A 144179-nucleotide genomic window follows, 5' to 3' on the forward strand; every position below is an offset into this window, starting at 1 on the left:
AGAAGCAGTTGTTAAGGTGCTCAGCTACTAACCAAAATATCGTCGATTCAAACCTACCAGCCGCTGTGCCAGAGAAAAACGTTGCAATCTGCTTCAGTGAAGATTTACATAGAGACCCTGTGGGGTCTCTATGAGTCAGAATCGACTCAACAGCAGGAGGAGTGAGGCCACGTACTGGAGTGAATGTTCTCCTTGCAGTGTTTTTCAGAGTGAGGTCTGTGGCCCACCTTCCTCAGAGTGTCTGGAGGTGTTAATTCAGAATGACATCCTGGACCACAGTACAGACTGACAAATCAGAACCTCTAAGGTGCAGACCAGGAATCTGCATTTTGAATAACTTCCTTCCTCCCCTCCAAAGTGATTGCTATGCTCACTAACACTAGAGATTTACTGAACTCAAGGGAAACTAGAATCAGGGCAAATCGAGGCCAATCAGAAAAAGATGTCCATTCTGGGCAGGAGGAAGGATGTAAAGCAGAGAAACCAAAACCAAACCAAACCAGTGGCAACAGAGACAGCCTCAACTCCTGGCAACCCCAAGTGCTACAGACTAGAACTGTGCTCCGTAGTAATTTCAGAGCTGTGGCTTTTCAGGAGCAGATCACCTGGACTTTCTTCCAAAGCGCCTCTGAGTGGGCTTGAACTGCCAACCTTTCAGTGAGTAGTCAAGCGTTTTAACGTTTGTGTCAGCCAGGACTCCCGTAAAGCAGAGACTGGAGGGCAAATGTAGCTCACAACAGTTGGGGCATAAGAGGACAAGGCACAGAACCAGAAAGATATCGCTCTGGGACTGAATCACTTTTCCCGATTGGGTAGAACCTCTTTGGGGTAACTGCAGTTCTCTGTCCCCCGCAGACATGCCTCTGTAGCTCTTAAAGGCCTGGTACTCTTGATAGATTACAGCTCCTTACTAAATAAATTGTAAGTCTTGTTTCATCTGTTTAAAAAAAATCAAGGACACTAAAAGCAGGCATCTCTAAGCTCAAATAGAGCAACTGTCTTCATGTTGAAAGAACACAGCATCTCCAACAGAATTTACATCAGAGGGAAAGCAAAGAGTCATCGGGTGCTGGAGAGGGGGGTTGTTAGTTTGACAGAGTGCGGTTAAATGTTGCCAGAACAATATATACCGCACAGACCCCTAACGTTTCAGCAACAATTTGAGAGCCTTCTTTTCAAACCGTATAGCCTACTCCAAAGATCACACTGCAGCATATCCCCAATCTTGAGCTCAATTCTGGGTTTCCTCTGAAGACTTGGGTCTCTAATACTTCTTTGAACCATACTGTGTGTGTTTCTTAATCTACTAATTCACAAAACACAATACCTAGGTTTACAGATCTACAGGCTTCTTGGGGAGTAAATCTGTTACACCTTTACTTTGAGGAAGACGGCAGCTAAAAAGATGGTGTTTACCAAATGTCTCTGCCTGCCACACCCTTTCCTGCTCGGGATCTAAATAAATATGGTCACAAGACCACGTTCCCACCTACTCCTCACGCAAGTGTCAATTTCCCATGGTGGGGAGAAGGGACGACAAATATTAGATATGATCAGTCTAATACTCATGACCTCTCTCCACTGACTCTTTTTATCCCGTGGTAGGTGGAATTATCTATCCGATCAGTGAGTTTGGAAAAAGAACAGAACACGGTTACTTCAGCCTCATTCTCTCCCTCCTCTCTAGGAATCTGTTTGTCTGCAGAAAATTCTGGTTGGCTCCTCCACCCCACTGGGGTTGTAGGGGGAGCCCAAGCTTTTCCCCTCCTGCCTATACCTGGGTAGGTGAGTCTCCCTAATTCTGGACTAAGGGAAGCTCAGTGTTGCCACATGCCTAAGCCACATTCTCCAAACTAGCCTTTATTACTAACAAGGGAAATATTCGGAACTTTATCTTCTTACTTTTTATCTCTTAATTGGCTCAGAACTCCATGAGAAAGAAAATGGAGAAATATATTGCTCCCCACTGCTCTCAAATTCCCAACATTTGGCTTCTACTTTGAGTTGAGGAATGAGATAGGATAAACCCCTCTGGCCAGAGAAATAGAGGACCTCTCTCAGCCCACCCCATTAATTCAGCCTAAGGGGGAGAAGAAGCCCTGGTGACACAGTGGTTAAGAGCTCCGCTGCTAACCAAAAGGTCAGCAGTTCAAATCCACCAGCTGCTCCTTGGAAACGCTGGGGGGCAGTTCTACTCTGTCCTATAGGGTCGCCAAGAGTCGGAATCAACTGGATGGCAATGGGTTTAAGGGAAGAAGAGCTTTCCAAAGTGGCTACATTACATATATCCCGAGTGGTCATTGGAAGGAAAACAAGAGCCAACAAAGGCTGTGCACTATTACACAGGACTTACGTAGGAGCGTAGGACAGAATTGCCACTGGGTTGTAGGCACAATTGCTCTGAGACCTGCCCTTCATTTCCGGTTCTTAGTGAGTTACATGTGGGTGCCTGTTAGCCATTTCCACATATTAGATGTTTTCTCACATCTACACTTTGGCACATGCACCCGGTGCTCTGGAATGGCCTCTCCCGGCCCCTCCATTATTCACCTGGAAAACTCCGACTTACACTTCCAGGCTTTGTTGAAATTTTACCTCATCCAGGAAAGCCTCTCTACTCTTTTCAGACACAGCTAAATACTTTTGTGCTACCATGTTGTTGTTCTTGATAGTTGCCATCAAGTCAGCTCCGACTCACAGCGACCTTAGGTATAACAGAATGAAATGTTCCAGTCCTGTGCCATCCCCACGATCACTGAAATGTTTGAGACCATTGTTGCGACTACCATGTCAATTTCATTGAGGGTTTCCCTGATTTTAGCAGACACTTTTTTTTTTTTTTTTTTTTTATGAAAGATGGTAGCTCTTTCTACAGAACAGTCTTTCCTAATTAGGAAAATTAAGCAAGTCAGATCCTTACCATCCTTGCTTCTAAGCAATATTCTGGTTGTATTTCTTCTAAGCCTGATTTATTCATGGACTGCCGAGAGAATGAACAAATCAGTCTTAGAAGAAATGCAACAACGTGCCAATGTAGCACCGTGTTTATACTTCTATTACATAACTGCTACCATTACCTTTTCCATGTCTATTCCCTCCTCTCACCCCCAACCCCATTAGGCTGACAACCCTGGAAAGCATAAACTCCCTTCTTTGTCTTATTCGTAATCCCCAACCCTTAACCCAGAATTTGGCATATAGTCCAAAACGAAACCAAACCCATTGTTGTCAAATCGATTCCAACCTATAGTGACCATATAGGACAGAGTAGAACTGCCCCATAGGGTTTCCAAGGCTATAATCTTTAGGCTGTAAGCAGGCTACCACATCTTTCTCCCGAAGAGAGGCTGATGGGTTCAAACCTCTGACCTTTCAGTTAGCAGCTAAGTGCTGTAACCACTGTGCCACCAGGGCTCCGTAGACATATGATAATGAGTACTAAATATGTGAGGAGAGAATGAAGAGGACAGAGACAAACACAGAGAGACACGGGTACAGACAGCCAGAGAGAAGAAAGACAGGAACAAAGACAGACACACAGAGGCTCCCACAAAGAGAGAGAACCCGATCGCTGTCCAGTGGATTCCGACTCATAGCGACCCTATAGATAAGAAAAGCAAAGAGGGGACATGAAGTGAAAAAGAAAGGAAGAAAGATACAGGCTCTCCATCTCCCACTTGCTAGGGTATTTAGAAGGCTGAACAGGGGCATGGATGGGCGTGGGCAGTACAGCTGGGGACCACGGCAGCCAGAAGTGGCTGAGTAGGAAGCAAAGCGGTCGCTTTGAACATCTCTCCATCTAGAATCTAAGCAAACCTGAGGACCTGCATTCTGATTCTCGTCAAAGTGGATGGGAAAGAGACAGTTTACATGCTGAAAGTATTCGTGAATTCCACACATGGAAGCTTTCTACTATTTCAACTGGGTTATGAACAAATGACTTATCTGCTTGCTAATAGCATTTCCCAATCCTTCTTAACTTGTCTCGTTATTTAAATAAAGAAGAAAAGAGTTTAAAAGGACTCATTATTAATTTTGACCTCTAAACCACATTGCCTGGTTATGGGACTTGTCAGGGAATATTTAAAGCTGGAAGTTTGCACCGTCAGGCACTTTTCATGTACACATGCCACAAATCTGCGGGACGGACTGTGATTCATCCTTGTAGGTGATAGTATGTGATTATGTAAGCATTGCCGATGGAAAAAAATGACTAGAGATTATGGCAAAGAACAAATAAAAAGCAGCTGTGTGTGTGTGTGTGTGTGTGTTGTATCCCCATACTATAATAGAAAATAGATTGTGTACAGAGAAAGTAACTTATAACAGCTCGTAAGAAATCTACCTTTTTCACACGGTGATCAGCCAAACCACCATGTACCAGATAGGAAATAAACAAATAAAACATAGTCGCATAAATAGAAATTACTAATTAGAGGTTCTCTTTATACTGCCTGCCCCTAGGAGTTGGATCGTTTCTCCACAAAGACGGTGGTTCCCTGAGTAGGGAGATCCACAATGCACACGAGGTATGTCCAGTGTCTATCTCAGAGTGCCCATATTAGGCAGCCAAGCCCTAGTGATAAAGGGCATGAACAGCTCCATAGCTAGCACGTAGGACTATGATGTTGTTGCCCTGGAGGCATAGTGGTTAAGAGCTCGGATGCTAACCAAAAGGTCAGCAGTTCGAATCCACCAGCCACTCCTTGGAAACCCTATGGGGCAGTTCAACTCTCTCCTATAGGGATGCTAGGAGTCAGAATTGACTCGATGACAATGGTTTTTTGCTGTTGTTGTTAGTTGCTGTCAAGTCGGCTCTGACTCATGGCAACCCCATATATAACAGAAGAAAACATTGCCTGTTCCTGGGCCATTTTCACAATCATTGGTAGGCTTAAGTTTATTGTTGCAGCCACTGTGTATTTTCAGTGCCTTCCATTGTAGGGGGCTCATCTCCCAGCACTATATTGAACAGCATTCTGTTGTGATCCATATGATTTTCACTGGCTGATTTTTGGAATTATACCCCCAGGCCTTTCTTCCTAGTCTGTCTTAGTCTGGAAGCACCTCTGAAACCTGTCCACATGGATGACCCTGCTGGTATTTTAAATACCAGTGACACAGCTCCCAGCATCACAGCAACAGACAAGCCACCACAGTACAACCAACCGATGGGAGGGTGGTGAATTGGCTTTTAGGAATCTTTGTTGCTTTGTTTGTTCATTGCTGATGGTGGTGGTGGTGGTTTGGGGACTCTTGTTTTTGTTTTGTTTTTTATGTTTTGTTCCCAACTCCATGCAACAGACATTTGTTGATACCTCCTTTTTGTCAAATATGCTCAGCCTAAAGAATTTTTTTTTTTTTTAATGAATTAGGCTCAGGCCATAAATTCAAGAACCTCCGAGGTCGGTGGATTTTAGTGGTACTGCAAGCTTGCTGATACTGGCATTCTGTCTCCTACCAGCCTAGGTCTCCATAGAACCCCTAGGGGACCGAACACACAGAGAGCAAAGCAGCGTGGTCCAACCTGCCACCCTACACCTCCTGCCTTCCCAGGAAGGCTTTCTCATCAAGATCCTTCTGTTCTTCCAATACTTACTTTATTTTCCTTCGTGGCAATGTCATTGGTCAGCTTGCAGTATCCCTCTAAGCAGATCACAGGTACGGCCAGCACAAAAATTGGTCTTACTCATTTTGGTACCATCTGGAGCAACGAGCTCAGTGCCCAGAGTAATAAACTGCTTCAATTTGTCATATCTTCCTAATGGCACCATAAGTTCTTTGAAGACATGAACTACGTCTGATATTTTTTAGTCAAAAAAATATCCAAGTACAAATGTCTGTAGTACGCTCTTAGGAAATAATTTGTTGAATGAACGAATGGGAGCATGAACTGCCCAAAGCAGAAGCACTTCTATGTCAGCTAGCCTAACCTCATTCTCTTCTGACAATGGAACGCAGCACTGCCGTCTCAGTTTACTGGCAAAGTGTAAATAAATATAATATTACCTGTTTTAAAGTGTATTATGAGAATGAAATTCTTTGATGTACTCTGCACAGTTCCTGGCACTCAGGGAGCATTCCAATAATGGTCAAGTCCGGTTGCCATTGAGTCAACTCCAACACATGGCAATCCCATGAGTATCACAGTAGAACTGTGCACCATAGGGTTTTCAATGACTGATTTTTTGGAAGTAGATCACCAGGTCTATCTTCAGAGGCACCTCTGGGTGGACTTAAAGCTCCAACGTTTCAGTTAGCAGCCAAGTGCATTAACCATTTGTACCATGCAGGGAGTTCCCTGTGACTGGTAGATGTTATATAATGTAACTGTCAAGACTAGAGGCTTAATCTCAGGGTGGAGGAGTGAATAAAGGCTCTTAACTCTTACTCTGGGAATTGAAAGGAGCTGATCTCATGCTATGGCGCTAGATGTGTCCTCTCCAACAAAAATGCTTGGTTTGGCAACTCCTTAGGTAGAGATAGGGAAACTTCCCAGGGCCTGTAGGAGAGTATTGAATAATAGTGGTTCTTAGCTTAGGGTTTATGAATGGGCTTCATCCAGTCCATTAACCCATAAAAGTGCATCCAATGTGCACATACACATATAGGTACAATTTTCTCTGCAATGATTACACAACTTTCATCATACGCGCAAAGGCATCGGTGGCTCGAAATCAGATTAAGAGCCCCTGCTGTTAAATCATCTTAGCACAAGCACTACTTTTTTTCTAAAAAGCCACAGGAGAGAAATTTCTTCCATGAATTAAGGAGTCCAGGAAGAGCTTTGTATCTAGGGTGAATATCATACTTCAAAAAACCAAAGAATTAATGATAAAAACAAGAAAGAAGGAACACCACATACCCAGAGGCGTATGAAAAAAGTAAATGTCAATGTTTAAAACCTACCACATGTTTGCTCCAACACCTGGGCTTGAAATAGAAGGAAATATCATAGCAATTAATAAGCTCATGCATCTTGTCCATACTCACTGGGAGAAAAACAAACACAAATTCACCAATTGCAAAAATCAGAGAGCAGAGTTTTGTTAGTTGTGCCAGAAATTCCAAGGAAAACATATTTCTTTTTTAATGGGATATGCCACTAACAGCCAAGCAATAGTCTAAGGGAAATTTTGTGGCAATTCTAGAATTTTGTTTCATGGGGGCCAACTCCACAACTCTGAGTTCGACCACCTCGAGTTTCAGAGATTTCTAAGACACCTGCATTTGCGGATATTCCCGTCTGTTAGCTCTCCTGTTTATAAACTTCCCAACTATTTCCCTAAGTGAAATTTTATCACTGCTTTTCATGCCACTCAAATGAACAGAGAATATCCCACCTATGGAAAGGAAAAAATTCCTGATCTGCGGCTTTTATATAAACTCATTTCTCCAAATGTCTTATTCATTCCTAAAACCAATTGAGCCAGACACTGTAATACGTGCTAGAGATAGAACAGCAAGTAAAATGCATACTTTCCCTGACATCAGGGAGCTTCCAAGGTAGAAGGGAAAAAGATAAAAAGGTGAAATAAATGAGAGTTGCAAATTATGTTCAATGCCACCATGGAAGCAAGGAAGAGGCGTAAGTTGAAAATAAAATACAGGACTTTACATTAGACAGTCCATGAAGACCATACACAGAGTAAGAAAAAGAGAAGCTAAGATTGAGAACTCATAGTCACCCTATAGGGCAGAATAGAACTGCCCCGTAGGGTTTCTAACGTTGTAATCTTTACAGAAGCAGACTGCCACATCTTTCTCCTGTGGAGTGGCTGGTGGGTTCGAACCGCCAACCTTTGGGTTAGCAGCTGGGCTCTTCACCATTGCATCACTATGGTCACATGACCATCTTCCCTCTGTGTCTATCTGTTCTCCTCTTTTACAAGGGCAACAGTCTTATTGGATTAGGACCCGCCCTACTTCAATACGACTTCATTTTAATGTAACTAATTACATCTTCAAAGAACCTATTTCCAAACAAGGCCACATTCACAAGTACTGAGGGTTACCAAAAGCCCAAAAGCAAACCCATTGCTATTGAGTCAATTAAGACTCACAGCAACCCTATAGGACAGAGTAGAACTGCCCCATAGGGTTTCCAAGGAGCTACTGGTAGATTTGAACTGCTGACCTGTTGGTTAGCAGCCATTGCTCTTAACCATTGGTCCACCAGGGCTCCTCTGGGGGTTAAAAAGTATATCTTTTAGGGGGACACCATTCAATCCATAATAATAGGCAACTCAACGGATGCAAGGACCAGGACGCAGCAAGCCTCAGGAAGGACTGGAACTGAGAGGTAGGAAGCCATCAAGCAACAGGGAGTCCTCTCTCTGCATTTCTCTTTGCTGCTTCTCTCTGTAGCTGTTCATCCTTCCTTGGCCAACCAGCCCTCTTTGATCCTCCATATACATGGCAGGCTGTCATCACTTTAAGTTCACAAGGAGAGACACCTTCTGTCTGTTCCAATTCCAGATTCCTGGAGAAGGGGCTCTGGCCCCACTTGAATCAGAGGTTTTTCCCCGGTCTGATCAACTAAGGCCAGAGGGATGGTGTCACACTGTGTAAAATGGCTGCCCAGGCAGGCATTGTAAGCTGGGCATACATGCCAAAAGGGTATTGCTATATCCATCAGGAAACATTCAGTCATCTTCATTGTACTATATTCCCTTGATTCTAAGGTGTACTCCACTGTAAAAAGCATCAATTTGTTGATGACTTTTCTAAAAAAAAGCAAATACCATATTGAATGTACCTTTTAAGAACCTCCAAAAGTTTGCATCTATTCATACCATCACAGACCACTTTCTTCTCCAGTATTAATATGGCCATCAAAATTGGACTCTAAGCCTCTTTCATGGAGCACAAAAATAATTCTGAAACACTTCTGGATCACAGTGATATTCTAATTGTCATTCCCCAAGCCCATTGTCTTGACAGATTCAACAGCTTTCGGAGTGGTGATATAATCTAAAAGCACATCAAAGAACACTGGAATTCTGTGGACATTTCTTCTTCGATTGTACATAGGGCTTTCTTTTATTAGTTGAATTACTTATCACTGGAATTTAAATTGTTTCTCTTGAAACTCAGCTAGAAGCTTCTATTTGATGTCCTGGGCTTCAGTATAACAAAATTGGTTATGCTCTATTCTTTCTTCTAGCTTGAAGAAATCTATTATGTGTTCTGAAAAGCTCAGAGTTCTCTAATGTCTTCAGTCGCGTTGTCTTCTGCGTACACAATATCTTTTGTTTCAATGATGCACTATGGTATAAACTCCTTTTCTTTGGGGGAGGGGTTCTAAATCTTATTTATTTTGTTGTTTTTGAGAATATACACAGCAAAACATACACCAATTCAGCAGTTTCTACACGTACAATTCAGTAACGCTGATTGCATACTTAGAGTTGTGCAACCATTCTCACCTTCCTTTTCTGAGTTGTTGCTCCCCCGTTAACATAAAGTCACTGCCCCCTAAGGCTCCTATCTAATCTTCCTGAATTGTTGTCAGTTTGATCCCATAGAGGTAGTTCTTAAAAAAGCATAATGCTCAAGGCAGACCTTTTTTACTATTTAAACTACACTATTGTTCAGTTTTAAGAAGATTTCAGGAGATATTTTTGGTTTAAGGCTTAGAGATGATCTCAGGGCAATAGTTTCAGGGGTTTATCCACCCTTCCTACCTCCAGAAAGTCTAGAGTCCATGAAAATTTGAAATTTTCTCCTGCATTTTCCCTCTTTTGATCAGGATTCTTCTATGCAATCTTTGATCAAAATGTTCGATAATGGTAGCTGGGCACCATCCAGTTCTTCTGGTCTCATGGCAAAGAAGGCAGCTGTTCATGGAGATAATTAGCCACACGTTCCACGTCTTCCTCCTATTCCTGACTGTCCATCTTCCTCTGTTGCTCCAGAGAATAGAGGTCAAGTGTTGTGCCTTGGACAGCCACTGGCAAGCTTTTACAACTGCAGTCACTATGAAATGAACTAGGGGGTAGAACAGAAGCACTAAACACATTATTAGGCCAATTAACTGAGATATCCTATGAAACTATGACCCTAAACCTCCAGACCAAGAAACCAAATCCTATGAAATATTTGGTTGTATGTAGGCAGACTCAGAAACTACTTTTTTATTGTTGTTGTTGTTGTAAATATATCTATCACACAACGTTTGCCAATTCAACTTTTTACAGGTGTGCAGCTTATTACTTTGTTCATCTCTTTCAACATTGTTTTAGCTATTCGTGGCCTCTTGCCATTCCATGTAAAGTTGAGGACTGGTTTTTCTATTTCTGTAAAGGAGGCTGTTGGGATTTTGATTAGGATTGTGTTGAATCTGTAGATCACTTTGGGAAATATTGACATCTTAATGATGCTATGTCTTCCAATACATGAACATGAAACGTCTTTCCATTTATTCTTTAATACCTTTTAACAGCGTTTTATAGTTTTTATTGTATAGGTCCTACCCCTCCTTGGTTAGATTTATTCCTAGATATTTTATTCTCTCAGATGCTAATGTAAATGGAATTGTTTCCCTAATTTCCCTTTCAGGTTTCTCATTGCTGGTGTATAGAAACCCAACTGATTTTTGTTGACCTTGTACCCTGAAAAAAAACTTGGCTAAATTCCTGTATTAGTCTAGAAGTTTTCTTGTGGACTCTTTGGGGTATTCTGTGTATAGGCTCACATCTGCGAATAGAGAGGTAATTTTATTTCTTCTTTTCCAATCTGAACACCTTTTAGTCTTTTTCTTGTCTTATTGCTCTGGCTAGGACTTCTAATACAATATGAAGTAGAAAGAGTGATGGCACCCTTGTCTTGTTCCCATTTGCAAAGGGAGAGTGCTCAGTCTTTCTCCACTGAGCGTAATGTTGGCTGTTGGCTTTTCATATATGTATATGCCCCAATTTATAATGAGGAATTTCCCTTCTGTTCTAATCTTCTTTAGAGTTTTCATCAAGAAATGGTGTTGGATTCTATCAAGTGCTTTTTCTGCATCCAATGGTGTAACCTTCTTAAACAATATATTTTTGTTGATGTTTCCCAATTAAACTTCTAAATTTAAGTTAAATTTTATGCACATGTGGTACTACCAATGCTTCTAACTTAACTGAGGTACCTTGTGCCTGGCAGAGTTGGCACACACAAGGGCAAGCAGGGCAGGTAGGCAACTCATCAGCTTCTCCACTTGGCAGCTGGAGAGTCTCTTCTGAAAGATGGTAAAACACATTTTAATTTGAGAAGTGGCAAAACATGGAAACCGGGCATCTTGCAATCAAACAGATACGTACTTCTCTTTTATCGAGGCTTACTATATGATCGGCCTTTTTTGAGAGCTAGATAGATAGCAGCTGTAGAGTTGCTCCAACTCACGGCAACTTTACATACGATGTAACAAAATGTTGTCTGATCCTGCATCATCCTCGTGATTACCACCAGGATGTTCGATTCCATCATCGCAGCTATTGTGCCAGTCCACCTCACAAAGGGTCATCCTTGCCCTAGCTGGTGCTCTGCTTCACCAAACAGGATGTCCTTCTCTAGAAATTAACCCCTCCTGAAGAAGTATCTGAAGCAAGCAAGTAGAACAATGTTCTGTTGTGATACATAAGGTTTTTATAGGCTAATTTTTGGAAGCAAATCACCAAGCCTTTCTTCTTAGTCTGTGTTAGTCTGGAAGCTCTGCTAAAACCTGTCCACCATGGGTAACCCTGCTGGTATTTGAAATATTGGTGGCATAGCTTCCCTCATCACAGCAACACACAAGCCACCACAGTACAGCAAACTGACAGATCACACGTGGTTTAATTCATTTCATCCTCATACCAATCCGGTAAACTGTCTCTCATGCTCATTTTACAAATAAGGAAACTGAGATTGTGGGGTTAAGTAATTTCCACCAAGATCACCAAGCTAGTAAGTCATAGAGCCCAGAATTGAGCCAGTCTACCTGACTCCAAATCCTGGGTGTTGAATCCATGTATCAAAATGCTTCCTTGTTAATTGCGTGGTAGTCAGGAAGAGTCATTAAGATTAATTAATAAGATAAATTAATCACTCTTGCTGTTATTCAATTAGCTGAGCTCTTGCTGTTTTTTCCGAGAAATATGGACCAGGCTACTAATGTTGCTATTGTATATTTCATATTATTTCTGGTACCAATTTGGATAAATCTTACTGTTCTTACCTCTAAATTCGTGGAAACACTGCAAAGCTTATAAGAATGATGGACCAAAAACAATTTGCAGCTTGGGTTTTCTGGGGAGCTCAGTTCCATCCCTTTAGCCCCAAATGACCCTACCCATTGCCATCGAGTGGATCCCGACTCACAGGGACCCTATAGGACAGAGTAGAACTGCCCCATAGGGTTCCCAAGGTTGTAATCCTTACTGAAGCAGACTACCACATCTTTCTCCCGCAGAACAGCTGGTGGGTTCAAATTGCCAACCTCTCGATTAGCAGCCGAGTGCTTTAACCACTGCCACCTGGGCTCCAAATGACCCTGCACACCCACCCCCCATCCAGATGGCCAGGGCAGGAGACTGTTAAGCAGCTTCCTGAGGGGCTACAGAGCAGCACCACCGTCATCATCACTTTCACAGGAGAGGGGACAGAGCAAAGGGACATAAAAGGTGACCTGCCACATTAGGCCATGATCCCATCAGTGTAGGATTCTGCCTCTCAGAACAGAGCCAAAGGTGGTGTGTGCAACAGCAAGGCATCGCCCCAAAAGTGTTAGAAGCATCTCAGCTTCTCTTAGGAACACCCGTATCTTCTGAACCAATTTCATTCTATCTGCCAGGAAACAGTAATGTTTCTTCATTCTAACATGCCAGAATTTAGCAAATAAGGCTTTATTCTAGCCTCAACTGAGGGCAGAGAGAAGACGGCTTCCATGCGCTGGCAACACCACCCGCTACTCCCACACCGCCCCCTGTGGTCAGGAAACACCACGACAGAGTCGCCCCTCTGCCAATTATGCCAGAGAGCAATCTTCTAGCCTACTGAGTAAAATAAAGCTGACCCTCCACTGCATAATTGCATTGCTGACAACCGAGTGTGGTAACTCATTGAGGCACCAGGAGGCTGGTGGGTGGCCTTGACTTCCCTTATGCTGGGGACCCACCCAGGAAAGCTTCAATGATTTTCCAAAGGCTGGGGTTGGATTTCTTTGATAGATTATTTAATGACTCAAGATGAAACCCATTAGTATTGTTTAAAATGAAATACAAAAAAAAAATGAAATAGGAGACACAAAATCCTTTCTGTGTAGATTTTCAGTGCGTTCGTCTTGTTTCCTATTTCCTTTTATTACTTGTAGGCCCAGAGATGGCTGTAATTTACCATCTTTGCGTCTTCCTTCCTGTTGACCTTATTTCCATTTCCCTGCTGTGAGTCCTGCTCATCTGTGTGGCTTTTATATTAACGTCAGCTGCCCTCTGGTTGATTTATCCTTCTCTTTCATTCAGTTCTTGTTTCATTCATTTGTACAACAAATATTTGTTGGGTCCCAATGGTGTATCAGGCCCTGCTGAGTACATTTATGTGTGTTACTTACTCACTGGGAAGGTTGAAATCACTTCAAAGAGGCACACGTTTTATTCAATAACAGAAGACTCTGTTCTGCTCTTCCCCAGAGTCCCAGGTGGCTCCTGAGTTCCTCTTGGGCACTTTTAGATCTGCCTAGATCTGAAGTCTAGTCTAGTCTATACCTGCCCCCGTATGTCATCGCCCTGACGTTCAAGGGGAACCTCTGCAGAGGGAAGCTTGTGGGTTCTGGCATTGGTCAAATCTGGTCCAGATTCTAACTCTATCACTAGGTGTGTGTTACGGGTTGAATTGTGTCCCCAAAAAAACTGCATGTCCACTTGGCTAGGTCATGATTCCTCATATTGTGTGGTTGTCCACCATTTTGGGATCAGATGTGATTATCCTATGCGTTGTAAATTCTAACCTCTATGATGTTAATGAGGCAGGATTAGAGGCAGTTAAGTTAAGGAGGCAGAACTCAATCTACAGGATTAGGTTGTATCTTGAGGCAATCTCTTCTGAAATACAAAGGAGAAAATCAAGCAGAGAGGAGGAGGACATGACACCACCAAGAAAGAAGTGTCAGGAGTGGAGCGCATCCACTGGACCTGGGGTCCCTGTGCTGAGAATCTCCTAGACCAGGGGAAGATTGATGACAAGGACCTCCCCCAGAACCAAAAGATAGAGAAAGCCTTCTCCGGGAGCTGAGCCCTGAATTTGGACTTCTAGCCCCCCTAGGCTGTGAGAGAATAAATTTCTGTTTGTTAAAGCCATCCACTTGTGTTATTTCTGTTGTAGCAGCACTAGATGACTAAGGCAGTATACGAACAGGAACAAGGTTTCTAAGTTCTCCATTGTCCTCGTCTACTCAATGTAACAGCCCATCTGTCTCAGGGTGGTTGGGACGACCGCAAGTTATTACAAGAAAAGCAATGCCAAAAGAGCAATCAATAGATGGTCTTCCTCTTACACCATGCCCCTGTCTTACCGTTCCTTTACATATTCATCCACTGTGTGTTTAGTGAGAACCTACTGTATGTCAGGGAGTCCCTGGGTAGTACAAACGGTTAATGTGTTTGGCTGCTAATTAAAAGGTGGCAGGTTCAAGCCCACCCAGAGTTCCTTTGGAATAACCAAAAAAAAAAAAAAAAACCCGTTGGCATGGAGCCAATTCTGACTCATAGTAACTCTATAGAACTGCCCTATAGGGTTTCCAAGGAGTGGCTGGTGGATTCAAACTGCTGACCTTTTGGACAGCAGCCAAACTCTTTAACCCTGTGAAGCACAGTTCTACTCTGACACAATAGGGTCACCAGGAGCTGAAATTAACTCAATGGCAGTATGGTTTTCTACTATGTGCCAGGCACTGTGCTAGGCTCTGAGGACATAGAAGGAAGCAAAAGTGACAGGGAAACATGTCCCGTGGAGCTTATTGTCTGGTTGGAAAGAATCTGTAAATAAGCAAAAAACATAAAGACAGCGATAAGTTTTTCTTTCTAAAACAGAGAGGAGAAGAATGGCAGCTCCAGAATTTCTAAATAGAAGGGGCCTAGAGGCAATTCGAGAGAGGCCCCTGGATGGTGCAAATGGTTTGTACTCATCTACTAATGGAAAGTTGGCAGTTTGAACCCACCCAATGGTGCTGTGAAAGAAAGGCCTGGTGTTCTGTTTATATAAAGATACAGCTGAGAAAACCCTAAGGAGCACAGTTCTACTCTGTAATGCATGGGTCACCATGAGTTGGGATCAACTTGGTGGCAATGGGTTAGAGGCAATCTGGACAAAAAGGAGACTTCCTTGAGACTATTTTTGCAGAGCAAGCTAGCGGCTTACTAAGAATACCAGTACAGCTGCAGTGGGATAACAGGGAGCTTGAGAGTGCCGAAGGAAGTTATGCCCCTGTCTCCTGCACTGGTCAACTCTCCAGGCAGAGAATACCTCTTTCTGTCTAGATGGAACCGTGTGACCCACTGCAGGCTTCCTCCCTTAAGCCATGCTGTTACAGGCTGCCCTGACTTCTGAACCAGGTGAAACCTGCCTCCACGGCCTCCACTGTCCTTGTCCAGAGGCTCCAGCAATCCTTCCAAACTGGCTCCCAGGAAGGCAATTAATTTCCTGCTGATTCAGCTTCTCCCCTGGCTCTGGGTGACAAGACTTCTCAGTGTGGCTTCCTTCGACTGGCTTAGTCATGGTCTTTTCCTCCGTTCATATTTCCACTGCTGCCAAGCTGCCCATTTCCTCGTTTATGATTGACAACAAGCCTTTTTTTTTTTTTCCTTCATGTTGTATTGTCCGGTTTTCAACTGCATTAACTTCGTGGGTATATAATACCTGTTTAGTGTTTATTAGGCCATTACACAAGTTTCACACACATTTTTTTTTTCCAGCTGCTCTTGAGGCAATTCCAATTCATGGTGACCCTGTGTGTTGCAGGTAGAACTTTGCTCCGTAGGGTTTTCAAGGCTGAGACCCTTAGAAGTAGATACCAGGTCTTTCTTCTGAGGTACCTCTGGGTGGATTTGAACTGCCGACCTTTCAGTTAGTAGCCATCAGCTTAACGATTTGTACTGCTCAGGGACTCCTTTCACACACATTAGCTCATTTAATTCTTCCTATGACCCTGAGGTCATAGGGTCGCTATGAATCAAAATCAACTCAATGGCACTGGGTTTGGTTTTTTTGGTTTTTATGACCCTGAGATGTAGGTATTGTTACTCCTCCTGTTTGGAAGAAAGATTAAGAAACCAAATCTTAGAAAGATCAATATGTGGGAAGGGTCTTCAACTCCAAATGCTCTTGCCGTTGACCCAAGATTGAAGAATTACTACAAATATTCTGCAAACTAACTCACAAATTTAATAGGATTTAAAAAGAGTGTGTAAAACTGCCCAACCGATTCATCTGCTGCAATTGCCTTTATTTTTCTTTTTGTTAGAGATTTGGTTCTAAGAACTTGGGCATCTTCTTTAGGAAGCTCTTGTTGTTAGGTGCTACTGAGTCGATTCCGACCCATAGCAACCCTAGGTACAAAAGACAAAAACACTGGCTGGTCCTGCGCCATCCTCACAATCATTGCTATGCTCGAGCCCATCATTGCGGCCTCTGTGCTAATCCATCTCATTGAGGGTCTTCCTGTTTTTCAATGACCCTCTACTTCACTGAGCACCATGTCCTTCTCCAGGGATTCGTCCCTCCTGATAACATGTCCAAATACATGAGACAAGGTCTCACCGTCCTCACTTCTAAGGCACATTCCAGCTGCACTTCTGCTATAGGACGCAGTGGAGTCTAAATTTTGAAAAACAGTGTCTCAACTAATTTATCCCTTTCGAGAGGCCATTTAGTCATATATTTTCTTAAGCACGGGTAGGCTAGAGGACTTTGCAAAAGTAACAGAGTACAATTATTAACATATACATTAATTCTCTGTGTCTGCATCATATTTATTTCCTGACAAAGCCTTTTTCCCCCAGCGTCAGCACCATTTTTATAACAGAGCTTTAGGAAAGAATGCTTCTCTTCTCTGACTCATACGTCACTAACAAAGTGACTAGCGAAGATCCAATTCTCAATTACAAGCACAAAATAGCCCTACATCTTAGCATATGTCAAGCCTACCTATTTCAACAACTGTTCTCCAGCATGGATGCGTTGCAGCAGGACAGGCCAAGGCATTAGGAGACCTCGCGAATCCCCCAACATTGTATCACTAGGTTGTATTTCTCTCTTAAGATCTTCAACTTGGGACATACATCGTAAGATCAATAGGGGCCACTCTTAAACCAGATTTTTTTTAAGATGTGAAACTTTGAAATTAGCAGCTTACATTCAAGGTGGGGAGATGTTAGCAAGCCCAGCCGAGAAAATGCCCATCATTTGATCAGGGCGGGTTTCCTGGGACAGCAACCCTAGTGAATGTCCAACGGTATCCTAAAAGCCACGCAATCACTGTCTTCATGCTCTCTGTTGTAACCATTCCACCATCACTGCCGTCGAGTCAATTCCAACTCACGGAGGCTCCATGTGACAGGATAGAACTGCCCCAAAGGGTTTTCTAGGATGCAACCTTTATGGAAGTAGACGGCCAGGTCTTTTCTCCCATGGAGTGGCTGGGTGAGATAGAACAGCCAACCTCTTGGCTAGCAGCTGAGAACTTAACTGTTTCGCCACCAGGGCTCCTTTCTGTGATCTTAAACTGCCTAATTTCCTTAGGCCGCGTCTTGCCCTCCACACCAACAACAACAAAAAAAAAATGAACAAGGTAGGATGCTCTCCAAAATGCTGCCAGTTTTAATAAGTAAAGATGCTATGAATATATCAGTAATGGACATCCTGGGATTACTAAGAAAATATACCATCAACATCACTGAGAAAAACTTCACAAATCATTAAATGAGAACAAAACATATAACCTTTATAGTCATCTGGCTAGCCTTTCTCTTTATTTCTAAAGGGAATTAACTGAGATCACAAAACTATCCTATTTGGAAAAGATTAACCCTTTAACCTATGAAATTGGAATGTTGTTGTGTGCCATTGAGTCAATTCCAACTCACGGCGACCCTGTAGGACAGAGTAGAACTACCCTATAGGGCTTCCTAGACTGAAATCTTTATGGGAGCAGATCACCAGGTCTTTTCTGCCACAGAGCCACTGGTGTGTTCAAACCACCATTTTGGTTAGCAGCTGAGCACTTAACCATTGAGATGCCGGGGTTCCTTTGAAATAAGAATAGATGATCTATAATAAACATAATGCTCAGCATTTGTCACGTGCCTCCTCTGTGCTAGGCACTTGGCATACTCAGGTCATGTGATCCTCAAACAACCCTGCAAATATGCCTTGGTATTTCCTTGTTCTCTATGCACTAATCACTATGGCTTTCTAGCAGTCCTTCAGCTACACCAAGCTCATACCACCTCTCCTGGCTCATCATGTGTCTGGCTTCTTCTCATCAGTTGGGTCTCAGCTCAAATGCCACATGTCTTCTGAGGACTTTTCCCTGGTCCTCCTGGCTAACGTACCAACTCTGCGTCTACCTCCAGTTACTGCCTATCTCATTGCCCTGTATTCTCCATACCGTTTACCACAGTGTGAAATTACTTTGTTTCCATGTGTATTTTTCTTTCTTCCTACTCCCCGAGCCCACTAAATTATAAGCTCCATGAAGGCAGGTATTTGGCCTGCTTACAACTGTACCCCAGCATGTAGAACTGTGCCTGCTCAGTCAATGCCTGCTGAATGAAAAAAGGTCACCCCACTTTACATATACCAAAACTCAGGCCCAGAAATGTTCACCAACTTGCCCGAGGCCGTATGGTAAGCTGGTAGAGCTAGGATTCAAGACCGAGACTGCCTAGCCCCAACATCAGCTTTGTTCCAGTGTTTCTCAAATTCATTTTAGTTTTTATGTTCATCTAAAATAGAAAATTAAGCATGTTATGCATGATATGGAAGCCCTGGTGGGACAGTGGTTAGGCCCTCTCGCTACTAACCAAGAGGTTGGTGGTTCGAACCCACCAGCTGCTCCTCAGGAGAAAGATGTGGCAGTCTGCTTCTATAAAGATTTACAGCCTTAGAAGCCCTATAAGGCAGCTCTACTCTGTCCTATAAAGTTGCTATGAGTCAGAATCAACTCAACAGCAACAGGTTTGGTTTTTTCGGTTTGGGGAATGATAAAGAATATTACCTTATCACCTTATCAATGAATGTTTGTTGTCATTGTTGTTGTTAGTTGTCATTGAGGCAATTCTGAGTCATGGCAACCCCATGTGTTTAGAGTAGAACTGATCCATAGGATTTTACTGCCTCACGACTTCAAAGCCTGCATTTGAATTTGGATTTTCCATTAACACTGTCTAAGCAAATACATACCCATTGCCACCAAGTCGATTCTCATGGCTACCCTATGTATTACAGAATAGAACTGCTCTATAGCAAACACATAAAGGAAGCTTTCCCTAAGGGAAGGTTAAACCATGGTATGACGTGCTGTAGGAAACTAAAGTGTTACAATAGTTCACACGGAGAAAAAGGAGAGAATTGAATCATTGCATGACTCATGATGATTTACACATACCAAACTCAAAGGAACCTGCATCATGGCATCTACCACTGTGGTACAGCCAGCAGCATTGTCCAAAATGGCCCTAAGACTCCAGACTTTCTGGAGCCCTGGAGGCTGGAGGAACCCTAAACTATTGCCCTGGGATAATCTTTAACTCTTAAACCAAAAGTGTCCCCTGAAGTCTTCTTAAAACCAAACAATAGTATAATTAACTAGTGAAAAATGTCTCTCTTGAGCATTACGCTCTTTTAAGAAATATCTATATGGGATCAAAGTGACAAAAGCAACTGGAAAGATTAGATAGGAACCTTGGGGGCAGCGACTTTATGTGAATGGGGAAGGAACAACCCAGAAAAGGAGAGTGAGAATGGTTGCACAACTCGAAGAAAGTAATCAGCGTCACTGAACTGTACATGTAGAAGCTGTTGAATTGGTGTATGTTTTGGTATGTATATTCTCAACAACAACAACAAAATTTTAAAAAATAATAAAATTAAAATGATCCTACAAGCCCACTCTGCGTCACCTGAGTTACAAGCCAGCTGGAGCTGAATCAAACCCAGTTTGGTGGTCACCTTCCCCTCACAAAATGGTTGGTTCCCAAACCCAGCTCCACATGGGCCCCCAACATCCCCAGGTAAGTGGCTTTCCAAACAAATCCTTTAAAACTGGAATCCAAATCCGTATCCTAAATGTTTACGGAGTCAATTTGTCTCACCTCTAGCATGCCACTTTCTTGTGTTTCTACTATAAAAAAAAAAAGTAAATTAATCAGGAGGCTAAGAACCTTCACTGAAACATACACCTGTGGCGTGAACAGCAGAGTTTGATAGCCCCAACACACCTCCCTCCACAGACACCCACACACCTCCTCTTGTTGCTGACCCTTGCCTTGTAAGTTTCCCCAATAAAGCCTACCCCTAATCATTCTGAGTATTGTTCTTAGCTGGCATCAGGTCGACTCCCGACTCATGGCAACGCCATGTACAACAGAACAAAAAGCTGCTCAGTCCTGCACCATCCCCATGATCAGTTGCAGAAGGAAGTACCATCAAAACCAGCTCAGTGTCATAGCAGCACACAAGCTTCTGCTGACAGACAAGTGGTGGCTGCATCTGAGGTACACTGGCCAGGAATCAAACAGGGTCTCCCACACAAAAGGTGAGAATATTACCACTGAGCCACCAGCGCCCCATTCATTCTGTGAAACCTCGTGAAATTTTTTGTGGGCTCCACTACAAGATTGTTAGTGATCATGAAGGGACACATCTTGTACGTCAAGCAATGACCAAGAAGAAATTTACCTTGCCCAAGTACCTTATTCACATGATTAAAGGTGACTTTTATTATGAACCAAGAATAAATAAATGCTTTTTTTATATATAGATTTGACTCCTATTGTTTTTACAGTTTGTATATGTTCAGCTTATGAATTTGTTTTGGATTTTCGTTACATAGGAGCTATAAGGATGAAGTGTTTCTATCTTGTTCTCCATTAATATTTAAATCAATACCTGAGATTGGAAGGCATTGTTTTGTTTGTGAGTTCTAGGCTCTGCTCAAGCCCAGGTCAGTAAATCCAATACTTGGGTAAGAGCATTTCATTTTTCCACAAAAAGAACTCTCTAAGAGAGAACATCTTAGTAAAAACCTGTTCAGACATAGTGGCTAATTACCAGAGCAGCTCTCTGAACATTCGGTGTGAGGACTCTTCTGTGAGGAGGATGTTACTATTACTTAGCCCTCAGGATTAGAAAACAGACTTTCACCCTCTGCAGGCAGGAGTTGTATGAGTCATTTGTGTCCGCTTGGTTCTCAGGGACTGGTACAAAACTTTTCTTAACCCCAAAGTTCTTGAGCAAACTCTGCCCTTGTCAACGTTGAAGTTTCACCTGGTCTATGGGAAAGGAGCAGGTGTATGACAATACTACATCATCCCTTGGGAACTGACATACTCCCTTGAGTTTTCTTACGGAATCAGTCCGCCCCAGGACCACTCTGTGACATCAAGAGTGGGTTCTGCTAAGGAACTCAGGACAGTGAGCATTATGTCAGACACCTGAGCCAACTCAAGAAGTACAAGACTGGGGGATGGAGTTGCTGGAAGCTCTCAGTTTTCTCTTCACAACTGGGGTTTGGGCATCAAATGCACAATTCCTGGCCCATTTCCACTTCTCCCTTGGGCTTTGGCCTTCAGGGAGCTTTTGACAAGCAGGAGTCACTTGAAAATGAGGTCATGATGACTGCGTCTCCAGCAGGGCTTCCAATAGGTTGCTTCAGGTTCCAAAGCCCTGCTGAGAATTTGCATTTCTAACCAGTTCCCAGGCGATGCTAATGCTGCTGGTTAGGGACCAATTCTGAGAACCATTAGTACAGTAGTGGTTCTCAAAATGTATTATACCTAAGAATCACTGGGGGATCTTGTTAAAACGTGGATTCTGATTCAGTATATCTGGGTGGAAATGAACCAGACCTAACTGGTCCAAAGCCCTGGTCTCCAGTCAAGTGAAATTGCTTCTTCTCTCACTTGTTTTCCCATAAACCACTTGAGTTTTTAAGTTTTCCAACAATTCATTTGCTACTGAAGTTCTAGATATACTTTTATTTCTGTAATTTAATGAACTGGTTTATAACAATGTTCTGAAGATATCAGATCTCACTATTGATCCTGCCTTGGCATGCCGTCTCCTACCCTGCCTCCTAAATATCTATCTGTCCTTCCAGAGAAATAACTTATTAAGTCAGAGTTCCAGGAAAGGACAGTATTTAACCCCACTATTGTTTTTTATTGTTTATAACTTGAAACAAATACAGTAATTGGCTTGTATATAGAGAACAAGCAGCCAACAATATTAATATGTAATAGCTTTAATGCCACTAGTATTCCAAGTGCTCTCTTAATATGCTGATTATTGTTCTATTAAAATATCCAAATATTTATAAACTATGCTAATGTTTGCATGTGTTTTAAATCAAGCATCTGTTTTGCACTCTTTTAGGAAAGATTTGTATAATTGATTTCCTGCTTTGTATTCAATTAGACTAAACAGACCGGTGTAAAGCTCACAGGAACTGTTCAGGCACCTTAGAAGCAAAGATGGGGAGACTACCTCTTGCATACTTTGGAGTGTTCTCAGAAGGGATCAGTCCCTGGAGAAGGACATCATGCTTGATAAAGTAGAGGGTCAGCCAAAGAGAGGAAGACTGTCAACGAGATGGGTTGACACAGTGGCTGCAACGATGGGCTCAAGCATGGCAACAATTGTGATGATGGCACAGGACTGGGCATGTTTCTTTCTGTTGTGCATAGGATCACCTTGAGTCAAAACCGACTTGATGGCACCTAACAAAAAAAACAATCTGTCCTCTAAATTCAAAGTAATCTCAGTCAAAAAGAAAATTGGAAAAATTACTTTTAAGGTTAAACTAGAAGAGTTAACATGTGAAAAAGGCTACTTATTTCTTCAAAAGGAATGTAATGTGGAGAGTTTTAACTTACCAAATAATAAAATACATTACAAAGTAATTGAAAAACAGGTTGATGGGTGTGGGGGGGAGGGGACAGAGTTCAAGATATACAATGAACTTCATTGTATGATAAAAGTGGTGTTTCGGTCCCCGGAACTTCTGTTGGCCCAGGACAGGAGCTATTCCCAAAGACAACTCATCAGACATGGAAGGGACTGGACAGTGGGTTGGAGAGAGATGCTGATGAAGAGTGAGCTACTTGTATCAGGTGGACACTTGAGACTGTGTTGGCGTCTCCTGTCTGGAGGGGAGACAGGAGGGTAGAGAGGGTTAGAAACTGGCAAAATTGTCACGAAAGGAGAGACTGGAAGGAGCGAGCAGGCTGACTTATTAGGGGGAGAGTAGGTAGGAGTATGGAGTAAGGTGTATATAAGCTTATATGTGACAGACTGACTTGATTTGTAAAAGCTCACTTGAAGCTCAATAAAAATTAATAAAAAAAAAAGTGGTGTTTCGAATCCATTGGTATTTGTTTGGTGTGCTGCAGTAAAACTAGTTTCCTTATATGGCCTTTTGTCTTGGTTCTTTGGAAAAACAGTTTGACAGATTTTCCCCATAAGCCCTTTGCCCTAGTTTTCTACCCGAGAGGATTTGTTACTTTTGTCCAAGTTGATTGACATTTCCTGAGTAAGCCGTAAAGAATTTCTGGTTTGATACTTTTTGTCTGGTCCTGGGCTGCAACCTGCCCTGTGATTGGTATGCACCTTGCTGAGACTGGTCAATAGACTATGCAAATGAAATGTCTGTGGCCTACCAAGAGGCGATTGGTCAGTTCGTGGCCCTGGTGGGAGGTTCATGCCTTGAAACTGAGGCAGAGTTTGTATATATGTACAGCCAACCCCGCAGAGTCTTCTCACACAAAAAGAAGCAAGAGGAGAAGCAGAAGGAAGAAAGAAGAAGTGAGAGAGAGAGGAGGCAAGAAACCTCTTAAAAGAGCTGTAACATAAGTCAAGGGCTGTAACACTGAAGGCAGCATGAGGTCTGGAAGGGGCCCAGCTGTAGGGCCCGTGGCAACAGGCCCAGAGGGGGCCCTGTGGTAGAATCTGTGGTGGCAGGATTCAGAGAGAACAAAGGCCCCTTAGAGTGGATGCTTATGAGGGCAGGGAGAGGTGAGAATAGAAAGATGGGATGGGTGTTGGTGGTTGTATTAGTTTCTTATTGTTGCTGTAACAAGTTATCACAAATTCACGGTTTAAAACAATTTTATGGTCTGGGACTCTTCCGGCAAGTGCAGTGAAACCTGTGAGAGCCAGAACTTGACTGGACTGTGTTGTTTTTTCTGGGTCTCACAAGTTTTCCACTTTTGATAGGGTACAATCTTACCACTTTTCTATTGCTCAATTTAGTGAAAAATATTTGATTTTTTCTTCTCTGACAGGTTTCTGCCTTACACAGTTTCCTGCTCTCACAGGTTTTACTGTAGTTGAACCCAAAACCCAGTGCCATCCAGTCGACTCCGACTCACAGCGACCCTGTAGGATAGAGGAGAACTGCCCCATAGAGTTTCCAAGGAACACCTGGCGGATTTGAGCTGCCGACCTTTTGGTTTGCAGCCGTAGCACTTAACCACTATGCCACCAGGGTTTCCTGTAGTTGAACACTTAACCGTTTATGCCACTCAGGGCTTCCTTCTGTAAAAAGACCCTAAAGGACAGAGTAGAACTTCCCCAGAGGGTTTCTAAGAAGCACCTGGTGCATTCGAACTGCCCACCCTTTGGTTAGCAGGCAAACTCTTTAACCACTATGCCACCACGGCCCCTCTGGAAAAAGTACCAAATAATTTTCATGAATTGCTTATTATTCAGCACAAAGAGAATATATATAAGGGTTTTGCGCTGCATGAATATATGTGTACATATATAATATGTATTAGTAAATATATCAGGTTAACTTAGAAGTTGCGTTCAACAGTGGTGCTGACCGTACCTTGTATTACTCTTACTGCGTATTCATAGTTTAGTGCTCAAGACATGGTCATCTACTAACAACTTAAAGAATTTGTAGGGAATAATTTATAATACTTATGTCCTAACACAGGGCAATGCCAGGGTATAGGATTGTAATATCGTATCAGGAGCCCTGGTGGCACAGTAGTTAAAGTGATTGCTAACTGACAGGTGGGAAGCGGTGGAAACCACAGTGGAAACCACCAGAGAAGATGTGGCTGTCTGCTTCCGTAGAGATTTACAGCCTTGGAAACCCTATGGGGTCACTGTAAATCAGAATCGACTGGATGGCAGTGGATAGGCAGGGTACTGTATCAAAAGTTTTGGTGCACCTTATTTGACCTATAACATATCCAGTTTGTGCAAACCGAGTTCTGGGAATCTTCAGACCCTTTCACAAGATCCTGCCAAATAAAGCACCGTTCTTCTCTGTGAACTGAGCAGAAACAGGAATAATTAGTTGAAACATTTTCAATACACTTCCAGCAGGGGGCTCTCTTACCACTAGAAGACTAGATGGAAAAAATTTTTTTGAGAAATAACCGCCTCAGTTGTTCATTGGGGTTTTAGTTGTTCATTCATTTATCTCCTCACCAACATATTATCAAGCTCCTACTAAATACCAGGCTCTGGGTTACTTTCCATGGATCCCACAGAACAGAATTTGTTCTCATGGATCTTAGAATCTGGCGTCTAATTTTGTAGCCACCTCCACCAGCCCTGGTGGCGCAGTGGTTAAGAGCTCGGCTGCTAACCAAAAGGTCAGCAGTACAAATCTTCCAGCTGCTCCACAGAAAACCTATGAGGCAGTTCTACTGTATCCTATAGGGTCGCTATGAGACACTGACACATGGGGCTGCCATGAGTTGGAATCAACTCAACGGCATCGAGTTTCCACTAGAAATAGTCATTGTTTCCTAAGTAAAAGCTGTTATCACCAGGACATAAAGTGCGGGAGAGGGTGATTCTGGATGCTGGGAAATCAGAATCTTGGAAAGGCTTTGAGTGAGCACCCATTAAAGTCAGCTTTGTTCTCCTCTGTGTTCGGAGAAATGTATCCTCTTCTGCAACTGGGAGATAAATTGCTTCCGCTCCTTGATTAAAAAAAAATACAAACGAACCCGTTGCTCTCAAGCTGATTCCAGCTCATGGCAGCCCCATGTGTCAGTGTCTCATAAAATGCAACCAATGCTGTATCCTGAGAGGAAATGACTGCTCTAGAGGTCTGCACGTCCTGTGACAGTTTCAAATTTCTAGCCTTAGAATCTATGACTCTGCGAGAGATGAGGGAATGAGAAACAATGTTCAAGATGCAGAGGCCAGAGACGGCATCTTGTACAGGAGTGGTCAAACAAGGACTCATTCGAGAAAAATCAAGATATTTTCAGACCACATATTTGTTTCCCTGAATATGTGATCTGAAATGAAAATGATGTCGTTGAGTCTTATGGGGAAAAAGAACATTCTCACAACTTGGATTGTCCACTTGAGTGAATAAAAAAAAAAAATTAATGAGAAGTTTGGCACTGTTTGATGACCCACTAAAATGGTTACATCTGGACATACTTGAGGAGTAAAATTGGTGAGAGCTTTTAGCCTTTATTCTCATCGTTGGCTCTCAGGTCGGACGTAGCCCAAGGGCTGCAGAATGCACACTTTTGGTCCAGTGTCCAATCATCTCATTTCGCAGGTTAGGAAAGTAGAACTCAGACAGGTTGCAGGACTAGTCCATGCCACACAGTGAGTTCTCAAGGCATCTTTTTTATTCAGGCTCAGTTCTTGAAGACAGTGAAATTGAAATATCTCATGGTTAAAATCATTGAAAGCAAAAATCCTCACAACTAGACCAATAAGCAATATCATGATAAATGGAGAAAAGATTGAAGTCAAAGATTTCATTTTACTTAGATCTACGATCAACACCCATGGAAGCAGCAGTGAAGAAATCAAACGATGTACTGCATTGGGCAAATCTGCTGCAAAACACCTCTTTAAAGTGTAATATCCTAAAAAAATGAAAGCCAGAGATGTCACTTTGAGGACTAAGGTGCACCTGACCCAAGCCATGATATTCTCAATAGCTTCACCTGCATGCAAAAGCTGGACAATGAATAAAGAAGATCGAAGAATTGATGCCTTTGAATTATGATGTTGGTGAAGAATAGTGAATATACCATGGTCTGTCAAAAGAACAAACAAACCTGTGTTGGAAGAAGTACAGCCAGAATGCTCCTTAGAAGCGAGGATGGTGAGACTTTGTCTCACAGACTTTGGACATATTATAGGAGGGACCAGTCCCTGGAGAAGGACATCATACTTGGTAAGGTAGAGGGTCAGCAAAAAAAGTGAGGCCCTCAATGAGGTGGATTGGCACAGTGGCTGCAACAATGGGCTCAAACGTAGCAACGATTATGAGGATGGCGCAGGACTCGGCAGTGTTTCCTTCTGTTGTACATAGGGTCTCTGTGGGTCAGGATCAACCAGACTGCACCTAACAACGTAGTTAAAATGACTGTTAGGAAGTAGCCAATCCCACATCTTGCCCATTTTGAAAGCCTCTTAAGTAAACCAGAAAAAAAAAAAACCTCATAGCTGCCATCAAATTGATTCTCACACATTGTGACCCCATGTATTTCAGAGTCAAACTAAGCTCTATAGGGCTTTCTTGGATGTGATTTTTACAGAAGCCCATCACCAGGCCTTTCGTTTGTGGTGCCTCTGGATGGGTTCAAAGCCAAACTTTTGCAATTAGTAGCCAACGGCAAACTATGTGTGCCACCCCCTGGCTTTATGTCACTTCAGTAGCACACCTGAAAGGACATCATCTAAATAGTGACAGAGAGCTGCCTTCCTCCCCTCACAGGAGCCCACGCCATCACAGGGAAGTCCTTGGTGTTCCAAGTCTTACACCCAGCCCAAATATAACTTCTTATTGTTTCTAGCTTGGATCTCTGGATCTATATGAAGAGCTGCACTGAAGTTACTTAGAAACAATTATCATAAACCCCTGTGCTTTTTCCCGAGCTAAACACCCTCATGTTGCAGCCATTTTCCAAATGCCATAGGGTTTTTTGTTTTTTTAAACACCCTCATCTGCATCCCGTCCAGATCTTAGAATGTGATTTCATGTGTGAAGTTATTACACATAAAGCTAGCACACATTGAGTACTGTGACATGTACAAAGATACAAAGTGTTTCCATTTCCCAGAAAATGTATTTGACTTAAGTCAAAAAAACCAAACTCGTTGTCATTGAGTCAATTTTGGCTCATGGCAACCCCGTGTGTTACAGAACTGCTCCATTGGATTTTCTTGGCTGTAATCTTTACAGAAGCAGATCTCTAGGCCTTTCTTCCATGACGCTGCTGGGTGGGTTCAAACCACCAACCTTTAGGTTAGCAGCAAATTGCAAACAGCCTGCAATATGGATGAGAAGATAAAGAGTACTCCAGCCCTGAGCAGCTCTCAGAAAAAACGTCTTTCATGCCATTTTAATCTTTAGAAGTTTGTTTTTTATTTGTTTTTTAGTTCTCCTAAAGAATGAGCATATTTAGAAGATACAAACCTAAAAAAAGCCAAGACATTTCAACCATATTGACATTGTTAATTGTTGTTGAGTCGATTTGACTCACAGAGACCCTGTGTACAACTGAACGAAACACTGCCCGATCTTTCACCATCCTCACAGTCACTATGTTTGAGCCCACTGTTACAGCCACTGCCAACCCATCTCATCGAAGGTCTTCCTCTTTTTCCCTGATCCTTTACCCTCTACCTAGTGCTCGTTTTAGCTAATTAGCCATGGTGAAAACTAAGCCATTGTCCTGGATCCTGCTGCAACACCTCATGACACTTAAGCAGCTCAGCTGTCGCTCAAAATAGCTTCAGATGGGAGATCAGAAAGTCAACATTGACAGACCAGATTCTCAGAATTCAGTGCTAGCCCTCATAGGAAAATTTCAGAAGCTTAGAGCAGTCATAGTCACTGAGTCAAAAATAAGTTGATGATGAGCACAACCAGACGAAATTTTTGAATTAATATCCTCATAAAATACAGGAGTCCCAATTTACCAAGATAATGTCTTCATGCATGAACTATTGGTATATTGAATGCACACAGAATTTTCCTTCTATGGAAGCATTTTAGCCCCCAAACGTGGGACATTCAGATAATAGCTAAAAACAATAATAACCAGTTGTCTTTGTGTCAACACCAGCTCTTGGCAACCCCACGTGTATCAGAGCAGAGCTGTACTCCATGGAGTTTTCAGTGGCTGGTTTTTTGAAAGTAGATCACTCAACCTTTCTTCCGAGGTGCCTCTGGATGGACTCAAACCTTCAACCTTTTGGTTACAGCCAAGAATGTTAACTGTTCGCACCACCCACACCTAACATTCCTTATGCAGCTTGTTGGATACCTTACATAAACTCTTTCGTTTCACCCCTGTAACAAGTCTTTTCCTACAGATACTTTATTAGTCCACATTCTGCAGATGAGAAAATGGTTTTGAATGAATGAAGTCACTTGTCTAAGGCCACTTAGCTAGGAGGTAACAGAACTGGGACTGATCTCATGTTTGACCCCAGATTTTACACCCGTCTAAGTGCCGCACTTCAGAGATTATGGCTGTCACTAAGGAAGAGAGGATCCGAGTTACGGATCTGCCTTCTACCCAGAAAGAGTAAAAAGTACCTGGGCTGGGAAAGACACCTATTTCCACTTTTGACAATTCCCTTAAACACCAAACCAAATTGCTATACTCACTTCCTAAACACCTTTTTTTTTTAAATCCTAGAATCTTAAATTCAATGTTGACGGCCATACCTATTGGCTTTCTGGTACAGAGGCAATGTCACGTAATGACGATTGCACAGAGCAGGAAGCCAGAAAACTGGGTCTAATTCCAGCCTCACCATCTGCCATCCTGGGTAAGTTATTTCCTGGAATTCCATTCCCTCCACTCTAGGATGAAAACAGTAATGTCATCCACTTCTAGAGTTATTATGGAGTCCCTGGGGGGTGCAAACAGTTAACATGCTTGACTGCTGAACCAGAGGTGCCTGGGAAAAAAGGCCTGGCAATCGACCTCCAAAAAATCAGCCATAGAAAACTGGTTTTGGTTCGAGTTATCATAAGGATTAAATAAGAAAAATACATGTAAAACGTATCTTCCAAAGTCCTATGTAAACATTTTAATTATTATTATGCTTTCTGTTTATATGATTTTGTGCTTTATTTGTAAGCTACAGCCATCTGGAATATTTTTATATTTCCACCTTTATTATGGCTCGCAATAACAAGATGTCACTAGAGAGAAGGAATTTTCAAATGTGAGTTTTCAGAATTTGCCAAACATACACTAAAATGCTAAAACCCTATTGTTCCTACCGTTTTATTTTGCTTGTTCTAACACGTACAGAGAATGAAGGATTTAGCTCAGAATGATTTCTGATCAACTGTTCTTAACACAAAGCACCAAACTTTTACAATTAGTATGGGATCTAGTAATAAGCATGGAGATATGTCATTGCTTTTTGGAAATATTTATTTTCAATTTCAGTTTCAGAGTGATGTGGAGGACTAAATTATATCATTTTAAATGGCCTTTAGTCAGGTAAAACCCTCATTATCTGTAATAGATTAGGAGATGGAAGTATAGTCATAGAGAAAGGAGAATGAATTTTTAAAAGCATTAGACCGTAACCGCTATCATTATCCCATAAACGACAATGAAGACCGCAGTCGTCTATTATGGAAGAACTATTATCAATCACACTGCATTCTATTTCTGGATACAGTTAGATGAGGCACTCTGATAATATAACATTTTTTTAAATGTAGATTTTAATCCGAGGTTTTCTTTTTTTAACCCAGAAATGTGTATGTGTTCATTTTGATGCTAACTTGTACTTGAATTTCTTTCATCCTGTATCTTCTTTTCTCCACGCCTGGAAAAATAACTTCATGTTCAGGAGATGCTGGTCCATTTGCACCTCCAAGGCTCTCTACAGCTCTGTATGTCCGCCCTACGTGTGCAGCAACCCCACGCCCATCTCTTCTGCCACTATGTTAGTTATACTTCTTAAGTTCCACTAAGTCAATTCTGACTCATAGTGACCCCATGTGACAGAGGAGAACTGCCCCATAGGGTTTCCAAGGAGCAGCTGGTTGATTTAAACTGCCAACCTTTTCATTAGCAGCCAAGCTCTTAATCACTGAGTCACCAGGGCTCTAGAAAACCCTATGGGGCAGTTCTACTCTGTCACATGGAGTTCCCATGAGTCGAAATCACTCAAGGGCACCTAACAAAAAGAACAGTCTGTATACAACAATGTTCTCTAAATTCAAAACAAAAAAACAAGCATACATTTATATATCGCTCTTGTAATATGGAAATAAAAGAACATAGTTCCAGTTAAAATTGTCACAACCCCTCTTAAGATCATTCCTTTTTGTTGTATTTTGAACCAGACGTCAAAATCCTTTCTTTCTGAAGAATATATAGATCTGTTTGCAGGTGTCGCCTTGGCCCATCTCCATGCAAGATGAGATAACTGTCTAGTTAAGCATTAAGGGTCTTGGTTAGTTAAGGTCCTTAGTTGCGGTGCAGAGAATTTCTATATTATAGCCCTTCTAGCCGTGGTCTTGTAACTCCCACAAAACGATCAGGTAGGACTATGCAAATAAGATCCTGTGGCCAGTGGTATCACTAGGGTTGCTGTCACCCAGTGCATTATAGTTGGGTGATAATGACAGCTCTGACCAGAGTGCATTGGAAGCATCAAAAAGTAAATTAGCATAGAGTTTGTAGGTATAGTGATACATGTAAGCTGGGCTTATGAGACATATTTTTGTTGTTATAACTAACTACAGGGGTATTTTATAAAAAATAATAAATTTTTGCTGAAACACTGCATAAAAATTTTAGACACATTAATTTTGGTGTCACTCCTCTGACAGTGTCATCCAGTGCAGTACGTACATCCCAAAGCCTCCTAGTGATGCCACACCTTGTGGCCCACCAACGGGATTGGACAGCCTGCTAATACAAATTAAGTGCATGGAACCCTGGGGGTGGGTGGAACTATGAAAATAAGGTGTATGGAACCCTTGTAAGGGATTGGCCAGTTCTGACATCTGCTAGGTTTAAAGAGAGCCAATACCTGAGGCTGGAGGAGGACCTTACTACCATCAAGAAGAAGAGCCAGGAGCAGGGCACATACTTTGGATCCAGGGTCCCTGCCCTGAAAACCTTCCAGACCCAGAACACTGAGAGAGCTGTAACATTGAATATGGCACGAGACAGTAAGAAGCACTAGCAAGCACTGCACAGTCTAGCAGCTGCAGAACGAGACCAGCGCGAGATGTTGGCTGGGCTTCCAGCCCCCTGATTGAGGTGGCTACAGTGGGCATGCGGATCCACGGAGTGAGAAAGCTGAGGGCCTTCAGGCAGGAGGCTTCTCAGCAGAATGGGGTGCCTCCAATCACTTAACAGTGGAGCTAAAGGGTGGCAGAGGCTTGCCTGTAGGTATGGCCAAGAAGAAGCTGTCCTGATCAAAGAACCATATCATGAGTCATCCCTGTTACTTCCAAGTTGGTCTTCAACCTGAATTGTAACCTGTTACTTCCCTTATAAACCCCATAATCATGAGCATGGTCTGTGAGTTCTGCATGGCCACTGCAACAAACCCAAAAAGAAGTAAAGAGTGCTGTGTCAGACACGGCTGGTGTAGGAACTGGTAAAAAGGGTTGGAGGGTGGAAGTATGTCTGACCTCCACCTCATAGGAAGCAGCTCTAAGCTGATGATGCTAATGGTGATTCTCCTTCCTGCTCTTGAAGTTAGACGAGAAGGTCTGACGCCATGCCATTTTTACATTAGTTATTCTAGAAAATTAACTCATTTATTAATTCAACCAATATTTGTTGAGCACCTACTATCAGTTATATGTAATGATTAAAAAAAAAAAAGTCCTTTGCTGTCAAATAGATTTCAACTTATAGTGACCCTATAGGACAGGGTGGAACTGCCCCATAGGGTTTCCAAAGATTGGCTGGTGAATTCAAATTGCTGACTTGTTGGTTAGCAACAGAGCTCTTAGCCACTGCACTACCAGGGCTATAATTTAGAGCACATAGGCAAGACTCCTGTCCTCATTAAGCTTGCTTTCTAAGGTAAGAGACAGATAATAAATGGGGGTATTATTCAAGTAGGATAGGTTGTTCAGCAATAACATATAACCCCCAAAATCGCAGAGACTTAAAACAGAAAAGGTTTCTTTCTCCTCAGTGCTACCATGAGTTGACAGGGGAATCTGCTTAGGATCACAAGCTCACGGTGGCTATGCTATTGGAAAAAGAGCATCAGAGGAACTCGCAATGGCAATTAAACATTCTGGCCTGGAAGGGACTCTAATATCACTTACACTCACAATTCATTTGCTAGAAATGATCCGAAAGTGGAATGTATGAATCTAGGAAAATTGGAAATTGTGAAAAATGAAGTGGAATGCTTAAACGTATTGATGTTTCCCAGGCATTAGTGAGCTGAAATGGACCGGTATTGGCCATTTTGAATCAGACAATCATATGGTCTACTATGCCAGGAATGACAACTTGAAGAGGAATGGTGTTGCATTCATTGTCAAAAAGAACATTTCAAGATCTATCCTGAAGTACAATGCTGTCAGTGATAGGATAATATCCATATGTCTACAAGGAAGACCAGTTACTACGACTATTATTCAAATTTACGCACCAACCACTAAGGCCAAAGATGAAGAATTCGAAGACTTTTACCAGCCTCTGCAGTCTGAAATGGATCGAACATGCAATTCAGATGCATTTGGTAATTACTGGTGACTGGAATGTGAAAGTTGGAAACTATGGCCTTGGTGACAACTCATGCCAGAGATCACATGATAGCATTCTGCAAGACCAACAACTTCTTCAGAGCAAGTACCTTTTTCACCAACATAAACGGTGACTATACACGTGGACCTTGCCGGATGGAATACACAGGAATCAAACTGACAATCTCTATGGAAAGAGACAATGCAAAAACTCAATATCATCAGTCAGACCTAGGCCAGGGGCCAACTGTGGAACAGACCATCAATACTCATGTACAAGTTCAAGTTGAAACTGAAGAAAATTAGAACAAGTCCACGAAAGCCTTAAGAATATCCCACCTGAATTTAGAGACCATCTCAAGAACAGATTTGATGTGTTGAACACTAATGAACAAAGACCAGGTGAGTTGTGAAATGACACCAAGGACATCATCCGTGACGAAAGCAAAAGCTCATTAAAAAAACAGGAAAGAAAGAAAAGACCAAAAGGGATGTCAGAAGAGACTCTGAAATTTGCTCTTGAATACCGAGCAGCTAAAGCAAAAGAAAGAAATGATGAAGTAGAAGAACTGAACAGAAGGTTTCAAAGGGTGGCTTGAGAAGACAAAGTAAAGTATTAAAATGACACGTGCAAAGAGCTGGAGATAGACTACCAAAGGGGAAGAACATGCTCGGCATTTCTCAAGCTGAAAGAACTGAAGAAAAAATTCAAGCCTCGAGTTGCAATAGTGAAGGATTCTATGGGGAAAATATTAAACGACACAGGAAGCATCAAAAGAAGATGGAAGGAATACACACAATCATTATACCAAAAAGAACTGGTCGACGTCCAACCATTTCAAGAGGTAGCGTATTATCAGAAACCGATGGTACTGAACGAAGAAATCCAAGCTGCACTGAATGCATTGACAAAAAGCAAGGCTCCAGGAATAGATGGAATATCAATTGAGATGTTTCAACAAACAGATGCAGCGCTGGAAGTGCTCACTGGACTATGCCAAGAAATTTGGAAGGCAGCTACCTGGCCAACCAGCTGAAAGAGATCCATATTTATGCCTATTCCCAAGAAAGGTGATCCGACTGAATGCAGAAATTATCGAACAATATCATTAATATCACATTCGAGCAAAACTTTGCTGAAGAGCATTCAAAAGCAGCTACAGCAGTATACTGACAGGGAACTGCCAGAAATTCGTGCTGGGTTCAGAAGAGGACATGGAACCAGGGATATCATTGCTGATGTCAGAGGGATCCCGGCTGAAAGCAGAGAATACCACAAAGATGTTTACTTCTGTTTTATTGACTATGCAAAGGCATTCAACTGTCTGGATAATAACAAGTTATGGATAACATTGCAAAGAATGGGAATTCCAAATGCTTAATGGTGCTTATGAGAAACTTGTACATTGATCAAGAGACAGTTGTTCAGACAGAACAAGGGAATACTTTGTGGTTTAAAGTCAAGAAAGGCGTGAGTCAGCGTTGTATACTTTCACCATACCTATTAAATCTGTATGCTAAGCAAATAATCCAGAAGCTGGGCTATATGAAGAAGAACGGGGCGTAAGAATTGGAAGAAGAATCACTAGCAAGCTGTATTATGCAGATGACACAACCTTGCTTCTGAAAGTGAAAAGGACTTGAAGCACTTACTGCTGAAGATCAAAGACCACAGCCTTCAGTATGGATTACACCTAAACACAAAGAAAACAAAAATCCTTACAACTGGACTAATAAGCAACATTGTGATAAACAAAGAAAAGGTTAATGTTGTCACGGATTTCATTTTACTTGGATCCACGATCAACACCCATGGAAGCAGCAGTCAAGAAATCAAAAGATGCATCGCACTGGGCAAATCTGCTGCAAAAGACCTCTTTAAAGTGTTGAAAAGCAAAGATGTCACCTTGAAGACTAAGGTGCACCTGACCCAAGCCATTTTCAATCACATCGTATGCATGTGAATGCTGAACAATGAATAAGGAAGACCGAAGAAAAATTGACTCTTTTGAATTGAGGCGTTGGTGAAGAACATTGAGGATACCATAGACTGTCAAAAGAATGAGCAAATCTGTCTTGGAAGAGGTACAACCAGAAAGTTTCTTAGAAGCAAGGATGGCAAGACTGCGTCTTAAATACTTTGGACAAGTTATCAGGAGGGATCAGTCTCTGAAGAAGGACATCATGCTTGGCAAAGTACAGGGTCAGCAGAAAAGAGGAAGACCCTCAACTAGATGGATTGACCCATTGGCTGCAACAATGGGCTCAAGCATAACAACGATTGTGAGCATGGCACAGGACAGGGCATTGTTTCATTCTGTGATACATAGGGTTGCTATGAGTCAGAACCGACTCAAAGGCACCTAACAACAACAACAACTATTACACGGCCCCACCCGAACCACTGTTGTGTGCTGTCAATTCAGACTCACAGCAATCCCGTGTGACAGGGTAGAACTGCCCCCATAGGGTTTCCTAGGCTGTAATCTTTACAAGAGTGGATAGATACCAGGTCTTTTCTTATGAAGAGCAGCTGGTGGGTTTGAAATGCTGACCTTTTGGTTGGCAGCTGAATGCTTAATCATTGTGCCACTAGGGGTCCTTTTCTCCAGCCACTAAAAAACAAACAAACCTGTTGCCATTGGGTTGATTCTGACTCATAGCAACCCTATAGTGACCCTACAGGACAGAGTAGAACTGCCCCACAGGGCTTCCAAAGCTGTAAATCTTTGCTGAAGCAGATTGCCACATCCTTCTCCCAGGGAGCGACTGGTGGATTCAAACCACCAGCCTTGGTTAGCAGTTGAGGGTTTAGCCACTGCACCACCAGGGCCCCTTCCCCAACCACCAGGGGTACAGAAAATGCTCAGAAGAGGAAAACATGAGCAAACAACACCAGTGACTACCATAGTCAGCCTTTCTGGTCATCAGAGAGGCCAACTTCTTTGGGTTTACCCTTCTTCCCATATGCAGAATACATGCATATGTTCTTCCTGGGAAAAACCCAAAGATTCTCTCCTATCACAGTACCAAGCTCAAAGTCCGTGACCTCACAGTAGTCCACACCAGTGAATGACAAATGGCAGTCTCTACATGGGGTCTGTATGTGTCTTCTCTTGGTCTAGAGACATATGAGCAAAATAGACAAAATATCCACCCCACCGCCTTCTTCGCATACCCGATACATACATAATACTAGAGTAGTAAGAGGATGTCACAATAAACACTTTCATTCGAAAAGGGGAAGAATGGGATTGAGACAGCAATCATTAGCCTGTGGCAATTCTGAAATCCTGTCAGGTAGACAGGGCAAGGGCCCGCCTATACTAGGCTAGGGAATGCCCCTGGATTGGGTCCCAATTCTGATCCATGGGAGGGACCCCACTGCATTGTTCTGTGGTCCTTAGCTTCACCTTCTGGGAGAGAGGGTTCTTTTCCCTTATCCTCCTTTCCCCTCCCTTAAACGAGCATTAGAGAATATACCCTCCCTGGGAGTTGAGCAGCTTCCTCAGGCTGCTTCCTGCCCACAGAAGGTTGAGGCCCAAAGGTCATTTTAAGTCTCTCACAGTTTCCTTTAACCTCGGCTGGTCAAGCTTTTGGAGCCCTGGTGGCGTAGTGATTAAGAGCTCAGGCTGCTAACCAGAAGGTTGGAGTTTGAATCCACCAGCTGCTGCTTGGAAACCCTGTGGGCAGTTCTCTGTCCTATAGAGTTGCTATGAGTCAAAACTGGCTTGGCAGCAACAGGGTTGGTTTTGATTTTGTCAATTTGGCACCTCTTAAACATTTAGTCAATTTCTTGTACATTTGATTCAAGACAGCTTCGTGTCCCAGCGGTCACATCCCCTGTGCTTTCTGAGACATGACTTTCTCTCTTGCTTCTTTCTTGTACAGTTTACTTGTGGGTATCTTCAGCTTTGATGGGAGACTTCCCCCCCGACACACACACACACACACACACACACACACACACACACACATTTTGTCCAGCTGGAAGGATTTACTGGTCACCATTTCAATCCATTCAGAGGTTTAGCCATGGGTATATTGGAGCCCTGGTGGCACAGTGGAAAAGAACTACAGCTGCTAACCAAAAGGTCAGCAGTTCGAATCCACCAGCTGCTCCTTAGAAACCCTCTGAGGCACTTCTACTCTGTTGTATAGGGTCACTATGAGTCAGAATCAACTCAACAGCAGCGGGTTGTTTTTTTATTTTTTTGATATAGATACTGAGGCGCCCTGGTGGCACAGTGGCTAAGCACTCAGCTGCTAACCAAAACATCGACGGTTCGAACCCATCAGCTGCTCCGTGTCACTCTGGGAGAAAGACCTGTAAGTCTGCTTCTGTAAAGATCTACAGCCTCAGAAACACTGTGAGGCAGTTCTACTCTGTCCTATAGGATCGCTATTAGTAGGAATTGACTTGACAACAATGGATTTGGTTGTTTTTGTTTTGTTTTATTTTGGTATATAGACCTTGGGTGGGGCAAATGGTTAACGTTTCCACTGTTAACCAAAAAGTTGATGATTCAACCAGAGACTACATCAGCCTGAGACCAGAAGAACTAGATGGTGCCCGGCTACCACCGATGAGTGCCCTGACAGGAAACACAACAGAGAATCCCTGATGGAGCAGGAGAATAATGGGATGCAGATCTCAAATTCTTGTCAAAAGACCAGACCTAATGGTCTGACCGAGACTAGAAAGACCCCGGAGGTCATGGTCCCCAGACCTTCTGTTATCCCAACACTGGAACCATTCCCAAAGCCAACTCTTCAGACAGGGATTGGACTGGACTATAAGATAGAAAATGATACTTGCAGGGTGTGAGCTTCTTGGCTCAAGTAGACACATGAGACTATGTGGGCAACTCCTGTCTGGGGGTGAGATGAGAAGGCAGAAGGGGACAGGAGCTGGTTGAATGGACACGGGGAATACAGGGTAGAGAGGAGGAGTGTGCTGTCTCATTAGGGGGAGAGCAGCTAGGAGTACATAGCAAGGTGTGTATAACTTTTTGTATGAGAGGCTGACTTGATTTGTAAACTTTCACTTAAAGCACAAATAAAAAAAAAAAAAAAGCTGCTGGTTCAAGTCCATACAGAGGAAGAAAGGCCTGACAATCTACTTCCAAAAAATCAGCCACTGAAAACTCTTTGAAACACCATTCTATTCTAACACACATGGGGTCATTATGAGTCAGACTCAACTCAATGGCAACTGGTAATAGCAGTTATGTCCTTGATTTGATCTTTGCCACAAGGCTGAGTTCTAAGCAAACTTTGTTATGTATCTAGTAGATGTTTACTAGCAGAAGGTGATAACCACTTATATATTCCAACACTGCAAGTCTCCATATTTCTGAAGTCTCTGTAAATCTCTTTCATTCCTGATTGCAAGCTAGTCAATTCTCTTCTAAGCCTATCTTTTCCTGCAGTGTTTAATCACATGCAGCCAATAGTAACCAACACATACCACCAGCCTTCTGTTTTGGATGCTCCAGTAGAGCTACACAGTTATTTGGTACGTTTTCTGCCTTCCACGCTTTACCACGCTATCTCAGGAGATGGTTTTCCCAAATGTTTACCCTGTGAATGTGAATCACCATCCTCATGGCTTCCAATATCATTTCCTCTACTGTTCACCACCTACCCCTAAGCCAATGCCATCTACTGAAGCTTTTGTTGTAGTAATATCTCCCTTCTGACAACAACTTCTGTTATCAGTCAAGATTGGCAATATTGCTACCCTAATAAGCGCCAAGATCTAACTGGCTTAAAGAAACAAAGGTTTAATTCTTACTCAATCCACATATCCCCGTGGGATGGCAAGCACACTCAGTCATTCGAGATTTCCTGTGTAGCCAGGATCTGGAATATTCTGGTTGCTGTGTTGTTATTGTCGTTGTTGTGTGCCGTAGAATTGATTCTGGCTCATAATGACTCTACAGGACAGAGTAGAGCTGCCCCATAGGGTTTTGTAGGCTGTAATCTTTACAGGAGCAGATCTCCAGGTCTTTTCTCCTACAGAACCGCTGATGAGTTCGAACTGCCTACCTTTTGGTTAGCAGCAAAGCACTTAACTGTTGTGCCACCAGGGCTCCTTGCTGGTTGCTGTATCAGAGGGAAAAAAAAGTGCTCAAACGGGTCTTGAATTGGCAAGCCTGGAGGTGACTCATATTACTTCCACTTGCAGCTACGGGAAAACACACACACCACCACGGAGTTGATTCCAACTCCTAGTGACCCGACACGACAGAGTAGAACTGCCCCATAGGGTTTTAGGGTTTTCAAGGCTGTAAATCTTTATGGAAGCAGATATCGCCACATCTTTTTCCCGAGGAGTGTTTGTTGGGTTTGAAACGCCAAACTTTTGCAGCCCAGCACTTTAACCACTGTGCCACCAGGGCTCTCCACTCATAGCTAACAAGTCAAAATTAGTTACATGACACTACTAGGCCACAAGGAAGCCAGGACAAGCCAAACTCTCTTGTGCCCAGAATGGCAGACAAAGGGAAATGACTGTTGCACAGCATGGATACCTACCACAACAGGTAAACAAATAATAAAAATAGTTGTGAAGGCAAAAAAAACAAATCTGATAGGAGTAATTGGGGGGCCTATTTAAAGTGGGTAGGCTGGGAGGCCTCTTTGAAGAGATAACATTTGCATTGAGGTTTCAAAGGTGGGAAGGAGTGAGCAGAGTTAGAGGAAGAACATTCCAGACAGAGAAAACAGCAAGCATAAAGGCCCTGCAGTGGGATGAGCTTGGTTTTTCCTGACACTGACAGAAGACTTGATCTATGCGAGTCCAAGAAGCAATGGGGGTGGCAGGGGAGTGCCATCAGATAGGACAGCCGGTCAAGGGACAGGTCCCAGAGGGCCCTAAAGGCCACAGCAAATAATTAGAATTTTCTCCTAAATGCAATAGGACATCTTCCAGAGGTTTTAAGACAAGAACTAGATGTTTTTCATTTATGTTTTCTAACAGTTACTCTAATTATGTGGGTAATGACTTGGGGAAAAAAAGGGGTAAGAGTGAAAATGGGGAGACCAGCTGGGTGGCTATTTTAGCAATGCAGACAAGAGATGATGATGGCTTAGACTGGGTGGAAGTGAGGGCCAGTCGTAAAGGTGGCAAGAAGTGAACAAATTTAAGATATTTTGAAGGACTTGCAGTTTGTGCTCGGCAGCTAACCATGGAAGTAAAGGCCTGGTGATGGGCTTCCATTAAGATTACAGGCAAGAAAACCCTACGGAGCACTTCTACTCTGTAACACGTGGGGTCACCATGAGTTGGCATCAACTCAAAGGCAACGAACAACAACTAATAAATTGAATAAAAGAGAAAGATGGGGAAAGGGAGAAGTAATTTATGCCCCCCATGATTTTGTTCTTAGTGACAGGGTGGTCACTGGTGCCATTAACAAAGCCAGTGAAGTCTAGGGGACAACCAGGTCTAGAATCTAGGGCTAGGGGAGAACCAGGTCCTATTTTGGACATGTTAAGATTGAGATGTTCAAATAGATAAGTTAAATATAGGAGTGGTCACACAGGTGAAGTCTGGGTGAGAGATATAAATCAAGAGCCTTTGGCGTGATGTAACCCAAAGATTAGACAGGCGGGAGTGTGAGTTAGAAAGAGATGGTGTCTTAGTCATCTAGTACTGCTGTAACAGAAATACCACAAGTGGATGGCTTTAACAGAAAGAAATTTATTTCTTCACCATAAAGTAGGCTACAAGTCCAGACTGAGGGCGACAGCTCCAGGGGAAGGCTTTCTGTTTCTGCCAGCCTCTCATCAATCTTCCTCCAGACTACGAGCTTCTTCCACACAGGGACCCCAGGCCCAAACAAAGCACTCTGCTCCTGGCATTGCTTTCTCCGTGGTATGAGGTCCCTAACTGTCTGCCTGCTTCCCTTTCCTTTTATCTCTTGAGAGATAAACGGTGGTACAGGATACAACCCAGGGAAACTGCCTTTACTTTGGATCAGGATTGTGACCTGGGTAAGGGTGTTACAATCCCACCGTAATTCTCTTTAACATAAAATTACAATCACAAAATGGAGGACAACCACACAATACTGGGAATCATGGCCCAGCCAATTTGACACATATTTTTGGGGGGACACAATTCAATCTATGACAGATGGGAACTCCAGAATTTGCCTAACAAATTCCTCTTTGAGATTTGTTTCAGGGAATGTATCATCATTGGGTACATGAATTTGTGTTTCTAGTTGTCAGGAAGCAAAATTAACAGAATAACAATCTAGGTAGCTGTGAAATCTTTGGGGGGCTTTCTTTTGATTAGAAACATTTCTCTGTTTTAAATGATAGAAAAAAATTATTTATATTCATTGAGTACTATTATTAACCCCACTTTACATATGTGGAAAACCCAAGCACAGAGAAATTAAGTAACTTGCTCCGAATGAACAAAATTAGTACAGGCAAGACTGTATTCCTAAAGCTGTATTCAAAACAAGGTATCTGGCTCCAGAGAGTGTGTTCTTCACCCCTACACTATATTGGAATGGTAGTAAGGAGCCTGGTCTGTTTAACTACCAACTGCCTGATTCTGACTCACAGTGACACCATAGGGTTTCCAAAGCTGTAAATCTCTACAAAGCAGACTGCCACATTTTTCTCCCATGGAGATGCTGGTGGTTTCGACCCTCCGACCTTTTGGATAGCAGTGGATTGCTTTAACCACTGTGCCACCAGAGGTCCTTTTGGTTTGTTTACCAAAAAAAAAAAAAACCTGTTGTTGCCCAGGAGTGGATTCCGACTCATAGTGACCCTAAAGGACAGAGTAGAACTGCTGCCCTACAGGGTTTCCGAACAGTGCCTGGTGGATTCAACAATCGTAAGGAGTTTTTACTGAATACCTCTATGTCCATGTGTGCATGTCTGAATGATTAGAGTCATAAGGCACAAGTCACCCGGTGGCTGCGCCCCAAGTTATGATAAGCCAAACCCTAGGGAGACTAGAACTAGCCTGACAAAAAAAATGGTCCGAATCTTCAAACTACTAAAAACAAACTAACAAAAAATGCCGAAACCACAAATTGGACTGGACGGTTGGGTTTGCTCTGCCCTGTGGCCCTCAAAGTGAATTCCCAGCCCTGGGCATCCTTTGCTGTCAGGACAGCATTAAAATCGTTTCCCCACTACTCGCTATGATTTTTCCCTTCAAGGAAACTTGCACGAAGGATTAACAAAGTTCACAGTGCTGTTCAAAATGCTGAGTGGTTCTTTGAGGGCAGAAATTGGTTTATTCTGTTTCACTGTACCCTCAGTGCTCAGCAGGGTATGGCAGGTAGTAGGTATCCAGGGATGATACTTAATAGTGGAAGGGAGAGAAAAAGGAAGGAAGGAGGCAGAAAGAACGGAGGGAGGAAAGGAAGGAGGGAAGAAGGAGGATGGAGAGAAAAAGCAGAAAGGAAGAAGGGAAAGAGGGAGGGAGTAGGAAGCAGGGAAAGAGGGAGAAAGTGAGGAGGAGGAAAGGAGGGAAGAGGAGGAGGAGAAAGGAGAAAAGGAGGGAGGGGAAAAAGAAGGAAAGAAGGGAGAGAGAAGAAAGGCAGGAGGGAGGGAGAAGGGAGGGGAGACGGAGGGAGGAGGGAGGGAGGGAAGGAGGAGGTAGGAATAAGGGGGGAAAGAGTAATGAAGGAAGGGAAGGAGGAATTCAAATCACACCCTCGTACACTTTTAGGAAGTGAGCAAGATGCCCCCCCCCCCATGATTGTGTCAAGAGTGTTTCTCATTTATGGTGGGACAAAGAAACCCAGGTGGTTCAGTGGCTGGCAGTTCGAATCCACCAGGCAGCTCTATGGGGCAGTTCTACTCTGTCCTACAGGGTCACTATGAGTTGGAATTGACTCGGCGGCAGTGCTTTTTTTTTTTTTTGGTACGGTGGGATAAAAACGCCCTAGGCTATAAACAACATGAACTCTACTGTCTGCAGGAGCCCTGGTGGTACAGTGGTTAAGAGCTCTGCTGCTAATCAAAAAGTCAGCAGTTCGAATCCACTAGCGGCTCCTTGGAAACCCTACGGGTGGCTAAGTTCTACTCTCTCCTACAGGGTCGCTGGGAGTGGGAATGGACTGAAACGATACCGCTTTGGGCTTCGTCCGGATGCCCTGCCCACACTTGCTCGACTACCGCCCACCTAACTACTCAGCCTCCTCCACTGCCCCGCCCCCTCACCAGCTCGCCCGGCCACCGCGCCTGCGCGCAGGGGCGGAAGAGGAAGTTGGGGCGGGTCCTAGCGGGGAGTGAACCGGAAGTGTAAACGCTTCGGCTGCTTCTCGGCCAGGCGGAACCTGCTCTGCTGGGCCCGGTGGCTGCAAAGAACTTTTTTTCTCCCGCCCCAACAGTCGCCGCGGCCAACTGCCTCGCCCGCCCGGCCGCCGAGCCCGCCCCCGCTTCTTTTCCTGTCCGGCTCCGCGCGGCCCTGTCTCCTCTGGCCCGGCAGTACCCGCTTGCCGCCGCCGCCGCCACCGCCTCGTCTCCAGCCGAGCCGCCCGCTGCAGTGATGTGCGACAAGGAGTTCATGTGGGCCCTGAAGAACGGAGACCTGGATGAGGTGAAGGACTATGTGGCCAAGGTGAGCGGGGAGGAGTGGAGCGGCCGAGCGCACGGGGGCGGGCTGGAGATGAGGCTGAGGAAGCGGCGGGGGCGGGGGGAGACGCTGGGACCGGGGTGGCAGCGAGGAGAGGGGGCCAAGGGGGGGTCCGAACGGGAAGAAGGGCCCAGATAACACTGTAGCCAGCGTCTCGTGTCCGTAACTGCTGTGCTGATTTTGTCAGGCCGGGTTTCACCTGACCCTCCTTCCCTTCCGGGACCCCCGGAGGAGGGGAGGGGTGGTACCCCGCTTTTTGAGTCACTGCTGAGCCCGGAGGATTGGAGTTTGGCCCTCTTCTACGCCAGCATTACTTGAATCTTTCTTTGGTCAATTCTCCATCTTGGCCTTGCCTCCTGCTGAATGAAGTAACCCAAGTAACTAGGACCAGAGGGACGTTGTATTTTAACTTTGGGCCCGGCATGAGTTTCAGGTATTCGTGGGCCAAGAAAAAAGAGTATCGAAAATAGCAGTAGTTGAAATTCTTACACTTGGTATCACTTCATTGTAGGGTGGTAGCCTTGGGTGTGGCCTTTTTCCTCTCCCCCGCCACAACAGATACATATTTGCTTCACTGGTAAGGTTGTCCAGTAGCATCTGGGAATGTTTAAGATATCTGAGTAGTTTTTAAGCAAGCATGCTGAGTTTAGTTGCGCCATCCTTCTCCTTGATTCCATCCGAAATGCTTACATGTTTAATAAGTGGTGCGGTTTAGTCGTGGGCTCTTAGGGGGTAAATCATGATATTGAACGCCCATTTAAAGCCTAAGCCGAAAACATAAAACCGAATCCACATTGGGGCAGAGTGGTAAACTTAAAACGCCAAGCTGGCCTGCCTTTGCCCCAGGAACTGTGCATTTTGTAATTACCAGAGAGGTCTCACGTGTGGTTTTAGTTTGGTGAAAGTCTAAAGAGAAATCTACCACAACTAAAGTATAACTTTGTGCATAACCGCAGAGGGCATCTTGGTCACCTGCTGAAAGTGTGAAAAGTGGTTCTAGATGTTCATTTTTCGAAAGATGTGGCCATTAGTGTGCTGCTGTGTTTTGCTTCAGAGATCTTTGTCAGGAAGCAAGTAAGGAGAAGCAGAGCTTCTTAAAACTTGTGGGATTGTGCAAGGCACTCTGTCTAATGCCATTACAGTTGAGATGACTGGTGTGCAGATTATCTACGTGGTTGCTATTTACAGTGGATTGTTAGGACAAACTGCCTTTCCTTCCGTACCTTCTCAGCTCCCGGCAGTCTGAAACCTGGCTTACTGCCTGGTTTGATGTAAGTGTAAAGGGACGAAGTTACTTGGAACACTAGTCGGTGGTACACTTACCAGCAGTGGGACACTGTGGTGCTCTGGAAGTGGGTGGGTTTTGTCAGGGTGCAACCTGAGCTATTTGATGTACTTAAGATGCAGAGTTGGTAAGTACTAACTGAACTTAAAAAAAAAAAGCAAACCCACTGCCGTTGAGTCGATTCTGACTCATAGCGACCCTATAGGACAGAGTAGAACTGCCCCACAGAGTTTCCAAGGAGCACCTGTGGATTTGAACTGCTGACCTCTTGGTTAGCAGCTGTAGCACTTAACCACTACACCCACAGCTACAAAAATAACACAATTTACATACTGTCTTCCTGGTACATTATTTTTTGTCACCTTTATGTCAGTCTGGCAGGTAAGTCAGTCCTATTCTTAGCCCCATTTTACAGTTAGAGTTACTGAGCTGCAGAGTACTTAAGAGTCCACAGTTTACAGATAATAAGTGGTGACTCCAGAACTAAGCTGCTCTCTCCAAAACTGAGACTCTTTTTTCCGAGAGGGTGGGGGTACGGAGATTTTTTTTTTTTTTTCTTTTTTTAATTGTGCTTTAGGGGAAAGTTTACAGCTCAAGTTCAAAATTGAGACTCTTCAGCTGCTCCATGCAGGCTGTCACAATCTCCAACTTCACTGTGAAAGCATGTAACACCAAGATTGCTAGTAGGACCTTCCCAGCGTGCACACCTAGGCAGAGAAATGAACAGTCTTCAGTCACCCGAAAACGTTTATGTAAAAATATGTGCCTAGAAAGATGGGCTAATTTCTTTTCAGGTGCTTTTAAAAGTAGGCCAAAGGAAGTCTTGAGAACTGGTTTATCCAAAAAGGTTGACTGTAATGTAACCCAGTGGTCAGGCCATTGGACTTCTCCTTAGTTTTTTTTGAGTAACTTGAGTCTCTTGAAACATCTTTTATTTTGTTGATGAAAAATAGCCAAAAAACAAAACAACAAAAAGCGATCACCCTAGTTTTCACTGACTTAGCTACGTTCTGTTCTTAACGCCTGTTGCCACGCTCAACTCCTAATTTGATGGTTTCTTCTGCTCAGCAGCCGTCTTCCCTGATCACCCATTGGCTCACCTGTCCATTTGCCAGTTCATGATCACTGTTTTCTGAATTTATGTAATGTGCATTTATCTGGATAGGTGTGTACAAAGAAAGTACCCAAACATTTGTTAACTGTTTAGTTTTCCTTCTTAGGGGTGAGAATCTTTTAAACAATACTCTCCTCAGTAATGCTGTGAAGGTCTCTCACCTCGTTAATAGGTAAGAATGGACCTGTAGGTAAAGCATTTTACTGTTTTCCCTGTCAAAGTTAATCTGCAAAAAATCGGTTATTGTACTGTTTCTCTCTGCCTCTGCCTTCTCTGCAGATACCTGAAGTATGGGTAGGCATTTGTTGGTGTTTTGAGGTGAGTTCTGGAACTGAAATGTCAGTTCAGAGCTGCCAAGCTAGATGTTTCTAAGTGGAAAGAGAAGCACATAAAGAAAAATTAGCAGTGCTCCATGTCACATTAAAATGATATCTGAAGCAGTTTTTCAAGTCTTTCAGCACTGCATTTTGGCTTCTTGGCTGACCTAAAGGCCACATTTCATTAATTTGTCTTTGTTTATTGGGCACCTGTCAGGTCCCAAGCACTGAGTTCCACCTGGGATGTTAGGAAAGGAGTTGGACACAGTGCTCAGAAGACATAAGCATCTCTATCCAGCAGACCTCTGTGAAAAAGAGCTTTCAGACTTACTTTAAAACAACATGCAAATTACAAAATAACATTTCACTTATATGAGGTTCAATTTGCCTAGTTGGCAAACACGTGAGAGCCAGAGAGTAAAGGGATTTGTGAGCAGGTGTATATTCATAGCCACATCTTCAATCTGTGTGCTTCTCTGGATGACATGATTTTTGCCTTTGTCTTCCCTTCTGCCTTTATGTTGATTTCTTCCACTGGAGTTAATTCTGGCCTCCCAAGAGCTCCAGGCTGCCTAGTGGACAGCTCTGTTCAGACACTTTTCAAATCAAACTCTCAATTTTCCTCTGAAAAACTCTTTTCTATTCCTGTTGTCTCCATTTTGCCATGATATTGTGACCCAACCATTTGCTTAAACGAGGGAATTTTCCTGGATTTCTGAGTGTTATCAAGACTGCCTTCTTAGTCTCTCTCAGCCATTCCTTACCCTTCACGCCCATGGTTGCTACTTAAGATTGGATCCTTAGTATATCCATCCTGCGCTGTGTTTCCTTGACTGTAACGTCTCGCCTTCCCTTCGTGGTCAACTTGCGCATTTAGCTGAGGGGTCTTTCTGTAATGTCAGTCTGAGCATGTTATCTTTTCAGCCAGCCTCCTTCGCTGCCCTTAAAGTACTCCTGTCATTCCCCATTGCTTATTTTAAAAGGTCACCTCCTCCTTGGTTTGGCGTTTGTGCTTTGCGCCCTGTCCGCCTCCTCAAACTCACTTCTTCACAAGCACGCTGCCCCAGACCTGCCAGGCTGTTTCTGACTTGGAGCTCCTTGCACGTGCGCTTTCGTTCTCCTTGACCAAGTCTGCTGGCGTACGGTGCCTCACCCGACCTGGTGAGCTCCTGCTTGTCCCCCTCACTCAGATGTCACCTCCCCCAGAGAACCTTCCTGACTTCAGGTGGAGTGCTGCTTTTGCTCTGCACCTGTCGGAGTGCTGTGCTTTCCTCTTGCACGTCTGTCTTCCCTTAGGCTCCAGGTCTCCGGGGGGAGGTATTCTGTGGTTTTTCATTTTTGTACCTGCACCATAAAAAAAGAAAGAAACAGTTGTTGTGGGCTCACTTCCGACTCGTGGTGATATCCGTGACGGTGCCAAGGAATGTCACACCTTAAACTCATGTGTTCCGAGGAAGGAGTTCTGTTATTCTTTGCTGTATGTAGTTTCAACGCACTTTATTAGTTATATCATAATAATTAGCACTGGCTGGGTTTTTTTTTGGGTTACTTACATTGCCAGGCACTAGAAAGCACTCCGCAAGATGTTTTATCTAAGTTTTCATTTGCTGTTTACCACATAGTTTCAATACAGGTAATATTCCCATTTTAAAGTTAAGGAAACTGAAGCTTAGAGAAGTTAAGTGACTTGGCAAGGTCACAGAATAAGTGGCATAACCAGAATTTAAATCCAGGGCCATCAGATTCTATAGCTCGTCTTTTTTCCACCATGTCAGTCTGTCTCAAAATGGCTGTATGGTTTCTTAGCTCACAGTAGCTTGGAATCACACATTAAGAAGATGAGAAAAGGACCTGCAAGAGGCAGGCCCAATGAGTTGTCACTGACAGTGAATAGAGAGTTAGAAAATGGCTACAGTTTGTTTAAGTTACTGTTTTTAACAGTTTGGAAATAATTAGCATAGAAACAAACATCTCTATAAACCTAAATTCTCTGCAGAAGCTGTTTTTGCTGGAGGTGTGTCTATAAGGAGACTGATGGCTTGATAGCCTGTGGACACTTTTTGTGTTACGTTATAGTCACACTTAACCTTATGGAATAATTATGTTCTTAGTTAATGATCCTGAGCAGCCCAGAAAAAGTTAAATTGTGTCTCTTTGCCTCAGGAGGAAAGAAAAGTTACTAAAGTACTAAGATGTCTACTTTCAGAATGGTTTAAAGAAATGGCACTTTTAAAAAAAAGTATATTCTTCCATTGCTAGGTACATACACAAAAGAACTGAAAGCAGATACCCAAACAGATGCTGGTACACCGGTGTTGATTGCAGCGTTATTCACAAAAGCCAAGGTGTCTGTGACAGATGAGTGTGGGTAAACTGTAAGCAAAGTGTGCTATATCCATGCAGTGGACTGTCATTCAGCCATAAAGAGAAATGACATTCCGATACAGGAATGAACCTTGACAACGCTGTGTTAAGAGAAACAAGCTAGGCACCTAACGGCGAATAGTATATGATCTCGCATAAATCTCTAGGATAGGTAAATGCATAGAGACAGAAAGTAGGTTAGTGGTTACCAGGGGCTGAGGTTGGAGGCAGGGAATGGGGCATTATTAGCTTAATGGCACAGAATTTCTGTTTGGGGTGATGAAAACGTTAAATAATTGTGATGATTGCACAACATTGTGAATATAATTAATGCCACTGAATTGTACCCTTAAAAATGGTTAGGGTGGTACATTTTATATTCTCTTTTACCACAGTAAAAAAAGAATATGTTTTAAATTTTGCATATTTGAGCATTGTGGTTTGGTATGGAGGTGTAATTTCATTTACTTACCACATCAGCCCATGAGCATAGTTCCTATTGTTAACCCCATCTGAGAGATGAAGAGACTGAAGCAAAGATGAAAGAACTTGTGTTAGGTCATAAAGCTTTTGAGTAGTGAAGCTGAGACTTGAACCCAGTGTCTGGGACTTCATAGCTCCTTGCAGTTCACCACTTCAGCATAGCATTGACCTTCATTCCTCAGTAATGCTGGATAACTCAAGGGCTGGTGTATTACTGAGTATGTAGGTGTTAAAAGCAGAGGATCTCAGCAGGGTGGTAAGGATGCACTGAGACTGTTAGAGGTGAGGGAGTGGTAGCTGTGCAGATACAGCTGTCTCAGGTGAATGCTGTGGGCTGGGTCGGTAAGGAGTCCTTGCTGCCTCCAGCAGGTCTGTTAGGTGTATTCTCTTGTTTACGTGTACTTCTCTTTCCCTGGCTGTGAAACACTATACATCAGACCTCTAACTTCCCTTTCTCTGTGGTTTCCTTTCCCTCTCCATCCCCCATTCTAATTACATATGCCTTTGACACACTAATAGGGTTGAAAAGCAACAGTTGTATACCATGTGAGATGATAGGATCTCTTAAACCTGAGAAAGCTATCAACTCTAATCTTTAGAAATTTCGACTTATTTTTCCTAATAGAGTAGCCTATTTAACCAAGTTCCTGATTCAGTCTATCTTGCATTTATAGTTTTAGACTGTTTTCCTTTTTTTTTAAATTATTAGTTCCTTTCTTATTTCAAAAATGTATCAGTATGTATCGCCCTTTCTACAGCAGGGCTGGTGGCCCAGTCAGAAAGAACAATACCAGCTTGTATAAGGAATAGGTGCTGTCTTAGTTATCTCGTGCTGCTGTAACAGAAATACCACAAGTGGATGGCTTTAACAAAGAGAAGTTTTATTTCCTCACCATAAAGTAGGCTAAAAGTCCAAATTCAGGGCCTCAGCCCCAGGGGAAGGTTTTCTGTCTCTGTCGACCTTCTCATCAACCTTCCCCTGGACTAGGAGCTTCTCCATGCAGGGACCTCAGGTCCAAAAGATACACTCTGCTCCTGGCACTGCTTTCTTGGTGGTATGAGGTCCCCCTCTCCGTTTGTTTCCCTTTCCTTTTTATCTCTTGAGAGAGAAAAGGTGGTGCAGGCCACACCCCGGAGAAGCTCCCTTTACATTGGATCAGGGATATGACCAGGTAAGGATGTTACAATCCCACCCTAATCCTCTTTAGCATAAAATTACAGTCACAGAATGGAGGGCAACCACACAATACTGGGAATCATGGCCTAACCAAGTTGACACATATTTTTGGAGGACACAATTCAAACCATGACATGTGCCCTCAGTGAGCATTCTTCTCCCTGTTAGGATTCTGGTGTTTTTTCTTATCAATATAAAATAAGGTCTTTTTTGTATTGGAATGTTCACATAGATGTCCATAGACCATGTGTAGTGTTTTGCATTGGGATTTTAAACATATCCTTCTATTAGTGCAGATAACTGAAAGGTTAATGAGTTAAAGCTAGCTGGTATATACTTGTTATTAAAAAGATACAGCTGTATTGAACGAATACAAAGTGTTCTGTTGCACATTTTCCCTTCCCAGGTAGTTCCTTTCTTTATAAAATGTACTAGGTTTTTTTTCTATTTTTCTTAAAAGAGAGAAATGTATAAAGAATACAAAAACTGACGCATAATCTGACACCTAAAATAATTAAAATGTTTGATCAAATGTAGAACTTATTTTGGACATCAGGATTTCCAAAAATATGATTCAGAAATCTTTATGGTTGAAAGATGTTGAACTATAAGGAAAAGAAGGCATGGAAAGTGCCATGGGGGAAGAAAAAAAGTCAGAGGTTGAAGGAAATCCTTTAAAAGAAAAAGTATAGAATCTATACAGTAAATTTGAACCTTGGGCAAAAGGCCTGAAATTATTCTGAATAACAGGAATTGTAGCTTGTAAATATGCAAACAGAAAGTAATTTTAAGATCCTTAAACTGAACGGGGATTCTGCAAAATCTTTTCAGCTGCCAGAGGTCATTCTTCACCAAAAACATTCCGGAATTTTCTCCTTCGCCCTTGTCCCAGTGCTGTGACCTGGCTTGATTTCCAACTCCACAAGTGAAAGGAAGGCTAGTTAGGAGCCTGGTGTTCATTGGTCGTGTATAATTCTTTCTGGAAATATCTTTAAAAAAATATTTTGCTGTTTTCAATTAGAAAATGTCTTAAGTGCTCCTAATTCCTTTTAAACTTTACAGACAAAAAAAATATGTAATTAATAAGCAAATCAACTGCATAAAACTAAACAGCTTTTATAAAGTAACTAGTTATTGTGGGAAAAAATGCTTAAATTGAAGGTTCTGTGTTGCAAATATACAGATTGTAGAATACGCCATGAGATTTGGGGCCTTAACCATCATGGACTACCACTTAAAAACTTTTTTCCTGTCAGTAAGAAAGATAGATGCTTAACACTTTGGTTAAAAATACTTGGAAGGAGTTAATGGCATCTTGTTTGCACTGAAAATATTTTCTGTCTCTAATTTCATTTCTTTGACTTCCATTAGTGGTGTGATAATGATAAGTAAATTAATGAAAACGAGCCTATAATTTGCATATGTAAACTTCCAGAACCTTGAATAGTCCTAGGTTAAGAATCCCAGAGACAGAAATACTAGCTTAGGATAAACAGCACAGGACTTGGCTTTATGTCGTAGTTCTCTTCCTTCAACAAAGTATGTGTTTTTTGTTCTTTACTATGAACTTTTTTGGGGGGCAGTATTCTCAGCCATCACTGCCATTGAAGTGTGTCTTGTAGTAGTCTTATCAGTGAAAATACCCCTCGTTGGGGGACATGTCTGAGGTAAGAAGGTGATCACTTTGGTCAGCATCACCCTAGTATGGATTTTAACTAGTAGTAAGAAAACTGTTCTTCTGAACACAGTGAAGGTGTTTTATGAGGATTCATTATCATATATTATTGTTTTTATGAAGCAGGAGCCCATTAAATAAATGCTTATTAATTGTGGGAATTATTATTGTTCATTACCTTGAAATGAGTTCACATTTATAGTACTGCAAGTTTGATGCATTTGGTGTGACCGACCTTTCCTGTTAACATCTTAGAAAATATACAGAGTAAGAGCTTGTTGATTTCATACTTCTCAGACCTGTCCCATCTCTCTGTTTTGCTGAATTGTAAAGATCCAGATAAAGTATTACCGCCTTTTTTGTTTGCTTTCCCATGGCGGTAGATTTTACATTTGAACCCACTGCTCTTTTGAAATGTATGATTCTGGTACTGTTTTATCCACTCATGTCACCAAGCAGTACTATCATACGATTCTTTTTTGCAAAGTTACAGCGTAAGGTAAGGGTTAACCTGTGTGTGTGGTGGGGGGGGGGGGTGTAGGGGACAGAGAAAGAGTGGTAGGAAAGGGGGGACCATAGCATTCATCTGATTCTCAAAAGGCTCTGTCATTTTTAAAAATGTGAAATACCACATTCTTCAGGAATTCTGAAATCTTAAGTGGGAAAGGTAAAACTTAGCTGTAACTGAAATACTGGGGACATGGACTCAACCATATAGTTTGGTACATTTGTTTTGTTGCATTCCACTATCTATCAGTCAGATGTCTAGTATTAATTTACATGCTACAAAATGGTCACTCAAATGCTAATTTAGAACACTTTGTTAAGTAGATTTTGGGGACACTGGTCTCTTGTGACAGTCTAGTATATACTTTTATGCCTTAGAAGTCAGCTGCAGTAATGTGTACACATCCTGAAGACCTTCAGAGGAAGACAATTCTTTGATTCTTTTTGCCTGAAGAAAGGTCTAAAAACAATTCTGTTGGAGTCATATGATCATTTCATTTAGAAATATATAAGGATTGCTGAGTGTTTATTATTCAAATAAGCCTAATACTGTGTAGCAGAGACCTGTAATAAATACTGATGCTGTCACATATCCCCACCAGACCACGATTTTGAAAGGCGTAGAAAAGATAAAATGTTGCTGTTAAGAACAGGAAATCTGAAACTATTAAGAATATGCCGCATATTTCTAAATATGTTTTTGTTCCATGTTAAATCCATTTAGCAGAGCAGTAGGCAAAGATTTTCAAAAACTGGGGAAAATCTAGGGAAAGGAAGAGTGAGATACCTACAGAAATGAAAACACTAACTAAACGAGACTTCCTGACCTACTCTGTACTTGGGCTGTAGACTTCACAGATCTATCACTTAATATCACAGAACCCCTTGAACTGCTTTTTCCTTCAGTAGTTTCTAACCTGTTACCTCTTCTCTTCTTTAAGCTTCCAGAAGCTCTCCTGGGAATGGAGTAGTAACAGCAGTCCACCAGAAAAAAATTCACTCTGTGGACCATGGATGTGATTAGAGTAATAATATCCCTAGAATCCAGATAGAATAAACCCAACACATTTGCACTGTTAAGAAATAAGTATAACAATAAATACTGTATCCTAATAGCCACTATTTAATGCTAGGCTACTTGCTGAGTGCTTCGTCTACATTTTCTCATTTAAATTGTTATAAAATGTGATTACCTTACCAAAAAAAAAAAAACCAAACTTTTTTTTTTTGGCGCAAAAGAGGGAAAAGGCGAAGCAGATCAATTAACTTCAAGGTAACCAAGCCAGGATTGTCCCTAGATCTGTCAGATTCCAGAACCTGTTTGATTTCCTATTCCCAAGAAAGATGATCAACCAAATGCAGAAATTATCGAACCAATATTGTTAACATCACACACAAGCAAAACTTTGCTGAAGATCACTCAAAAGTGGCTGCAGCAGTATATCGACAGGGAACTGCCAGAAATTCAGGCTGGTTTCAGAAGAGGACATGGAACCAGGGATATCATTGCTGATGTCCGATGGATCCTGGCTGAAAGCAGAGAATACCAGAAGGATGTTTACCTGTGTTTTATTGACTATGCAAAGGGATTCAACTGTGTGGATCATAACAAGTTATGGATAACAATACAAAGAATGGGAATTTCAGAACACCTAGTTGGGCTCATGAGAAACCTGTACATAGATCACGAGGCAGTTGTTCGGACAGAGCAAGGGGATACTGAGTGGTTTAAAGTAAGGGAAGGTGTGCATCAGGGTTGTATCCCCTCACCATACGTATTCAGTCTGTATGCTGAGCAAATAATCCAAGAAGCTAGGCCATATGAAGAGGAATGGGGCCTCAGGATTGGAGGAAGACTCATTAACAACGTGCATTATGCAGATGACACAAGCTTGCTTGCTGAAAGTGAAGAGGACTTGAAGCACTGATGAAGATCAAAGATCACAGCCCACAGCCTTCAGTATGGATTACACCTCAACACAAAGAAAACAGAAATCCTCACAACTGGACCAATAAGCTACATCATGCTAAACGGAGAAAAGATCGAGGTTGTCAAGGATTTCATTTTACTTGGATTGACAATCAACACCCATGGAAGCACCAATCAAGAAATGAAAAGACGCATCGTATTGTGCAAATCTGCAAAGGACCTCTTCAAAGTGTTGAAAAGCAAAGGTGTCACCTTGAAGACAGGTACACCTGACCCAAGCCCTGGTGTTTTCAATTGCATCATTGCATGTGAAAGTTGGACGGTGAATAAGGAAGACCAAAGAAGAACTGACGCCTTTGAATTACAGTGTTGGGAAAGAATATTGACTGTACTATGGACTGTCAAGAGAACGAACAAATCTGTCTAGGAAGAAGACGAGAATGCTCCTTAGAAGCAAGGATGGCGAGACTGCATCTTACATACTTTGGACATGTTGTCAGGAGGGATCAGTCCCTGGAGAAGGACATCATGCTTGGTAAAGTACAGGGTCAGCGGAAAAGAGGAAGCCCCTCAACGAGGTGGATTGACCCATCGGCTGCAAAAATGGGCTCAAGCATAGCAGCGATTGTAAGGATGGCAGGGGACGGGGCAGTGTTTGTTCTGTGGTACATAGGGTCGCTATGAGTCGGAAGCGACTCAGAGGCACCTAACAGCGACAACTTGGTTTCTGTTATATGAACGTGGGTATTTTTAAGAAGCTTGAGGAGGTAGAAGAGGAAGGGAATTTCAATTTTTGCTTGTATGAGTTAGCGCAAACCTGTTATCGAAAGAGAAACTTTTAGAACCCCAATGACCATAGTCCAGCTCATGGTGAGTGGGTGACAACCGTCACTGGATCTGATGAACTTTCTTTTTTGTTCACTGCCGTGTCTGCCACTTAGGGTAATGCCTGACTTATAGTAGGAGCTGATAAATATTTGTTGAATGAATGACTGACGAAGTAAATGACTAATGAATGAAAAAGTCTTTGAAGGTTCATGGTCTTATCAGAGATCTGGAGCCAGCTGTATACCAGTGGCGGAGGGGTTCATATTGAAAGATACTGCAGTTAGTTATTCTCCCTCCAGAAGAGAAGGTCAGGATGAGAGTAGGGAGTACCAGGTTGAGGTAGAAGTCATTGTCAAAATTTGGAGTCCAAATGACAGGAAAGAAAGAGTGTCCAAAGTCTAATGAGAAGAAGAGAGTGTTAGCAGAGACGAGTCCAGGTGAGCCAGTTCGCCTCCGTCTTGGCACTGGTAAACTGGCAGCAAAGAAGAAGACAATAACTTAGGGTCTTCTCTGTGGCTAGATGCTTTAACTACATGCTGAGGTGTGATACAAGGACGAGGAGATCAAATAAAGATACCAGGCCACTCTGAGTTAACCCTGGGATGGTTTATTTGTCATTTCAAACTTCAGAGTTAAACAGTAATCTAAGTCATTTTAAGACTTTTTTACTTTTGACATAGAATGTCCAGATTCTTTTTTTTTTTTTAATAATTTAAGCTATTCAAAAAGAAGTAATGAAATTATTATATAATACGACCACAGCCAGGTATTAGTTTGTCAGTTATGTGTTAAACATGAAAGGTAATTCAGCAGCTACTTTGGCTCCTAGACTTTGACCCAAAATATTAAGACTTACATCTTAAAAAAGCTATAAGGTACTTGCAGATTTTCTCCAGTTAATCCTAAAAGTGCTGTATGTTGTCCTTCATTCTTGTTTCCGTCCCAAGCACTCATTTTTATAAGGATTGTATTTTGAACAGCATCAGGTTCAAGAATAATTACTCTAAAGGAAATATTAATATAAATATAATCTCTGTAAGGAGCCCTGGTGGCGGAGTGGTTAAGCACTCAGCTGCTAACTGAAAGGTCAGTTCAAATCTACCAGCTGCTCCGTGGGAGAAGGATGTGGCAGTCTGCTTCCGTAAAGATTACAGCCTTGGAAACCCCATAGGGCAGTTCAGCTCTGTCCTGTAGGGTCGCTATGAGTCAGAATCAACTCTATGGCAGTGGTTATTTCTTAGACATACAAACTCTTATTAATGCTGATTTTTACATCATCTCACAAAACTAAAAATAAAGGGCTTTAAAGTCAGGTGTTTGGAGGCAACACGGATTGGGTGATGTTTCTATACAGATTTTTTTTTAATGAGTTTTTAAATTTTTAAATATTGTCGTTGCCTTTCAGCTAAAATGAAGTTATTAGAGTTGTTAGTTGCCGTCGCGTGTTGACAGCCGCATGTGTGCAGAGTAGTTCTGCTCTGTAGGCCTTTGAGGGCTATAATCTTTTGGAAGCGGGTCCCCAGGCTTACCTTGCTGGCTGACCTTTGGGTGGGTTGGAACTGCCAGCCTTCTGGCTAGTTGTCGAGCACTTAATCCATTGAGCACTTAACTGTTTGCGCCACCCAGGGTCTTCTGTCAGAATTAGTGTACTTAAAAAGTTTTCATTGTTGTTGCAAGACCTAGGAGACAGTACTTCTCTGTCCTGTAGGGTCGCTATGAATTAGAATCAACTCGACAGCAACGGGTGTGGGTTTTTTTGGTTATGAGTTTAGCTATGTAATATTCTTAATTTTGTTTTTAAAATAGTCTGTAGTGTTGAGTTCCTCCTTGCTCCATCTGTAGTTTAGGGCATTTAGAATTAGTCTTGTGTGTATCTGTGTGTTTTGTTGTGTGTATATCATTTTGTGTTTTGTTATTTTTTTATTGTTTATTCTTTTGGGTTTTTTGTTTTGCTTTGTTTTTGTGCTAAAGCTTGTGTCATTAACCGTTAATTTTATTGTATTGAGGCTTTCTTTGGTCTATTATAATCAAGTTTCATTGCAAGTATTGAAAGAAGGTGTAGTTTCCATAAAGTGCAAAGTTTGATCTATAGTAATGCAGCCTCATTAATTATTAATCCTACTTGCTATATCCTTACTTGCCAAAGACTGAGATTAGTATGATAGTCTCCCTGCAGTGATATTTCTGTTCTGTTTTGGGGGGGCGAAATTCATATTACATAAAATTAACCATTTTAAAGTGTGCAGTTCAGTGGTATTTAGTACATTCAGAGTGTTGCACAGCCACCACTCCTGTCTAGTGCCGGAGCATTTTCATTAGCCCCAGAGAAAACCCATACCTGTTAAGCAGTCAGTCTCCATTCTCCCCTCTCCGCAGAGCTAAAATGGTATTTTTGTTAAATGTTTTTTTGTTAGACTTCATTGAAGAATTCACAGCTGGTTTTTAAGAATCTATTTTAATGTAAAGTGACCATCTTTTTCCCATTTCCTTTTTTTGCTTTGAATTCTCCTTTGTTGTGTTTTAATTTTACTATTCTTAGTGTTTTGGTTTATGTGCCCCATATATTTTTGCCCATTCTTTTAAATTCTTTTTAGCATTTTGTTTTTAGGTGTATCTCTCAATAGTGCTTATGGTTGGATTTTTGTGAGGATATTATTGTTTAACAAAATCTGGGATTCAGCTTTTATCTTTAAATTTGGGAGTTAAACCTACTCACACTTATTGTCAGAACTGATAGATTTAAATTTTCTGGCTGTTAGACTTTGAATTTACATTGTTTAAACTTATATTTTACCTTTGTTAACCGTAGGGACTTGTTTTCTTGGCCTCATTTTCTTCCATGACTTGAAAGGTGTATTGGTTTCCTAGGGCTTGCATAACTAAGTACACAAACTGGGTGGTTTAAAACAACAGAAATTCATTTTCATACAGCCCTTCTGCTTCACACCAGCTATAGCAGTGCCAGGCGCTGCTTGGTTTATAGGTGTGTCACGTCAGCCTCTCCATAGTTCTTCACGTGGCCATTCTTCCTGTGTGTCTCTGTCACTAGTCATAGTGGATTAGAGCCCACCCTCCTCTAGCATGACCTCACGCTAACTGAATTACATCACATCGGCAAAGATGTTATTTCCAAATAAGTTCCCATTCACAGGTACCAGGGGTTAAGATTTCAACATACCTTTTTCAGGGGACACAATTCAATCTATAACAGAAGGTATAAATCTCTTTTAGGTCTTCCAGAATTTAAATTTCATCAAAAGCATGTTTAAGTTTAAACTTTGCCAAGTCAATAAATACGCAGTAGCCTTTGGTTTTAGTTTTTCAGAACAACTATTTGTATTGCTTTCATTGAGTATACAAGTAACACATACTCATTTTCTTAATGTAAGTAACATCAGAATTCAGAAAGTGAGAGTGTCCTCAATCCTGTCCCGTAAAGATGACTACAAAATAAATTAATATGTCTAGTCTTTGAGATTTTATGATTATATAAAAACATGTTTCTTGTAAGTTTTAAAGTATTTTGGGGGGAACTCCTTAACCTTTTTCTCCATTCTTTACTCATTTGAGTATCGTTACCCAACTTTACTTCCATCAGCGCAGATTTTTAATTTCGCTGTCGCAGTTTTTGTTTCCTTTCTGTATTTCACTTTCTCAGCCAGCTTGCTCCCTTTTCCTATCAGCCTGCAGCCCGCAGTAGATGGTTCATGAGTGAATGGTTAGCCAAACTGATATACTTAGGAAAATATTAGAATAAACCATCCAGTACATAGAATACTAGGTTAAAAAAAAAAAGCCAGCTTGGTACTTTGAAGAAGAAATTATACCAGATTAATTTTGTTCTATTGTCACAATAAGGCAAAAAGAAAAAAATAGACTTAGTTTAGCTTGATCTTTAGAAAAGTATGGTGCTGACAGACAACTAGAAAAAAGCCTCTATTGCTTGTAGTTCTCTTAAATAACCAAATAACTGACTCAGTGGTGATAGCCAGGTGGCAGATACTGAACTCTGGGGAGTATAGTGAATAACACCCCTCTTAGAAATTAGACCTGAGACATGTTCTGTCTGATACTTATTATCTGGCAATTTCCTGGATTAAAAATAATTGAAAGCACATTCACCAAATTTTCATGAGAATAATATTGGTAGGTCTTAAATTTTCAGTGAATTTTATTGTTTTATGTTCTTCAAATTCAGCATAACCTAATAGTTCGCCTTCTGGCATCTTGACCCACTCATGTATTACTTTCTGTAGCAAAGCCAGGTGTGACTGTTAATGTTTTTACAAGTCACATAATTAACACGTACAGGCTCTATCCCAATCACCAGAGCAAAGTGATAAGAGTTTTTTTCTTTCTGTTTTGTGACCCAACTTCAGAAATGTTACAATACAGGAAAATTTGTATTTTAGAATTGATGAAACAGTGGCAATAATATGATATGTTCTGTGAAATAAGGATTTCATTGTTACAGGATATCGATATCGATCTACATGCCCATAAATTAGAATAATTAAGTAAACTATGGTATATTTTGCTTCTTGTACATAGGGTCACTGTGAGTTGGAAGCAGCTTGACGGCACCTAACAACAATGTTACATCCACTTGACAGAATATTATGTGGCTTTCAAAAATGGTATCTCATATGTGAAATGATACACAGTGTGGTTGTAACTTTTTCGAACAACTGGACTGAGGAAAAAAAAGTTGAAATGGAAGTTCAGGGAGGTAATCCCAATGGTTGTATTTGGATGGTGGAACTCACTAGAAGAAACATCTCATTTTCCAATTTTTATTAAATGAACATATGTTACTTTTTAAGTGTGTGTGTGGTGGTGAGAGGGTGGTTTGTAACACTAAGCAAAGAATCATTTAGAAACAAAGCATACTATACTAATTTCTTTTTTATGCAGTTCCTAGACTGATAATCTCAAACATTTGGCATTTGTATATTTCAATAATGTGCTTGGGGAAATGGTGGGAAAGCATGGTTGGCTGAGAGTGTAAAGAACCGGACCTGGGGTCAGTAGACTACGGGCCTTTCTGACCCTGTATAGAAAAAGCTTGTCCGTCCCCGAATTAGATTCAAGACTATTTGAATTGTAGTTCCCAGGTACACTGCAGATCTCTCTCTCTTTATATGGCGAACTGAAGGAAGTTACCTGAGTATTGCCAGAGCTCATTCCTCAGTCTTTTGCTATTTAATATTTTTACCAAGAACTTGGATGAGCATAATAAAGATAGGTGGCAAGGACTAGCAAAATCCTTTAATAATAATAAAGATGTAGAAAGAACTTGGCAGGCCGGAAAAATAAGGTGACCATTACAAGATGAAATGTAATAGCAATAGATGTACCAGAAAAGCACTGACCGAAATTTGGGATGATTTAGTTTTGGTTGCAATGCAATGTGGCTGCTAAAAACAATAATCTAACGTGAAAATAGGGATTGCTTGTTTGCTTATTCTTTGTGCCCCCAATGGATAGATCCAGAATCAGTAAACAGTGAATATTCCAGCATTCGGAGCAGGAATGGGCTGATCAGCAAGGTCCTGAGTTGCCTTTCATGAGAGATGGTCAGTTGTAGGTTGGCATACACAAGCAAGAATTCAAACACAGAATGGGTAGTTGGATTACATGACATTCAGAATCTTCCAGCCCTGAGATTATGTGGCTTTCAGAGACTCTAACAATGTTCTAAAAATAACCCCCTTGTGAAAACAAATATGCAAAAAAAAACAAAAAACAATTGCTATGGCTGTTGAGTCAATTCTAACTCATAGTGACCCTATAGGACAGAGTAGTACTGCCCTATAGGGTTTCCAGGCAGCAGCTGGTGGATTTGAGCTCCCGACCTTTTGGTTAGCAGTCAGGCTCTTAACCACTGTGCTACCAGGGTAAACCCAATTGTGAAGTAGGTACAAAATCAGTAGTAGTTTTGGTAAGCAAAAGGCCCTGCAGTGTGACAAAGATGGTATAAGTCAGTACACTAATTTATTAAATTTGACTGTTTTGGGTGGTACACAAGTGCCCTGTGGACATTGTATGCTGAGTAAATAATCCAAGAAGCTGGACTGTATGAAAAAGAACATAGCGTCTTGATAGGAGAAAGATTCATTAACAACCTGTGTTATGCAGATGATACAATCTTGCTTGCTGAAAGTGAAGGGGACTTGAAGCACTTAACTGAGGAAGAGCAAAGACCACACACAGCCTTCAGTATGGATTACACCTCAACCTAAAACAAAAATCCTCACAGCAGTACCATTAAGCAACATTATGGTAAACAGAAAAACGATTGAAGTTGTCGAGAATTTCATTTTACTTGGAGCTACAATCAACAGCCATGGAAGCAGCAGTCAAGAAATCAAAGGACGCATTGCATTGGGCAAATCTGCTGCAAAAGACCTCTTTAAAGTGTTAAAAAGCAAAGATGTCAACTTGAAGACTAAGGTGTGCCTGACCCAAGCCATGGTATCTTCAATCACATCATATGCATGTGAAAGCTGGTCAATGAATAAGGAAGAGCAAAGAAGAGTTGACGCCTTTGAATTATGGTGCTAGCAAAGAATATTGAATGTACCATGGACTGTCAAAAGAAGGAACAAATCTGTCTTGAAGAAGTACAGGCAGAATGTTCCTTAGAAGTAAGGATGACGAGACTGTTGTCTCACATACTTTGGACATGTTATCAGGAGGGACCAGTCCCTGGAGAAGGACATCATGTTTGGTAAAATAGAAAGTCAGCAAAAAAGAGGAAACCCCTCAGTGAGATGGATTGACACAGTGGCTGCAACAGTGTGCTCAAGCATAACAACGATTGTAAGGATAGCGCAGGACCGGGCAGTGTTTCGTTCTGTGGTGCATAGGGTCACTATGAGTCAGAACCGATTACACCACCCAACAACAGCAACGACATGTAAATAAGTAAGGTATTGACCTTTTTTCATGGCGTTTTCATGCAAGTACATAAATAGCAAATACCTGATCGAATAAGGTAAATTTAATAAGATATGTAAACAAGAACTATTAAAAGGAGGGATCATAGATTAAGAGTATCAGGTAAAAATTTTATAGATCCTGTAGGGAAGGTGGAATTTCATTCAATCAAGGTGTGGAAGTGGCGTGACTGTGCCAAGAAAAGGCAACAGTGTGAGTGAGGCACCAACATGGGAAAGCCCAGTGCGGCAGGAGCAGAGGTGTGTGACAGCAGGAATGGGGGGTGAGTGTGTAATTGAAGCTAACCTGAGTGCCAAGGTGAGGAATTTCTGCTTAACAGAAAAGAGCAGTTGAAATTGAGTGAGGAAGTGGCGTGATCAGTGTTACTCTTTAGAAACTTGGTTTTAATCGATTTACATACATTTGGTGAATTGAAGTTGGGAACATTGGGTTTTTATTGAGAAGTCCAGTAATAACAATGGCTGATATTTGTTGCATGCTTACCAGCCACGTTACACTTAGCACTGTGGTAGATGATTAATACCACAGTCCAAATCCCAAACCCACTGCCGTCGAGTCAGTTCCGACTCACAGCAGCCCTGTAGGACAGAGTGGAACTGCCCACAGGGCTCCCAAGGCTGTAAATCTTTACGGAAGCAGGCTGCCGCATCTTTCTCACATGGAGCGGCTGGTGGGTTCAAACCACCCATGTTTCAGTTGGCAAGCAAGCGCTTAACCACTGCACCACCCACCATTAGCACCTCCTGACTTCCATTAGCCTGTGGGAATTCCATATACCATAAGGAGCTAATGCCTCCAGCCACATTCTCACATACACATCTGTGTGCACACGCACACTCAAAATCAGTAGACCTTATTGAATACTGTTTTATTTTCTAATTTTCCTTTTATAACTTGCTATCATAATCAGTCAGCAGTCACAACAAACGGTTACTGAGATTTAAAAGGTCTGTTTTTTATATACCATATAGGCATTTTATTAGAAATAAGAAAGTATAAGATAGAATCTCTGCCCTCTATGGTCCTTTAAAATATAATTAACAACACAAGATAGAAACACATGAAAAGGTAAATTGCAATAAAAGATAAATTGCCGGTGAATTAAGTTCCTGAACTAATCTGGGGTTGTCCAGAGTAAAATAGTCTTCGGACACTTCTTGGGTTCCATTTGATTTAGAATTCCACATAGATTCTCCTTACTCCCACCACTGTCTGCATCCCCTTCTTACTCTGAGCGGCACTAGGAGCCAACTCACTCTAAAGCATTTCATGATCACAACAGTGGTTCTGGACAGAGGATATTTAAACTGCTTGCTAGAAGATACTATGAGGTATTATTATTTTATATATGGAATATTTCACACATACGCATATTACAGAAGGTTTTCACTGGCTAATGCTTTTCAGAAGTAGACTGCTGGCTCCTTCGTCCTAGTCTGTCTTATCCTGGAAGCTCAGCTGAAACCTGTCCTCCATGGGTGACCCTGCTGGTATCTGAATACCGGTGGCATAGCTTCCAGCATCACAGCAACACGCAAGCCCCCACGGTACAACAAACTGACAGACACGTGGGGGAAACAACACCTTTGAATTGTGGTGTTGCCTAAGAATATTGAATATACCATGAACTGCCAAAAGAACGAATAAATCTGTCTTGGAAGAAGTGCGGCCAGAATGCTCCTTAGAAGCAAGGATGGCGAGACTGCGTCTTACGTACTTTGGGCATGTTGTCAGGAGGGATCAGTCCCTGAAGAAGGACATCATGCTTGGCAGAGCACAGGGTCAGCGGAAAAGAGGAAGACCCTCAACGAGGTGGATTGACACAGTGGCTGCAACAATGAGCTCAGGCATAACAAAGATTGTAAGGATGGCACAGGACCGGGCAGTGTTTTGTTCTGTTGTGCACAGGGTCGCTGTGAGTCGGAACCGACTCGATGGCACCTAACAACAGCAACACGCATATTATATATCTGGAATATAATATTTTTAGAGGAAATAAGGATACCTTCAAAACAGCCTTATGAAAACTATGGTAAAAATACAATTTTAATATCATATGTGTATTTAACAACTGACATTACATACTTCTATGTACGATATTACATATTACACTGAAAGGAAGGCGTTTTGAAAGAGTAATATGAAGCTGCTTATTAAACCATCGTTGCTAAGAGGGGAGAGGTGAAGCTACGCAAGCCTGGGATGTGATGGCAAGCATTGCTGATTTCACAGTTATGTGTAAGTCAGCCTGTTTCACCTCCACTGTGTGTGCAGAGTTCTCTGTGACCTGTCTGGTTATGCACATGCATGCTGTGGTGAAAATAGTATTGCTGCGAAGCTCTACCACGTATGATGTTACCGTATGGCATTGTGCATCCATAAGGAGGTATTATTCCCCCCCCCCCAAAATTTGTCATCAAGTTATTTCTATGTGGGTATTATTATTATAAGACTGTAAGGACAACCACATTTATCAACTGTTCAGATTATGTAGAATGACGATCTAAAATCATAATCAGGATCTCAAAAGTGTGTTTTAGATGTCCAGAGAGGAAACCGAGGAGCAGTGGTCAGAGAGGTAGGAGGAAAGCTTTCATGACTTGCTGTCAGAGAAGGGAGTTTAAAAAGGAAGGCAGGATGGACTTTGTCACTGTCGAGAGGTCAGTAAGGTGAGAATTAAAAGGGAGTCTTTGCACTTAGCAGCATGGAGGTGAGGTTATGGGATAGTGTTGAAGGGAGAAGCCAAATGAGAATGGGAGGTGAGAAGTTGGAGATAGCAAATACTATATATACAACTCTCGAGAAAAGTTCAGCCATGAAAGGGAGGAGAGAAGACAAGAGCTGAAGGGTGGACGTTCAGTCAAGGAGAGGTTTTTGTGGTATTCTTTGCTTTTTGTTGTTGTTGTTGAGAAGATAGCAAAACACACACCAGTTCAACCATTTCTGCATGTACAAGCCCAGTGACGTTACATTCTTCCAGTTGTGCAGCCATCCTCACCCTCGTTTTCTTAGTTGTTCCTCTCCCATTGACATAAACTCAGCTGTCCCCTAAGATTCCTGTCTAATCTTGAGTTGCTGTTGTCACTTTGATCCCCTATAGATAGTTCTTAAAAGAGCATAAGGCTCGAGGCAGACATTTTTTACTAGTTAAGCTAAACTATTTTTTGGTTTTAAGAAGACTTCAGGGGATATTATTCAAGGTTATAGTTTCAGTGGTTCATCCAGCCTCCGTGGACCGGAGTCTGTGTTTGCTTTTTTAGTGGAAGAGCCTTGAGTGGCATGTGCTGAGGATCCAGTAGCAGAAGAGGTTGAAAACGCAGGCTAGTAAAGGGATAAACAAGGGTTAAGTTTTCTGAGAAAACAAGAAGGGATGATATCCAAAATTTACCTGAGGGATTGGCTGGAGCTAGGAGGGAGAAGAATGATCCAGTGCAGGAAGGCTTTAGCTAGGAGTGGAGGAGGATTGTCAGGTGTGGGTAAGCATGGCTGAGAGGAATCCCAGGGGGACCTCTGTCTGGAGACAGTCATCTGAATAAAGAAGATATGAGGTCATCTCTGAGAATGAAGGGGAAGGAAGTGATAGAGAAGTCTGAGGTCTATAAAAAGTGTCAAGTTTAAAATAGTCTCTGTGGAGAGTGGGAGAGCAAGATAAAAAGGGAAACATGTTTAGATTGCTGTACAATGTCAAGGACCAGCTGAGATTGTGCATCTCTCTCCCCTACCCCCAGAATCTGGGAGACACAATTAGAATTCGCTTTTTCTCTGTAGCTGAAGCCCACCCAGCTAGTAAGTGTTTACATTCTTCCTCTCTTACAGCATAAGAGATCTAGGACCCTGGAGTTAATCTGTTTCCTTAGGGGGGAGAAAAAATGCCTCTGAATATTTAATGATTCTAAATTATTATGAAGAAAACATATCACTGCTACCCCCAAGACATTTGCATTCTGTTTGGAAGAAGGCATGTTGTTAGTAGATGCCTTCAGGCCAGTTCCAACTCATAGTGACCTACGTACAACAGAACAAAACTCTGTGGTCCTGCCACATCCTTACAGTCGTTGTTATGCTTGAGCCCATTGTTGCAGTTCTGTCAGTCTGTCTCGCTGAGGGCCTTCCTCTTTTTCACTGACCTTCTACCAAGCATGATGTTCTTCTCCAGGGAATGATCCCTCCTGATAACATGTCCAAAGTATGTGAGATAAAGTCTCAGCATCTTCACTTCTAAGGAGCATTCTGGCTGTACTTCTCCCAAGACGGATTTGTTTATCCTTTTGGCAGTCCATGGTTTATTCAGTCTTGAGACTTGAAGAATCTGTAGTATCTGAATTAATGAGAAGACAGGAGGGTGTGGGTTTTGAATCTGAAGAGAGGAGGGAGGACTTTAGAGTATGTGTTTGAAAGAACACCTGGTGCTAGTTTTAAGGTGACAGGACTCCAGACATCTTGATTCAGGGAACTGCTTCATGAGTTGACCAAACCAAGCTAAACGAGAAACTCTTTCAGGCATTTTGCCACTCTAAAATGTGAACTCTTCTTAAGAGAAGGGGGCAAATAGTGAGTTAGAGGCCGCATGGTGTTTTGAAAGAGAATGGGCTTAGATGTCTACTCTGTTGGTAACTAAGCCACATTAAGAAGTTTTTTAAACTCTTTCATCTTTAGGCTTTTCACATATTAAATGGTGATTTTTCTCATTTTAGGGTGGTTGGAAGTTTAGAGATAGTGCATATAGCACAGTGCAAACATGCAGTGGCTGGTCAGCAAGGGGTAGTTGTAATCGTTGCCATTGTTAGCATCTCTGAATCCTCAGTGAAAGAAGACTTCTTTTTGAGGGCTAAGATTCATTTTCTTAGACTACACCTCACCCATCACCAAGGTGTTCTGATATATATTCGTATTGCTCTAAGTTCTTTTCCTTCATAATGCTTTTCATATTTTGAGACTATATATTTAGTTATATGGTTATTCAATTAATATCTGCCTCCCCCACTAGGTGGTAAGCCCCCTGCAGCCAGAAGCCATGTCTGATTCTGTTCACCATCGTACCACACTGCCTAGCACGGCAGCTGGCAAAACAGTAGGGTTCTAGTAATATTCTTGAAGCTGATACTGAGATTGCTTTGAGATGGTGATGGCTAGTTCCATCAAAGTAGCAGTGCTTTGACAAATTAGCATGCCTGTTGCATGAACTACATAAAATCTCAGTGCTTGGCAGTGGGATGCAGACCCCAAATTCTCATAAGGCCAGACTTAATGGTCTGACTGAGACTAGAAGGACCCCGGTGGTCATGGCCCCCAGACCTTCTGTTGCCCCAAGATAGGAACCATTCCCGAAGCCAACTCTTCAGACATGGATTGGACTGGACAATGTGTGGGAGAGGGATGCTGGTGAGGAGTTAGCTTCTTGGATCAGGGGGACACTTGAGACTATGTTGGCATCTCCTTCCTGGAGGGGAGATGAGAGGGTGGAGGGGGTTAGAAGCTGGCGAAAAGGACACGAAAAGAGAGTGGAGGGAGAGAGCGGACTGTCTCATTGGGGGAGAGTAATTGGGAGTGTGTAGCAAGGTGTATATGGGTTTTTGTGTGAGAGACTGACTTGATTTGTAAACTTTCACTTAAAGCACAATAAAAATTATTAAAAAAAAAAATCTCAGTGCTTGAATTCACCAGTCTTACATGGCCACATCTTATGCTGAGTAAGCTCCTCAGAAATAAGACAACCCTGGTGGCACAGTGGTTAAGCGCTAGACTGCTAATTAAAAGGTAGGCATTTCAAATCTACCAGCAGCTCACAGAAGAAGAGACCTGGCAATCTGCTCCCATAAAGTTGACAGCCTTAGGAACCCTATGGGGTGGTTCTTTCCTATCATGTTGTTGTTGTTGTTAGGTGCTGTGGAGTCGGCTCCGACTCGGAGCAACCCTGTGTACCACAGAACGAAACAGTGCCCGGCCCTACGCCATCCTTAAAATCGTTGTTACACTTGAGCCTATTACTGCAGCCGCTGCATCAGTCTATCTCATTGAGGGTCGTCCTCTTGACCGCTGACCCTTTACTTTACCAAGCATAATGTCCTTTCCCAGGAACTGGTCCCTCCTGACAACACATCCAAAGTATGTGAGATGCAGTCTCACCATCCTTGTTTCTAAGGAGCATTCTGATTGTACTTACAAGACAGATTTGTTTGTTCTTCTGGCCATCCATGGTATATTCGATATTCTTCGCCAATGCCACAATTCACTGGCGTCAATTCTTCTTTGGTCTTCCATATTCATGGTCCAGCTTTCCCATGCATATGATGCAGTTGAAAATACCATGCCTTGGGTCAGGCGCACCTTAGTCTTCAAGGTGACATCTTTGCTTTTCAACACTTTAAAGAGGTCCTTTGCAGCAGATTTGCCCAATGCAATGCGTCTTTTGATTTCTTGACTGCTGCTTCCATGGGTGTTGATTGTCGATCCAAGTAAAATGAAATCCTTGACAACCTCAATCTTTTCTCCATTTATCATGATGTAGCTTATTTGTCCAGTTGTGAGGATTTTGTTTTCTTTATGTTGAGGTGTAATCCATACTGAAGGCCGTGGTCTTTGATCTTCATCAGTAAGTTCTTCAAGTCCCCTTCACTTTCAGCAAGCAAGGCTGTGTCATCTGCATAACGCAGGTTGTTCATGGGTCTTCCTCCAATCCTGATACCCCATTATTCTTCAGATAGTCCAGCTTCTCGGATTATTTGCTCAGCATACGGATTGAATAGATATACGGTGAAAGGATACAACTCTGATGCACACCTTTCCTGACTTTAAACCACTAGGTATCCTTTTGTTCTGTCTGAACAACTGCCTCTTGATCTATGTAAAGGTTCCTCATGAGCACAATTAAGTGTTCAGGAATTCCCATTCGTTGCAATGTTATCCATGATTTGTTATGATCCACACAGTCGAATGCCTTTGCATAGTCAGTAAAACACAGGCAGACATCCTTCTGGTATTCTCTGCTCTCAGCCAGGATCCATCTGACATCAGCAATGATCCCCTCGTTCCATATCCTCTTCTGAATCTGGCCTGAATTTCTGGCAGTTCAATATCGATAATACTACTACAGCCACTTTTGAATGATTTTCAGCAAAATTTTGCTTATGTGTGATATTAATGATATTGTTTGATAATTTCTGCATTTGGTTGGATCACCTTTCTTGGCATAGAGCAGTGAGTACTTCCAGTGCTCCATCCATTTGTTAAAACATCTCAGTTGATATTCCGTCAGTTCCTGGAGCCTTGTTTTTCACCAATGCCTTCAGCACAACTTGGACTTCCTCCTTCAGTACCATCAGTTCCTGATCATATGCTACCTTTTGAAATGGTTGAATGTCGACCAATTCTTTTTGGTGTAATGACTCCGTGTATTCCTTGCATCTTCTTTTCATGCTTTCTGTGTCGTTCAATATTTTCCCCATAGAATCCTTCACCGTTGAAACTTAAGGCTTGAATTTTTTCTTCAGTTCCTTCAGCTTGAGAAATGCCGAGCGTGTTCTTCCCTTTTGGTTTTCTATCTCCAGCTCTTTGCATATCTCATTATAGTACCTTACTTTGTCTTCTTGAACCACTCTTTGAAATCTTCTGTTCATTTCTTTTACTTCATCATTTCTTCCTTTTGCTTTAGCTGCTCAATGTTCGAGAGCAAGTTTCAGAGTCTCCTCTGACATCCATCTTGGTCTTTTCTTTCTTTCCTGTCTTTCCAGTGACCTCTTTCTTTATATGTGATGTCTTTGATGTCATTCCACAACTCGTCTGGTCTTCGGTCATTAGTGTTCAATGCATCAAATCTATTCTTTCAATGGTCTCTAAATTCAGATGGGGTATACTCAAGGTCGTATTTTGACTCTCGTGGACTTGCACTTATTTTCTTCAGTTTCAGCTTGAACTTACATATGAGCAGCTGATGATCTGTTCCACAGTCAGCTCCTGGCCTTTTTCTAGCTGATGATATTGAGCTTTTCCATCGTCTTTTTTCATAGTTGTAGTCAGTTTGATTCCTGTGTATTCCATCTGGCAAGGTCCATGTGTATAGTCAGTATTTATGTTGGTGAAAGAAAATATTTGCAGTGAAGTATTTGGTCTTGCAAAATTTTGTCATTCAATCTCCAGCATTGTTTCTATCATTAAGGCCATATTTTCCAACTACTTATCTTCTTTGTTTCCAACGCTCGCATTCCAATCATCAGTAATTATCAGTGCATCCTGATTGCATGTTTGATCAATTTCAGACTGTAGAAGTTGGTAAAAATCTTCCGTTTCTTCATCTTTGGCCTTAGTGGTTGGTGCATAAATTCGAATAATAGTCATATTAACTGATCTTCCTTGGAGGTATATAGATAATATCCTATCACTGACAGTGTTGTACTCCAGGATAGACCTTGAAATGTTCTTTTTGATGATGAATGCGACACCATTCCTCTTCAAGTTGTCATTCCCAACATAGTAAACTATATGATTGTCCAATTCAAAATGGCCGGTACCAGTCCATTTCAGCTCACTGATGCCTAGGGTATTGATGTTTATGTGTTCCATTTCATTTTTGACGAGTTCCGATTTTCCTAGGTTCATGCTTTGTACCTTGGAGGTTCTGATTATTAGTAGATGTTTGCAGACTCATTTTGAGTCATGCCACATTGGCAAATGGAGGTCCCAAAAGCCTTAATCTATCCACGTCATTAAGGCCGACTCTACGTTGAGGAGGCAGCTCTTCCCCAGTCATCTTTTGAGTGCCTTCCAATCTGGGGGGCTCATCTCCCGGCACTATATCAGACAGCGTTCCACTGCTATTCGTAAGGTTTTCATTGGCTGGTTTTTTTCCGAAGTAGACTGCCGGGTCCTTCTTCCTAGTCTGTCTTAGTCTGGAAGCTCAGCTGAAACCCGTCCTCCACGGCTGACCCTGCTGGTATCTGAATACCGGTGGCATAGCTTCCAGCATCACAGCAACACGCAAGCCCCCGCAATACGACAAACTGATATACAGGGTCGCTGTGAGTCAGAATCGACTTGGCGGCACCCAACAGCAGTCTGTTTAGTTACATTCAACATTAATTTTGTGTGTGTGTTGTTTTCAGCCTGACTTGAATTACTATCATACTGGGTGTTAACTATTGTATAGAATTTCATTTCAGGTCTTTAGCTTTTTATTTCGCTTTGCACAAAATGTCATTGTTTCATGAAATTGTTGTAACTTTAAGAAAGTGAGACTATCAGTTGTCTTATATCCTCTGCAGTCCACTATCATATAAATATTGTTTTCGTTATTTTTAAGGGAGAAGATGTCAACCGGACGCTAGAAGGTGGGAGGAAGCCTCTTCATTATGCAGCAGACTGTGGGCAGCTTGAGATCCTGGAGTTCCTGCTGCTGAAAGGAGCGGATATTAATGTATGTAAAGAACATTGTCTTTCTAGAAAAAAAAAATCCTATTGTATGCTTGGACTGTTTGTTTCCTACAGATTTGCGAATTAACTATGGAAACGTTAAATAAAAATACGGTCTGAAATTATACCAGATTTCTTGTAACCCAGAAGTATGTAGCTAAGACTTTAAAAATAAGCGAGATAAACCGACTTTTTTTAGGATAAAAGTTAGTCAAAGAGCTAACCTTGCAGTTTGTGTTCCTTTAAAGCTAGTGACTCAAATACCTTCTATTTGCATATACTTAAGCTGATATAACTGAAGGTTGTGTTTTCCCCTTGGCTAGTGCTTTTCATGTTGTAAAGCCTAGAGAGCTTGCACTGTGTGTAGGTAGCAGGGGGTGACCTGTGGAGCCCAGGGCTCTGCCGTCGTGATCATTCTCAGCTGGATTGTTGGGCACAGGCCAGTGGCCGAGTGATCGAGGGCCATCATCTCCTGACTCCAGCCTTTTGTAGCTCCTGCATTTCAGAGTTCGGGGAAAATGTTTAAGTTACCATGACAGCATTCCAGGACACCATATCACCTGGCCTAGTTGTGACAGTGTTTTTTTCCCTTCTCGTTGGCTGTGGTCTCCCCTCTTCCCTTCCTGGACCTCATTGGCATTTTTACAGTAGAGGGGAATGGAGGCTCAGACGAAATAACTAGTCACGCAGTAAGTCATAGAGCCAAGATCTGAGCGCAGGTACAAGTTCGGCTCTCTCTTCTTCACTGTACTGGCTCCCAAAGAGCTGCTTGTGGGCTTGGCCTCTCATAGCTCCCTTAGAGACAAGAAACGTAAACTGTGGGGTGATTCTTGTGGAGAAAGGTAAATAGGTAAATGCAGATCTTGAAGTACAGACAAGAGTTTGCTGTTTAGAGCTAGAAAGAAGGCAAAAATGAAGCGTGATATGGATGAGGTTGTTTATCTCTGTCTGTCATTTCCTAGGCTCCAGATAAGCATCATATTACCCCTCTTCTGTCTGCTGTCTACGAGGGCCACGTTTCCTGTGTGAAGTTGCTTCTGTCAAAGGTGAGGTCAAGTGCCCATTTTGTTTTTTCTATTACTGAGTGACTGCTTAAGCTAAGCATTTGGTGGTTAATTTATTGAAATCTTGTTTAGCAGCAGGGGCAGAAAACTAGAGGAGAGACAGTATCCCAAATTGAGGTCTAGAACTGTGTTACTCGAAATAGCCTGTCCACATAGCATTAGCAGTTCAGAATGGGTAAGGCGCTTGGCTTGGAATATAAATCAGCACACTGTTGCCTTCATTGAGAAAATCTTGCTATGAAACAAAAGTTAGCTGTACTTAGTGACCTAGAACATGTCATCATGGACTAGTAACAGTCTGCAGACTGGCAGCAAGTCCACGGACCGCACGTTGAGTAGCACTGTTTTATAGCTTGTAAGCTTCATGTTCTGTAGTACATGCTGGGCAGGGTTACTGGAGAAATTAAACGAATGACTGCATACAGAGCATCTGCCACAGTGCCTGACACGTAAGAAGCGCTTAGTAGATCGTAGCTTAGGGTCAGCGTCAGTGAGATATGGAGAAAATTGGGGAAGGAGATAGCACATTTGTCTCTCTTTAAAGATAGGTTCTGAAAGCAGTTAATTCAGGTTTTCTAAAAGTAGGTATTTTTTTTTTTACCCTTTGCTTTGTTAAAAACGCAGTTACTTAATTTTTTAAGTGTTTTAATTTGAAATACATGGGCAGCAATTTCCAGGTACTGTGTACCATACTAATGTGAATAATGGAAATACTGTTCTTTGCCCTTTAGTGGATCAGGAATCTGGTGGGATGTGCCTCTTTCTTACTGCCCGTCCACCCCTGACAAGATTAAAAAGTACCTTTGAAAACTGATGGATAATTTTATCACCGGAGAATATTTTTACTTATAGTATTTAAAACTGGTTGCTACAGGCTACAAATACTGTCTGGCAGCTCATCAACAATTTCTATGATTTCTATATTGTATTAGTTTGGACTCTTTATATAGCACGTAACTAAACCCAACTCAGTCAGGCTTAAGCAGGAAACAGATTTCTTTGACTCAAGCTACACAGTTGAGGCCCAGCTTGACCCTGGGCCTAAGCCACGTGACCAGGATCTGGTTTCTTTTTGTCTCTCTCAGCTCTCTCCTCAGCGGTGACTTAATGCCTCTGATCTCAGCCTGTCTATGAGCAGCTCCTGGCTCTGAGCTCCTCCTCGTTCATGCCACATAGGTGAATTAGGCTTTTCGTTTCTAATGTCCCTTGCAGATACCTCCTTGCATCTCATTGGTTCTAATCAGTTATGGACTGATCCCTGAAGTAGTTACTGTGGCAGTTAGCTAAGCCAGCCACCACCCTTTCCTGGAGTGGAGTTGGAGCCAGGCTTCTTCATCACAGGAGAGGAAGAGCTGAGTTCTCCAACAAGAAATCAGGGTGCTGTGGGCAGAAGACCAGGTCAGGGTGGGCAGTGCCATGGGAGCAATCAGCAAGTGTCTAACTTCTAACCAAAAGGTGACACCTGAAGAGAAAATAGTGTATAATTTGAATCATTGACCATAGCATACAACTGAATCTGACAGCACTCTCTAGTGTAAAACAGAATGACAGATTTCTGAAGCAGATTCTGAATGAATAGGAATGTTAATCAGTTATTCATCCCCTTGCAACATAAAAATTGGTCTCTGAGTTTTATGGTAAACATGCTAAGGTATTAAGCATGTTGACTTGAAATCAGTAACAAGTGAAATTAATTAGGATTGTTGGCATGGGCGTTGAGTAAGCACTCATTTGACGTGTATTCAAGATACAGGATATATTTTTACATCAAGGTACAGGCATGACTGAGAATAATTGATATATTAAAAAGACCAGGTAAAGTGAACCCTCTTAAAACAGGGACCAGAATTTTATAATAAAGTTTAAACCTCAAAAAGCAAAATTTAAAATTATCAATTAAGTTTTAAAATCTTGTCTGTCAGAGTTTTAAGTTACAATCATAATTCTTAAACAATGTTTGAGCAAATGTATACATATATATGTGCAAAATTGTATGGCCAATTGTTGAAACATCTGTCACTTAAAGCTTGGCTGTGTCACGCCATCACAAAGAAGTCACTTTTGCCAGTGGGTTTTCTTCAACATGTTGTTGTTAGATGCCATTTAGTCGGTTCCAACTCATAATGACACTGTGTACAATAGAACGAAACACTGCCCGGTCCTGTGCCATGCCCACAATCACTGTTGTGCTTGAGCCCATTATTGTAGCCACTGCATCAGTCTATCTCATTGAGAGTCTTCCTCTTTTCCGCTGACCCTGTACTTTACCAAGCATGATGTCCTTCTCCAGGGACTGATCCCTCCTGACAACATGTCCAAAGTATGTAAGACGCAGCCTTGCCATCCTTGCTTCAAAGGAGCATTCTGGTTGCACTTCTTCCAAGACAGATTTGGTCGTTCTTTTGGCAGTCCATGGTATAGTCAATATTTTTCGCCAACACCACAATTCACAGGCATCAACTCTTCTTCGGTCTTCCATATTCATTGTCCAGCTTTCACGTGTATATGATGCGATTGAAAATACCATGGCTTGGGTCAGGCGCACCTTAGTCATCAAGGTGACATCTTTGATTTTCAACACTTTAAAAGAGGTCCCTGGCAGCAGATTAGTCCAGTGCAGTGCATCTTTTGATTTCTTGATTGCTGCTTCTGTGAGTGTTGATTGTGGATCTAAGTATAATGCAATCCTTGACAACCTCAGTCTGTTCTCTGTTTATCATGATGTAGCTTATTGGTCCAATTGTGAGGATTTTTGTTTTCTTTATGTTGAGGTGTAATCCCTACTGAAGGCTATGGTCTTTGTCTTCATTGGCAAGTGCTTCAAGTCCTCTTCACTTTCAGCAAGCAAGGTTGTGTCATCTGCATAACGCAGGTTGTTAATGACCCTCTTTTTTTTTTTTTTTTTTAATCCTGGTGCCCCATTCTTTTCCATGTAGTCTAGCTTCTTGGATTATTTGCTTTCTTAAGGAAATTTATCATCAACTTTCTTAAGGACCTTAAAACCCAGTGATATTTATTTTCTTTTGAAATGCTTTACTTTTTAAACCCTGTAAACTTTAAAGTTGTTTACTGTCCCCACGCCCACCTATTCTTTACATATAAGTGGGAGCTGGCCATGAGGGAGTAAACCAGAGTATTTATTATTTAGGGGAAATCAGAAGCTGATGGCGTATTCTTAGTCCCACCTCAGCTTCTTAGGTTTTCCTCATCATTAAGAAGTGCTAGTGTATTGAATAGTACAGACAGACAGATCAGATGCAGGGAATTAATGCTGGCGTGGGGAGGTAGCTTGCTTGTTGTGTAGGTCCATGTGGCAAGTGGTGGAGCCATCATGGATGTTGGTAAGCTTCCTTGGATCTCTTGGCTTCTAATCTCATCCATTGAGTCTACCACAACAGCCATTCGGTTGCTTTCTCCCACCCTGGGACCAGTTCTTCCTGCTTACTGTAGTCATTGATAGTTTTAATTGACTGTGGTAGAATGTCTAAATATTTTTCAGTCTGCAATGTATTTATCATTTAGAAACACTGATCTGAACCAAGCAGATAATGAAGACTCCAATGTCTTGGTGGCTACCTCTTGTGTACTCGAGCTATCTCCATTCCCCAGTGGTATCTCAGCCAGAGGAGCCTAAATCCTGCCTTTCTGGGAATTAGATAAATCTATATGGTAAAATAAATGAATGGTTCCTTCCTTCCCTTTCTTTCCCTAACCTTTTCTGCCCAGCCTAGGATTTTGTTCTCAGAAAATAAAAACTTCATGGGATCCTTTTTAGCCAAATGTTCTGCTTATTGACTCAGTGAGATGCTGTCTCCTTTGAGCCATGTCTGGAACTATAGATCACAGTTATGTTCCTCTGTCTCCTCAGGGGAAAACACAGTGACTCCTAAGCTAAAAGGGCCCAGACCATTACACTGCACTCCTCATCCTCAAAACATGATACTCCAAAGTCACTGAGACCTTGTGGTTGTAGGATTCCATTGTTAAAGAATCTTCTCCATTAAATGAGCTTCTGAAAAGCTGGCTTGATTTGCATTTGCCCAAATATGATTCCTAGAAGGTTCTCTCTAAGTGTGCACTGGGTTATAAATTCTTGGTTGAGAGTTGAGTTGCCTGACTTTTAACTAGTTTGTTTTTCCTTTTACTTGTACCCATGATATCTCTTTTATTATGTCTGAGCCTTGGTTTTTGTAGCCAAATAACTGACATTCAGAGATGGCTCTATTGATGACAGATCAATTGTAAGTATATTGAGCTATTATTTTAGAGGAAGAAAGGGATTCATTTGACCTTTCTGAATACAACATGGTAAAATTGAGTTCAGCTTTTTCAAACTAATTGCTTTGATTTTGTTGCTGCATCAGCGCCTTCGATTGATCCCCTGTAGTTTTATTAGCCAGGCGTTTTTGGCTATTGATTGTGCTCTTTCAGAATCCTTAATTACTAAAAATGGCGCTATTCTGATGCATTTTTGAAAGCTAAATCAGCGTTTGTATTACGAAGTTTGGTTTGCTTTGAACCAGAAATAGAAGCCTTATGGATTATTACGAGTTTATTTTAAAAGTATGTAGTTTAAGAACTTTACAGACTCATTGCCATTTCCATTATCCGGCTTTGTATTATTAGCTTAGAAAAAAGGCAAAATAATGAACAGGTATTTAGACAGTTAGTATGATCACAACTAATGAGGAGAAAAAGGAAAACCATGAAAACAGAAGTAAGAAGATGGCCAGAATACTTGAACCCACACTCTGATCTGCTATATTGCCTGCTTGGTGAGGTTTTTTTTTGTTTTTTTTTTTTAACTTAATGCAGTGAAAGTTTATGAGACAAATAGGAATTTAGGAAAAGAGGAAACTAACATTTACGGAAACTCTAGTGTGTGCTCATCACTTTGTTTATGTAATCTCCTTTAATTTACTATCAACCGGGATACAGAGGTGTTTTCATCTCCAGAGTAGGATAAGGAAATCGTTTGTCCTGGGGAGGTTAAATGACTGCTTGAGATTGCCTTTCAGAACGCTGTCAGGGGCCTCTCATTCTGAAAGTTATGAGAGACAGCGTGTACATTCCTGCAGGTAGAAGATATTTGGCCTGACTTTTAATTAACGAGTTGGTAGATGAGAAGAACATAGGGATGAGGCCCTCCACTTCAAGACTGAGACCTATGTACAGTCCCTGGTATCCATCTTTCGCTCCCAGTGACAGAAGTTTTTGAAACGAATGAATCAATACCTGCATTGGACCACGAGAAGGAGCTCATTACACAAGAAATTATGAGGAATTGTTGAAAGAATGCAGGCCAGGATAGGGTTGAAGAAGGACACATTTTCAAACTGGAGCAAGAGAGTATTGTTACCAGAGGCAGGAGCTGGCCAGGGCTGCTCCCAGCCCAGAGACTGCCAGGACCCCTGAGCAGCAGACAGGTGATTGCACTTCAGGAGGAAGTAAATAGAACCCAGAGAGAAAGACTGAGATACAAGTAGGGTGAGCAAGAAATTCGTTTGTGAATAAGCCTAAATCGATATTAAAATGTAAAACAAACACTGACGTTTTGAAAAAGAGGGTAGAACTACAGAATTGGTAAATAATAGCTTATAAGATAAGAGGGGGTGATCAGAGCCAGAGAGCCTGAGAAGCCCTAGTACAGGCAGTGAGAAGACCAGGGAAAGAGGCGGATGGGACAGGTAAAATTCGGCTCACAAAGCACGATGAGAAATTCAGCCGAAGGCCCCAGAGCGGGCCTGGGAAACAGACACTTCCAGGAGTGAAGGATCCCCCCTGAGCAGCACAGTGGCCAGGAGCAGGCTCCACCAGCGTAGTTTGGCCTGAGCATTGAAGCAAGAAGAGTCAGGCTCTGTCACCTCGGGTCATTTTAAATTGCACTCTCTGAATTCTCAGTTGAAAAGTAAGTAGGTTCCTTTTTTTAACCCTGAAAAAAATCTTATTCAGGGAATTTCTGGAATAAAGAGGATAATTAAAAGGTGGTATAAAATATCCTCTGGGTCAGGGGTCAGCAGAGCTTTTTCTGCAGAGTCAGATAGTATTGTAGACTTACAGGCCGTATGGTCTCTGTCGTCTAACTCCCATTGTCGCTCTGAAGCCACCATGCAGTCCAGTGAGTGTGTGTGGCTTCGGGCCAGTAAACCCTGCACTAACTCAAGAGTGGTGGGGAATTTTATAGCTCACGGCATGTGAAAACCCTAACCCTCAGTGGTAAGATGATCCTTCCCAAGTGATAGAGGTTGAGTGTGTATCATTCTGGATGCTCTTATTAGATTGTGCTAGTGCTTGTTTGTTGAAAAGTTCAGTTTTAGCCCTACAAGAGCTTACAGGACAGGCATCTGGGTGTTGGTTCATTGTTCTCTGTTAACTGGTCTTGCTGGTTAAAGTCTCAGATACATAAACAATGGCAGTGTTGCACGAAGCAGTAACTTTTGTCGTTGGATTTTCCAGCTCAGTTTAATCTGGACTTCACAGTGCAATATAATTTGAACACATTATTGAGAAATGGTCTGCTCGATCTATCATATTGTTAGCTCATGGACTTTGATTTATTTTACATCTTAATCCCGTTTCCGTGGCTAAGGAAACGATTCTCTAGGACAAACAGTAGTTTTCCCATAGCGTTAACACAGTATCATGTTGGACATTTCCTAGCATGTTAACATAATGTCGTATAATACTTAATTTACGTTACAATTTCTAAAATATAAATGCTGGGTTTTTTTTTTTTTAAATCCTTATAATTTACATAATTGACAATAAAGGATGTTAAGAAGTCAAGTGTCCTCTTCCATAACCCTAAGGAAAACCATTTCTGCATAGGGCATTGTAGGGAAAGGTAAAGCGTTTAAATGTTTACTTCTGCTGTCTATTCTAGAGATGCCATGTCTGCTGCCGTTAGCACAGGGGAGCTTTCCATCGTTACCCTGTGTGTGTTCCTCCTCTGCCCCTTACATGTGTACGCTGCTGTTAGAAATGACCGCTCAGCCTCCTAAAGGAACAGGGAGCCTTTAAAAAAAAACAAGTGCCCCAGCATGACAAAAATCATATGACCCAAAAATTTAAAAACATTACAAGTGCTGTTTTATTCTTAGATTATAAAAATAAACTAACAGCGTATTTAATTCAGTGGTTGTTATAAACTGTCATTTTGGTATTAATGGCGTTTAGCATAACCAGGCTATATCTGTGAGAAAAAAGTACCAAAGAGCACCTGTTGTTCTTTTCCCCTCGTTCTTCCACGTCTGCTTCATACCATGTCAGAGAATGTCTTCATAGGAAGTCTGTGCTAACACACACGTGCGCGCGCGCACACACACGTGCTGTATATGTATGTAAAACCCCCTGGTGATTACGCAACAGTGTGTTTAGTGACTCACAGCTGTTCCAGATCACTCAGTAAGTTAAGTGCCGTTTTTTAGTTGAGTGGGATAATTGAGTGAGATACAGAACTAAGGTTTACTCAGGTGTCTCTTATAAAAGGAAGTCAAAAGGCTTAGTGTCTTATATACAATTGCTATACAGATTCAGTATGTGTAAAAATACTAGAAATTAGTTACTAATAGGTTTGCTAATGAAAATATAGGAAACCATTTTATCTGATAACACTGATATGTTTACTGAACAGATTTTCTATGATTGACATATATGTACATATATTTTTTAATTGAGCAGCCAGTTGATAAAATGGTTTTTGATTTAAAAAAAAAAAAAAACTCGAATAAAATTAAAAGTTTCGATTAAAAAAAAAAACTTGAATACTCCCCTCATGTGTCAGCACCGTCAGACCCTCCAGGAAGTGCGTGGGGTGCAGAATCAGTACCTCGAGTTGGGAGCCAGATGTGTACTCTGTAAGGCTGGAGCCCAGCCCCTTTCAGCATAAAGCAGGGAGGTGTGCTCCCAGGGGATCGACTTGTTTTTACCTGTATTACTGACCATATCCTCCAGCATGTATTTTAGGGTAATTTGGGACCCCCAAAGTTCTGTTCCATGTGGCATGGGCACACTTGGTTTCAGAAATTTAGGACAAGTGACTACCCTATCCCTCAAAGAACTCAGCAGTGCTTCTCCAATTTGTCTTATTTTAAGAAGAAACTGCATCCTAAAGGCCTACAGAATGGTGGTTGTAGTTATTAATTAGTTGCCATCAAATTGACTCCACCTCATATGTATCCCTACATAACTGAAGAAACCTGTCTTTTTACTTACTTCTGTATCTTTTGTATTTTTTATAGATTATATATATATATATGCCTATATAGCATTATGTATCTTTTGTCTTGTTTCACAGGCATCATATATATGTATGCCCGTTGTCAGCTCATCTGCTCAGCTGGCCTTGTAGGCTGGAGTACATCCTTAGTTTAGGTCGTTTCTGTTAGTGACATACCTGTGTGTTTCAGACCACACAGACCCTAGTTTGCTTCTCAGTTCTGCTGCTTAATAGCTTTGTGGCTTTGAGCAAGTTACTTCACAGCTCCACCTAAGCTTTCCCTTCTGCGATGTGCTCCCAGTATACTTATCACATAGAGTTAGTATGAGGATGAAAAATAACTCACGCTTAAATTGAATTGGAATCCCTGGTGGTGTAGTGGTTAAGAGCTATGGCTGCTAACCTAAAGGTCGGCAGTTCGAATCCACCAGGCACTCCTTGAAAACCTATGGAGCAGTTTTGCTCTGTTCTTCAGGGTCGCTTTGAGTCAGAATTGACTCAACGGCAGTGGGTTTTTTTTTTTTCGTGTACAGATAGAATTTTAAGTGTTTAATGTATATTAACTCATTTAATCATCAGAGTAATCCTGTGATGTACTGTTTTTATCCCTATTTTACCGTTGGGGAAACTGAGGCACAGAGCAGTTACCAGGTGAGTTGCCTAGGATCACACAGTTGGTAAGAGGGGAAGCTAGATTCCAGCCCACTGAGTTTGGCTCCAGAGTCTGTGTCTGTAACCACTACCTACTCCTTCCCCCCAGTGTAACCACATGTGTGGTAATGTGGGGGTCACCTGACGCCATGTCTGCACGTCATCAGTTCTTGGAAACTGTGAAGTAAGGCCCACGAGGACTGAAGCAGATGGTTTGACCTACTGCTCAGAACCGTGAAGACGTGCTACAGGAAGGAGGTTTTCCTGGGAAAAAATCACCTTTATGGAAGAAGTTTGTTTCAAATATAGACAGACTTTTTCGTCTAAAACTTGTGATGCCATTTGATGGGGAAAGAAGAGTCTCTTCAATAAATGATGTTGGGAAAATTGGACTTCCACATGGAGAAAGATGAAGCAGCATACATGCCTTACTCCATACACAAAAACAAACTCAAAATTGATTAAAGACCTAAATGTAGAAACTAAAACCATAAAATTCTTAGACAAAAACACAGTGCAACACTGCCAGGCCTGGGTTTTAGTAATGGGTTATCTAATGTAATAATAAAAGTGCAAAAGACAAAATAAATAACCTCATAAAAATTTTAAAAACTTTTGTTCATCAAAAGACTTTACCAAAAATGTGAAAAGACAAGCTACCAACTAGGAAAATAACTTTGAAAACCCTATATCTGATGATAATCTAATAGCCAAAATATATATAAAACTTCAGTAACCTGACAACATAAAGACAACCCAGTCATAAAATGGGCAAAGGCTTTGAAGAGACATTTCATGTAGAGGACGTTCACATGCCACCAAACACATGAAAAAGGTGCTCAACGTCATTGGCCATCAGAGATGCCAATCACCACCACAGTGAGATACCATTTCAGTCTTACTAGGATGGCTAAGATTAAAAAATAATAATAACAAATGTTGGCAAGGATGTGGGAAAATTGGAACCCTTACCCATTGCTGATGGGAATGCAAAATGCTAGACAGCTGTTGTAGAAAACAGTGTGGAAATTACCACCAAGGAAGCAGAGGCAGGAGCAGAGCATGTCCTTTGGACCCAGGGTTCCTGCGCTGAGAAACTCGGGGAGATTGATAACAAGGACCTTCCTCCACAATTGACAGAGAGAAAGCTGGAGCTGGTGCCCTAGCACCCTGAATTCGGACTTCTGGCCTACTAGACTGTGAAAGAATAAACTTTCGTTTGTTAAAGCCGTCTACGTTGGTATTTCTGTTACAGCAGCACTAGAAAACTAAGGCAGGGAAAGACCATAGGTATTTTGAAGTAAAGGTAGAATAGAAAAACACAGGATTTGGAGTCAGAAGCCTAGTTTCTGTAACTCTTGGCTGACCATGGGCAGAGTTTTTAAGTTCTTTGAGCTTCACCAATACCTCTAAAATAGAAGTCCTTGGTGGCACAAATGTCTGAGCATTCAACTACTAGCAGAAAGATTGGCAATTGCAGCCTACCCAGAGGTGCCTCAGAAGACAGGCCTGGCGATACCTTTCCTAAAGATCACAGCCTTGAAAACCCTGTGGAGCAGTTCTACTCTGCACACATGGGGTCACCATGAGTCAGAATCAATTCCATAGCAACTAATAACATGAGACATTCAGTATCAGTTAAAGGAAGTCCCCAGCTTACAACATGTTCAAGTTAAGATGAATCACACTTACGACCATCCTTTTGGGGGTGGGGGTACATCTTGTTGTTAGTAATACGTACTACATACATTGTTGCAGCAAGTAATTGCTGATAGTAACCATTCTCAGATGTCCAGTTTCAAGATTGACTGTTCAAAAAACTGCCGTATAGCAGGCTGTGGCCAGCTCTGCAGCAAAGCCAGTGTCAGGAGTCGTAACAGAAAGTTGGGCAATGTTCAGCTCCGGTTGATACACAAGAGTTGGACTGCTCACATGCCAAACAGTCATTATGACTCCGAATTCATTGTTACTACACTGATGCCAACTTCATCATAGACCAGACCTGTAGCGTGATTTTATTGAGCATTTCGTACGGTAAGAAGCATCAGTTGTTAATTTAAAGCCAAGTTCAAGTTTCTCTAACACCTGCACTGCTTGCTTATACCCCCAACAATATGTCTAGCAAAATAAGTCACACCACTCAAAGTTCTAGTCCAAAAAACAGGTGAGGAAAGCTCTAGTCCTGGATATAAAGATGAAGGTCATTAAGGCCTATACTAGAAAAATAGTCAGCAAAATAGCACGTGAGGAAAGACTATCTCATTTGACCGTTTTGATAATCATTAAGGATAAGAATGGGATTTTTGGAGGCAGTTAGAAGAGTGACTGGCATAAAATCCGACAATTTTTACAAAGAAGAGGCAAGAGCCAGTCCATGAGATGAGGAAGCTGTTGATGACTTGACTAGAAGACCAAATCCAGAAGAGGATTCCTGTGAGTTTACTGACAGGTCAAACGGAAGCACGCAGGCTTTTTGAAAACCGGAAGGCACGGCAAGGAGACGACTACCACAAGTGTGTTAATGCCAGCAAGGGCTGGTTCCTCGCTTTAAACAGACCTGGCTTACATAACACAAGGTTAACTGGAGAAGCGGAAAGTGCCGGAGTCAAAAAAAGCAAGACCCAGTGCCGTCGAGTCGATTCCGACTCACAGCAGCCCTGTAGGAAGAGTAGAACTGCCCCGCAGATTTTCCAAGGAGTGCCTGGCGGATTCGAACTGCTGACCCTTTGGTTAGCAAAGCTGCCAGAAAATTCAAGGACGAGCTAGATTCGAGAAGCAGTGAGGTGTTAAACCGCAAAATATATGAAGAAAAAGGGAAAGGACCATACAGCCAACACTCACTGATTTTCTCAATAGAAATGCCATCCCTGTTCCCACGGATAAATAATCCAGGTGATCCAGAACCTTCCACAAGTGGAGTTATTACTGCAGCTGACAAAATGGCAGCGTCGTCCAACGCTTCTTCATTGTCAGAGTAAATTTTTATGATTTATCTATGTATTTGATAAATTGATGCATTTGAATTACGGTGTTGACAGAGGATATTGGATATACCATGGTCTGCCAGATGAACAGATTTGTCGTGGAGGGAGTACAGCTAGAACACTCCTTAAAGCAAGAGTGGCAAGACTTCGTCTCAGCATAGTTTGGACATGTTATCAGGAGGGACCAGTCACTGGAACAGGACATCATGCTTGGTGAAGCAGAAGGTCAGTGAACAAGAAGACGACTCTCAATGAGGTGGATTGATACAGTGACTGCAGCAGTGGGCTCAGGCAGACAGCGATCGTGAGGGTGGCGCACAGTGTTTCATTCTGTTGTACATAGGGTTACTGTGAGTCGGAACCGACATGATGGCACCTAACAACAACAAGATGTATGTATGAAAATATACCTGCAAGTTTATATGTAATGTCTCCAACTCCCAGAGACAAAGATGAGATTTATAAAGATACCTGATAATAAAAGGCAATAATAATGAGAACAAAAAAGAGAGAACTGACTTGTGATAAAGTTGTTGACACAGAACCCGCTTGTAAGTCAGGGACTAACCAAAAACAAAAAACCAAACCCAGTGCCATCGGGTCGATTCCGACTCATAGCGACTACCTGTACACTGTTTAGTCCAATACTGGGGGCTTAGGGGTAAACAAGACAGCCAAGTCCTCTGCCATAGGGAGCCCGTTTTCTAGAGGGGACAACAGTACACCAGCACACAAATATAATTTAACGTCAGGTGGTGATAAACACTGGGTAAAAGTAAAGGTATTTTGTTCTGTTTTGGATGGGAAATGTCTTCAGGGTATTATATATTTTTCTCTTAGAATAAACAACACACAGTTAAACCTTCCCTTGAAGACTTCACAGCAGCAGCAGCAGACCCTCTGGGGCCTGTGGAAGTATTATTTGTCCTTACACTTAATAACTCTAGTTCATGGCCAAGCTTTGGTGGTGGAATTTCCGTTTTCTTTCTTCAGTCATGTCAAGATGTTGTCAGATACTGCTGCTGCTGCAGTGACCGTCTTCGGTAGGCCCTCTCTCCCTTTGTTCCTGTTTCTATTTCTCTTTTGTTTCTGAGTGGACTTGGAATGAGAAGATCTGTGTTTGAAAGAAGTTTCTGAGTGAGAATCCCACCACTGTGTATGTGAGACGCTGAAGCTTGAACTCTGGGTGGCTCTTTCAGTGGTTTAAAAACTTTGATATCCACTTCCTAATCCAAACCCACGTAAAGTTGCTGGACTTCTGATTTCACGGCTGCTTGTCAGAAAGTGTCCTGCTGGAAACAGTTCAGAGGGAGCAGTTTCCTGGAATGACTTTAATCCTCCATTGTAGTCTGCTCCTTTCAGGCATTCCTTTTCTGTCTGATTTTAACCTGCTTTCTTCCCAGAAGTAAATCGACTATTTCAAACCACGGTTGCTGGCTTGCTTTTTCCTGAAATAATTGGCTATGTTCCAAAGTTGTAAACCAGTGTCTGGCACCTTATACAGAAATGTCTGCCAAGACTTAAAAAGCATAAAAGTAAATGTTTTATCTGATATGATTTGAGTATTTAGAGTTTTAAATGCTTGATCGTATATCCAAGTGCTGATTTTTAATTGATTTTATGAGTTTTGCGTTGAAACAAGGCTGCTGCTACGCTGACAGTTGGTCAGTATAATGATAATCAGTATCTTTACCTCAAAAGCGTCTTTTTTTGTCAAGATAGCGTCAGGTAACCTCAATACGAGCTTAAGAGTTTCATTCTTACACTAATCCAGTTTTCTTGCCTGTTTGTACATGTTAAAAACTGGTGGTATAAAGCAGATTAGGCTGTACTAAGAAGTAGATAAACTTAAAAAGGCAGATAAAGACGATAGTCTTGTTTAATGCCTGTTTATCTCGTCTTTCTAAGCTACACTGAAAACCATTCAAGGGCTGAAGTAACATGACTTGAATTTTTTCCAACATTCTCATATTTTACCACAGGTTATTGTTGGGTGCTGTTGAGTTGGTTCTGACCCATAGCAGCCCTGTGTACAACAGAAGGGGAACACTGCCCAGTTCTGCACTGTCCTCACAGTTGTTATGCTTGAGCCCATTGTTGCAGCCACTGTGTCAGTCCATCTTCGTTGAAGGCCTTCCTCTTTTCCCACTGACCCTCTCCTTTACCAAGCTTGATGTCCTTCTCCAGGCCCGGATCCTTCCTGATAAGATGTCCGAAGTATGTGAAACCATCCTTGCTTCTAAAGCACAGTCTGGTGGTACTTCTTCCAAGACAGATTTATTCGTTCGTTCTTTTGGCAATCCATGGTATATTCAGTATTCTTCGCCAATGTGGCAATTCAGAGGTGTTATTTCTTCGTTACCCTTCCTTATTCTTTGTCCAGCTTTCGCATGCATATGAGGCGATTGAAAACACCATGGCTTGAGTCAGGCACACCTTAGTCTTCAAGGTGACATCTTTGCTTTTCAACACTTCAAAGGCTTCTTTTGTAGCAGCTTTGCCTAAAGCAGTGGCACTTTTTGGGTTCTTGACTGCTGCTTCCATGGGTGTTAATTTTACCAAATATTACTTGATTATCTAAAAATACAACTTTCGAAGATCAATAAATTACACGTAGTGCCTTAAAGCTGCTACTCCCTAGAAGGACAGCGCCCTCTCACTTGGACCACTTAACTTGGCCATAGCAAGTAAGCCTTTTCTCACCTGACTCGTGCTCTGAAATGGTTTTCTTTTGGTTTACTCATTTACTTTTAAAAGAAAAGCATGTGGATACATATTTAGACCTAAAGAGTAGGAAAAACAGTGTTGATATTTGTTGTAACTGGCTTATAGAATTTTTATGGCTTTTTTGTATGTATTCTGAGTTTTCTGTGTTAAGTTTTTATTATCGTTAGGAAAAAAGGATGATTATATAATTTTTTTGTCAGCTAGGCTTTTTTTGTTGCAAATAACAAATTGACTAACAAGTTGAAGGGGAATGTTTGAAAACATGCCGGACTGGTCAGAGAATCAGCAGGAACTCGGAGTAAATGCTCAGGCTCTGCCAGCTGCGGGGCTCTAGGTGGCAGGGAGTTCTCGACCTCGGTTCAGTGGGGATAAACTAGCTCTGACTTGTGTTTTTCTTTCTCTACTCAAGATTTAAAATCCAGGAGCGAGCGTCCTCACAGCCTAGCTTGAGTCAAACCAGCCTTGGACGTTAGGGGAGAAAAGCGTGTGGCACCTTGACTTCTGGCCCAGGATTCCACTCAGTGGGGAGAAATGATTTCTCCCATCATGGAATCAGGATGCCATTACCAAGAGAGCAGTTGCTGGTGGCATAGTGGTTAAGAGCTCGGCTGCTAACCAAAAGGTCAGCAGTTCAAATCCACCAGCTGCTCCCTGGAAACTCTGGTCCGTTCTGCTCTGTTCTGTAGGGTCGCTATGAGTCGGAATCAGCTCAGCGGCAGCGGGTTCAGGTTTTTTGTTATCAAGAGAATGGAAATGAACTCCAGCAGCTCAAAAGCCACAGATGTTTACTGTAATATTTAAATTTTTTGTCAGTGCAGAATTTTAGTTTGTAATGCTAGGCAAAGTGCCCTGGTGGCACAGTGGTTGAGTGCTCTGCTGCTGACTGAAGGGTTGGCAGCTCAAACCCAGTAGCAGCCCCACCCAGGAAAAGGCCTGGGAATCCGCTCCTGTGGAGATTTACAGCCTGGGAGACTCTGTGGGGCAGCTCTGCCCTGTCCTGTAGGATTGCTGAGAGTCAGAGCCCACCCTAGGAGACTCTGCGGGGCAGCTCTGCTCTGTCCTGTAGGATTGCTGAGAGTCAGAGTCCACCCTAGGAGACTCTGTGGGGCAGCTCTGCCCTGTCCTGTAGGATTGCTGAGAGTCAGAGTCTACCCTAGGAGACTCTGTGGGGCAGCTCTGCTCTGTCCTATAGGATTGCTGAGAGTCAGAGTCCACCCGCCAGTACACGGCAACAGTAACGGTACCCACTGCCGTGGAGTCGATTCTGACTCACAGCGACCCTACAGGACAGAGTAAAACTGCCCTGTAGAGTTCCCAAGGAGCGCCTGGCGGATTCGAACTGCCGACCTCTTGGGTAGCAGCTGTAGCACTTAAACGCGGCAGCCGTGAGAATGAAGTAGCTGTGTGTTTTACTACAGTGACCCGAGTTATTGCTGTGGCACCTCTGCTGCAGGACTTGGCACACTGCCTTGAAGTCCTCGCTCTCAGATCTCTCTCCACCTGACTGTGAGCCCCATGTCTCCCAGGAAGCAGCTTCAGTATTTAAGTTTGTGAATGAATGAAGCCATTAAGTCAGTTAGGAAATGAGGAAGTAGAGACTTAGCTGTGATTCTGAGGAGGGCTCTGTGACAGTTGAACCCTTCCTAGAATGCCTTTCATCCTCTCTCTCCTGGTGGTTCACCTAGCCACCTTGTCCTTATTCACCAAGGAAGACTGGCCCAGTGCCTCCTTCCACACCTCATCCCGTGGGGCCGCTCACGCTCACGGAGGTGCACCCTCTTCCTGTGTGCAGCCGGCTGGGCCCTGTGGTTCACTTCTGTCTGCCGGGCTGGGAAACTCCTGTTTTTCTGTGATTCTCCAGCCCCCCTACACAGGATCTACACAGCAAATGTTCAGTAAATATTTTTTGCATGAATGAATTTGCCAGAGAAAAGGGGAGCATTCTGTGTGGAGCCCAGCATGTACAAAGGCATGGCACCTGGCAGGTTCAGCGATCCGTGAGAAATTCCATAGGATTTGAGCATGAATATATTGATGGGGGAAGAAACTGGAGAGTTAGAGTTGGACTCTAAAGGGCCACTTACAGCAAGTTCAGACTTAATTCTGTAGGCAGGAGAAGTCCTGGTGGCTCAGTGGTTAAAGTGCTCGGCACTAACCAAAGGGTCAAACCCACAAGCTGCTCCGTGGGAGAAAGTCATGGCAGCCTGCTTCCGTAAAGGTTACAGCCTTGGAAACCCTATGGGGCAGTCCTGTTCTGTCCTGTAGGGTCGCTATGAGTCAGAATCAACTTGAAGGCAGTGGGTTTGGTGGGTTTTTAGGCACCAACAGAAGAAGGGATGAGCTCTGGTGAGGGGCAGGGGGGACACTAGAGCCGTGTGGTTAGGGTTGGAGCTAGCAAAGAGAGCCCTCAGACGGGGAGATCTTGTTGTTGCTGGGAGTCAAAGAGGCACAGGCCTGGTTGGGAAGCAGAGCAAAGCGTAGCTAGAGATACATGCCTTTGGCGTAGAATTATGGAGCACCCACCATGCACGCTGCACTTTTCTAGGTGTCTGGGGTGTAGCAGTGAGTTACAGGGAGAAGATTCCTGTGCCCATGGGAGTGTTCGTCCTAGAATGGGAAGACAGATAAAAATAATACACAGTGCAAAGGTACATTGTCAAAACTGAAACACCGTGTTCCAGAGAAAATGTGCCAGGACCGCACTGTCCAGGTCAAGTGTTGGGAGTGTCTGGTGTCTGCGCTGAGGAAGCAGAGGACTTCCCTGGAGAGCGGAGGCGGCCCTCCGTTCAGAGCCCATGTCCCAGTCACTCACTGCTTATTTTTCACAAGGAAAGTGGCCAGTATTACACGTGTTCTTATGAAGCTTGTCTCAAATAGACATGTAAGCCCCCCTGGACCTGGAAGCACGTACCCAGGCACTTCTCAGAAAGTGTTGGAAAGAAGAAAAGATAATTTTGGCACAGAAATACTTTCTTCTTTAGCAAAAGTCATTTATTTTTTCCCAGTTGCATACTACACGTAAGGAAATGCTCTTTTAAAGCTTATTTCATTGGGTAGATAACATGGTAGTATAAATAAACACCAGACTCAGTGTCTGCCTTATTGGCAAGTGTGTGTCTTCAATTTCTGGTGCCTAAAAAATAATACGGCATTTTTACAACTTAGTCCCTAACCCTTCCAACTTTTTTTCTTTTTAGTAGAATGGAATGGGTTCCATTAGTAGAAGAATTTTAATTCTTGATTTAAACATTAGCCTAAGCCAAGTAACAGCTCTTCCCTCTTTCCCCAGGGCGCTGATAAGACTGTGAAAGGCCCAGATGGACTCACTGCTCTCGAAGCCACTGACAACCAGGCCATCAAAGCGCTGCTCCAGTGATGGGCGGTGGACTGCTAATCCTGAAGGACGACTCTCCTGTGGCCTCACGCTGCTGCCTGTCTGTCTGTCACTCTCTATCTGCCAGCTTCTTCAGCTAAATACTTTACAAGGGGTGAGGGGAGAGAGAAATTCATAACCAATCAAACTACCAGGAAACAAAAGGTTTTGGAGGAGGGGAAAAAATATGATCAGGCGTTTACCAGGATTCCTGATCGAGTCTGCCTCTCTTCCCTCTCTACTAAAATCCACAGCTTACACCCGAGGGAGAGCAAAGACAAACTAGACCGTTGACATTTGACCCGTCCAGCTCCCTAGCTCACTGATGAACTAGATTGTGTTGGAGGTCTGATTCTACGCAGGCCAGTGACACATACTTGCAGCCCTAACTGCACGCAGTCGCGGCTGCTGTGAGGTCATCTTAGGGTGCTGAGATTAGCGATCCGCTCTAGCCTTCTGCCTTAAGAGTGCGCTCTCCTGGGGGCTCCCAGCGCAGTGACGAGTGAGTGCTGCCTGTGGTTGGTGACCAAACCTTTCCTCAGCGACTTTAAGCTCAGTCAAGGCGAGGAGGGCACACCCTGACATTGCTGGATGACTAACTTTGGATTTCCTCTCCCCTTTCACGTGGATCTCATGTGTCTTTAGATAAAACTGACTAGTTTTATTTATAAAATCTGTAAATTTGGGAAGTCTAAAGGAGAAATCATTCCAGTATGTGTAGTTTTTTCTCCTCTAGGTTCAGACATTTGTATAACATTGAAACACTTTCAGACTCCTGCTGGTAGTAAAAGGGGATTTAAAAATAGAACCATAGCCATAAGCCTGGTAGTATCATACAAAAGGAGAACGGTTGTCCTGGTACCCATGGTTTTCTTCATTTGCTGTTTGAATGGATTGAACTCGGTTGTTGTGTTTGGAGAACCAAGGAACGTTCTCTGGGATGCCTCTCTCAGACCCAGCTTGGATGCTGATTACCTACTGCACCAAAGCTATCAGTGAGGTGAGATTTGTTTGGACAAACTTAACCCCATCCCCTCAAAAGTAATGCTTGCTCCCAGGTTTCCGTGAGTGATGGATGGCCTTCTCTGAACATGTGCCAGCCGACCGACACAGTGTGTTGTTGTTACTCCGGAAAGTCATGTGTTGTGCAAAGTGTGACACCTCTGATTGTATTCTGTGACCTTAGAATATGGTGCGCCCAAATGGTGGTCTCGTGACCTGCAGAAAATAGTTGGACATTCTCCACATGTTTATTTCGCAAGCAGTACAACTAATTAAAACATGCTTCTAGATTCTTTTGACTTGCTATCCGTATATAAGCTTGCTAAAAATACTAGGGTTTTTCCTTAGCCAAGTCATACAATAATTGAATGTACCTCCAATTTTTCAAAAGCGGGGAGGCTGGGTTAGGGCCTTGTATCCGGATTGTGGCTGACAGATCTAGTGGTGGCTTTGTTTTAGGCAGCGTAGCATTCTGCAGCAGGGTTAAATGATTCTCGAGAACAGTCAGCCTGGCTAATTGCAAATCTTACCGATCACTTGCTGATAGGTTGGTTGGTTGGGGGGGTGTGTGTGTGCGTGTGTGTGTGTATTTTTCCCCAGGAACCCTTTTTTTATCGTATGGCTTTTTCAGTCACAACTAGCCTAACCTTGTAATCTTCCTAAGTCCAAGGAAACAATCACAAAATGGTGATTTAAATGCATTCATGTATTAGGCTAATTCTGCTGTCTAGTGGAGCTGATTAGAGTTGGATTAAAGGGCAGTACTCAGTACCTCACTGCGTCATGAACCACCCCACGGACAGCCGAGGGCACCCTGTCCGTCTAGAGTATCAACGCAGCCCACACCTCTTGGCATAATGCATTTAAACGGCTCGCATTCACCCTTTACTCGACTCCCACCTTTCCTTTGAAGCGTTCTGTTGTCGTTGGCTATTACAGAGAGTGTGTCGTCCTGGCATGGCTAAGCCTGGTCTGCCTCCTACCGCCCTGGTGGTCCGTGCCCCACAGGCTCTTTGTACGGTTTATCCGGATGCTCCTTGTGATGAGTAGAGGCTGTTTCGCCTTCCTTTTTCTTTCTCAGCCATAGTTATGAAGCCTTGCTTGAGAAAATAACGTAGAATAGAATAGACTGACCAAGATGGTTTACAGTTTTTTTTTTTTTTTTAACTAGGTTATTTATAATGTATTTCTGAACCACTTGGCAGAGAAATTCACAATGCTTACTGTTCACATTTTGAGTAAAAGAAGCTAAAACCATGTCTGCTTTTTGGTACTACGTGCATTAGCAAAAAGTCAAGTAGTTTTGTTCTCCATTGAGGTAATACCTAACATCTCAGAAAAATCTTGCATGTTGTATAGTTTTGTATTAAATCAGTCATTTCGTCTAGTTTGATTCTATCAAGTGCAAACAGGTGGGTGACCTGTGCGTGTTCATGGACTCGCGGATCCAGCCCTTGCAGCTACAGACTGGTCTCTGTGGGCTGGGAGGGCAGGTGCGGCGCCTGAATGTTACCAGGTAGTTCCTGAGTGTACGGCACACCTTTCTCAACCCAGCTGGGCACAGAGGGAGGGAGAGGGGTGCAGCACTTGGAAGCTGCCAACAGGTGGGCCCTTCATTCGTGTTTCCCCAAGTAGTAGGTTTTAAAGCTACATCTACCTATTTGATTTTTGGCATCTTAAATACAACGAAAATTTCACCTGAGCTGCTGTTTGCTTCCGTGCGCTGTTGCGTACTCAGTTGCGTAGAGAAGAAGATGGTGAGAGCGCCCCCTGCGTAAGCAATTGCAGTGTTTTGCATGCAGAGTTTAAAAACTTTAAATTGTCCTGATTCTATTTTGTAAGTGGAGAAACAATCATATCTTTCTAAGCAGTAATGGAAGGAGACTAGTGCTTTGTGCATTTTGATATATTTGAGTTCATTTTTTCAACAATGTAATACTTTTGACACAGTTGGGTTTCTCATATTATCCTAGTTCATGTACATCCGAATGCTAAATAATACTGTGTTTCAGTTTTGTGTTGCAAGAACAAATGGAATAAACTTGAATTGTGCTACAGCTAACATGTCAGCGGTGTTTTTCTCCCACCACCACTGTCGCCTTCCTTTCTAGTCTTCTCTATAGCTGTACCAGCAGTTAGATGGACTCAGACTTTTAGTTAGTCTTTTTCTCCTCTATTCTACTCCTAGCAATTAGGATTCATTTGAAATACAACTTACTACTTATTGGAGGGTTTTGCTTTTGTATCAGCCCCCTTTTGAGTGCTTTACTGTAAATGTCCAGCAGCTCTCCTGGCTGATTGCAAGCAAGGTATACTTAACCTAACTTATCCCTGAGCACCAAAAAACCACCAGGGTCCTAAAAACCAAAAAACCAAACCCGATGCCATCAAGTCAATGCCCGCTCATGGGAGCCCTATGGGACAGAGTAGAACTGCCCCATAGGGTTTCCAGGGAGTGGCTGGTGGATTCGAACTGCTGACCTTTTGATTAGCTGCCAGGCTCTTAACCACTGCACACCAGGGCTCCATTAGGGTCCTAGAAAGCAGGGTCACCATAAGCCACTTAGACCCTTTAATGTGCTCCATTAAGCCACTGCACATTGTCCCTTGGAGGCCTGCACATCCCATACTTGCTTGACCTTGAACACTTCTTTAGGGCATGCCTTCGTGGACTAGTGTTCTGACTAGAACATGAGATCACTTGGAACCTCACAACTGAACAAGACTATACGTAATGTTGGTTTGAGTCTTTTGTAATCTTGTCAACACCGTAAGACTGTTACTGTTTAATTTACTTTTGAAACGGTCCGTTGACAGAAGAATATATGCAGATGCTAAGATGCAGCAAACTGCTGTCTATCAGCACTTCTGTGTTGACTTAAGTGTAAATATGAGATAACTTTGGGTGGGCGTGTTCACAGAAAACTGGTCAAGTGATGAAGTTGTCGTGTTAAGAGTTTGGATCTGTCTATGAAGAAATTGTTTAAATCTGGTTGGGTGTGTTTTAAAAGGGAGCAGAGGCTCTATAAGTAACGATTGAAATGCAGCGGACCAGTGTGTGGATGGAAGGCACACATCTGGAGGAAAGGGAGCTTAGACTAAGGGAATGTCGGAAATTCCTTATCTGATTAGAGAAGAGCTGTCGCAGGAGCATCATGCAGCCCAGTATGTGAGATGCCGAAAGGTTTTTCTTTTCCTCTTTGTGCAAGACCAGTGATTCTCAAAGCATGACCACTGGACCAGCAGTGCCACTATGGATACCAAACCCGTTGCTGTCGAGTCAATTCTGGATCATAGCGACCCTACAGGATAGAGTAGAACTGCCCTATAGAGTTTCCAAGGAGTAGCTGGTGGATTTGAACTGAGCAGCTGAGCTCAGGCCACAGCCCAGCTCTCCTACACCAGCCTCTTGAAGTGGGGGTGGGGGGGAGAGGGGGGCCAGTCTGTGTCCTGCAAGCCCTTTGGGCAATGCTGACGCTCAGGAAAGGCTGAGGCCCATTGTACAAACCCTCGGGAGAAAAGGAAACAGCCTGAAAGCCTATAAACAGCGCGTCGTCAGGTCTGGCTTCCTAACGAGAACGTAAACGGAAGCCTGTAGCACAGGAGGAAGCAGAACTCAGCCGAGAGGCCTGAAGCTCTGGACGTGAAGAAAATCATAAGATGGGCTCTAAAACTCTTCTGGGCAAAAGGAGTCAGGCTAAGATGTAACAGTGGTGAGAAGGACCTTTAATTTTTCTTTTGAGTTGTTTTCCCTAAAATGTGCCCTACCTGTGGCTGTGGACAGTATTTCGAAACGCTGTCACAGCAACCCACAGTTCCATCCCCAAAGCTGAAGTGTCGAGAAGCCTGCCTTCCCCAAGCCTTTCCCTGAAGTTCCCAAGGAGGCGATTCTTGGGAGATGGGTCATGAACTGGTTTCCACGTGGCAGGTCACTGGGGATGCTCGTCACTTAACCCTGTCCCTGCTGGCCTAGTCCCCAGTCCTGTTCTCCAGGAGGCTGAATGCTGCCCACTCAGCCCCATGCCCTCTTGTGGTGGCATCGGGGCTGTGGACGTGAGCTCCCTCCTGCAGCGAGAGCACCTCTGGCACTCCAGGGTAGTGTCCCCCTTCCTGCACTTTGCACAGTGGCCTTTTTCATTCCTTCCCACCTCTGTATGGGTGTCATCCTAGCTAATCAGCCCTTTCCTATTGTCAGGTCTTCCCCAGATACTAACCAGGTCAACACAACTCACCAAAACCAAACCCCTTGCCATCCAGTCAATCCTGACTCCTAGCTGTCCTATAGGACAGAGTAGAACTGCCCCATTGGGTTTCCAAGGCTGTAATCTTTACGGAATGGAGCCCTGGTGGTGCAGTGGTTAAAGCGCTCGGCTGCGAGCCAAGAGGTCGGTGGTTCAAACCCACCAGCTGCTCCACAGGAGAAAGATGTGGCAGTTGGCTCCCAATAAAGATTACAGCCTTGGAAACCCTATGGGGCAGTTCTACTCCGTCCTGTAAGGTCACTAGGAGTTGGAGTCAACTAGACAGCAAAGGGTTTGTGTTTTGTTTTGTTTTAATTAGTCCTTACAGAAGTAGATCACCAGGTCTTTCTCCCCACAGAGCAGCTGATGGGTTCAAACTGCTGACCTATCGGTTAGCGGCCAAGCAAGCCCTTTAACCACTGTACCACCAGGGTTCCTTCAGCACCCTTCAACCATAGCTCATTTGTCTTCAAGTCTTTTTTCTTCACTAAAATGTAATTACTGATTGAGAATGAAATATATCAGCAGCTCTAATAGCACCTGGAAACCCTGGTGGTGTAGTGGTTAAGAGCTACGGCTGCTAACCAAAAGGTCGGCAGTTGGAATCCATCAGGCGCTCTTTGGAAACGCTGTGGGGCAGTTCTGCTCTGTCCTGTAGGGGCGCTGTGAGTCAGAATTGACTCGACGGTAGTAGGTTTGGTTTTTGGTTTGAATAGCACCTAGTGCATGGCAGACATGCACTGTATTTGCTCTGAACCGCTGGTGTCAAACCATCATACAGTAAAATGCGATAGAAGCTTTGATTTGGTAAACCTTCCCCAAGAGAAGGCCAGCTCTTAAGACCAGGAGGCTCCCTCAGTGTCAGAGCATCCAGATATTGGCCAAGCATCCTCATAAGTACTGGCGGTACTACAAAGCCAAGTCTGGTGAAGACAGGCATCACACAATCACGGCGGTGTGTTGAGGAAGTGCCGGTGGTGGGATCGAGTGCAGGTCACTTGGAGCCGTTGTGGCAGACGCTAAAGCACAGCCGTATGTGGAGGAGCAGCTGGCCACCCAGGCAGATTGCCTGCACCCAGCAGTTGTCCCAAACAGATAGTCCTGTCTACTTAGCTGAGAGTAACTGGTTGCACACCTGGCAACAGTCATAGCAACAGCATGTGGGCATGCAAAGAGAAGTAACACACGGAGGACTCCTAGCCACTGTCCTGTTTTCTGAAGATACTACTAGATAACCAAAAATTCATTTTTAAAGAAGCTGTATTTGTCTAAGTTTTGACAGACAAAGGCCCCAAGGTGGCATAAGTGGTTTGCTCTCAGCTACTAACCCAAAGGTTGGCTGTTCAAATCTACCCAGCGGCACCGCAGAAGAAAGGTCCGGCAATCTCCCATAAAGATTATAGCCCAAAAAACCTAATGGAGCACAGGTCTACTCTGTAACACGTGGGATCACCATGTGTCGGAATCAACTGGATGGCAACGGGTTTGGTCTGGTTTACTAAGAAATCTGAAACTGCCTTCTACCTGTATGTCCTCTTTCTGGTACCTAATAGTGCTCTACACATGTCCGCACACATTCTCTGGTGAGCTGCAGAATCCAGCTGTGTTGCCGCTGCTGGTGATTTGCTAGGCAAATTTGAGTCGGCTTGACGGTGCTCAGGTCTAAGCCAGTATATGGTAATTTTATACTGAAGTTATTGAAACTGTACCACAATGCTATGAACCTGGAAGCTCTCTCATGTACTTGTGATGACCAAAAATGTCATTTAAGGCTGTTAGAATTTTACAATACGGTGAAACCTGTGAGAGCCAGAACTCGCTGGGACTGCCTTGTTTTTCCAGGTCTCGCAAGTTTTCCTCCTTTGACAGGGTGAGTCTTACCACTTTCCTATCACTGTTAGTGGAAAATATTTGAGTTTTCCTTCTGTGACAGGTTTCTGCCTTCCACAGGCTCCGGCTTTCACAGGTTTTACTGTATTTTGATGTTTGTTCCACCATTTTAACTGAGCATTTACTGTGATCTGGGCACCATCCTGAGCATTTTGTGTGAATTGACTTGTCTCGTCTTCATAATAACCCTATGAAGTAAAAACAGCGTGGAGCCGGTGTCTGACTTCCTCTGACTTCCCGAGGGGGAAGGAAAATCAAGATCAACAGCCTCAGGCCGATTCCTGTGAGGCGGAAGTCAGGCATGCCCCCTCTCTCCACCGTTTACCGATTCTGACACCAGCGGCCCCTCCTGTGGCACTCACTGCTTCTCTGCTGTGCTTGGTAATTCAGTGCAGTGGCCACACAGAACTCCCAGACAATACTCAGTATTACGGGGTTTATTAGGGAAGGAACAGGTTACGATGCAGGCTCAGGAACACTCAGGGTACAGCTCTCCCATCAGGACAGCCTTTCTCCAGCCTTGCTCACAGGCACGCCTCTCTGGTCCTCAGCCTCTGCCCTGCTCAGGCAAGTGTTAGAAACCCCTTTTAGCTCTGCCAGTAAGTGCCCAGAGGCACCCTACTTTGCCAGCAAGCCTCCTGCCCAAAAGCTCTCAGCTTTCTCCCTCTGTGGGCAGGGGAGCCCAGCACACCATCTCCTGCTGTCCTTTTCTGCCACTGCTTCTCGCTCTCTCTGTCTCCTGGATCCAAAGGACGTGCTCCACTCTTGGCTTTCCTTCCATGGTGGTGATGGGATCCTCTGTCTGCTCTGAAATTGGCTCTCATTTATACCTAGCAGGATGGCAAAACTGACCAATGCCCTTGGTGGGCCACAATTACCTTATTTGCACAGTCTTACCGATCACTGGGTGGGAGTTACAAAACCATGGTGAGAAAGGCCACACAAAAGTGATCGATCACACGGCAGAACTATGACAGCTGTCATCCCTATTTTCAGATTAGGAAGCCGAAGCTCAGAGAAGTTAAGTGTCTTGCCTGTGGTCACACAGCTAGTTAGGGGCAGAGCCAGGGTTTGAACTCAGGCAGCCTGGCTCTAGGTTTGTACTCTTTATACCTGTATTATATTGCCTTTCCAACTTCCACTGAACCGCTCATGGCATTTTATCCTGTGACTGCAGCTTTTCCCAAGATTCATAAAAAGATTCTTAGAAAACATTTTATGGATTTGTTTATGATTTTAACTGTTAAATGAAAAATCTTATATAACACGCATTGACCAGTCCCCTTTCATGATGAAATCAGATTCTACAATGATGACGTTTAATTTCCAAGTTGAGAGAGAGCAATACTTGACGGTAATATACAATTTTTTGGCAGTCTAGAAAATTATGATATTGATCAAGAGCCAGCAACTATGGTTCCCAGGCTCAATCTGGCCCACCACCTGTTTTTGGAAATAAAGTTTTATTGGAAACAGCCATGCCGATTCATTGAAATATTGTCTATGATTGCTTCCACACTTCAGCAGCAGAGGTGAGTAGTTGCAACAGAGACCATATGGCTCACAAAATCTAAAATAGTTGCTATCCAGTCCTTTACAGAAAAAGTTTGCCAACCCCCGATGTAAATGTTTAGGTGGGATAGGTTGAGAAATACCCTCCAGGATTGTCTGGCAACTAGTTATAGAGTGATTAGCAAAGCCGTGGGAGAATGTGATAGATGAAGCAAGTGAACAAGCAAGCCCCTTAAGGATGCAGCTCTAACTGGCGGTAGTGGTTACGTGAACCTGGTGGCAGACTGATACAGTAGTGGTCCCATGAACCATGCCTGCCCATGTCCATGCCCTGTGAAATTCCTTCCCACATTGACTCTTGGGCTTGACCATGTGACTTGCTTGGGCCAAATGGGACATCAGCAGATGTGAAACCAGCAGAAACTTGGTGTTTCCTCATTGAGGCTTCCACTCTTGCAACTCAGCATTTTAAGAAGTTCAGGGTTAACCTGCAGGAGAGGCCACATGAAGAACTGGGTGTCCCAACCGACAGCCCCGGCTAACTTCCAGACAGATGAGTGAGGCCAACTTGGACCATCCAGCCCCAGCTGAGCCCCAGATAACTGCAGCTGCATGAATGGCCCCAGGTGAGACCAGCGGAAAAACCACCAGCTGAGCCTGATCCAAATGGAAGAGTCATGAGGAAGTAAAGAATAGTCATTTTAAGCTGTGAGATTTGAGGTGGTTTTTTAGGCAGCAATAGATAACAGATGCAAGCACCCCAGATGGGACTCCAGATGGGACTCAAAGGCACAATCCCTCACTTAAGAGGCCAATGCCTTATTCATTAGACTCGTTAACAACCTGCATTATGCAGGTGACACAACTTTGCTTGCTGAAAGTGAAGAGGATTTGAAGAACTTAACTGAGGAAGATCAAAGACCACAGCCTTCAGTATGGATTACACCCCAACATAAAACAAAAGTCCTCACAACTGGACCAATAAGCCACATCATGATAAACAGAGAAAAGACTAAAGTTGTCAAGGATTTCATTTTACCTGGATCCATAATCAACACCCATGGAAGCAGCAGTCAAGAAATCAAAAGACACATCACATTGGGCAAATCTGCTGCAAAGGACCTCTTTAAACGGTTGAAAAGCAAAGACGTCACTTTGAAGACTAAGGTGCGCCTGACCCAACCCATGGTATTTTCAGTAGCATCATATGCATGTGAAAGCTGGACAATGAGGAAGACCAAAGAAGAATTGACGCCTTTGAATTGTGGTGTTGGCAAAGCATATTGAATATACCGTGGACTGCCAAAAGAACGAACAAATCTGTCTTGGAAGAAGCACAACCGGAATGCTCCTTAAAAGCAAGGATGGTGAGACTGCATCTTACGTACTTTGAACATGTTGTCAGGGGGGATCAGTCCCTGGAGAAGGTCGTCATGCTTGGTGAAGTACAGGGTCAGCAGAAAAGAGGAAGACCCTCAACGAGATGGATTGACACAGTGGCTGCAACAACGGGCTCAAGCATAAAAACAAGTTCATTTAGGAAGGGCGCAGGGCCAGGCAGCGTATCATTCTGTGGTACATAGGGACGCTCTGAGTCCGAACCGGCCCTACGGCACCTAACAACAGCAACGATAACAGGTACAACAGCTTAGCTGAAGGACATCTACTGATGATGGGTCAGTAGCATCCCTAGGAACAAGAACATAAGCCTGGATACTAAATAGACAACTGTCATCCGAACAGATGACACCTGTGAGACACCAAGCAAATAGCACACGTTAAGGGCCCAGGGCTTCCTTTTCTTGAAACTCTTGACTACACCACCACTTGCTGTTGACTCAACTCCAACTCATGGCGGCCCCGTTTGTGTCAGAGTAGAGCTGTGCTCCACAGGGTTTTCAGTGGCTGATTTTTCAGAAGTAGATGGCCAAGCCTTTCTTCCATGGCATCTCTAGGTGGACTCAAATCTCCAGTCTTTCAGTTAGCAACCGAGAGTGTTAACCGTTTGTACCACCCAGGTACTTGAAATTCTTGAAGGAAAGAAAAATAGATTTAAAACCTTTCCCGTTCTGCCTAGGAAAGGTTAGGTCCTGTAAATAATAAATCCTTGTGTCTCTCTAGAATCTTTTTGTCCCTTTCTGTCTGCCCAGACAGCAAAGGGTCTTCACATCCTTGTAGGTTTTTTCTTCTTGCCTTCTGAGGACTCAAGGGCTAGTGAAAATTTGCTGGTAGGAACCAAATAATTGTGCCGAGCTGGTGGCTTTAAGGCAACACCTCATAATAGTGAGGAAAAGCTACGGCTTAAATATAAGCAGTTGGGAGTGCTGAGAGGGGCGGCATGGTGTGGACAAGGAAAGCCTCAGGGCTGAGATTCGCACCAGATTCCAACACTGAGCCTGGCCAGCCATTGGCCTTCCCACTGGAGAAGTGAAGGGGCCAGCCTATGGCTAGCAGGGCATGGGCAGAAGGCTGGGGCTAGAGGGGCAGCAGCCCGAGCTCATTCAGGCTCCATGGTTTTTTCATCCCAGCACTCCCTGTCTCAACCAAGACCCTGCAGTCATTTCACAGCAGCCTTCCTGAGACCCACACCAGCCACCAGGACCCAGATGCCAAAGAACATCCCAAAAGCAGGGGCAGGAAAGGCGAGGAGAATTAAAGGATGGGAAGGAGAGAAAGGGTTACTTGGGGGCATGGATAGCAAAAGAAGTCAAAATGTTTACAAGAGATTTGACCAGCTTTTTGCAAAAAAAAAAAAAAAAAAAATCATGTCTGTACTTTTATCCCGCTCTCTTTAAAGCTGTTAAGAAACTAAGATGTGCTTTAATAAGCCTACAAGCTAATTGCACCAAAGCAGAAGGAGCGGAAGCAGATTTCAAATATAGGATGATGAAGGCACGAGGTTTAATTAAAGCTGACCACTGTGACGCAGCCCTTCCTGTGGTCACGTTCTGGGTCATGTTCTTCCCTGAGCACTTTGAGAGATGTCGGTTCTCAGCATACAGAGGATCTAGCTTCCTGAGTGAACTGACCCTGGTTTCTTGTGCTCACAGTTGGCTGAGTTGAAAAGTGTTTCCTGGAGACCTGGGAACAATTCTGACACCAATTGCTAAGTCCTTGTGCGCGCAAGCATCTCTACCCAGTAGAGTATTGAGTACAAAGGTCCTCATTGCCCAGCCCTGCTTTTGTCCCTGGATGAAGCTTACTGGGTCTCACAAGGTACAATGAAGACTTGCAGGCCTCTGTGGAACAACCTAACCATCTTGATGAGCAGCACGGGCTGGCCAGATGTAAACTCCGCCTTACTAATAGGGTCAAGAATATGTAAGTGTAATCAGGCAAGGAGAGCCCTGATATAACTGATTTTTGAGGACAAAAGTTATGAAATGATTTCATGATACTTAATGTGTTTTGAGAATGCAGGTAGGTGTGCTAGGCTTTAGGAAAGTTACACCATCCATCTTGTCTCCAGTCCCAACAATGAGGGTTCTAGGAGTGTGGAGGCATGAACAAGAACACCCTGGAAAAAAGAATTTTAGGCCAACCTGAAATAGTCCTTCTGCATCCCAGCTCCTAAGGCACTGTCATCCTATTCTCAAGGAGACATTCCCCACAAAGCCTGCCATGCCATCATGACAGAATTTTCTCATAAAGTACCTCAGAGTTCTTCAGAGAAATGTGGCTGAGGAAAAAAAAAATATATATATATATATATATATATATATATATATATATCATTCTTTTTTTTTTTTTTTTTCAGTAGCCTCACTAATAAGTCATTAGAATGGGGCCAGCCTGGAACCCAGGGAGCCTTATTAGTCCCCTGTGACCTGTCTGTCTGTCCAGGGGGAGAGCCCTACTTCTAGCTTTCAGGCTTCCTGCTTATGAATACATGACAGGGCTTGTTCTTCCACCCATGGTTACCCAGAGCCCAGAGCACTTTGAAAGCATCAATAAATGATAGCTGGTTGGTCTCTTTTCCCCCAGGATTTTGTCAAGGCTGAGAATCCTGACAGCTTTCCATGGCTGATCTGACACCACAAATGCCCTGTTGGGGAGCTCCTGTCCTCTCCCATTCATGGAGACACTTGATAACTCAAAAGTGCCAACTCCTTCCAACAGCATCGAGAGACCAACATGCTGTCCCAGGTCTCCAGCTAAGAGGCTGTGTAGTAGGCTTTGCAAACAGCCTGGGCCTTGGCAGGGGGGAGACCTTGGCTCTGCAGGTAAGCTATGCAGATCATCAAGATGCCAGCACCCAGAGAGCCTGCAGGGGCCACACGTGGTGTGAGCAGGGGGAGATGTGGCTCTGGGGGTCTAAGGAAGGGAAGGAGCTCAGAGGATGGCCATTGTTGCTCCAACTGTCTACCCCCCATTGCACCTTCCTCCCTCACCTCACCTATCCTACTCCCATTCTCCAGAGCCAGGAATTATCCTCCCTGATTGACCTATAGGTTCTTCCCTGGCCTTGACTTTGACCTTCAAAGTACAAATCCCCTGACCTTGCACTGGATGGTTAAAGGGTTAGGATCGGGGCAGGGGAGGGGCGGTGTGGGAGAGTTCAACATTGGAAAAGTGGTTTCAAGCCAAAGAAGAGAGTATAGATGATAAGAAGAGTTTATAGTTGACCAAATTCACTTGAGAGAGGAGAGTAGAGATCAATTAAAGGGCCAGAATTATAGGAGTAAGGCAAGTAAAGAACAGAATTTTGCAGGCAAGGACATTTTAGAAAGTGGATGTCTAGGCCTATGGTGTCTTGGAATGTTATTAATATTTTTGCCAATATTCTGTTCTCAGCAACTTTCTAACCCAAAAGACTACACATTCCCAAAAGAGAAAGTAAAGGAGGCCTACTCTGGGAAATGTGAAAGGTGGGACAAAGGGTAGATTTGGCTTTAGAGGGGGTGTGGGAGTAAGCTCTGACAGCCCCTGGTGACCACCCCTTTCTCTTCAATTTTCCGCTCTGGGCCCTGGGGCCATGGCTGCCCTCAGCTGTGGGCTGTCCTTTAGCCTCCTTCTCAGGGGCCTGCTTTCACGTGCCCTTACATCATCACATCATCCTATAATCCAGGGATATGTGCACTTTAACAGGGACTAAACAACCTTGCAGACCCAAGATCTGTCTCTAAGGTAGCTGAAGTGTAGCAGCGTGAAATGTTTTCAATTATACAGGTTTCCGTGAGTTCTAGAATTCCAGGCACTGTGACAGGTGAAAGCAAAGAAAAATATTTTGGGAGGGGAAAATATATATCAATGCACCCCTGTAGCAATGAGTACACCCAGCACCCAAATCTTGACTTCTAAATACCCGTCTCCTTTAAAAAGAACCAGGCCTCCTTGAAGAAGTAGTTTATTGTAGGTCTGGGCAAGAAAAACACAAGGTGAGCCTGGGGTATCCTGTGCTGTCACACAGGAAGTAAGGAACTACTCAGAAAAGATTGAGAGCATTTCAAAGGGCACAAGAACCAACCTGAAAGAACCCCCAAGGGCAAAAGCCAGGACAGTTGGAGCAACAAAATAAATATCAGTAACATTGGGTTGTAATTCATAGAATAAAATAAACATACACGAGTCTATTCTGATATAAATAAATAATTGAATAAATTGGCCATAAAGCATGACTCTTCTTACAAAAGAATTCCAATTAGCAAATGTAGAAGAAAATACAAAGTCACCATTAGAACTCTCCAGCTCATTTGGTTCTCAATGAAGATGAAAAATCCTTTTCAAAAAATATTTAACTATATTCAAATAATATTATAAAATCAGAAAAGGAAGGTTTGTAAAAAAAATTTACTCATAATCCCGTCAACCTTAATTTTCATTTCTCTTGTATCCCCGTGTAAATTTTATCCATATGTATAAATATTTTGCGATCATTACACTGAAACCTGTGAGTGCAGAAACTGGAGGATTTTTGTTTGTTTTTAACAAAGGCAAAGAAATTATAGTACTAGCCCTCAGAAATAGAAACAAGAGATGAATGCATACCTCTAGGAAAAAGATGTCAGCCCAGAATAAAAAGCTGATTTCAGTTAATGAGCACAAGACTAAGAGAGATGAAGCCAAACATACTATCGAGCGCCACCCCAAACTTTCTCCCACCTGGCATATGGGAAAAGACTCCATCTCTATACTCGGAACGATTCTTAATGGCAATCCAATTTCTGAGTGTCATCGCGTGCCCTTCTACAAGCATTAAGGAATGATGGCTTTCTGGCAGAAGTCTCCGGGAGAGTTGTCAGACACCCTGATGAGTGAGAATCACCCTCTTCGGGGTGTTTGACCGCATACCTCAGTGCCAGTCTCCCGTCGTTTTCCGATGTCCACGCTGAATTTCCCTATAGCCAGGCACAGAGCCAAGGTAATGAGTGAACATCGCTGCCCCTTCCCATTTTAAGTCCCATTTCTCTCAGAATAATGGACAAGGAGACTTGTTTACGGTGGCGGCTAGAGCCAGCTCATACCATCCACGAGAGCTGTCAACTTTTCAGGAAATTTATGAGTCAGTTGATGTCACCCTGACAGCTGGAAATTGACCACGGCAGGATTATTTACTCCACAAAAATTGGTAAATACCACACATTGGCACCAGTTGCTAAACACCCACCAGCACGTCACTGCTGTTTGCGGAATCTCTGGGATCTCATGGACACTCAGAGAGGGCCAGACTTTGAGCTATTTTACTTTTTAACTCTCCCCCCAGAAAAGAACAGGGAAGATGGAAATAGAGTCCTAGTATGTTGGGATTAAAAGGGGTGCTAGATGTCTGTGGTCTTAAAAGCCTGTGAGCGGCCATCTAAGATACAACGCTGGTCTCATGCCTTTGGGAGCAAGGAAGAAAGAAGAAAACTAAAGATACAAGGGAGGGGTTGTTAACCAATGTCACGGAACAATGTGTGTACTATCTGTCTGATGAGAGACTAGTTTGTTCTGTAGACCTTCATCTAAAGTACAAAAAAAAAAAAAAAACTGAAAGGGACTTTAGGCATTGAGTTCCAAACTCTTATTCTATAAGTGCAGAAATGACATGTGAAGTTATTAAGTGACTTGCCAAATGATTTCTACTTATTTATACCTTGTTTCATAAGGAAACCCTGGCAGCGTAGTGGTTGAGAGCTATGGTTGCTGACCAAGAGGCTGGCAGTTTGAGTCCACCAGCCTGTCCTTGGAAACCCTACGGGGCGGTTCTACTCTGCCCTGTATAGGGTCACTATGAGTCGGAATTGACTCAATGGCAATAGGTTTGGTTTTTTTTGTTTCATAAAGAATTTCAAGTTTATTATAAGAATATCCACTATAAAAAAAAATAGAGACAAAGAAATAGAAAAATCTCAAATAAAAACAAAGCTGTGATTATGGAAAATAAAATATAATGTCAAAGTAAAGGGGGAGAGGAGTTGCAGTGAAAATACCTAGGTCACAGAATTCTATTGCCTCATAGGGTTTCCAAGGAGTGGCTGGTGGATTCGAACTGCTGACCTTTTGGTTAGCAGCTGAACACTTGACCGCTGTACCACCAGGGCTCTGCAGAATTCTATAGAGTTATTAAAAGCAAACAATAGACTGTGAGCTTCCTGGTAGACAAAGCAAAATTAGGAACCAAACTAGTGATAGAACTGGCACAGGAACCCAGTCTTAGATCAGTTTGCTTTTTGTTCCCTTAAAAACATTTTTTTTTTATTGAATCTACTCCTTTTGGTCTTGAATTTTTTTTTTTTTTTTTTTTTTTTTCAGTCTAGTGTTTTCTTTCTCTCCATTTGCTCAGTCTGTGGGAATGGCCTTTTTGAGGTGAGTGAGAGCTGCTCCACATGCCCAGCTTACTGTGGGGAATGCTCCCTTCCTGCAAACACCCAGGCAGCAATTGCCTTTCCGATCTGCTTTGTCTCTACCGCCTTCGTCGTGACCATTCTGGTCAGATTTAACCAACATCTCGTGCTGAGTTTTCCTTAGCTATTTGTTCTTTATGTTTCTGGTTATCTGCCAGGATCTCTCATCTTCTCAGAATTCCTTGTTTTAGAGAGATAATTTGAAATTATCAAATCCATCCCCATTACTTTGCAAGGGAGAAAACTGAGGTATAGAGAGGTTAAGTGACTTGCCCAAGGCTACACAGCAGAAACCGACCTTAACCATGTACTTATATATGTCTCATTTAATTCTTACAACAAAAATTCTTATAAGTAGGTATTATTATCCCTTTTTACAGATTAGGAAAATGAAGCACAAAAAGTGAAGTGCTTTATCCAAGGTCCCAAGAGGAGTAGGTGATGGAGCTGGGACTTGAATCCAGACCTTCTGGCTCTAAAGTCCCTTTCTCTGCACACGCCCATCCCCACAGTGTTGCCTCTTGGTAAGATGGTGACAGAGCTTGGACCGAATCCAGTTCTAGCAACTCCAAGTCTAATGCTCTTCCCACCACACTTCAGTTTTGATCAGAGAAGACAGTCTCAGGCCCTAATTCCCCTTGAGCTGGAGAAAGGCAGACCCTTTGGAAAGGCCAGCACTAAGCTTGACCATCACCTTCTGCACCTGCTTTTTGGAGATCTGTTTCTCTGGCCGATGAAACCAAGATCCACATACATTTCTGGCTTTCAAGTAGATTCTCTGGTTGACCTGAAGCAAACGTTTAGATCCATGGCTCTCAACCATGCTATTAAAAATGCACTGCTGTTGTCCTCAGTTGCTGTCGAGTTAATTCTGACTCATGGCAACCCTGTGTTTTAGTGTGGGGCAACATGTTGTGAGGTGCCAGTAATTAATAATTGTTAAAGCAATATGGGACTGGTGTACCTCGGGATTTCAGAATTGGCAGCTGGAATTTCTCCACCTTTTCCAGAGACTCAGTGAAGGAACAGGGTTTGCAGGACATTTTATTTGTAGCTAAATGACCTCAATCCTCTCTCTGCATTAAGCAATAAATTTTAAAGCACACATCCTGCCACACTGTGTGTAGAGCTCTGCACTTTTTATTCTTATTTTACAAAAGGCAGAGCATTTAATCTCAAAGATTTAATGTCTAGTTTAGAGGAGAGAAGAGAGAAGAGCACCCTATGTTAATAGCACAAAACACGCACAAACCATTTCAATGATTGCCAACTAATCTGGTAACTAGAATCTTTGTTGACACTTGATATTATGCCAATAGGGCTAATCTATGGGACGTATGTAAAACTCATTCACCTTGTGGTTCAGTGCAGCGTGGAGTCTCCTTCAATGAATAACAGGCCCAAAAAACCCAAAAACCCATTGCCGTTGAGTCAATTCTGACTCATGGCGACCCTATAGGACAGAGTAGAACTGCCCATAGAGTTCCCAGACCATCTAATAAGAATTAAAACACTTTGGCTGTCTCTCCTGAAAATGCCATAGCAGAACTTCTTAAAAATTCTACTTTTTCCATCTCAAAGTTCTCCCTAACACTGCAGCTGCTCTAGAATCCGTCTTCTCCTACGCTCCGAGTTACTCCCCCAATCTTCACTCCAGTGAAGCTCACAAAGGCTTGATTGTGTCTCCACCCTCCCCCCTTTGCTCGTCTTTCCTTTTATAGGTCAGCTTAGGCTTTATGGCAACTTTAATTTTCCTTCGTCCCCCTTTATCTTGATTTTGCATAATAAAGAAAGGCCCAGGAGTTGACCCAGAAATTAAGATAGGATTCTCCTTAGAAAGGGGCCAGAGAATGGTTTGGGGAAGAGATTGGGGATACTTATGCAGTTTCCCTCCCTATCAAACCAACTTAAAGGTCGTCTACACTGTGGCGAATTTAAAACCCCAAATTCTTACCAGCCATGCTCTAATGTGTGAGTTACTGCTCTTCATGTCACTTGGTGTGTGTATCTAGAAAATTGGCAAAGTTCATCTATTATTCTAGACGTTATTATTAGAAAGAACCACTATATCCCCCCAAATTATATAGTATATTCTGAACCCCCAAGTCCATGGTTTGGCATTTTCTGTTTTGGATTGTTGATGCTAATACTTTTTCTCCCTTGGGACTGTTGACTGTGGAGGCAGGGAGTGTGTGGGGATGTGTGTGTGGGAGAAGTAGTTTCTCAGAGCCTTTAATAAGACAATGGAAGGAAGCTCGCAGGGTTGATAAAGAATGACGGCAAGAAATAGGGCGAGGTAGGGAGAAAGCATAGCAATAGCTTTTAAAGGCTGGAAAACAAAATATTTGCCTATTTTGAAGTTGGAATTTATCAAAATTAAGGATTTTGATAAACATGAAATAAAGTCAGATGGTGTTTTAAAAGTTGTAATGATTTCTTAAATCTTTAGCTTTTCATTTATATGATTTTTCTTTTATTGTTATTTTGCTATTCTTTTTGGTTTGGGTTTGGATGAAGGTTTACAGAACAAACTAACTTCACATTAAACAGTACACGTATTGTTTTATGACATTTATATGATTTTTTTATTGTGGTAAAAAATATATAATAAATATTTACCTTTTCAGCCAAAAAAAAAAAAAAAAAGATACAAGGGAAAGATTAGTCCAAAGGACTAATGGACCACAACTACCACAGCCCTCACCAGACTGAGTCCAGTATAGATGGTGCTCGGCTACCACCACTGACTGTTCTGACAGAAAATGTAGAACAGAATTCTAACTCACAAAAGAAAACCAGATCTTACTGGTCTGACAGAGACTGGATAAACCCCAGGAGTATGGCCCCCAGACCCCCTTTTAGCTTAGTGATGAAGTCACTCCCGAGTTGCATCCTTCCGCCAAAGATTAGACAGGCCTAAAGGGGCACACCAGCCCAGGGGCAAGGACTAGAAGGCAAGAGGGAACAGGAAAGCTGGTAAAAGGGAGCCCAAGGTCAAGAAAGGAGAGTGTTGACATGTCGTGGGTTTGTTAACCAATGTCATAAAACTATGCATACTGTTTAATGAGAAACTAGTTTGTTCTGTAAAGCTTCATCTAAAGTACAATAAAGTAAGAAAATCTAATCAGTCACAACAAATAAAGAAATAAATAAATGTCTAAGAAACTGAGCAGAGTTTCCAGCATTCTCAAGGGGGTTAAAATACAAAATTTGAGGTCTGGACTAACAAGCCAGCTAGGACTTGTAAAAAAAAAAAAAAAAAAGGGTGGGGGGGAGGTGATGCTAGAGGTCACCTAGTGAAGATACTATGACCAAGAGAATTGACAAAAATGTCACACTGCTGGTTGCTGACAAAGAGGACAAGCTCCAGATCCCTTCTGTACATCAGTGTCCCACAGAGACTACAAAAACAATCACAGCACAAGAGAGTAATTGCTTTCTTTTCATTGTTCCAGGAGTAAACGCTCCATCTTAAAAACAAAACGTGATTTTCACCAGGACTTTTCCTCAACCTGAGAAAGCAAGTGGCTCAAGAATTCCACAAACATTTTATGGAAAAAAGCCACTTTCCTGCTTCCCTTGAGCTTTTCAAGTAGAGAGTAAGAGCTGCTGGGAGCAGGAAGCCTCTGAGCAAGGGGAGGCATCTGCCTCAAGGTAAAATTTCTGGGGTATTTTTTTTTTTATTAAGTGATTAACGTCAAAGCAGGACTTTAACCAGTTCTTCCAGGTTCAATCATGGCTGAGGAAGTGACACCAGAACAGACCAGAATTTTTAAAATTTAGGTGAACCAGAACAGAAAAAATTACAGGTCAAAGGCGTATTAGAAACTTAATCTCTTCCTTAGAAAACAAGGACAATGTATGCGTTGCATAGCAGCCACCTATCTTGCTGGTTGGACTTTGCTCGCAGTTGGAAACTGTAGTGCCCCGCTCAAAGATACAGCCGACTGCACTGCTTTGAATTTGTGTCACGCTCCTCAGTCTTGGCAATAATCCAGTCTCACCCACTAGGCTTCTGAATGGGCTCACTACACCCTTCCAAGTCTCCCATTCCAGGCCTTTAACCCTTAATTTTTCCCATTCCAGCTGTGGTTCTGTATCACCCAAATTTTGAACACTTGGGTCTGTTCTGGTTTCACTTCATCATCCATGACCGAACTGGTTAAAGCCAGTTTGAAGCCCTGCATCAAAGAGACATCTCTGAGCATCCAGCAACGTGAAATTCAGGGGCAGAGGAAATAAGCCCCTGCCCCTCTCTGCTACAAGCTGACCTGGCAGAGATGTCCTCAGGCTCTGGTATTTGCCACCATGCCCAGGGTACACTGAGTGACCCAGGGTGACTGGGTCCTGGAAAGCATATCGAAATCCCTGCACCTGAGCTCTCTAATTCTTCATCATCCCTGCAGGCCGTGGGAAGCTAAATGAAAAGGAACGATACCAGTTGCCCTTGAGTAGGTTCCGACTCATGGCAACCCCACATGTGCCAGAGTAGAACTGTGCTCTGTAGTGTTTTCAATGACTGAGTTTTTGGAAATAGATCTCCAGGACTTTCTTCGAGATGCTTCTGAGTGGCCTCAAACCTCCAACCTTTCAGTTAGCAGCCAAGCACGTTAACCATTTTTCACCACCTAGGGACTCCTCAGGAAGGGACTAGGAGTCCCATTTTATGGTTTGTGGTGGAAGAGGTGCAGCAGTTTGCCCTAGTTTATTAAAAAAAAGTTAAGGCAAAACTGAAACTTTTGACCTTACAGATTTAGTTAGACCGAAAATAATTGACAGCATCTCAAAGAATAGCAGTGAAGTGTTAATGAGCTAATTAGCACTTATGCATCGTTTGCTGATAGTCCATACGTGAACAGAGCACCTGCCTTTGGTGCTTAGAAGTTTGTTCTCTGACACTTAATTAGATAGAGTATTAACTATTCAAAAGAAAAAGTTAGGTGTTCAATGATACGTATAACTGTTCAAACAATTATAGAGTATTTGGTAAGAAACATGCTTTTGAGTCGTTCCAGTCTGAAATCTTGGATATTCTTAGTTCCCATTTTGAAATTGAAGTAACCACAGATCCTGTTACTTTCAACAGGTGTTGCCCATTCTAGGGTGGCAAGCCCTTTAATCGGCATCCATAGTGTCCAGTGAGTTTAATTCACTGCAATGGAGTTACCTTTGAGACTCAGGGCTGTTCCGTGAAAGGAAATCATTGTTGAGCTCTGAGGAGTCTGGATTAGTTTGCTTACTCTATTCAGTCCAACATTCAGTGAGTGCCTACTGTATGCCAGGGAATGAGCCATATTCTCAAACTCTTAATGTATATATGAGTCCCCTGGAGAGCTTATTGCTAAAATGCAGATTCTGGTCCACGAGGTCCAGGGTGGGGCCTGAAATTCTGCATTTCTAAGAAGCTTCCAGATGGCACCAATGCTCCTTGTCCAAGGACCAAGCTTCAAGAAATACGGAGCCAGGCAGAGGAAATAAAATGGTAGGCAAGTCAAAGTCTGTATCCCTGAGGCTCTTGTGGACATGTGTGCAGGTGATTTCAGTACAATGTTAGTGATAGGATAGACACCATGTGCATAGGGGCACATGCTGGGGGCATGAAGAAGAGGTTCCTAACAGTTGGGGAACAAGGCATGCCAAGGGAATCTTCTGGAGAGAGAGGCGGGAGCAAGTTGGGGATGCCATGTTCGCCTGGCTACAGGGTTTAGAATTTGTTTGCTAAGCAATGAAGAACTGCTGGGGGTTTACTGTTGAAGCAGGGAAGCAATATGGATGGCTTGATTTGTTTTCAGAAAATCACTCTGGAGCCCCTGATGGAGGTTGGAGGGATCATCTTGAGTCTTTCCTTTTCAAGTCCTATTGATTCTGGATTCAAATTATATTCCAGTTCTGCCCACTTCTTTCATCTCCACGGGTGCCCACTTAGGCCCAGCCACCATCATTTCTTACCTGGAGTAAAACAATCCCCTCCTAACTGGACCTCCTATTTCCAATCTTGTCCCTATAATCCATTCTCCACACAGCAACTGAAGTAACCCGTTTGGAGCTAAATGGGATCATGTCACTCTCCTGATGCAAACCCCTTAGCAACTCCCCATGACACTCTAAATTCCCAAACCCATTCCATGCCCTACCTCATAGCATACTATTTTCCCCTTCACCCATATTCTCTAGCCATGCCAGCCTGCCATCTGTTTTTTAACACAGCAAACTTACATCTACCTTAGAGTTGTTCTACTTGCTGTCCCCCCTGTCCAGAATGCTCTTCCTTCAGATCTGACAGAGGTGGCTCTTAGGTCTCTGCTGAGATGTCACCTGCTCAGGCAGGTCTGCTCTGAATACTCAAATTAACTCATCCTCCTTGTCATCTTCTCTCCCATTATTCTGTCTTAGGAGCACTTATTGGTCTGTGGTATGTGGCATCTTGCTTAATTTTTTATAGTTGTTTATCTGACATCATACACATACACATTAGCAGGGACCTTGTCTATTTTGTTAAGCCCTCTATCCCCAGCCCCTAGAACAGTACATACTGCAGATACTGTATAAATATTTGTTAAATGAACGGGTTCGTTTGAGGTAATGTTGGTGCCCCAGGGAGGCCTATTAGAAAGCTTTAGAAGTCACCCAGGCAAAAATAGGTGAAACCTAGACAAGGGTATTTGTAAAAGAGATGGAGAGGTGATAGGTTGAGAAGTATTTAGGAAGTTGAATCAATAAGACTTGGTGATTGAAGAGAGATGGATCATGTGAATGAAGGAAGAAATGAAGATGACTCGACTTCTATCTTGAGCATCAGTGAATGGTGATGCTGCTAGATGACATACGAAATCCCAGAGGCAGGAAATGATGAGTTCAGTTATGGTCATATTGAATTTGAAGTTTCTCTGGGACATCCAGATGGAGATAAATATATGGTTCTGAAACTCGAGAGAGAAGTCTGTGCTGAAGACATAAATTGGAGAGTTATCAGTATCCAGATAGTGGTTATATTGCTCAAAGAGAATATATACAATGATAAGATGAATGAATAGAGGGCAAAACCTTGGGGTACACCAATAATCAGATGGAGGGTGAAGAAAATGGAGCCCAGAAAGGATACACAGAGATATGAGGAGAGCCAGGAGAATTTTCTATGTTCCAAAGAAGCCAAGGGAACATGAAAGTTTCAAAAAAGGAGGAGTGATTAATAGTGTTAATTTTAGCAAAGAGGTCACAGAAGGTAATGAATAGAAAGTGGCCATTGGATTTAGCAACTAGGTGCTCATCAGCTCCTAACATTAGTAGAATTGTGTAGGTGGAAGTCAAATTGCAGTATAATGAAGATGGAATTGGAAGTGAAGAGATGATTTTAAAAAAAGTTCTCTCAAGAGGTGTGAATGAGCAAGGAAGGAGAGTGAACAGCACCTAAATTGGTCACAGAAGGTTTTGTTTGAGAATTTTTTTAATGACAACAAACCCAAAAGCCCATTGTCATAGAGTTGATTCCAACTCATAGTGACCCCATAGGACACAGTAGTACTGCCCCCTAGGGTTACCAAGGCTGTAATCTTTAGGGAAGCCAATTGCCACATCTTTCTCCCTCAGAGCAGCTGATGGGTTCAAACTGCAGACCATTTGGTTAGCAGCTGAGTGCTTAACCACTGCACCAGCAGGGCTCCTCTTCTAATGACAAAAAAAAAAAAAATGACAAGAGAGACTTAAATACAGTGTGTTTATGTGCTGAAGGTAAGAAGCCAGTAAAGAGGAGGAGGCTGAATACAGGAGAGATAAGTGATGGAGCACGATCCCAGAGAGAGGAAGGAAGCACAGAGGATGGGATCTCGGACACAGGTGGTGGTGTCAGCCTTCAGCAGAGAGACGGAGACTTCATTCCCTGAGACATTAGAGAAGGGAACAGTGGGGTGAGATGATTTGATAAGTGAATGAGAATTAAATAAATATGATGGTCCCGAGTTTATCAATAAACTAGTAGGTAAATGGGCAGTTCAGATTTTTGAACACAGAAGCAACGTAAGTAAAATGGGAGCTGAGAAGGCATATCCTGGCAGCCTGTGTGGAATGTACTGTCTCAAACGGACTGGAGGCAGGGAGCCCTAGGAGGAGGCTACTGCAGACCAGATGAACAGGGTGACTAAGAAGACTCAACAACAGTATGTGGGAGACAGAGTGCGGCACCACGTCACTGCCCACTGAGGACTCACAATTCATACAACACACAAAGGAACCCTTGGCCTTATGTCTTCCCCTCTCATTCTTCTCCCCTTATGTGTCTAAATGTCTTAGAGTGGTGGTCTGTGTGCAAAAGAGTTAACATACCAGCCCTGAGACTCTAACGTTGGAAAGACCTGCTTGCAAGGTTGGTGTCTGGGAACTTGGCACTCAAACAGTTCCCTAATGATCAGGATGTGTCACAGTGCCTAGACTGTGCAAACAATGTAGTGTATGCTGAACACTGGCTTTCCTCCTGAGAGTCGGGAATTAGGGGAGGGTGTCGTTACTCAGAAGAAGATACTTAATTTTCAGTACTGTCAGTATTCTTCACAGCACGTAGGGACAGCAGAAAAATCAAGTGGGAATTATAAAGTTAAAACTTAACAGCCATATGTTTAATTTTATGTAATTGACTCCTGTGTTGTCTTGTTTATGAGTCACAAGCACTTCAGAAAGCTTTATATAGCATGTATACAATAAATAATGGCTTATTAAATACCAATTTAGACCCTCAATGGAAATAATTCTGCTAAAGAGAGAGGTAGGAAAGAACACCACTGGATGTACAGAGCTTACTAGAGATTGTCCTTAAAACTAGACTGGTCTTCAAGATTCTGGGCTGCCAGAGAGTCCAGCATGCATATCAAGTACTACTTTCTCTCAGTTCTTACTAGATCATAAAAATGTAATTGTCAAAGCTCTACTTTCCCTAAAAACTCATCTGGGGAAGACTGAGAGATACACATAGAGTCCAAAGACCCTTGTATACCTTATATAAATCTTACAGATTAGTTTTTTCTGGTAGAGAGATTGTCTGGAGTGAAAGTAAAAATAATTTGATCCTCAAAAAATTTAAATTTATTCTGTCACCTAAACTCCGTTTCTAGATTCAGAAAGATGCTTTCTTCTCTTGCTGGGGACTCAATCTGCAGAGATAAATAAAAAATGATTTTTTTATTTGACACGCGGATTATTTACGAGAGCATTCTTGATTTCCAAATATAATGTATTTTTAATCTTTTGTGATTGCTGATGATAATAACTCTTAGCTTAATTACATTAGATTATAATGTACTCTCTGTATGCTCAGTCCTCTTAAAAGTGTTGAGACTTCTTTTGTGGCCCAAGGTATAGTTTTAATAAACAACAGTTCATATGTTTGAAAACTTAAAATGTGCTCTTAAATCATGTGTGAACGAAACAGGCAATCATGAATGAATTTATAAAAATATTTTAAAAATTTAACTACAATGCAAATAATGCATGTTGAAATTTCCAGGTACAGTTCAAGCTGCACTTTATGGGCAATTTAGAGATTAAAATAAATTCATCAAAAAATAAACAATAAAAATATTTAAAATGAAAAAGCTTAACTCAAGGAGCTGAAGAAAGAATAAGAGAGAAAAACCCAAAGACAGTATAAACACATACAATAAAGATAAGAACAGAAAATAATACAAAAGAGAGACAGTAGAGAAGATAAATAATTTAAGAGCTGGGTCTTTAAAAATAGATAAATTTCTATCAAAAATGATTAAGAACAACACTAGAGGCCCTAAAACATGGCATAAATACAATATAAACTATAACTAAAAATGCAGAAACACCAGGAGATAAACTAGACATCTGGGAGCTTCTAAAAATTAAACACACTCATCAAAAGTCTTCACCAAAAGGACAAAAAGAGAACCTACAGACTGGGAAAAAATTTTTGTCACCACAAAAAATCGGACAAGGGTCTACCATCTAAAATTTGTAAGATACTGCAACAGCTCAACGACAAAAAGACAAACAATACAATGAAAAAATGGCAAAGGATATGAACAGATACTTCGCCAAAGAAGACATCCAGGTAGCTAACAGACATGTGAGGAAATGCCTGTGATCAGTACTCATTAAAGAAGTACAAATCAAAACTACAGTGAGATACCACCTCATCTCAACAGTATTGGCACAAATCAAAAAAACAGAAAATAACAAATGTTGGAGAGGTTGTAGGGCGATTGGAACTCTTATGTACTGCTGGTGAGAATGTAGAATGGTACAACCATTGTGGAAAACGATATGATGCTTTCTTTAAAAGCTAGAAATAGAAATACCATACGGTTCAGTAATCCCACTACGAGAAATATATTCTAGAGAAATAAGAGCCTCACAGTGGTGATGATGGTGATGGTGATGACAGAAATAACAACTACCTTGGCTGATCTGTACCAGACACTGTACTAAACACATACTGTCATCACACCCTGTCCGTGTCCCCGACCATACCCAAACCATGTTTTAGCAATCAGTTAAGTGCTCAGCTGCTACCTGAAAGGTTGGCGGTTCAAACCCACCCCGTGGCTCCACAGGAGAAAGATGTGGCAATCTGCTCCCGTAAAGGTTACAGCCTGGAAAACGCTAAGGGGCAGTTCTCAGCCACACTGGGGTCACTGTGAGTAGGAATCGACTCAGCAGCACCTAACAACAGCATACCCTTTAAGCCTAGAATGATGCTGGGCACATAGTGAGCTATTTCATGAAATTATTGTTTGTAGAATTAATGAATGAAGCCATTTATCCATACACCCTTATATATAATCAACAGCTCCTCTTGCAAAAGGCACTCTTGCCAGTAGAAACAAAAGACAATGAGAAGTCACACGTTAATGTTGACTCATTGGAGAAGCCCAAGGCTAATAAGTAGCTGTCATGGGTTGAATTATGTTCCCCAAAAAACACGTGTTACCAATTTGGCTGGGCCATGATTCCCAGTATTATGTGGTTGTCCTCCATTTTGTGATTGTAATTTTATGTTAAAGAGGGTTAGGGTGGGATTGTAACACCCTTACTAAGGTCACATCTCTGCCAAACAAAAAACCAAACCCAGTGCCACTGAGTCGATTCCAACTCATAGTGACCCTATAGGACAGAGTAGAACTGCCCCATACAGTTTCCAAGGAGCGCCTGGCGGAATCCAACTGCCAATTCCTTTGGTTAGCAGCCGTAGAACTTAACCACTACGCCACCAGGGTTTCACATCCCTGAGCCAGTGTAAAAAGGGAGCTTCCCTGGGGTAAGGCCAGCACCACCATTTATCTTACAAGAGTTAAAAGGAAAGGAAAGCAAACAGAGAGTTGGGGACCTCATACCACCAAGAAAGCAGTGCCAAGAGCAGAGGGCATCCTTTGGCCTTGAGGTTGCTGCACTGAGATGCTCCCAGACCAAGGGAAGACTGAAGCATCACAAGGGCCTTCCTCCAGAGCCAGCAGAGGGAGAAAGCCTGACCCTGGAGATGGCGCCCTGAAGTTAGACTTCTAGCCTACTGGACTGTGAGGGAGTAAAATTCTTTTTGTTAAAGCCATTCGCTTGTGGTATTTCTGTTATAGCAGCACTAGATGACCAAGACAGTGGCTCACCCAAGTGGTAACTCAAGTCGATTATAAAATGCCATTCCATGCTCCCATGCCCGTCCCTACCCAGTTGTCAGCCATGAGGGAAAAGACCAGAAAGTCCCTGGAGTGAGAAGAGCAGTAAACAGAGAGACTGTGCTCTAGGAAAAGCACAGAGGGGACCACTCACCAACCTTCATGGAGCATCGGGCTTCATCGTGAGGACAAGAGACTTCCAAAATAGGATTGGAGGTTACAACCTGGGAGCCCCGTGCTTAACCTAAAAAGCCAAGGAGTGAATTGCCTGCTAGGGAAGAAACCCCGAGAAATGAGTAAGAGTCCCTGTCTGGGCCTCCACAGTGCATCAGCCCCCAAGGCAGTCTTCGCTTCCACGGAATGCCCTGGTGACCGCCACAAGCGTCAATAGGGCTTTCGCTTCTTGTAGGGAGAACAAATAGAAAACTGTTGTGCTTCTCTGATGAGCCCATTGCTGTTATTCCAGAACATGCCCAGGCCTGTCCGAGTGTGTCAGGATGCAGGTCACGTTTTATTCCAGGGCTGGGCCACTGCTCACTTTATCCGTGATTAAACAAAATAAAATTGGAGAAAGTGTTCAAAATCTGGTTGGTTTGCTTTTTGGAAAAGAAACTCACTTGATAAGAAAATGAGGGGCACTGTGTGGAGTTCAGAAACCCTGGTGGCATAGCGGCTAAGTGCTACAACTGCTAACCAAAAAGTCGGCAGTTCAAATCCACCAGGTGTCCCTTGGAAACTCTATGGGGCAGTTTTACTCCGACCTATAGGGTCATTATGAGTTGGAATCGACTCGACGGCAACGGGTTTGGTTTTTGGTTTGGTGTGCAGTTCAGTGCTGCTGTTGAAATTTACGGTCAAGGGTGCCAGCTGGGGTAGGTCCTGCTTGGCCCGTTCAGCATCTCATCAATGGCACTGTCTCTCGGTCACAGGCTACACACCAGCCTAGAGGCTCCGGCACAAACTCGTGCCAGTGTCACAAGGTGTCCAGGTGGGCTGGTGTCACCTGACATCATGACTGCCCAAACAAAGGTGACACACTGAATCCCAGGCCAGCCCAGGCGCCCTTCTGCTGGTCCGGAAAAGTTGTGTGGCTTCGTTCCACGCATGCTGCTGGATGAGCAGGCTCCAGAGCATCAGGGCTTGAGTTCCAGGCCGGCTGTGAGGTAAGGAGAGTGAGGCACTGCCTTGTACACCAAATCTAAGGACTCAATAATCAGGACAGCATTCTAATGCCAAGTTTTTGAAATAAAAAATCCATTTTGAAATGCAAAAATCCATGATGAACAAAATAGCAAAACTGTAAAGGAAGACAGGGTCAATACTGCTGATGTTCGCTTTTGCTTCAACTTCCAACGCAGCTCCGTTAACCACCCAGTCTTGCTTTAAAAAAGCTTTGGTATTTCGTCCATTGCAGATTATTTTTGCATTAATTCTGATTTTTGCAAACTTTGCATTAAAATGTTATGCGTCTTGATTTCTGGAAGTTTGGGTGTCCCATTAAATTTTGGATCCAAGGCCAGTGCCCGGCCCTCCACGTTCCTCCCCCTCGTCCCCTCTTTTTGTGCTCCTCTGTTTCTCTCACTTGTCCTTAGCCGCAGTGCCTTTGCATTCTCTTGGAGACTCTTATCTCCCCTTCCTTGTGTCTGCACAGAGTGAAGGGACCCAGATGCTGGTGTCTCAGGATTGGCCAAGCCACACTCCATGTGCAAGCCCTTCTGGCTTTCCTGGGCTCCTCACTTGCTGTTTCTGGGGCTTCTTCACATGCCAGTTCCCTCGCGTTCTAATCCCGCTGCCACCTGGAACCTTTCAGCCTGCGACCTCACATTACCTTCTCAGAGGTGCCTCCTGTGCCAGCGGTTTTTTTCCTCTTCGGCAGGAATCGATCCTCCCAACTGCCGGGCTGTAATTCTCATCAGGCTGGCAGAACGCGGCATTCCCGGCTGTCTGAGACAGAAGCTAGTTGTCTTCCAAATCTCAGGGCTGGGCGGGTGGAGAATTCTGCCCCCCCCCCGCCTCCTCCTAGAAGGTTCTGGCCACTTGGCCCACTGCTTCTGCCTCGCCTCTGAGAGTCCCTGCTTGCAAGGATGGAAGGAAGGAAGGAAGGAAGCTCTGAGCAGATGGAGCAGGAGCTGCAGGGCAAGGAGGGGGCCAGGGAATCTATCACACCCTGTTCTGCTGGGAGCACCTTGCCACCCCCAGGAAAAGCCTGGCTTACCCATTGGCCCCAGAGCCGCTGCAGCTCCGGGCAGATGCTCACAAGCCCCGGGGGCCTTGAAGCCCTGCACAGACCCCAGGAGCTCTGGCTACGAAGCAGGGAGCCTGGGTCTTGGGTGCCAGCCTCTTGACAGCAGCACTGGATATTGTCAATGGAAGCCTCACAACCCTGTGCTACAGTCCATGGAGCAGTGAGTGGGTGAAGGGAAAAGCAGCGCCAACCCCACCACGCCCCTAGCAGCTACATGACCTTGGGCCCTCAGTCTATTTTGGGGAGTCCCTGGGTGGTGAGACAGTTAAGCACCTGACTATTAACTGAAATTTTGGCAGTCTGAACCAGCCAGAGGCATCTCAGAAGATAGGCCTGGCAAACTGCTTTGAAATGTCACAGCCTTGGAAACCCTATGAAGCAGTTCTACCCTGCACATGTGGGGTCGCCATGAGTCAGAATCGACCTATGGCAACTGGTTATCTATTTCAGAGAGCAGCTAAGACAATAAAATCAGTTGATCATTGTGGGGATGTTTGAAATTCTACGGCACCTGATAGATGTAACATGTTATTTTGCTTGTTATCTTGATGTTGTTGTTGTTAGTTGCCATCGATTTGATCACTACTGGTGACGCCACGTATGCAGAGTAGAAGTGGTCCGTGGATTTTTCAAGGCTGTGACTTTTCAGAAGCAAATCATCAGGCCTGTCTTTCGAGGTACCTCCGGGCAGGTTCAAACCACCAACCTTTCAGCTGGTAGTTTAGTGCTTTACTTATTGTGCCACCCAGGGTCTGCTTGCTAGTTGCCTAACTGAAACAATTACTAAGCATTTTCCAGAATGAAACCCTAAGACAAGCATTGCCCTCTCACAACTGTAAGGCAAAGTGAACTGTGGTTTTGAGTGAAAGCCTACTGCACAGTGGAGATCCCTCAGGAAGCACAGGGTGTAGGGGCCCTGCCATTTCTTGCTCCCCTTTGGTTGGTGGGACTCTGTGCCCACACTGGTTGAGGAGGGGGAGCTCTGAGACATGGGACAGGGGAGGCATTGTGACCCAGGAGACCAAGGACAAGAGGGCATACAAGAAGACCAAGTTTGAGATGCATCAATTGGTCTTAACCCATCTGGATCAAAGGAGGATGAAGAACACCAAGGACACAAGGTAATTATGAGCCCAAGAGACAGAAAGGGCCACATAAACCAGAGACTACATCAGCCTGAGACCAGAACTAGATGGCGCCCGGCTACCACCGATGACTGCCCTGACAGGGAACACAACAGAGAACCCCTGAGGGAGCAGGAGAGCAGTGGGATGCAGACCCCAAATTCTTGTAAAAAGACCAGACTTAATGGTCTGACTGAGGCTAGAAGGACCCCGGTGGTCATGGCCCCCAGATCTTCTGTCGGCCCAAGACAGGAACCATTCCCGAAGCCAACTCGTCAGACATGGATTGGACTGGACAATGGTTTGGAGAGGGATGCTGGTGAGGAGTGAGCTTCTTGGATCAGGTGGACACTTGAGACTATGTTGGCATCTCCTGCCTGGAGGGGAGATGAGAGGGTAGAGGGGGTTAGAAGCTGGCAAAATGGACACCAAAAGAGAGAGTGGAGGGAGGGAGCAGGCTTTCTCATTAGGGGAAGAGCAATTGGGAGTATGTAGCAAGGTGTATATAAGTTCTTGTGTGAGAGGCTGACTTGATTTGTAAATTTTCACTTAAAGCACAATAATAATAATAAAAAAGACCAAGCTTGAACCAGCATCCCCTCCAGGCTCACCCCTGAGCCTGCAGAAGAGGAGTAGGAGGCCCCAGAGTACCCTAGGTAGAGAATAAGAGCCACAGTGAGTCCCATGGAGCCAAAGATGACCAGAAAGTTCCCATATACTTGGGTGGGGTCATGTGAGTGCATATAAACCTACAGAGTATGGGGCCAAGGGTCACGACTACTTTATTTCGTTTCATTTTGTGTGCTGCAAACAAAGTGGGTTCAATTATTGCCAAAAAAATACATATAAATTTTTAAAAAGTTGCCTTTTCATTTTTATTTCATTTTATTTTATTTAGGCTACCCAGCAATAATTGAGGAGTCCCTGGGTGGTGCAAACAGTTAACGTACTTCACTACTAATCAAAGTATTGGGGGTTCAAGTCCACCCAGAGGTGCCTCGGAAGGAAGGCCTGGCGACCTACTTCCCACAAAACAGCCACTGAAAACCCTACGGAGCACAGTTCTACTCTGACACACACGGAGTCTCCATGAATTGGAGTCAACTCGACAGCAGCTTTTTTTTTTTAAAGCAATAATTGAACCCCCTTCTTTTGTTTGCAGCACATCTTCCTTTAGCTGCTCAGGAGAAAGCAGGGCCTTCCATGAAAAACCCCGCTGCCATCGAGTGGATTCCGACTCACAGCAACCCTACATGACAGAGGAGAACCGCCCCACAGGGCTTCCAAGGCTGTGAACTTTACAGAAGCAGACTGCCACGTCTTTCGCCCTCTGAGCAGCTGGTGGCTTCAAACTACTGCCCTTTCAGTTAGCAACTGAGTGCTTAGCCACTGCACCGCCAGGACTCCTTTTCTTCCCATGAGGGATACAGAAAAAAAGTCAAATAGTCTCTTTCTCAGCTGCCTTGCAGCTCCACCCAGGTGTCCTGGATTTTGAATCAGGCCGTGGTACCCACCCAAAAAAGCAAAGAGGCAGAGAATCCTTCCAGGAGGGTGGCAGTGTGGGGTGGGGGGATGGAGAGTGCTTTGCATTTCTAGGGGCCGAGATGCCCAGTGCCCTGGACCAGCAGCAGAGGGGGCACAAACAGAGGTGCCCAGCGGCGAGTGACGGCAAACACAGCTAAGGGTCTTCATCAGGCTGTTTTTTGAGCGTAATTTGGGTTGTGGTCCTAGCTGATGCCCGGTCTCTTGATGGTGCACCTTCCCAAGCCTGGTTCTATAGACTTCCTGGGGATTCCTTGAGCTGTCCATTCTCCGTTCGATAATCTCTTTACTGCTTACGCAAGCAATAAACTGTTTGCCTTGGAGACATGGATGATACACTGAGTAAGGGAGGGCCCAAGATCGATGCCCCGGGGCCTGGTGCATAGCTCAAGGACACCCTGGCGCCCACCCACCCACCCTGGCCCTTTAATTGCCGACACAGCAGCTCAGAGGCCCTGACATCCTGCTTTGGGGCATGGATGTGAGGGACATGCTCCGCTGCTCGAGTCCCAGTGGGCAAGATGGAAACCTCCCCGAAAGCGAGGAACAAAATGACAAATAGGCAGCTCATGTCAGAGGTCTGAAGAACTTGGACAGTTTGAGGTTTATGTTTCAATGGCAGTTGTCCTAATAGAAGAATTCGTCTATAGAGTGACTTTGAACACAACCTGGATCAACAGAGAGAACTTTTAAAAGTTAAAACGTGTTCCTGGCACAGCTCCCCTCTGTGAATAAACAAGTACTTGGCTTACTACTTCAGAACAGCTGCCAACCCCTGAGTTAGGAAAATGCCTAAAACCGCAAGCTTTTGAACAGAAAGAAGGCTCTGCAGAAAGGGCCTGGGCCCATGCCAGCCAGTTCCTCATGCTGGCTAACCCCTGCCTTACTCATTAGAGACACCCTCCAGCCCTCAGTTCTATCCCTGTGAAAGGAGGCAGACAGGGTCTTCACAGCCTCTCAATCCCACTGCACCAGGTGGTAGACTCATGAAAATGGCATGGTGTCTTCTGAGGTAATAGCATGAAATCAAGGTATTGCTATAAAACTCACAGAATTCTGAAGCTAGAGACAGTGATGTGCTGATAAAATTAACAACCAGTGCTCAAAAAAAAAAAGAAAAAAAAAAGGTGAATGCGTGCTGGTTATTCATGGTAGTTATGTCCTCCAAAGTCTCTGTCAACACTGAATGAGTGAATACTGAGCCCCCTCTCCTTGGGGAAATACAGGGTGATGTTCCTAAGAACCTCTGGCCACAATATTTTCGTCAGATGATCAATACATAACCTGGTTTTGCGTGTGTTCGTGTTTGAAGACACTTTAATATATATTGTGGGTTAATTAACATTGAACTGAGCCAACAGCATTATAACTCACCCCTGAAGCATATCTAATGCGCTTATTTTCTCTGTAAGACACATCACAGCCTTCTTGTACATGGGAACACTAAACACTACCTCAACACTAAGCTTAGGGGCCATTTCAACTAGCAAAATCAACAACAAAAAAATTAAAAAAAAAAACAAAACCACAGCATTAGATAGACGGCGCTAGTCATAACAGACTCTTAATCTGTATTATTTACATTTCTCCTTTGCTTTCGTAAGCCTAGACAACAAATCAAGCACTGATTTGTAGTGTTTGCCGATTGCTGTGGTGTAAACACTCAGCCACGGTCGATTTCACACTCCCAACATCACATCACAGACCACAAAGGTAGAAGAGACCCACAGTAGCACACCATTCGTTATATAGTATTTCTACCCTACAGGTCCCACAGACAAAAATAACCTCAACAGTATAGATACAATGTCGTGAAATAATTAGGAATTGGTGCAGCTTGAATATTTGTTACGTTTGCTTTTTAATAAATGTATTTAATTGTAAGTTGTCTCATTTTAAATAATGGCTCTATTTAGCAACGGGCTCAGAGAAGTCCTAAAAACTTAACACCCAGCTATGGCTGCTGGTAAGAGTTGGCTCCCACGCACCATCACTGGAGCGGACCTGGAGTGATCCCACCGAGGCCTCTAACCAAGAAACCAAACCCATTGCAGTCTTGTTAATTCCACCTCATAGCCACCCTGTAGGACAGAGGAGCAGCTGGTGGTGGATTTGAATTGCCGACCTCTTGGTCGGCAGCCGTCGCCCTTAACCATTGCACCCCAGGGCTGTAGCCTAGGCCTTTAGGTGTTTGGCCATAGGAAGTATGGATGGTGGACTGCAGTGTGGGAGGTGCAGCTGCCCCACAGAGGCCCCCGGCATTTACAAGTGGCTGTGGAAGCGAAAAGGATGAGTCTGAACTCTGATGACACTGGTCTGGCCTGAATCTCTCCAACCCCTCGCTGCCTTGGTGCACTTGACCTATTTTCAGACCTAAAAAAGCTGACTTACTCTCCGGTTGCCAACTCTGGCCACTGGCTGCACAGACACACCCCTGGCTTTGACGGCACTTCCCATAATGCTGCAGGTCCGGGAAAAATGACACAGCTGGGGATCGTTTTGAAGACAATTAAGGCTAATGAGCTGACTCAGCAAAAGCAGCAAAGAAGGCAGGAAATGGCTCTGGCTAGAGGGTAGTTTTGCCTTGGAGCCTGGAAGAGACCAGTTATTAAGTGAAATGGGGGAGGATCCGATTTACTTGCAAAAAATAGAATGTGCTGGACGGTCCTTGACCTAGGAGAGTTAGAAGGCACGTGTCCAATGAAGCTGGGAGATCGGTAACTTTCTATACCATTGGCAGGAGTCCGAGTCAGTAAGACTTCTATGGGACATGATTTGAGATCGCCTCTCACAACTATAAATGCACAGTCCCTTTGACCCGGAAATTCCACTTCTTGTAACTTATCCTCACACGTGTATGAAATGACAGGGGCACAAGGATATTCATTGCCACATTGTTTGTATTAATAAACCAAAAAAACCAAACCCGTTGCCCTCCAGTCGATTCCAACTCACAACAACCCTATAAGGCAGAGCAGAACTGCCCCATAGAGTTTCCAAGGAGTGCCATAGCTTGCTGTAGCTCTTAACCACTGTGCCACTAACCCAAAACCAGTGCCGTCAAGTCGATTCCGACTCATACCGACCCTATAGGACAGAGTAGAACTGCCCCATAGAGTTTCCAAGGAGTGCCTGGCAGATTCGAACTGCCAACCCTTTGGTTAGCAGCCGTAGCACTTAGCCACCAGTGTTTCCACTGCTCCACTAGGGCTGTATTAATAGTGGCACCAAATCAGAAACAAGTTCAAAGTCTATTACTAGGTGGCTAGCCAGTGGAGTTTCTGGATGGCGCAAATGGTTAAACATTGGTCAACTAATGGAAAAGTTGGTGATTGAAATCCACCCAGAGGTGCCTTGGCAGAAAGGCCTGGCCATCTGCTTCCAAAAGATCGCAGCCATTGAGAACCCCATGGAGCACCATTGTACTCTGCACACATGGGGTCACTATGAGGTGGAGTCAACTTCACGGAGATTGGTTTGGATTGTTTGCTAAATAACAGTAAACCCAGACAAAGGAATATTATACAAACACTGGAAAGGACCCGGCAGCTCTTTGTGGGCTGTTGTTGACCAGCCTCAAAGATACACGGTTAAAGGAGCCCTGGGAGTGCAATGGTTAAGTGCTCGGCTACTAACCAGAAGGCTGGCAGTTAGTAAAGGAGCCCTGGGAGTGCAATGGGTAAGCGCTCAGCTGCTAACCAGAAGGCTGGCAGTTAGAACCTACCCAGTTGCTCTGGGGGAGAAAGACGTGATGATCAGCTCCTGTGAATGTTACAGCCTAGAAAACCTTACGGGACAATTCTTTTCTGTATATGGGGTCGCTGTAGGTCAGAATCAACTCGATGACACCTAAAAACAACAAGGTCCATCTAAAAAAAAAAAAAAGATACACGGTTAAGTGAAAAAACAAGGTGAAGAACATTGTTGTGGCACACTGCCAGCCAGGTATTTTAAATAATATATTTATGTACCTAAAGATACTTAAAATACCTTGGGAAGAATACAGAAAGAAACTGATCACAGTTTGCCTCTGAAGAAAAGAACTAAGGAAAACCAAGAGTAGAGAAAGGAATATTTATCCTTTTGAATTTTTTATCTCGTGTTATCCCTTTCCATAACAAAATTAAAAAAGCTTATGGATATACTTAAAACAGGATGAACAACTCCACTTCCGTGGCTACTGTCTTGGTTACCAGGTGCTGCTATAACAGAAATGCCACAAGGGCAGTGGCTTTATCAAACAAAATTTATTTTCTCACGGTCAGGGAGGCTAAAAATTAGATTTCTGGGTGCCGGCTCTAGGGGAAGGCGCTCTCTCTGCCCACTCTTGGGGAAGGTCCTTGTCTCTTTTCAGCTTTTGTTCCTTGGCTCCTTGGTGATCTCCATGTGGCATGACACCTATCTCCCCCATCTCTGCTTGCTTGCTCTCTCATATCTAAAAAGAGATTACGACACACCCTACACTAATACTGGCTCATTAACATAACAAAAAATCCTCTCTCCAAATGGGGTTACAACCACAGGCGTAGAAGGATTTACAACACATATTTTGGGGGACACAATTCAGTCTGTAGTAGCTGCTTACCAAGGTCCCAAGCTCCCTCTCATTTTTCTCAAGTCAGATTTTAAATGAGCTTCTCCATGAACATCCCGGTTTGCCTGGACCAGTCCTGGTGGAAGTCCTGTGTCCTGGAAACCCGTGGGTCCGTCACCCTGTGCCTCTCGCCATGCCACATGGGCACTGAGGTGAGCTCACCACAGTCTCCATCTCACAGGGTCCTTCTACCTGTCTGTTGCTGGTGCTTCCCACCGGCCAATCCGCCTGGAGCCAGAGGGCCCTTTGATGCAGTCCAATCAGGTGGGCCTCTGGACACAGAGTGGTGGAGAGGGCTGAGAGGGGTCCTGAAGGGGCCAGTGGAAATGGCCAGAAACCTGACTTCTTGGAAAATTCTGGTTTGAGTGAGTTGGGAACAAGAGCAATGAGCAGGGACGAAGAGAACTGGATTCCAGCCTCAACTAGGCGTTGCATGACCTTCAGCCCACCCCATCACTTCCAGGCCTTGATTTTCTCATTTGTGGGATGAAGAGGGACAGGGTGGGTACCCATTACGGTCCTTTCCAGTTCCACACCATGGACTTGGGGGCACATCTCACCCCCTCCTAGCCTCTGTGCACAGCCAGCAGTGATTTGAGTTCTCAGTCGTAACACCCCTGCACAGTGCCCTCCCATGAAGTCACAGACCCACCTGTGCCTGGTTCATACTGACTTCACAGGGATAAACCAGGAATTGTTACCCAGAAAGCTACCTGCTCTACTTCTGCACCCAGCTGAAAGTTGCCTTCTCTTAAAGTAGTATTTCTCTGCACAGGGAATTAGTTCAAAATGTCAGCCCATTGGGGCCACTCCCAGAGATTCTGATTCATTAGGGTGTAGGATGCGGACGAAGCAGTGATGGTTCAGCGGCAAAATTCTCGCCTTCTATGCAGGAGACTCGGGTTCGATTCCCGGCCAATGCACCTCAAGCAACACCACCACCCATTTGTCAGAGGAGCCTTGCGTGTTGTGACACTAAATAGGTTTCAGCGGAGCTTCCAGACTAAAACAAACTAGGAAGAAAGGCCGGGTGATCTACTTCTGAAAATCAGCCAATGAAAACTCTATGAATCACAACGGTCTGATTTGCAACTGACTGTGGGACAGTTCTACTGTGTCCTATAGGGTCGCTGTGAGTCGGAATCAACTCGACGGCAGTGGGTTTTTTTTTTAGTGGGTTTGATGGAGACGGCGCAGGACCAGGTAGCATTTCGTCCCATTGTGCGTGGGGTTGCCATGAGTCGGGAGCCAACTCAACAGCAGCTAGTGATAACGACAGGTTGAGTCGGGAGCCAACTCAACAGCAACTCTGTTGCAGGTTCTCTTCACACCATGCTTTGAAGCCCACCGTCTTAAAGAACAAAGTCACATCAGAGTGTAAGAATTTTAAAGTTTGTTTCCTCTTTAATGAAAACAAGCTATTATTCTGTAATGGTTATTTTTTACAACAACAAGAAGAGTTTTGAGGCACCCCATCCACTTTATGCATCATGGTGTGGAACTTCTCACCAGGTAGTAAAACTGCATCTCAAAACACGATCCAACGTCAGCCTAATCAACCAGGTGTTAGACTCTCAGTCACAAGCCTCAAAACACATCATCACGTATCCGCAAGCGTTTTAAGTGAAGATTGCGGTAAACAGTTGCTTTGTGGTTACTTAGGAGATTTTGCAACATTAAAAGGGAGCACCTCACACTCAAGCAAGCCAACTCCAGAAGCTTCTCTGCTGAATAAACCCAGGCAGTAATTAGCACTGAGATTTTAACTGGCTTGCAGCTAAAGAGCCTGGAGCCTTAATGAAGAAATCTTTTATTTCCACTGCCGCTAAGCTTCACCCTTGTGGGTGGTGACTCTTTTAAGAAGTCGCTGGAACCGTTTCACTTTGCTCAGATTTCACTCCATGGCCCAGCAGTGTCCCGGTGGAGAAACTCGTGCCCAGATCACTTACAAACATTTAGCCCCACAAGGCCAGGGACCCGTCCCACCTGACCGTCCAACGGGATAGGTCTAGGATTGGGTATTCTGAAGAAGTAAAGGGCAAAGTTCCACTTCAGAAATTAATTTTCATTTTCCCATCCGTTCAGAATGGTTTCTCAGTGGCTCACTATCTGTTCCAGCATATTCCCCATGAAAACCACTGGAAGATGTGGGGGCAATTTAAGGAGACCATTCTCAAGCTAAGTGCTCTTTTTAGGATCCAGCGTTAATAAGATTTGTACTCAAACATGTCAAGGATCGTGACGATGGCACAGAACTGGGCAACATTTCATTCTGTTATAGGTCGAGCCCACTCGACCACAACTGACATTAACACGATTGAAGTCCCTTGGTTCTGTAAATGGTTAACTCACTAGGCGGCTAACAGGAAGGTTGGAAGTTCAAGTTCACCAGAGGTGCCTTAGAAGAAATGCCTGGCAGTCTACTTCTGAAAAATTAGCCACTGAAAACCCTGTGGAGCACAGTTCTACTCCGACACACATGGGGTCACACCATGAGTTGGAGTCAACTCAACAACAACTTTTTTTTTTTTTCTTTTTAATTAATGAGATTGGCCTGCCACTAGGGCTTCATAGAGTCTGCTGGTAAGATTTTAAGGAACGCTGCAGGGGATTGCTGCTTGAAACTGTGGCTCTTCAGTGTCTACTAATTCCCAGTAATTGTCGGTAGCAGTTTCAATTTGAGGGGCTTCCTTATGCTTCTGGTTCGTCTCAGTACTTATAATTTTTTCCCCACAGTTAAAGGAACAGTTCATGGCATTTGGTTGTACATGATATCAATTTAATAAAGTCCCAGTCACCCTGGCCATTCAACAGAAAGCTCAATTCTCCATCCCGGTTACCAATGGACTTCTCTGAACAAAAATGGAGAGAGTTTGTCTCTGTCTGAAAAAATCAGGGCGTCTGAGACGGAGCTGAACCAGCCCCTCCCTCCCTCCCACCGGTTACCAAAGCCTGTCGGTAATTGCAGAAACGTGGTGGAAATCGCCTTTCGGAGCCTCTTCCTCTCTGTGAGCTGAGGGAGTCCACTGGGCGCTTGTTAGTGTAGTCGTTAGGCCTTTCGTGTGTCAGGACATTCAAACCTGATGCGTACGTCCATTTGCAAAGATGAAAGATTTCCTCTCTAAGCTGGGGCGCCTAGCACTTGGGGGCTTTTCTCTCTTCCTTTGTCACAGGCAGCCTTCTTTCTTTGGCCTGTGTTCTCTCGTCTCTTCCTCTCCTGACTGTGTTGAGTAAGCCTGACTCCCCTGTGCCCCGGGGACTCAGAAGCCCTCTCCCTGGGTCCATGACTTTAAGCTGGACCTGAAATCCCCTTATACAAATTCCGTCCTAAAAATGGCTAGGACTGGTTCACACAGGATTGCTCCTCTTCCTGTGGGTCAGTAGGACTCTGGCCTCTTGTTTCAGGGAGAAAATAGAAACCGTCAAAGGAAGCGCTATCGCCTCTGTCTTCTGATCAAAAGTCGTTTTCTCCACTGCCTCCCGCCCAAATGGAAAAGGAGGCGTTAGGCCTTATGGGGAGCCCTGGTGGCTCACTGGTTAAGGGCTACAGCTGCCAACCAAAGGTCAGCAGTTCGAATCTAACAGCTGCTCCTTGGAAACCCTGTGGGGCAGTTCTACTCTGTCCTGCTGGGTCACTATGAGCCGGAATCGACTCGATGGCAACGGGTTTGGTTTTGATTTGAACCTTATGGGAATTTCAAAGTAGAATACAAAAGAACCAGATCGTGGCTTTAAACTCCCTCGCTCACATGGAGAGAAAAGGTCATGAATGGGGCTTGCAAACGGTTTTTGAGGAGACCCATTAGAATGTTTTGTCTCTTCGCCCAAGGATGGAGGGATAAAGGATGTCTGCCCTCACCTCAAGCCTGGCGAGAGAGCTTTAATGGGACCACGTGGAGGAGTAATATGAGCCCCCTGGGCCTTGGCCATGCCTGAGACAGCAGGTAGAAGACAGGTCTGGGAAGGAACTTCACTCCTGGGGACCAGGAGCAAGAATCCTGCTCAAGGTTAGAGGTCAGCCGCAGGAAAGGCTGTGGGTGGTGATGGGGGGCAGAGGAGAGGGGGAGCAAGAACTGAGGATGGATCTGGGGTAGCCAGGGCACTCGGAGAGACCCAGCAGGTGAACCTTCAAACAGCCCATGGAAATGCCCAGAAAGTCTGCTATAGACATCAGTCTGGCCCAGAGAGGGCAAAGCCACCTGACCATAAGGACCAGCCAAGTAATACTTTCCTACCCACCCCCACCTCTCCTTCCCCCCCGGGCCATTGACCTTGCTGGAGAAAACACAGTTAGCAAGCTGGGAAAGAGGAAGAAGCCTAGGTTGGGAGAGAGAGAAGGACTTTACCAGCCCCCACCCTCACGGCAGAGGCCAGCTGGGGAGGGGAGTGAAAACGTAACGTTAAATCAAGTTGCGAGTGTTGCTTATTATCTTGGAGTGACCAGCTTCACCAGTTGTCGCTGAGCTGACTCTGACTCATGGCAACCCCATGTGGGTCAGAGTAGAACAGTGCTCCACAAGGTTTTCAACAACTGATTTTTCAGAAGAGCTTGTCCAGACCTTTCTTCCCAGGAGCCTCTGGGTGGGCTCAAGCTCCAACCTTTCAGTTAACAGCCGAGCGTGTGAACTGTTTACACCACCCAGGGACTTGGCGTAGATATCCTAAATTAAGTCACTGAGACTACAATTGTGACCTAAAGTGGTTCAGAACTCGCTTTCGGCTGAGGGGAGCTAGAGAAAGGGCTGGCCCCTCCAGCAGAGGTGAAAGAAGGCAGAAGACAAAGGTAAGACTGCTTTTAGGAAAATGCACCAGGAGGGCCCATGCCCCACCTCCAAACACGGGGGCATGCTCAGAGAGGAAGGAGCAACCTCCGAGGACTCTGCATCCACGTCCGGCTTTGGCTAGTTCTTCCCTTGCCCTCACTCAGGATCACTGAAGAAATCCTCCACACTCCCTGCCTCTCCGTCGCCTCCCACGCGTGGCTCATGGGCGGCCATATAGCTTCTGCCGTGTTATTACTGCTCGGAAACGTTTGTGGACAAGGTCGCCGTTGACATTGTTTTACCTTTTTCTGCCTTTTTTTCTTTAATAAAACTGGGCTTATTTTCTTATAAAAGCAAATATGCTCATAATAGAAACATGGTAAAATTCAGACAACTAAAATGAATATTAAAAAATAAAATCCATAAGCCTATTCACTTCAAGACAGCTCCTATCAGCGGGTGGATGCATAGCCTGGATTATTCTATGTCCATATAGACATGTGGACAGAGACACAGATATGCGTACAGAGAACGTTGTTGTTAGTTGCCGTCGAGTTGGCCGCAACTCATGGCGACCTTACGTATAACAGAACGAAACGTTATCCAGTCCTGCACCATCTTCACGTTTCAATCCAGTGTTGCCGCTAGTGTGTTGTTCCATCTCATTGATGGTATCCCTCGTTTTTGTTGGTCCTCTGCTTTACCAAACATGACACAACGAGGGAGAGAGAGAGTGCGAGTCTTGGTGGCACAACGGTTAAGTACTCAGCTGCAAACCAAAAGGTTGGCAATTAGAACCCACCATCTGCTCCACAGGAGAAAGACTTGGTGATCTGTTCCCATAAAGGTTACAACCTAGGAAGCCCTATGGAGAAGTTCTACTCCATCATATTGGGTCACTAATGAGTTAGAATTGACTCAATGACACACAACAACAATATATATGTATATATATACTGTATACTCATGCACACACATATACAAATCCAGGGAAGATATATATATAAAAACCAAAACCAAACCCAGTGCTGTCAAGTCGATTCCAACTCATAGCAACCCTACAGGACAGGGTAGAACTGCCCCATAGAGTTTCCAAGGAGGGCCTGGAGGATTTGAACTGCTGACCCTTTGGTTAGCAGCTGTAGCACTTAACCACTACACCACCAGGGTTTCCATATGTATATATATATATATATACACTTGGGTGGTTTATATACACACACATACATATACATACACACACACATACATAAACTTGTAAGTTATTTTGAATTTTTCATGATTACAACAAAGCTAATTTGAATTCATATATAAACATACTACTACTTAAAGTACATACATACATATATACAAATCTACATATACATTTACATAAGTACTTAGTAGATTTAAATAGTTGTATCACAAAAAAAAATAGCAGGAGTACAAGAGACAAGAACGGCTTCCCTGCACAGGTGCAGTCCCTGCCCAGACTGCCTTTTGTTGCATGGTGAGCTTGCAGAATGTTCTGGCCCACAGCTGTTTTCTTTTCTTCCCTCAGTCTTTTGGCATTTTTTGTCAGCTTTGCGTATCTTACATAAATCAAAACTGTTTTATGTTTTCTGCTACTTCTGTGTTATCCAAAAATTTATGAAAGTGCTGGCTTCTATGATTAAAGATGAGGCTGGGCAACAACTTGGCACATTTATTTCCATGTCAGGAAACAGTGGGAGCTCAAGTATGTGATGTTTACTTAACACCTTATCAAATACTAAAGTGTTATTTCATTTACTGTATAATTATATATAAATAAAGATATTGTGTCATTAAGATATGAAGAGACAAGGGCAGAAATTCCAGGCAGAAGCCACTTTGACATAAGGTGTATATTTTAGATTCTATCCACAACAGGCACCTCAGAAGAGAGCCTTGGTGATCTACGTCCAAAAAATCAACCATTGAAAATCCTGTGAAGCCTCCATGAACAACTTCCTCCTCTGCCATGAGACCAAAAGAACTGATGGTGCCCGGGTACCATTACCAAACATTTTTAGCAAAGATTCTATATAAGAAACTTGATCAAAAGAGGGAAAATGTAGAACAGAATTTCAAGTTCTATTGGAATCCCGATTTTCTAGAGCCATGGAGGGTGGATGAACCCCCTGAAACTATTGCCCTGAAATAATCTTTAAACACTAAACCAAAAATATCCCCTGAATTCTTCTTAAAAACAAACAATAGTTTAGCTTAACTCATAAAAAATGTCTGCCTTGAGCATTATGTTCTTTTAAGAACTATTTATATGGGATCAGATTGACAATAGTAACTGGAAAGATTAGATAGGAAACTTAGTGGGCTATAAGTTTATGTTAATGGAGGAAGAATAACTCAGAAAAGGAGGGTAAAAATGGTCACACAACTGGAAGAATGTAATCAATGTCACTGAGTTGTACATGAAGAAATGGCTGAATTGGTGTATGGTTTGCTGTGTACATTCTCAACAACAAAAATAAAATAAATTATTAAAAAGAAAGAAAACCCTATGGAGCACAGTTCTGCTATGTCACCCATGGGGTTGCCATGAGTCAGAGTGGACCAGGTGGCAACTGGTATGATCTATTTTACATTCGCGATTATGCTCACGCCATCTTTGCCAATATGACATGTAATGCATGTGACCAAGCGTATTCATTTCCTGTGGTTGCTGTAACAAATGACCACAAACTTAGTGACTTAAAACAACAAAACTTTATTCTCTCACAGTTCTGGGGGCCAGAAGTCCAAAATCAGTATCAGTGGGCCAAAATCAGGGTGTCAGCAGGGTCATGCTCCCTCCAGAGGCTCTAGAGGAGAATCTGTTCCTTGCCACTTCCAGCTCTGGTGGCTGCCAGCATTCCTTGGCTTGTGGCCGCATCACTCCAATCTCTGCTTCCATAGTCACATTGCCTCCTCTTCTTGGTATTTCCATTACCCTTGTTCCTCACTGAGTCATCATTTCTTTGGTCTTGTCTTATAAGGCTTTGAATTTCCTTTTAAATGGGACTGTTTTCTCAATTGCCCATTTCCAAAAAGTCTTTGCTTCCAATGCAGCTCCTTGAAACCATGCGTGGGGTTTTCATACCCTACCCAGTTTACCTCCCATACCGCAATCTCAGTTTCTATAACCCTCTGTTATGGATTGAATTCTGTCCCCTAGAAATATATGTTAAAGTGTAACCTCCCCCCAAAACGAATATAATCCAACTGCAGAACCTAGGGTTCTGCGTTTCTCACAAGCTCTGCCTTTTTTTATACCAATGCAGTGGTAAAATACATTCATCTTTATACCAATATGTATTCATCTTTATACAAAGGCAGTCATAAAATGTAGATTTAAATATTTTTTATGGAAGAAGGAATTCAAAAAAGCTACATGAAATGCCTTGTTCCTCTTCTGCCCTTAGCCAGGAGGCTGCTCAGCCATGTACAATCCCTGCAAATCTCTTGACTTCTATCCCGAGAACACTGGGGCCAGCCATGAATTGACAACTGCTCACAGGCATCTGGACCTAGACATAAAGTACTGATACGAACAATTATTCTGATAATACTGTTGTTGTTAGCTGCCGTTGAAGTGCCATTGAGTTGTTGGGAAACTCATGGCGACCCCAAGCACAATGCAAAGAAATACTGCCCAGTCCTGTGCCATCCCCATGATTAGTTGGGAATCAAACATTGTGATCCACAGGGTTTTCACTCACTCATTTTCAGAAGTATATCCCCAGGCCTTTCTTCCGAGTCCATCTTAGTCTGGAAGCTCTGCTAAAACCTGGTCAGCATCCTAGTAACATGCAAGCCACCATTGACCAGGAATTGAAGCCAAGTCTTCCGCATGAAAGTCAAGAATTCTACCACTGAACCACCACTGCCCCTTATGTCTGGATAAGGGAGATAAAATTCACTGCTCATTTTTGCCTACGTATTTCTCATAAACCACCATGTGTCTGTCAGTTTGTCGTACTGTGATGGCTTGCATGTTGCTGTGATACTGGAAGCTTTACCACAGTATTTCAAGTACCAACAGGTCACCCTTGGTGGACAGATTTCAGCAGAGCTACCAGACTGAGACAGACTAGAAAGAAGGACTTGGTGGTCTAATTCTGAAAAACTAGCCAATGAAAAGCTTATGAATAGCAGTGGAACATTGTCTGATACAGTGCCAGAAAATGAGCACCTCAGTTTGGAAGGCACTCAAAACAGGGCTGGGGAACGAACAGCTGCCTTCTCAAGGTAGAGCCGACCTTAATGACATAGATGGAGTCAAGCTTTCAGGGCCTTCATTTGCTGATGTGACATGACTCAAAATGAGAAGAAACAGCTGCAAACATCCATTAATAATTGGAAATTGGGATGTACGAAGAGTGAATCTAGGAAAATTGGAAATCATCAAAAATGAAATGGAACACATAAGCATCAGTATCCCAGGCATTAGTGAGCTGAAATGGAATGGTATTGACCATTTTGATTCAGAAAATTGTATGTTCTACTATGCTGGGAATGACAAATTGAAGAGGAAAGGTGTCTCATTCATCATCAAGGAGAACGTTTCAAGATTTATCCTGAAGTACAATGCTGTCCTCCTAGTAGTTGTATGGATCTGCTGTGAGTAGCCATGAAAGGGAGTTTCCCTAGACGTGTGGCCTGCACCTGAATATAAGCAGATGTTCTGGATGTTCTGCCAAGGCTCGAGGGCTTTTGCTCTTTCTGGATCCTGCACCTGGCTCCTGTTCATCTGATCTCCAGTTCTTGGAACTTGAGCTAGCAGTTTATTTGTGGTCTTGCCGGCCAGTCTTGGGATTCATTAATCTCCACAGCCTCTGAGCAAGAAATCTGCTCTCCGACTTGCGGATCTTGGGTTCACCAGCCCCTACAGCTACGTGAATCAGGAGAAGCCTCTGTCCTCATCCACTGACTTGGGACATTCCAGCCCCTACAATCAAGTGAGCCATTTCCTTGATAGAAATCTCTCTCTATATATATACACATATATTTATATTCTTTGCTGATTTTGCTTCTCTAGGGCATGCAGTCTAAGAAAAACACACTCGGCATTTCTCAAGCTGAAAGAACTGAAGAAAAAATTCAAGCCTCTAGTTGTAATTTTGAAGGATTCTATGCGGAAAATACTAAACAATGCAGAAAGCATCAAAAGAAGATGGAAGGAATACACAAGAGTCACTGGACCAAAAGAATTGGTCAATGTTCAACTGCTTCAGGAGGTGGCATATGATCAAGAACCGATGGTACTGAAGGAAGAAGTCCAAGCTGCTCTGAAGGCATTGGCGAAAAACAAGGCTTCAGGAATTGATGGAATACCAGTTGAGATGTTTCCGCAAATGGATGCAGTGCTGGAGGTGCTCACTTGTCTATGCCAAGAAATTTGGAGGACAGCTGTCTGGCCAACAGACTGGAAGAGATCCGTATTTGTGCACATTCTGAAGAATGATGATCCAACAGAATGAGGAAATTATCAAACAGTATCACTAGTATCACGCACAAGTAAAATTATGCTGAAAATCATTCAGCAGTGGCTACAGCAGTACGTGGAAAGGGAACTGCCAGAAATTCAAGCTGGAATTCTGAAGAGGACATGGAACCAGGGATATCATTGCTGATGTCAGATGGATCCTGGCGGAAAATAGAGAATACCAGAAAGGTGTTTCCCTCTGTTTTATTGACTATGCAAAGGCATTCGACTGTGAGGATCATAACATATTATGGATAACATTGTGAAGAATGGGAATTCCAGAACACTTAATTGTGCTCATGAAGAAACTGTACATAGACCAAGAGTCAGTCCTTTGAACAGTACAAGGGGATATTGCATGTTTTAAAGTCAGGAAAGGTGTGCATCAGGGTAGTATCCTTTCACCATACTTATTCAATCTGTATGCTGAGCAATAACCCAAGAGCTGGACTATATGGAGAACACGGCATCAAGATTGGAGGAAGACTCATTAACAACCCACCATATGCAGATGACTCAACTTTCCTTGATGAAAGTGAAAAAGACTTGAAGCACTTACTGATGAAGATCAAAGACTACAGCCTTCAGTACAGATTAGACCTCAACATAAAGAAATTAAAAATCCTCACAACTGGACCAATAAGCAACAGCATGATGAACGGAGAAAATATTGAAGCTGTCAGGGACTTCATTCTACTTGGATCCACAATCAATACCCATGGAACAGCAGTCAAGAAATCAAATGACATATTGCATTGGGCAAATCTGCTGCAAAAGATTTCTTTAAAATGTTAGAAAGCAAAGATGTCACTTTGAGGGCTAAGGTGTGCCTGAGCCAAGCCATGGCATTTTTAATCACCTCATGTGCATGCGAAAGCTGGACATGAATAAGGAAGACCCGAGACAAGAATTGATGCCTTTGAATTATGGTGTTGACGAAGAATATCGAATATACCATGGACTGCCAGAAGAACGAATAACTCTGAAGTATAGCTGGAATGCTCCTTTGAAAGGAATATGGCAAGACTTTGTCTCATGTGCTTTGGACGTGTTATCGGGAAGGACCAGTCCCTGGAGAAGGACACCATACTTGGTAAAGTAGAGGGTCAGCAAAAAAGAGTAAGACTCTCAACAAGATGGATTGACACAGTGGCTGCAGCAATGGGCTCAATTATGAAGATGGCACAGGACCAGGTAGTGTTTCGTTCTGTTGTACATAGAGTTGCTATGATTTGGAACCAACTCGATGGCACCTAATAACAACAACATTTCTCAAAACAAAAAACCAAACCTGTTGCCATTGAGTTAATTCCAACTCATAGCGACCTTTGTGGCCCAAGGTGGATAAAAAATACTCAGTTATAAATGTGTCGTGCTTTGCTACTCAAAGTGTGGTCCCTTATCCAGCAGCCTAGACATCCCCTGGGAGCTTGTGAGAAATGCAGAGTGCCAGGTTCTGAAAGCCCTGGAATCAGGATCTCCATTTGAATAAGATCCCCCATTGTATGTGAGCACATTCGAGCTTGGGAAGCACTCATGTAACCCAGAAGACTAAGCCACTGATCATCGAACTTGACTGTACATTGAATCACAGAGAGCTTAGACAACTACTGAGGCATGGATGTCAGGACAGAGTTGTTGTTGTTAGTTGCCACGGAGTCAGCTGCAACTCGTGGTGGCCCCACGTATAACAGAATGAAATGCTTGCCCAGTTCTGGGCCATCTTCATGATCACTGGTATGTTTGAGTCCATTGTTGCAGCCATCATGTCAGCCCATCTCATTGAGGGTTTCCCTCATTTTCACTGACCTTCCACTTTACCAACCACGATCTCCTTTTCTAGTGATTGGTCTCTCCTGATTAAATGTCCAAAGTAAGTGAACCAAAATCTCACCATCCGCACGTCTAAGGCCAGAGACTCAGACATAGTTGTTACGGAGGCAGCCTGGGCATCTGGGATTTTTAAAACTCCCAATACGATTCTTGAGGAAGCTGTGTGGTTATGGCAGGGCTACTGAGGAATTTGGGAAGAATGTGTGCCCGGCAGGGAGAATAAAGGGGGTTGGTTATGGAGGTGACGGAGGTGGAAGTGAGCTCATACCTTCATGCAAGAGCAAGAAGACCTGACTGCGGGGTATGGAGAGGACTTTTGGGGGGGACAGTGTGGGGGAAGGGCAGGTTTGGGGATCAAATTATGATCATGGCATTCAGACTTGAAGTGGTCAGAACCAGGGTGCGGGAGGAGATGAAACCCACTCAGCAAAGCTGACCCTAAGGAAGGTTTGCTGGAAAGGGGGACAAGGGGAGCCAGGAGTCAGGGGGCAGCTGTTCCCAGGAAATGCTGTGGGAGCTGAGGAGCTTGGAGAGGCAAGGTGACAGAAGTGAGTAATGACAGACGCCTCACAGGGAGTGATCCTGGAGATCAGCTTTTCTTCCTCACCCTCCAGACTACTGAAGCCATGGAGTCTCTACCGTGTCTTCTAAGGGTGAAGACGGAGGCCAAATCCATTTCCCTCAAGTCAATTCCAACTCTTAGTGACCTTATAGGACAGAGTAGAACTGTCCCCCACGGTCTCCAAGGGTATAATCTTTAGGGAAGCAGACTGTCACATCTTTCTCCTTCAGAGCTCCTGGTGGGATCAAACTGCCAAGCACTTTAACCACTGCCCACCACGGCTCCTTGACCGCAGGTACAGATGAAACAAGCGTGAGTCAATAAGGACTTTCAAAAGCTGACAAACAAGCTGTTATGAAACCCAGTTTTCTTGAGTTGCATGCCAGCAGTGACAGTTTAAATGTATCAATTTACAGACAGGGTGCTTAGCCCAGTGATGTATATTACAAAGCAAATACAATGTACCTCATGTCATCCCTTGTCTATAGAAACAACTGTCACAACCAGCAGAGGCATCCACAGGTCCGGCTGTGAGCAGGGCCGGAAACCAAGAGAACCCTCTGCCGTGGCCAGGCTCCACTGCTAGCGTGGACTCAGGGACATGGGGTCAATTTCAGGGAGACAGGACTTCCAGGGTCCAGAGCAAAGTCCTCAGGGGTCAAGGCAGCCAAGGAGCAATGTAGTGAAGGTGAGACTATTGACAAGACAGACCCTCACCTGCTGTGCACGCCTGGGACCCTGCTCCTGGGCAGAGGCTGTGCATGAATGTGGAAGACTGTGGGCTGGACTTGAAGGTCTGCAGGACCAAACCGGAGCAGCTCCTGACACGGCTCTGCTGTGCCGACCCAGCGGCAGGAAGACCTCAGCTCATCTGTGGTAGTGTTTTCTTCTTCTGAGAGCAGACATGGGCTTTGAAGAGCAGCAAGTTTCCAAATTTACCTGGACCAGGATCACCTGAGGGGCTTTCGAATGACCTGCTGGGCCCACCTCCAGAGCTTCTGACTCCGTAGGTCCGAGGTGGGCCCGAGAATTGCATTTCTAACAAGTTCCCAGATGATACTGGCCTGCAGTCCATACTTCAGGAACCTCTACTCTGGAGCTTGGCATCCTCACTCTCTTCCCTGGTTGTTGTTATTGTTGTTAGCTGCCGTAGATTTGGCCCCCAACCCATGGATACCCCATGAACAATGAAACCAAACACTGCCCAGTCCTGTGCCATCCCACGCTCAGTCTTGGATCAAACCGTCGTGATCCATAGGGTTTTCATTGGTTGATTTTCAGAAGTAGATCACCAGGCCTTTCTTCCTGGTCCATCTTAGTCTGAAATTCCACTGACACCCGTTCAGCATCATAGCAACTAGCAAGCCTTCACTGACAGATAGGTGACGGCTGTACATGAGATGCTTTGGCTGGGGATTGAACCCTGGTCTCCTGCATGGTAGACAAGAATTCTACCTCTGAACCAGAAATGATCCCTCCCCATCCTGGACAGTGATAAATGTATTGAAGAGCAACTGACTAAGGGTCAGCAGCCCGTCTGTGGCCATAGCATGTAATTGTCCTCCCCTCATAGATCACTATTTGTTGAGGATCAAGTTCAATATCTCCTGGCTTCATTAGCTTCATGCCCTAACCAAGTTAAATGGCCTCACTTTTCGGTTCTTCCAGGACATGAATCAATGAAGTAATAAGACATCTATCCAAGGATTCAGATTAGGTCCAAATGATTTGATTTTTGTAAGTGGTCAGTTAAACTAGCTCTTGAACCTCGGCAGAGAGAACTTTTTGGAAGCAGTGTGTCTGGCTGTTTCAACTCTATTTCATGAGCAAGGAGCAAGGAGTTAGGCAATGTCATTGTGGTGGAAAGAGGGTGTGGGGCAGGGTGGAGGGACATGGGCTGAAGTCCCCGCCCTGTTACAAACCAGCTGTGTGACCTTAGGCAAGTGATTTTTCTCTCGGAACCCTAGCTTCCTCATCTGAAAATCACAGGAGATTGTTAAGAGAAGACAATGAGATGGTGTAAAACTAAATCAACTAGCATCCCACACAGTAGATGCCTTTCCCCTTCCATCCAAAGACCCTTTCCCCACTACCATCCACCCCGCAGGGTCTCTGGGTATAAAATGAGGTCCTGTGTTGTCTTAGTTTCCTAGTGTTGCTGTAGTAGAAACACCACAAGTGTGAGTAGCTCTAAAGAACAGAAATTTCTTTTCTCACAGTTCAGGAGGCTAGAAGTCTGGATTCAGGCCACTGGGTCTAGGGGAAGGCTCCCTCTGTCAGCTATGGGGGAATCATGCCTCACTTCCTTGGCGATCTCGTTTTATA

At 43.3% G+C, this 144179-nt stretch overlaps 1 protein-coding gene across 1 annotated transcript; it reads left to right on the forward strand.

The window, feature by feature from the left end:
- Nucleotides 1-44241: 44241 nt before the first annotated feature.
- On the forward strand, nucleotides 44242-94670 carry MTPN (myotrophin). Its single transcript, XM_003420224.4, has 4 exons — nucleotides 44242-44534; nucleotides 72485-72598; nucleotides 73557-73640; nucleotides 91528-94670. The coding sequence occupies exons 1-4, from the start codon at nucleotides 44463-44465 to the stop codon at nucleotides 91612-91614; spliced, it is 357 nt and encodes a 118-aa protein (XP_003420272.1). The 5' UTR covers nucleotides 44242-44462; the 3' UTR covers nucleotides 91615-94670.
- The last annotated feature ends 49509 nt before the right edge of the window (nucleotides 94671-144179 follow it).

This window comes from Loxodonta africana, chromosome 8 (genome assembly GCF_030014295.1).
Source record: "Loxodonta africana isolate mLoxAfr1 chromosome 8, mLoxAfr1.hap2, whole genome shotgun sequence".
NCBI lineage: Eukaryota > Metazoa > Chordata > Mammalia > Proboscidea > Elephantidae > Loxodonta > Loxodonta africana.

What these genes read in the sequence shown, in the direction of transcription:
- MTPN (XM_003420224.4), top strand. Translation starts at nt 44,463, where the DNA reads ATGTGCGACAAGGAGTTCATGTGGGCCCTGAAGAACGGAGACCTGGAT. An exon ending in TGAAGGACTATGTGGCCAAG is followed by an intron (nt 44,535 to 72,484) that starts GTGAGCGGGGAG and finishes GTTATTTTTAAG; the next exon opens with GGAGAAGATGTCAACCGGAC. An exon ending in TGAAAGGAGCGGATATTAAT is followed by an intron (nt 72,599 to 73,556) that starts GTATGTAAAGAA and finishes GTCATTTCCTAG; the next exon opens with GCTCCAGATAAGCATCATAT.